Genomic DNA, 144,179 nt, shown 5'->3' with positions numbered 1-144,179 from the left:
GAGGGGAACACGTGAGCTGGTAAAGAATTCCATTTTTTGGAAGTGCGACTAAGAAAGGAGTTGCCAAATTTCTTTGTTCGAGATGGAATAGATGTCACAGTTAGGCGGTGACATCGAGAACCAGCTCGCGTGGACTTAAGAAGGAAGGGGGAAGCAGGAATTATATTATTATATTATATAATTATATTTCGGTTTATTTTACTTAAAAACATGTTTGTCGTCATAAAACTTGACATTGTTGTTTTACAAAACCTACAATTTAACACAACAAGTAACAACAACAACGTAGCAACAAGTATAAAATAGGAAGTCAATAATAAATAATAATTTGAAGATTCAATAAATTTAGAAATCCGGACGCTTGTTTCATCGTTGCTTCCATCGTCAGGATGGCCGAGCGGTCTAAGGCGCTGCGTTCAGGTCGCAGTCCACTTCTGTGGGCGTGGGTTCGAATCCCACTTCTGACATCTGCTTTTAGTATTTTCTTTTATTATTTGATTATTGAATAAATTATTTGCATTATTATAGATGATGATTGTTGTCATCGATTAACGTTTTTATTTAAAAACTACACACAACAAAATGTGGGGAAAATTGTTTAAGTAACTCACATCACTAAAATTAACTTAAATTTTATATGCAATATAAAATAGATGTATTATTTTATTAAATTAAGTATTTTAAAGGAGTTTTGGTAAACTTAATATACATCTTTTAATGAAAAAATAGATATAGAAAGTTGACAAATATATTATTTTCTAATGTATTGCTGTTTGTGAGCATATATGTATGTATAATGAATAAATCAAATTTACTTTATAGGTGTTGCCAATCGCACAAGCGTCGTACGCCGAGGGCCTCCCGCCTCACTACTCTAGTCAACATCACGCTCACAAGGTAATCGTTTTTTTTTTCAAATTTAATAGTTATAATACAGCTAGAACAATGTCTGCGATTACAGTCTACCACTCATAAAATCCTACCACGTTCCGTTTCAATCGATTACTAAAACATGTAACGATCGCAATCGGAAGCGAGCAGCACGTGTAAGAGTCCTTCGCCGGCAGGTGGGCGTGGCGCTGGGCGTGGTGCAGGCGATGGCGCGCGGGCCGCTGGCGGGCGGCGCGCGGGCGCGGCTGCGCGCGGCGTGCGGCGCCGTGTGGCGCGCGCGCCGCCTGTGCGAGGCGCCGTCGCTCACCGCGCACCCCTGCATACACCCGCAGCAGTCAGTGCGCCCTCCTACCGCTTCCGACGCCTCCGAGTGTTTTTTTGTCTTTATTTTCACAAGTTGTCGCTCGCGGTGTCGCCTTCGTCTGTTGGGGGCATAGGATACGAGATGATCCGTTCAGTACTTAAGACACAGTACGAAAGCGTAGCATACAGTCTCGATTTCGCATTTTTAATATTAGCCAAGATTAATTTCAGCAAACGTGAGTCAAAAAAAAAACGTTATTACATTTTACATATTTTAATAAGTCGACAAACTGATATATAGATTTTTATATGTAGACTTATATTTTGTAACAAATTTATATAAACCAAATTTAACGAAAATTAAATTTGGTTTATACTAGCCTGTTTAATGAGCACGCCTGTTTGTCAGACTGTGTGTTTATAGTTACAGCTCCGCCCCTTAGTGACATTTAAAAAAATGATAAGTACTAGTAACTTGTTGGACAAAATAGTAAACTCGTCGCGTTGCGTCCGCCGGCTCGTCTCAGAGCCGTCTGAGGTGGAGCCGTGCGGCGGTCGAGTGTGGCGTTGTGTGTGCAGCGACAGCTCGAAGGAGCACTCGTCGGGCGTGCGGTACGTGAGCGCGTGCAACTGCGGCCGCAGCAAGTGCTCGCGGGACGACCCGTACACCGTGAAGAAGGCCAACTACACCTTCTACTCGTACGCCGCCGACGAGTGCGGCGTCTGCAACACGCTGCAGACCATCGACTTCCCCGTCTTCCAGCCTTCCACCCCGAGCTTTAGGTGAGAATTTTGCGTCATGTTCTATTGGAGCCGTAGGACATACTATATGATTTAATACAAAAGCAAAATTATATATAAAATCGAGGTAAATATCTTTTTTTTTTATAGAATAGGAAGGTGGACGAGCATATGGGCCACCTGATGGTAAGTGGTCACCAAACGCCCTTAGACATTGGCATTGTAAGAAATGTCAACCATCGCTTATAGCCAATGGGCCACCAACCTTGGGAACTAAGATTTTATGTCCCTTGTGCCTGTAATTACACTGGCTCACTCACCCTTCAAACCGGAACACAACAATATCAAGTATTGCTGTTTTGCGTTAGAATATCTGATGAGTGGGTGGTACCTACCCAGACGATCTTGCACAAAGCCCTACCACCAGTAAGTGTCTAAATGATATTGCCCTCGATTCTTTATACATGACCGAATTTACATGAATAACAAGGTACAATGTTATCACGTAAACGTTCCTCTGTTCGGAAAAGACCTCATCTCCAGTTTGGGAGACATTTCCCCATCCCAGGGTTTTGTACATATATGATGTAACAGAATGTCATCTGACAAGACATTTTCTGCAATGTCCTCGTGGTGTTTCCCTTCACCGTCCGGCATAAGATCAATTATAGAAACAAGTGGAGCACGTGAAAGCTGCATTAGCCACATACCCGCGTATCTTGACCCATGCTTGGTCCGCGTGTCCAATGGGGATACACACTGTTAAATGTTAGCTGCATATATGTATTTACATAAATCTAGGGCCGCATCCGTGAAGGGCGAGCCGGAGGAAGCGGCGGAGTACTCGGAGAGCAGAGAGGTGGTGGACGAGGAGTCGGCGGGGCTGACGTCGCCGCAGTCGGCGCGCGGCTCGTGGACGGCGCCCGACGAGCTGTCGCCGGGCTCGGAGCGCGACGACGACGACGACGAGTCGCCCGCCTGCGTCGACGGGCTGCACGTCGTCACCGTGCAAGGCGACAGCGCGCCCGGTGAGTTTTTTTTATAGAATAGGAAGGCAGACGAGCATATGGGACACCTAATGGTAAGTGGTCACCAACGCCCATAGACATTGGCATTGTAAGAAATGTTAACCATCGCTTACATCACCAATACACCACCAACCTTGGGAACTAAGATATTATGTCCCTTGTGCCTGTAATTACACTGGCTCACTCACCCTTCAAACCGGAACACAACAATACCAAGTACTGCTGTTTTGCGGTAGAATATCTGATGAGTGGGTGGTACCTACCCACGAGCTTGCACAAAGCCCTACCAGTATAGAGTAAATTGTAGTCTTTTTAGGGCAAGGTACTTAATCGGTAATTTTCAGATCAGTCACCGAACATTTTCAGTTAGCGCGAAATCTTTAATAAATAATAACAAAAAAGATTGACCTTCTCAAAGTACGACTCTTGATAAGTGTATTCCTTGGAGTAAATAAATAACGATTCAAAATTGCTTGTAAAAGTATTGTTGAACTTGAATAAAGTATATTGTCAAAAGCTTTATGGGTAATTTAAAGGCTTTATGGGCATTATAGGCTTTATGAAAATCTGCGTATAGCGCATGTATTTTATTAGTAGCGTCAACTAATCCAGTGATATAGGAAATCTAATACAAAGTCAATTCGCCAAAATTCAGAAAAAGTGATTAGCCGTCAGCCGTCCACGACGGAATACCTGCCGGGCATGCTGCACACCGGCAGCCCGGCCGCGCTGCTGCCCGCCTTCCCCAGCTGGGCGCTCGTGTGTCTGGGCGCGTCCTCGCTATACTCGCACAACGCCGGCCTGCCCGAGCACCTGCAGCCCGGCTTCCTGCCGCACACCAACTACCTGCTGCCCTGGGACTGCGCCGTGCGCCTCGACGCCTGGCGCCCCCCGCGCCCGCGCCGCCCCCCGCACGCGCACCCCCCGCACGCGCAGCACACGGCGCCGCCGCTCACCGTAAAGATCTTCATCGGCTTCGAGTACGAGTGCCCGAGGGGACACAGGTGACTTATCATCGACCACCGACATCACGAACGCAACGAAACGCTCGAAGAGTTCCGATCTAGATCGCTGTCGCTCGTGTGCCCGTAGATTCATGATGTCGTCCCCGGACACGGTGGTGAACGGCGGAGGGGGCGCGTGGGGTCGCGAGGCGAGCCAGGCGGGCGCCCGGCTGGCCAACAGCACCATGCCGCTGTACGCCTCCTGCCTGTGTCGCGCGCACGTGGTGGCACAACTCATGAGGCTGCACGTCGTCACGCCGAAGGCGCCCGTGCACGTCACGCTGGACCCCAAGGTACCCTCGTCGTCTCCGAGCGCGCGGATGGATCGAAAGGACGAGTAAGAGGTGCCGCTCCCCCAGGTGCAGCCGGCGGCGGGCGGGCCGGTGTTCGTGCCGGCGGCGGGCGCGGCGGCGGCGCGGCTGAGCGCGTCGGCGTACTGGGTGCTGCGCCTGCCGTACGTGTACGCGGACGAGCGCGGGCCGGCGCCGCGCCCGCGCGTCCCCGCGCACGCGCCCGGCGCGCTGCTGGCGCCGCTGTTCGGCCTGCAGGAGTAATGACTCACTTACGATTCAAATCTATGTCTATGTGTTCGGAGCCTCCGTTACCTTCGACCCCATCAAACGTTGCTACTGAAAACACTGGTATATGTAAATTTACACGTAATTTTTATTTAAGAGCGCCGAAATAAAGAACATATAAATGTTAGGTCCGAACTCGATTAGGCACCACTGAATTTTCATTCGTCTCGTGCGTGACAGTGAAGGAAAACATCGCATGTGTCGGATGAAAGTCTACCACCTGTATATAACCGATCTTCAATGGAACAGCGTGGTGGAAAAAGCTCCAAATTTTCTCTCGAGGAGAGGCCTTAGCCCAGCCAGGATATTAATAGGCATATTGGGATACGTTGTTTATCTTAATAAACAATTTTTTTACTTCAAAAATTATAACATGACTGCCCTAAATGAATAAATTAAAGTCATTAGAGTCGGTGTCACTCGCGATGATGTAGGAATTCTAATGATAGCTCATACATCCAAATCTGTACAGGCATTCGAACGATTGAGTAAAGAACATACATACACATGAATCCTGAAAACATTAAACTTCTTTTTTGGGCAGTTCTGTAAAAATTTTACTCACATAGTAATTTTATATGCCAGGCAATTTTTTTTTTAGTTCATATTTGGTGGGAAAGCATTTGCCTTGATTTTTACTGACTTGATTTTTTTTAAAAAGTTCTAATATTTTGAAATATTTTCAGGGCTAAGGAAGCAATTTGAAAGCAGCTCAAAAATAATCTTCGTTGGATTTAAGATATCAACAATGATAATAATTATGAAGACCTTGTCAATATATTATTTAATAAGACATTAACTAACGTTATACTACTTGTTTTAAGTTTTGTTAAATAAATATATATAAAAAAAAACACTTAATTTACATGAAAGTATATTTTATTTAATAAATTTGTTCCAAGATTTATTTTAGCGCCTAACTAGAAGACTCTGCGTTACTGTCCCGGTTTGAATATTAAGTAGTGGGTGAAGGCACAACCTTCTCCTCAAAATGAGGAGAGGAGGCCTTTAGCCCAGCAGTGGGACATTTACAGGCTGTTTCGGTTTCGGTTTCGGTTTCGGAAGGCACAAAGAACATTTCATCTTAAATGGTTCTAGAAGTTACTGTGTAATTGTTTTACTGTGAATTGTTGACGTTTCTCGCTGAACTGCCGTTTTGTGTGAAATAAAATTAAAAATCATTATATATTTTAAATTATTTCTTTATATACATAAAGATCAAGATTAAAAAAAAAAAACAATTATTACTGAAAGTTTTTGTTTATTGTAATAAAAACAAAAAGTTGAACAGTTTGAAAATCTTAACATTAATCAACAAATTAAATTTATTAAATCTATACTTTAACAGAAAAGTTCATAGGAAAATACAGAATAGTATTGTTTAATTTTAATATATTTTATAATCTTGTAATTCTCAAAAAGAGAAATTTTGTCCACTCGGGTACCCAGTACAACCCACTGATCACTTATTCTACCGCTAAATCGAATTACTTTGAACTGCTATGTTTTGTTTTCAACGGTGAGTGAGGAATTACAGAAGTCAAGGGACATAATATGTTAGTTCTCGGGGTTCGTGGGCCTTAGACGGTGTGAGAAATAATTGATATTATCAAGTGCTTCCTTGGTTTCTTTGCTATAAAATAAAGGAAGAAAATATATTAAGAATATACTTATACATTCTCGGAAATCAAATATTTTGATTATTCGACACTATATCAATCGAATGCTAGAATATAGCGAACTCTTGTTCTCACTTAATATTAAAATAATAACTTACAAAATACTACAGCCATGTTTTATAGTTATTTTTTATATATACAGAACGCTAGACTTTGAATTGCTCTTGTTTTTTAGAAAGCTCATTTGATGCATGATTTTATTTCGGTTTAAATTTTATTTGAATATATTTAGAACATGTTTATGTATATAATAAAAAAAAGCCGAGATGGCCCAGTGGTTCGAACGCGTGAATCTTAACCGATGATCGTTGGTTCAAAACCGGGCAAGCACCACTGAATTTTCATGTGCTTAATTTGTATTTATAATTCATCTCGTGCTTGACGCTGAAGGAAAACATCGTGAGGAAACCTGCATGTGTCTAATTTAACATTGAAATCCTGCCACATGTGTATTCTACCAACACGCATTGGAGCAGCGTAGTGGAATAAGCTCCAAATCTTCTCCTCAAAAGGGAGAGGAGGCCTTAGCCCAGCAGTGGGACATTAACAGGCTGTTACTGTTACTGTTATGTATATACTTACAACTCAGTATTAAAAATAATAATAATTCTTAATATAACAAAGCCAAAATAATTAATATGCTTAGAGAAATTGTGTATAAAAAAGAACGTTTAAAAATAATATTTTGGAGCATGCGCACATACTAAAGCTCCGAACCAATTACAGTGTTAGGCGGGAAAGTGGATGTAGCTTTTGTCATCTTATTATCGATTCCAATAACATACTGATTTATTTTAAAGTAGGTTTCATGTCTAAAATCAGTAAAAGAAAAATTATGTTAATAAAAATAAAATGAAAACCTTTTAAGTGAATAATAATATTAAAAAGATGCTCAATGAGGCGTGGTTTTGTAAATCCTTACAAAGTGGTGGGAGGAGTGGGGGTTGGTACGGCTTCGTCCTTCGCTGCGCGTTGACTCGCCGGTAGTTGACGTTGTGCTGCCGAGGAGGCAACTAGTCTGCACTATACTAAAGTCAGCCGCGTCTCATTAAGAAACTTTTGAAAGCCGTAGCGGCAAATATGCCGCTTCTACATCAGGTGAGTTTTTTTTTCTTAAACGTAATTTTTTTTGTTTTAATTGTATTATTTATAAAATACAAAATGTATGTTAGATTACGGAAATTTTTTCCTTGAATATTTTGTGCATCTATGGGTGGTGTATGTATTTAAAATTCAACTACCCACTTTTAATATAAAAAAAAATCCTTAAGATACTAATGGTGTGACAGTTTCAATATAAATGTTAGAAAATAACTTTGCAACAGGACAATAGTCGTGGTGGCGGTGGATCGCGTGAGAACCGCCGCTCTTTGGCAGAGTTTTTGGGCCTGGATACCTCCCAACTAGCTGAAGCAGCAGCACCGAGAACAAGACCTAACGTGAGTACCATGTACTTCATGTATATTCTTAGGCCCTTCTTATATTAAATAAATGTTAAATACATGCAGTTTACACAATTATATTGCAGTTGATTGTAGTTTTTTTTTAAATTATTTCCGCGACTTCCAAATCTATTATTGATATAATAATACAGTCTAGTTGCTTAAAGATAAAGATCTAAAATGGCTCTATCGTTGCAACGGACGTATCTTTCTGAAGTTAGTTTTAAATGAGGGTAGTTTGTTGTGAACGTAGTTATAATTTTGCAACGACTTTTTTTGTCCCATTTTGGGCGCCAATATACTAGTGGTTATTTTTAAAGTGCAAATTTCGGAATCAACGGATGCATATAAAAATTAAAATTATTCCTACTATATTCTCATATTACATGAAATATTCAAAAAAGTCCTCTTGTACAACTAACTCCATACTATTAAAGCGGAATCAATATAAAAATAAACAAATAGCGGCTGATCCGCAAGGTTTATATTTAATCTTAGCCACCTACGCGCGATGCATCATAAAAATGTCCCACTTAATGCATTTGAAAGCCTTAAGGCTCGATATTTGAGTACAAAGCACTCGACAGTTTTATTGTCCGTTCATAATGTCCATACGACATCCGTTTTGATGCCAGTTAATGTTAGGGAGACGGCTGCCAGCTCCCCTATTAATGGGCGCGCCGTGCCAAATAATGCACCCGCGACCAGCCGGCAGCTTGCATTAGCCCTGGATTTGGGAATTTCTTAATACTCCCATATATAAGCTACATTGAAACGAAATTCCTAAAAATATTATATTCGCTAGAAAAGGACCAACAAAAGCTGAATTTCAGATCGTAACTCATTTCTTTTTATTTTTATATTTTTCGTGGGTAGTTGTAAAATGTTAAATCGCAGACCTTCACAACGACAACTTTTCAAATTTATTGGTATTTATTTTCTGAATTTGTAAGTCCCATGCCAAGTTTATAAATAATAGTCTGGAATATTCATTTTGTGAGAATGTTCGAATCGAAAGAGCTAAACCTAAAACTACATTATAATTGCGTGTAATTTTTAATAAGAGAAAGGATATGCTTATTAATGTAGCTATTTTGAATATAAATTGTTGAAAATATTATAAAATATGATTAGCACTTGCATCTTAAAAATTTCCGAGCACTTCTCTTAAGTGGTGTAATACAATCTCATTTTAATAGCTTTCACGATCAAAATGTTCATATTCAATGATTTATACGATGTGCACAGTTTAATGGTGCCAATTCAATTTCTTTTAAATTCCATAAGCCGTTTATTGTCCCTATATTTTTGACGTGTAACATAGTTGCAAAATATGTACAATTAATCATTTATATACGTCATAAAGTAGCTTTTATACATTAATGCGATGTTTAATGGTCAACAATCTTTAGGTTCAAATAGTTCTACCTTCGTTTGTTTTTCATTCCAATTGTAATTATCTTGAGGTGTTTAGTTTATTATCAAAGATCATTTATTTATAATATGAATATTCTATATATATTTTTGATTAGTTTTATAAACAAAACTAAGCTTTTGATTAAATTCATATACTATATCGCAAATAATGTTAATAGGCATGTCTTTATACTTACTTCGCTGTTGAAACTGGGTGTAGGGTAGTTAACTTTAATTTTATAATAACCTCGTTGCGTCACTTAAACGTCTAAGTTTATTTAAGGATTCCGCAATTGATTTAATTTATTATAGATATATGGGTTTTTCAAAATCTTTATCGAAATTAAACTTGCATTCATTTAAAACTCGTATGCATGAAAATAAATATAAATTTCCTAACGTTGCTGTTAATTCGGAAGCAAATTAATTTCTAATCCATCGTTACTTCCGTTAGGTAATCGGTTCGATAGGGCGAAGGTAGTTTCCTAATTAAAGCTACGACCTCATTAATCGCATCTCAACACCGCGCTATTTCCCCCGATTGATAAAATTAAATTTTCCATTTACACGTACAGCTTCGTGTATATATCTATAAAATGTAATGTTAAATATAGCATGACACTTATTTTTAGTTTCTACGTTATAACAATACCTTTGATTAAAGTGGCGGTTTTTTTGGTGACCTTTCTGAAATGCTTAGTCCGCAATAACCTCCAGCCCCCTATTCCTACTATAAACAATATTCCCCTAGACTTAAAGGGATCACTAGACACTAATAATTCATCCAGACCGGGACAATTACCTGCCACAATCTAAATTCTCAGCTCGTGGACTGAACTAGTTGTATAAATAAATTGCGCAGCGATGAACGTTAAACTCATCTAAAATTAAAACCTTGTTATTTAATCCCTAATCTAATTTTCAATTTCCGTATTCAGAAGTCTCTTTAAGATAGCTATTTCGTTGATTCAATTTGCGCGGAAATTGCACTATTGCCTCTATTGATAACTTTCAGTTTCTCTATTGATGCGTTGCCAACCAAATATTCACGAGTCGAGTACCGTAAAAGCGTTGATAGCTTCTTTTAAGGATAAACAATCTATCGACGACTGCCAGAACGTAATCGGCAGTCGCCTTGTAAGTTAAGTTGCAACTTTTGTATCACTTATTTGGCAGACGTCTGTAGAAACCGGCTATTGGCAGGAGCTGGCAATTTAATATTATTTGTGTAGGCTTATGCCAGCGTTGTTCAGAGTTAATCGGCAACGCAAGACGCGATGCGGAAAATTACTTTATTCAGTTTAAGAGAAACTAATTCTGGTGATTTCGATGAACAAGCGTTAAAAAACTATTTTCAGGCGCTTAAATATAACTTTGGATGCTTGGATGGACTTATTTGAAACGTTTTTTTATATATATAAAAAAACGTATTAATGTTTGCATCATTCAAAATTTGGAGGCTTACTTATATCTTAAGTCCGGAACATCGAAGAAAATAAATTATAGAAATAAAAAGCTCTGTATGCCGTCAGTCTAGACAAGCTGGATTACCATAAAATATCGTCGCTTTTGCTTTAGCATACATCGAGTAAACTTATTAATATTATAATTCGCTGGAAACGGTTGATATTTCCTTAATGAAATTATTTAAATGATTAATAAAGAAAATTGTATTGTTGGATTATCGCGTGGCATTATGTAAGTGTTCCTATAGCAAGATATTGTCGATTTATCAACAGGAAGGCGATAATGAGTGGCGATGGGAGAGCCCCAGCAGCCCCGAGGCCGCACAGACCCCGCGTACACTTGTACCACCAACCTGCTTCCCGCCACGACATCCTACCTCTTTCACGAGCTACAGGTATGACTTCAATTCCTTTTACCACTCGGTGAAATTTATTTCAATTGTAAACCATTAAAAGCAATCGATGTACATCAAAATATACAATTTATTTATATAAATATTGTACATAAATTTCAAAATAAAATTGATTGTTTACTAGTTTATGATGGTTGCATCTTGGAGTCCATCCATCATTTCTTTAAATCCATTTAACGAGAGTAGCATTGCATGTACTACAAGGTAATTAGTACTAAAACTGTTTCATTGTTGCAGTGAGAGCGCGCGCCCTGGAGGCTGGGAGGAATCCTCTGGACAAGGGATAACGGACCTTGTTGCTTCCTTAGTAAGTTTCAGTTTTCTTTAACATTGGTTGAAATAAAAATCGACTTAATTTAATTTATAATGTACATTTGACTACTTACAACTGTTAGTTCGTTGTGGTGTGAAGTAACATGTGATTGATGAATTTTGGCTATGCGTATATATGTATATATATAAGATGGTAAGTAATTTCTGTATTAACTTGTTGTAAGACAAGTCCAGTAAGGTGCATGTTTCAGAAGGCCCTGGCGATGCCTCCGGCGGCGAATTCCCGTAATAATTCTTATCAAACTCGTCTTAGTTGTGACGCTCTAGAATCTGTAAGTAAATTTGTTTCAATGATATAATATAACTTAATGTATGTATGCCATTTCATTCACCCATTGTAATTCGATCATACTTGCGGTTATTAGGTGGAGCCGCCGTGGCCGCCAGAAGGAGCTCGCGGGCAACCGCGCGACGAGTCCCGTGTGTTACCACGCCGCGCTTCTTTCTGTGAGTACTTGAATAACTTTATAAAATATCGTATCTTAAATGGGTGAGATCGCGAGCTTAATACGAACTCCTGACTATTGTCAGGCGGCGTCGTAGCGGGCGGCAGGAACGGCGGCGACGCGCTGAGCTGGAGCGGTGCCCTTCCGGCGCGCTGTCTCGACCCCAGCGGCGGCTTCTCTGCCAAGCTGTTTCTAGGCGGCCTGCCATGGGACATCACGGAGCAGGCACTTATGCACGCGCTCCGGCACTTCCAGCCAGTGCGGTGAGTGAACATTCTGTCACGTGAGCAAGTGGTACTTGTTATGTAGGTACATCACGGAGATCGATTATCCACTCCAATCATCTATTGATCTATTTCACAGATCTTTGGTTTAACACTTAAGTTAAAGAATGGTACGAAAATGAACGGATAGATGATTTATATTTTTTACTACACTTATTCCTAATGAACCCTGGGCCACGAGTGAATGTTGTACTGATTACGTGCACACAGCGTGGAGTGGCCGGGGCGCGGCGCGGGCGGCGGGGCGGCGCCGCGCGGCTACGCGTACGTGACGCTGGAGAGCGAGCGCCGCGTGCGCGCGCTGCTGGCGGCCGCGCGCCGCGACGGGCCCGACTGGTACTACCGCGTCGCCTCGCGCAACATGCGCACCAAGGAGGTCGGTATGGTGCCAGATATGCTTCCGACTATGGACTGTCGAAAGTTCTCTTTACACGCGCTTTATCATTTTAGGTACAAGTGATACCCTGGGCGGTGTCTGACTCGAACTGGGTGGGCGCAGGAGGAGCGGGCGGCGGTTCCGTCCGGCTGGAGCCCGCCCGCACGGTGTTCGTGGGCGCCCTGCACGGCATGCTGTCCGCTTCTGCACTCGCTACCATAATGAACGATCTGTTTTCCGGAGTAGTGTATGCGGGTAATTTAGTCTCGACTAAGTTTTTTTGACTTGTTTTTATAATCGTTCAACGCGCACTTACTCGCAGCTAATTGTGTGATCGAAGTTTTAGATAGTTTGTGAATATTCGTGTAATCAAAACTATTCATTTTGTATTGTATCCAGGTATCGACACTGACAAAAATAAGTACCCGATTGGATCGGGTCGTGTGACTTTCAATAACGTCAGATCGTACGTACGCGCCATCTCCGCTGCCTATGTAGAGATACGTACTGACAAATTCACGAAAAAGGTAAATTTTAAATATTAGGAAAGAAGATAGACTGAACCATCTTTATTAGATATTCTTTGTTTGTCGGTGTATAAACAGTAATTTCACTTTACAGGTTCAAGTCGATCCTTACTTGGAAGATTCCATGTGCTCAGTGTGCAATCTACAGCAAGGACCCTATTTTTGCCGTGAACCAGTTTGTTTTAGGTGAGATTAGTCAAACAATCGAATAACTTTGATTAGTTACGTGGTTCCAAATGAAACTACTGTATATTTGAAATGAACTAAACTTAATTTATTTTAGATATTTTTGCCGCTCGTGTTGGGCCTGGCAACACTCGACGGAAAACCACAAGCCACTCATGCGCAACTCTAAAAGCGCTCAGATGCCGCTGCAGCCGGTCGCTCTGGGCAACGGGAACAATGCACCTCGACAATCCTCGCCAAGTGAGGGGAGCATCTTCAACGGAGGCTTCAACTTGGCCAGTGATGGTGGAGATGGGCATTTTTTTTACAAATCTCATGAATACCATAATATTTGAAATAAATATTGATTAGCATATTGGCAACACCACTACAATCATACAAACCTTATGTTTCACTCGTAAAGCAGAATTAGCCTGTTTAAAACTGCGCTCTTTACTCAAAAAACATGTAGTATATATATGAATAGAATGAAATGTCTGTAATATAAGCAAGCGTATATTACGGAAGACTATACTTATTGGATGTATATGTTAATTGTATGAACAAATCTTTCCAGCGACACCGTCCCCGCCGGCGAGCGGCTCGGAGGCGGCGGGGGACGAGGCCGCTGCAGAGTGGGCGCGCGTGTAACGGCCAACGACAACCGACAACAAACCAACCAACCAAAACCAACCAACCAACAATAACACCGGCAGTTGTCGAGCCGCTATTAAGTTGGGCGCTTCGTCAGCCAGCTTGATTTAATAAATTGTGGATCTATTAGTATTAGTTAAGTTTCGTTGATTACTTTGATTATTTTTGTTGATATCGTTAAATAAATGCGAACACGAGATTTTGCTTGACGATTTCTATCATTGATCAATTATAGTTGTATTTTGGTTATGGCTCTTGTATAACTTCCGCAAAATTATCTGTTACCGCCAACAGGCTGACGCAATAATCGTGCGTTGTCTGTGGAAAATTTTTAAAGGTTTTTAAGGTGCCCGTTGTATTGGGCGATATTCACTATTACTTTTTAAGAACATTTTAAAACGCTTTTAATCGAGTGATTTTTATAGAATTTTAAGTGAAACAAAAAACGCTGATTTTATCTTGTACTAGCTTTATTGATTTTAGATTGTACAGTACAATACTGTTACGAATAAATTATATTCATTATAAGTTCGTTTCATTTCCGCAAAACAAATTATTTCCTTAAAATAAAACAGGGATGTATATAAAACATTTATTTCAAGTTCACAATGTACACTGTACAAGCTTAAATAGTTTATAAAAATTATACATAATTATTGCTTTTCGTGCTACGCAACTTTTGAGAACTTTAGAAGCGGACTAACTTGATTTTTTTTATTATTTTGGTAGTTTTCGCTGGTTTTTCCGGCCATATTGTATCATTTACAGCCTATTCCAACAAAACATAAATAAACAACTTTGGGACATTAAATTGGCGCGATATTTGAGATTTTAAATATTTGGGATGGAATTGAAATTTTCGGTGAAATTAGTACTTCCTATACTATAGTGGAATAGTTACAAGACTTGCACTGTATAAAAATAGCAGAGATATTAGTAAAGTCGTTTGTTTATCTTTGCCCGATTGGAATAGGCTAATAGATATTTTAAGCTTTAGAGTTCGGTTATGCTTGTTCTTATACGACTACTCAGTCGAAACTCATGCTCATATCGGAAACATCGCGGTCGGTTTGGTCTGCGTGGTGGTCAGACTGGTGGTCGGAGTGGTCGCGCTCGGGTGGTGGATCAAGAGTCACTGCCGGGAACGGGAACTGCGGAATTTCTTCCTCTGGAAAATATACAAAAATTATATATATTTTTTTCGGTGTAACACATTATTAATCTTGGGTCCATTTTATTTTAGACAAAACTACATAGTGCTGTCATAAATAGAATATTTCGCACGTGACAAACTCGACGCTACGACCAACGTATATAATTTATAATAACCTAATATTTATTTAAGTTGATTATAAAATTTGTTACAATGTTATTTAATTTCGTGACATGATTTTTACAACTACTAACATTAAAATGATTTGACTTTTGTAAAAATAGCGATGTATTCACAATGAACGATCATAATTATTGTTGAACTTAGCAGGGTGGTTACTCTGCCTGTTTAATAAATATTGTGTATAACAACACACTTCTTTCGCTATCCTGGCCCTTCTGTTTCATCCTTGATAAGTAATAAAAAAGAAACTTCGATGACTAATAGATAAACGTTGGTAGTGTAGGAACCTGAAAAGTTTTCTCCTAAAAATATTTGTCGTGAATTGAGATTTGAGTTTCTCAATAAGAGTAAGACCAAGGCAACCGACGAGTTCCAATGAAATTGACAGTAGTTACTTCGCTAGCGTTACTCAAAAGGCTGATTTGCACATATGTTGTCAAGTAGTAACTAAATATGATGTTAGTTTTGAGTGAATTAGTTTTTAGTAACACGTATGTATTTAATAGTTCAGCTCTTTAGGTAACACATGATCTACGACGATTGTCCAGCAAATATTTCATACTCATGTTAGCGAGGTTCACCAATACATTGTGTCCACAAGCATCGCGCGAATCAGAAATACGCTCGTAATAGCGTGCAGTACGCCGGCGGGGATATAGTAGACTCCTTGTTGCGTTAGTGCACGCAACAAGGAGTCGCGTGCACTTATGCGCGCACGTCGATACGTTTCCCTCTGGACGCAATGTACGCGCGAGAGATTGGCGGCAATGTTTCTCTCTATGCAGAATGTCTACCGTATGCGCCATTTCGTTATTTCCCATATCATTATTTTTCTACTTAAATAAACCACAATGAAAATATATTTGTCGTCTATGCGTTTCTAAACCATCATTAATAATAATAATATACTGGGACATTTTTCACACACGGCCTTCTGATCCCCAATTAAGCTTGTACAGAACTTGTACTATGGAAACCAGATAACTGATATACGACATATACTACTTTTCTTTTGTAAATACTTACTTATATAGATAATTAAACCCAGACTCAGGACAAACAGACATATTCATGCACACAAATGTATGTCCTGGGTGGGAATCGAACCCACAACCTTCGGCGTGAAAGGCAAGCATCCACCAACCACGCCAACCGGCTCGTCATCATTCCTCCGATTGTGATGTAACTGCCGAGTTTTTCTCTTAACGCTCGAGAAGGTCCAGGTAACAAGATTTTTTTTGTATATTTGTCTTTTAATACCGATCTCATTAAATGGCGATCTAGTACGATGACTTCTATACCGTTGAGCCGATCGCAACGACAATTGATATGATATATACACGAGCAGGACTAAGGTGGATGTGGAAGGTCTTCACTTACCATCACATACACGAGACACACAGACATGTTAATGTTTCTGTCGTTTCTTTATAAATTACAATTATTTTATATAAAATAGCTACAAATAAACTCAATTAATAATAGGAGTGCCTTAAGTTATAGGAGTCGTCGCGTCGATTAACGGTCGTCTCGCTGCGCTACTGCTCTGGTACTAACTCGGTACTCTCTCATCAACATAATAAATATAACATACAAGCCGCCGTCAATTAAAAATCCAACTAACAAATCACGGTCATGAAGCGATACGAAACTCGCTAATTAGACACACTGATAACTAATGTCGTAAGCGTGGGCCCCAGTACCGTCCTCTGCGACTGCAGCTACCAATGAGGAAGTATTTTTTTTATTCAGCCAACATAAATCTTTGCCGGTTGATGTATAGATTCAACTCCTAAAACATACTACTTTCGGGCGATCCTAGTATATTAAATCGGTGGTCGGGGGGGAGGTCGTCAGGGGGGGCGGGACCGACCCGTGAGCGCGGCGTCGAGGCGGTCGACGATGGCGTCGAGCAGCGCCAGCGCCACCACGTGGTCGGGGTCGCGCGCCAGCGCCGCGTGCAGCGCGTCGGCGGCGTCGGGCTCGCGGCCCAGCAGCGCCAGGCACAGGCCGCGCGCCGCCAGCGAGCTGGCCCGCGCCGGCCGCAGCGCCAGCGCGCGCGCGTGCCAGCGCAGCGCCTCGCCCGGCCGGCCCAGCGCGCGGCACGCGTGGCCCAGCGCGTCCATGGTGGCGGCCCAGCACGGGCTGAGCTGGTCGGCGGGCCCGGCGGCGGCCAGCGCGCGCAGCCACAGCGCGCGCGCCGCGTCGGGCCGGTTGGCGGCGAAGGCGGCCACGCCCGCCTCGTGCGCCACGTGCGGCGACGACACGACGCGCGCGATGCGCTCCCAGCCCGCCGCGTCCGCGTCCGCCTCGCCCGCCTCGCCCGCCTCGCCCGCCTGCGGGTGCGCCCCCAGCGATACACAACGGCTCATCGATGATATGTCCCCCTGACCCGGCGGCCGATCAGGAGAGATTCGCTACTGCACGGGACTTATTATAGTTCGCGTGTGAGTGCGCAGTCACAGATGCGCTCTCTATTACTTCACTCTTATGATTCGATAGGCAATATACTAAGAATTTTTGACAGATATATCCAACAACTTTTATTGGCCCGACCCGGGGTTTGAACCCAGGACCTCCAGCCTTATATCTAGCCACCAGACAAACGAGGCAGCCGATACAAATAATTACTCTAACTCTGATGACAATATTTTCTATATTGCGTCCCACCACTCGAATAGTCTCGTATTGTGTATATCGGAGTACCTCAGCGTTCCCGTGTAGCGCTGCAGCGCGGGCCATGAAGCGCTCGCACATGCTGACGTTGTTGAGTAGTGAGCACTCCACGCCCACGTACAGCGGCGGCAGGTAGCAGCCCGGCATCAGCTGACTCGCCTTGCAAACGAAAAAGTCGCGTTCAAATTTTATATATTATGATCACATTATGTAAAATATATATATATAAGATTGTTTAAATATGTATACATTTAACAGTGACATACTTTTGCCATCTCTTATTTCATTGCGCAATTTATTACACAGTTTTGCTCCCAAACATAAATTTTTAAAATGGACGAATTTCTTATGTCTCACAATGTCAAAAACCCTGTTACTCTGTTTTTTATCAAGGTACATGAGACTTATATAGAGTCTACGTATAGGATGAGGGTTGCACAGAGATATGCTCGGCATTAAGCTATTAAAAAGAGTTCCCGACGTCGAGATATGACGTCGGACGATAGATATTGAGAACTTAACAACGCTGTGCAAATTGATCGGTTGTACGAAGCGAGTGACGCGGCGGGTGTGCGCACCTTGAAGTAGGCGGCCATGGCCTGGTCGTGCTCGTTGTCGGCGGCGAAGCTGTGTCCGTAGGCGAGCCACACGCAGCCGGCGCCCGCCTCCAGCCCGCACGCCTTGCTCAGGTAGCGCCGCGCGAACTCCATCTTCCCTGCCGGCCCGACACATCTTTTGTAGTAACTTATTTATATTTATTAGACCCGAAGCGGGCCGCGTTACAATCTCGCGGCTCGAAGAACACTTTGAATCGTCGGTCCTGCGCCGATCTCTCCGATCATGTCGTATTATGGAATGTCTGTATTTGCGCACGTACTGGAGCACTCTAATACCCCGTGTCAGTTGGCTAGTCCTCGTCGAGAACGGCCACCGTTTGGGGCCGTTTGCTTTTTATGTATTTTAATGGCGTCGTCTGGGGCCACATATTTTAAACGTATTTTCAAGTCCACGTCAGAGACGGTTTAAAAGTTTAAACAAAATAGGGTCTTCTTACAAACAATTTTACTCAATTTTAAAATACTACTGTAGAAATCTTGGGACGACGACTCGGTAACTTGGGAGATCCGAAGAGAGTATGTCATTTATAACAAAAAGGCGCCCAGGAACGATCTCACCTATCGCGACTGCGCAACGAGGAAGCGGCTCACCGATCAGGTAGTAGTAGCAGCCCACCGCGTACCAGGCCGTCCAGGACTGCGGGTAGGCGTCGACGAGCGCGTGCGCGAAGGCGAACAGCTCGGCGCTGCGGCGCAGCTCCACGAGGCAGGCGGCGCGCACGTCGGCGCCGCCCCACGGGCCCGCCGCGTCCAGCGCGCGCAGCGCCGCGCCCCACGCGCCGCCCGCCGCCAGCCGCCGCCCGCGCGCCTCCGCCGCCGCCGCGCTGCGCGAGCGCGCTGCGTCCACGGCGGATTTCATCTGTGGCCACGGTCACTTGGCGAACGATCGAGCGCACGGGCCGCCGGTCTCCTTGTGCATTGAAACGTATCGGAGCTCCTCGGAGATTACCTCGGAGCCGCCGGTGACTTTTAGGGGACGGAAGCTTCTACGTGAGGTGTGGGAAATTATACAAAAATCGAAGTGAAATACGAGTGCGCGTGTTCGCGGTACTCACGCCGTCGTCGTTCATCTGCGCGGGCAGCGGCGCGTACCTGCGCAGGCGGTCGCGGAAGGCGGCGCGCAGCAGGGACGCCTCGGACGCGCTCATCTGGTTGTTGATCGGCAGGGACTCGATCAGCTCGCTCTCTGCGAGCGGGAGTGACGTAGTGGAGATGGCATTGACCGTTCGGGTTTTTTTGTTAGTAAATAGTTTTGTTTTTTTATTTTGGTGGATTGACTGTGCAGTTTCATCGTAAGTGATAACCACCACCCGTAAAAATTGGCACAGGAAGAAATATTCGCCACTCCTTGCATCACCCACAAATCTTGGGGAAAAGAAGTTACGTGCTTTGTATCTGTAATTACACTGGCTCACTCACCCATCAAAATGGACCATGACAATGCTACTTATTGTTGTTTAGCGATAGAATAAGTGATGAGTGGGTGGTAGCCAGAGTTGCACAAAGACCTCCCACCAAGAAAAAGAGTTGGCAATTTTGATTAATTCCTAAAATCATAAAATCTTCTTATGTTGTGAATATTTATTGTTTACTAACATCTTACTTTAAATATCTTCATATAAAAAGCGATTAGAAAAAGTCTAACAAGCAGTAAGTTTTTTTTTTTTATAGAATAGGAAGGCGGACGAGCATATGGGCCACCTGATGGTAAGTGGTCACCAACGCTCTTAGACATTAGCATTGTAAGAAATGTCAACCATCGCTTACATATCCAATGCGCCACCAACCTTGGGAACTAAGATTTTATGTCCCTTGTGCCTGTAATTACACTGGCTCACTCACCCTTCAAACCGGAACACAACAATATCAAGTATTGCTGTTTTGCGGTAGAATATCTGATGAGTGGGTGGTACCTACCCAGACGAGCTTGCACAAAGCCCTACCACCAGTAATGTGTACATTCTACCACCCTGTGTACATTCTATTCCACCCTGTGTACATTCTATTTGTTTGTGATTAATAAAATACAGATAAATAAACACCCCAACAGTAACTACAATTTTAATTTGTGACAAAATTATTTCCATTATGGTTCAAAGGGTGTGGGCCAGCGACAGCAGAATCGTAAGCATGGTCGCTAGCGGACTAGATGTGGTTTTTAATTGCTGCTGTATGTTTTGACGAGCCGGTTGGCGTGGTTGGTAGATACCTGCCTTTCACGCCGAAGGTTGTGGGTTCGATTCCCACCCAGGACAAATAATTGTGTGCATGAATGTTTGTCCTGAGTCTGGGTGTAATTGTCTATATAAGTATGTATTTACAAAAGAAAAATAGTATATGTAGTATATCAGTTGTCTGGTTTCCATAGTACAAGCTCTGCTTAATTTGGAATCAGATGGCCGTGTGTGAAAAATGTCCCAGGATATTATTTATTTATTTATTTATATTCGGTTGGAGTTGAATTCTGTAGTAGTAGGTAATTATATTGCACAGTACACAGTTTCTGCCAACAAAGGAATCTCAGGGAACCAGACACCTTGCGAGTTTCCAGGGAACTTGCTGATTTAGTTAAAATTAATATTGTTTAATTTTTATGTTTTATATTCATTACATGATTGGCATCCAATTCTGTCACATGTATTCATTTTAGTTTTAGTGAATTTAATTTTTAAATAAATTTTATTTTTTTAAAAAGTACTTTAAAAGCTCCTGAAACTTGACAGCTTACAAGTGTATTATGAAATCAATGTGAGAAGGAAGCAAAATATAATAACAGCCTCTCAAACTAACCTACCTACTACCTACATTAGAAGGTTAATCAATTTATTGTTTATGTTTTCATTTATTAAAATAATAATAATATCGTGGGACATTTTTCACACACGGCCTACTGATCCCAAATTAAGCTTGTACAGAGCTTGTACTATGTAAACCAGACAACTGATATACTACATATACAGTTTTTCTTTTGTAAATACATACTTATATAGATAATTACAAACAGACATGTTCATGCACACAAACATCTGTCCTGGGTGGGAATTGAACCCACAACCTTCGGCATCAAAGGCAAGGATCCACCAACCGGCTTGTTATTTTTTTAGTACTAACATAAGCCCTTTTATTATTGTAATTGAGTGTCTATTGATTAAATAAATTATTATTATAACAGTTAGCGAGTTCCCTTTTATAATCACATTAACCATTACCTTGACTAGGTGTAAGGGCATGCTGCTCGAGCAATAGATCAAGGGCCTCATAGCAAGCACAGTCAGCCCTTAAAGCCGCTGTCAATGCCTCTGCAGCAGCTTCACGTCGTTCCAATGAGGATAACGCCCTGGCTTGCCAGACTAGTACACCAGCTAAGGCTCTCTGTGAATATGTTATAACACATTTTATTAATGTAACGGACTGTATATGTCCCGCTGCTGGGCTAACTGACTCCTCTACTTTAGTGAAGAAGCATTGGAGCTTATTTCACTACAAAGCTCCAATGCCACCACATGTCATTTTATTATTATAAGTAAAAAATATATACATAATATAGGATGTTGTTATATAGAAATCATATGTAAAGATAGATAGATTAATTTGGTGATAAAGTAATTAATTATTATATAAATAAGTACAGTGAGTCTTCTGATTGATATTTGGACATAGAAAATCTCTAAAACTAATCATGTAGAGCAGGAGATATTATATTAGAAACATTATTAGGTTCTCAGAATTGGCTAGATCAAGACTAGAATGGCTGATCAGGAAGGCAGTTTAATTATCACACACATTTTGCAGAACTTACATTGTGTGTTTGGTCCATACTTCTCGGGTCAAGTAGAGCAGGATCACACTCCTCAAGTATGCTTAGAGTGGTGGTGGGTTCCTTGGCTGCTAGGTAAGCCCGCATTGCAACACCAAGACATAGAAGATGCCTCCTGTTGAATAATAATAGTTATGTGAGTTCTCCGACTTTTAGACATTATTCGATTTATTTCGATTGTATTATTTTTTATAAAGGTTAAAAATAGTAGCATAAGAGTTAAGATAAAAGAAGTGAATTAAAAATTAAGATAATTACAATTAAAATAACAAAATAAACTAACATAAATAACATGTAAAAGTATATAAGTTATATATGTAAATAAAGTCTCTTTATTATATGTACAATTTATTTTAAATATCTGTAGGTTCTACAAAATTTTAGGTTAAACTTAAGGGATTTATTAATTTATTAGAAGATTAACAAGTAACTAACATAACTAAGTTAATTATAAGTAAACATATAAATATTATCTATTTATGTTTACTCGGTTCAAGCTTCAGCAGTTTTCAAAGAAAAAAAAAACAATCAACAGAAGCAATTTAAGTCTGAATTAGGCTGTTGAAAAATTTATGCATACTTTGGGAGAGTCCTTTGTCTATTAGTGAACTAAGAATGATTAAATGACGTTAATCATTAAATAAGGATGATCTCATTCATACCTATGCAATCCTCTAGAAGTGACAGCGTGTGCAGCTCGATGCAGCTCACCCCGAGCTAGCATAGCACTGGCTAACAACCATATGTCATCTCCACTTGACACTGCAGAACCACTTGATGCTGCTGCTGCATCTGCCCAGAAAAATGCACTTGTCCATTGACCCTTTAAAAACAAAAGATAATGTGAAATTGATAATGAATTATTAAATACAAGTTGTTTTATCGAATGTGTTTATAATTTCATCATGGTTTCTCACAAGTGATGTTTGAAAATTGTCACATGTGTATCCACCAATCTGCATAGGACAAGTGTGGTGAAAAGAGCTCCAAACCTTCTCCTTAAAATAAGAGGAGACTTTAGCGGCCTCAGAGATTGATGCTTTAATTTAAGTTCAATCATAATGAAGTCTATGCTTTTAATATAGGAACAATTACCGTTATCTTATAAATATTACACGCGCAAAAATGAGTAGTGTCATCGCTTATCAAATGATATACTTACCAACTCAGAGTACTGTTTTACTAAAGATCGCATAAAATCGACATTAAGACAATCAACATTTCTTGTGGTAGACTCTAATTTTGCCATGGCATCAATATAACACTTGTGAAGTAAACAGAATTAATTAATATAAGAAAAAAAATATTTTGATGTAAATTGTATTAGTTTTACTTAAACTGTTTTTCTGAATTTTACAAATTCAATAGAGATCAAAACCGTTTTGTGTTTATTTATCCCGCCGCGGTGACTTTGACAGTGACATTGTACTTTTTTAAATCTCGATAGATAGAATTAGATAAAATAAAAATTATAAGATTAGAATATTTTTAAAAATCACGATGGTTGCAATAACCATTTTATTCATTGAATAAAAAAAATGTTAATATGTTTTCTAACTTAATTTATTTTCAAAACTATTAAATTTCAGGTACATTGTCATCAACGAGCCTTTTACAAAATCTTTATTTAAACGTTTGGCCCATTTATCCCATGCTGTCATTTGACAGTTTGAATTTTGATGACGGAAAGAAAAAGGTTATACACAGAAAAAGAGGGAATAGGCTGATTATGATTAAATTTTTGTAAAAATAAATAGAACTAATTAAAGTGTTTAATTTGTTACTTTGTATAATAAGATATTTGAATTATAGCATTGTAAATAATATAATAGTTAAAACAGCAACGTGTCCTAGGTTAGGCCGTTAGGGAATCATGTTAGTATTGGCGTAACATGACTGAAAGAAAAATGTGCAAGTTCTATAATTTGAATGTGCCTGAGCGCCGATCTGGTGAGCCTGGGAATCAGAATCACGCAAACAATGATGAGGACGATCGTAACCCTGAAGATCCACTGCAGCCATACGTGCCCCCACACGAGCACAAACTGGAGTATAGTTACTGGATGTGGTTCTCTCGGAGACCTCCCGCCAGAGAACTTTCTGCGACCACCACTGGTTACGGACAGGTATATATGATTTCAAATGTAAATAATCCCTGTATACTAAAAAAAGAAAATTAAAACAGTTTTGTAAACAAATATTATGCTTCTATATTCTTTAAACTAATAATTACAATTAATCATAAGTATCTCAATAATTCATAACTGCTTAAAATATTTATAAAATAATTTAATTTGAGATAGATGATGAACAATGAATGTAATATTGATTAACTTAGAAATAAAAATATGATATATAGGAAAAGTATTGAGATGAGTTAAATATGACCAATTTTATCATTATTGGTTGTGGTATTAAAATAGTAAATGATTATTGACTATATTTAAATTTGGTTGATTTTAACAGTATTTTTTTATGTATTTACTCAAATCTTATCTGTAACCAGCGAAATGAGACTTGTGTATAGAAGTGGATAAAAATTAATAATACTATTGTAATAATATTATAAAGGAAGAAATTCTTAATTACTTAATTTTTACTATTTTGTTAGCCAAAAAAATTCCATACTTATTAATAAATTTCATTTAATAATTATAGACATATAACTATATAATCTTTGTTTCTATTTTTTATAAGCAATAGTTACATGGGTTATTAAGAGATTTAATTTGTAAAAATTAAATCTGTTTTGCTTACATATATAATAATAATTAAGTAAACTATAGCCTATTCCAACCAAAACGGGAACAAACCCAAATAAACAACTGTGACTCCAATATTATTTGATGCGATATCATTGGTTGAGATCTTGAATAATCTATGATATTCACTATGGATTCGCAAAAAAAATGCCGTTTCCAATGTCTCCGATGTTGTAACCAGAAAGTTAAATTAATGTGGTTATGACTAGTTAAGTGGTGGGGTTATGTGGTTATAAATAGTGTTGTATTATAAATAAAGGTAAATTAATTAAGAATTGTTTATAGTGCATAATGCAGCAAAACAATTAAAAAATCACATGCAATTTGTAAATCTTTGGTTGGTTTGTTAACCTTTATTCCTACTCCAATTGTGTGCTAATTTTAGAGGTGGTGAATATTTAGTAGTGCTAACATAAATATTTACTTAAGTCTAATGGCCTTAGTAGAATTGTCATGCAAAATTTGATGATGTTTTTTTTAAATGTCTTTTTTTTGGTAAAAAATCACTCGAATCTAATCTGTAAAGTGATACAAAATAATATTTTCTTATTTATTATTATACAGTAAAAAAGAAAATAAATGTTTAAAACCATTAAATGCACTAAATTCATTAATTAAAAACAGTTTATATTTAAATAACAATAATTGAGGAAATTAAGGTGTTTTCTCCTAAACAGTTAACAGTAATTTACATCACATGATATCACTGGTGGTAGGGCTTTGTGCAAGCTCGTCTGGGTAGGTACCACCCACTCATCAGATATTCTACCGCAAAACAGCAATACTTGATATTGTTGTGTTCTGGTTTGAAGGGCCAGTGTAATTACAGGCACAAGGGACATAAAATCTTAGTTCCCAAGGTTGGTGGCGCATCGGCTATAAGCGATGGTTGACATTTCTTACAATGCCAATGTCTAAGGGCGTTTGGTGACCACTTACCATCAGGTGGCCCATATGCTCGTCCACCTTCCTATTCTATAAAAAAAAAAAAAAAATCATGCATCCCACAATGTATGCAAGCTTTTATTTACTTTATTCTAGTAAGTTAGTATGTGCGGGTCAATACTTGGAACTGAATTTTATTCATTGAATCGATTGTGATAATAATAAATAAAATTTCACACACTACTGGCAAATTTTTATTAATATTTAATTGGATTAAAGATAAATAACTTTAATTTTTTTTAAACAAATAACTTTTAGAGAATTTATGAATAGAATACTACGCTTAATGAAGACTCAAATTTGTTTATCAATTCTAATATTGAAGGCTATGTTTAGATGTAAAACATTTAATTTATACAATGAGTATTATTTTTGACGACGATAATTGTTTTTTAATAATCGAACGAATATTATAAACTACTCAATCGATCATCATGAAATTATGGTCATTGTCAGGGTACAGATAACGACATAACATCCCTAATATTTGGATGCTGGTGGAAACTAGTATTTAATAATCCAGTTTGAAAATATCTACAGGCCCTGCGCTTAGTGGGTCGCGTGGCTTCAGTCGAACAGTGGTGGGGTTTGTACACGCATTTAGCACGGCCCGCGGAACTCCCGCCGTCATCAGATTTGCACCTCTTCAAACTGGGCATCAAGCCTATGTGGGAGGATCCTGCTAATATTAATGGTGGCAAGTGGGTGAGTTAAAGAAAATGTTCGGTCATAAAATTGCTTTTTATCAATAAAATTAAATATTGTAATGAATATGCTGCTAATCTTTATTATTTTACGTTTTTTTAAACATTTACACCTTTAAACAAATCAAAATTATATATTACAGGTGGTGAGACTCCGTAAGACACAGACGGGTCGTGCATGGGAGGACTTGTGTATGGCTATGCTGGGTGAACAGTTCATGGTTGGGGCAGAGCTGTGCGGTGTCGTGCTCTCCGTTCGGTTTCAGGTTGAACTGCCTATATTTGTACTGATAAGTGTTTTTAATTTAAAGAAAGTTAGCCGAACTTTGAATAAGTTTAGGTTCAATGAATAACATACCTTTTTACGCAATTACTTTGTATCCCAATAGACTTTGGTAGTATTAACCTTTGTCCGCCAACGACGATTCACGAATTCGTTTTAGAAGCCGATCGCTTTTCACTATTTTTAACAGAGAACTCACCGCATTGTTGAAATTGCGTCAAGTGTCTGTGCATTGCTAAAAATCGTAAAAAAGTTGGGGTAAGTCATCTAATTTAATTATTAATTTAAAAATTAATTTACTACGTTTTCTATGAATTTGAAAGATATAATTGTTATTCATTATTATTCAACTAATAAATATTTAATAACTATTTATCTTTTTAGTAATGGCAACAATGATCAACTAGTGGTTCTCAATGTCAAGGTATGTATTAGCATTAATACACAGTATACAGAGTTTATGCAAATAAAGTATGTCACACATAGGACTAAACTATAATATTTTATTGCTCATTATATAATTCAATTTATCATCACACACGGGGACGACAATATATATTTTATATCATTATTAATTTTTCTTTACATTTTTTAAAGGTTTTTGCTTCTGTATATCAGCCTAATCATATCCTTAACAACATAATACATAACACAAAGATTAAATCTTAATAATAAAAAACAATTTAATGCAATAGAAATAAATTCAACAAACTGTATCTCTTATCTTCGAGTCCTGGTCTTGTTAATAAATTATAAAATTTAGTAACGCAATTAAGCGGTTCTGTATTTTATCGTACGTTATGCGTATCTTCTATTCTATCTTATACACATTGTTTTCTATCAGCTAAGTAGTAATTAAATTATATTTTTCAGTTTTGATGAGACCCAAAGAGTTTTCGGCAACGCCGACAACCTCGCGAGCAGTCGATAGCCCCATACCATTACTGGGAAGCGAGGCTGCGAAGCACATGCCGGCATATGTTCCGCGAAATAAGAAACTGCGCTGCAGACTATGCAGTAATATGTACCGTAAAAGACGTGAATCGAGATTCTGGTGCGAAGAGTGCGAAATACCACTATGTATAACATGTTTCCGTCCCTTTCACGAAAATAAATGGGGTTGAGTTGATATTACGTGATACGTAGTTGATATTACGTGATACGTAGTTGATATTACGTGATACGTAGTTGATATTACGTGATACGTAGTTGATATTACGTGATACGTAGTTGATATTACGTGATACGTAGTTGATATTACGTGATACGTAGTTGATATTACGTGATACGTAGTTGATATTACGTGATACGTAGTTGATATTACGTGATACGTAGTTGATATTACGTGATACGTAGTTGATATTACGTGATACGTAGTTGATATTACGTGATACGTAGTTGATATTACGTGATACGTAGTTGATATTGCGTGATACGTAGTTGATATTGCGTGATACGTAGTTGATATTGCGTGATACGTAGTTGATATTGCGTGATACGTAGTTGATATTGCGTGATACGTAGTTGATATTGCGTGATACGTAGTTGATATTGCGTGATACGTAGTTGATATTGCGTGATACGTAGTTGATATTACGTGATACGTAGTTGATATTACGTGATACGTAGTTGATATTACGTGATACGTAGTTGCTATTACGTCGATTCATATCCTTGTGTGTCATCGCTTTCAGTCATGTCAAGGAACTGTTTAGTGCGACACGGATCTTTTGGTACGCGAATAATATTGACACTTGATAATATGTCGATATTAATTCCGACTTTGTCCACGTATCAAAATATCCTCGTCGTATCGTATTTATTTTACAAACCAACCGCCAAACACTAGTCGATACATTGATGCTATTATAAGTTAAAAACAATTCTAGTGGAAATTACGATATATGAAATACTAATACCGTGTTCAATCTGTTTAGTCAATTTCAAGGTTACAATATAAAAAAAAATTGATAATTTTAATGTTGCTGTCATCGTTGACGTTTTTAAACGTCAACTGGTTGCGTCAAATTTCAAAATCGTTTATAAATATGCAGAATTGTATGTAATAAAATGTTTAATGAATGGCAAAATTAACTCACTTTTTTATTCTACGTGTAATCATTGACAAACTCATACTATAGTTTTAAGAATTATATTTCAAAAGGTGTTTATTATTCAGCAATAAATGCACGGCGCTTACGTTCACATTGTATGAATCGACAGTTGTGGTCAAAGGGTTAAGAACTCATTGGCCGTGAGGTATTGAAACGTGGGCACACACCGTCATAGGACGCGCGTCGCACGAACAAGGCGTAAAAACACCATAACAACGCTCCACGCTGTAAAGCTATTAAAATTTGTTTTTATTAAAGTTTTTATGTTAATGGTGTTTCACTCTCTGGTGTCTATCGCTAAGGGGATCCACATGCGTATCTCTCTGTCAACGGCGTATTATAATGTAGGCAGCGAGTCTTAAAAACTACTCTAGAAAACATAGCTTAAGGGTCTTAAATATGTAATATAAAAGTAAAAAACGAAACAAAACATGAAATGAACAAAATAACCTCTTAATGTTGCCTCTCACTTCTTTAATTTAATATGCAAGACTCCTTTTCCCCCTCATTTTGTAGTAGGTTATTCAAATTGTTATTTACAATTTTATTGTCTTTTTTTTATAATGACTTTTTTCAAATTTTTGCATGTTTTCTTTTTATAAATAGTTCCCCTTTTTTTCTTACATTATATTATTATATTTTATGGTATAATATGATTACAGTGGAGATCTTTTTTTAAATAAAATAAAAATAAATGTGACCGAGTGCAGATAGGCGGGCGCGTGACACGCGTGGTATAATGTCCGTCGTGCTGCAGGAGGACCACCTGGCGGTGTGGCACCGGACGGCGTCGGACACGGCGGCGGCGGCGCGCGTGCGGGACGCGCTGCGCCGCATCCTGCAGCTGCCCGCGTCCGTGCCCATCGAGTACAAGGCGCACGGCGAGCGCCTGCGCGCCACCGCCGCGCGCGCGCTCGACGACGCGCACGAGCGCTCGTAGCGCCGGTAGGGGCTCGCGTACCCGCCGCCTGCTCGGTCTCGCTCTCCCAGTATTCGAATTGTTTCAGTGCGACAGAGTTTGAAAGGTTAGACAATAATAAAGAAGGTTCTTCCTTGTATCTCCCATCTATATTTTTTTTTACTCCGCGAGACGACGAGTCGATCTAAAATGTCGAGTACGTTACGTACACGGATGACGTTTTCGGGTAATATGAAACTTTTGCTGCCACTAAATGTAAAATGATTTCCTAAAATATCTTAAATAATTTCTAAATTTGCATTTTCTATATTTCTATATGGAATTTTGAAATTGAGGAAGTCTTACAAAATAACCCTGACTAGTCCCCTTTGTGTGAAATATCATTTATTTAAATGAAAACAATTCACGTTTGCCTCCATAAACGATAAATATCCTTCCAACATTACATTTTACATTAATTTTATACGTAAGATCGACGACGTTATTTTAATATTTCCGCAGCCTTCCTCAGTTGCAATGCTTTATGACCACAGATAATAAAAAATCGTCATGCACTTGACTGGTTTAATTAAAATCAAGTGAGAAATAAGTTTGTCCTGTTTTAAAGTTCAATTGATGTACATAGTGTTGAAATAATTATAACGTAAGTTTTGATTGAAATGCGGGTACGGACACGTTGCCATAAGACCCGTTGCCTACACCTTGTACAGTGCAAAATTGCATAACAATAAAGAATCGGACTTTTCATATTTTGTTTGTTTTTTTACGTACCCAACGTTATTTTAACGAAACCCACACACGAATTATATAACTAGCTGCGGGATAAATGATCATTTGGGGAAGTCTGTGATTTTAGCGTAACATGAAATGTCATTCTGATTAGGAAAAAGTATAATCAGGGTTATTATTTTTAGATTGATGATAATTATTTTAATAATCATCAGTGAACTTATTGTGTCTGTAATCTATGTAGTTTCACCGCAATATTGAAGGATGAGTGAGCCAGTGTAACTACAGGAACAAGGGACATAACATCTCCGTTCGCATGGTTGGTGGTGCATTAGCGATGTAAGGAATGGGTAATATTTCTTACATCGCCAATGTCTACAGGTGGTGATGATCACTTAATATCAGCTGTTCCATTTGCCCGCTTACTTATTTTTGTGTAAAAAAGAATAATAAACTAGGAATTTATTCACTTATAATAAAAACATAACCTCAAGCAGGATCATAATTTGTTCAGTAAACATATCCTAGCACCTTATATTCATACCTATAATATTAAAAGCGTTTGCGGTGTTTCCTTTTGGGGCTAAAATTAATTAATTACTCGCAGAGCTCACTCTTTAACGTAAAAGTCGAGATGGTCCAGTGGTACAAGAACGCGTGAATCTTAACCGATGATCGTGGGTTCAAACTCGGGAAAGCACCACTGAATTTTCACGTGCTTAATTTGTGATTATAATTCATCTCGTGCTTTACGGTGAAGGAAAACATTGTGAGGAAACCTGCATGTGTCTAATTTCACTGAAATTCTGCCACATGTGTATTCCACCAACCCGCACTGGATCAGCGTGGTGGAATAAGCTCTAAACCTTCTCCTCAAAAAGGGAGAGGTGGCCTTCAGCCCAGCAGTGGGACATTCACAGGCTGTTACGGTTACAGAGCTCACTCTGGAGCATGCAACATAAAAACGGTGTATATGATAACAGTTCTTACTAAAATAAATGCCGGCCATGTTCAACGACAAGAAATAAAACTTTTGATTGTCACGGGTAAGAGTACACTTTAAGAGGGAACTTTATATTTTGAAATTAGAATGATATATTCTCATAGATGATATTCTTGTAAGAAAAACTACCTCTCCTCGAGCATATCTTAAAATAAATCTATATGAATTGAGGGTCATGTTGAGTTAAATCTTCGAGAAAACCAATTAAGTGGGACACATTATTGTCATAATGGAATACGTTTTCTTTAAAATACAGACTCTAGTAACATGGTTCGTATAAAAAAAAGTATTACTTGCACCTCCCTAGGAGATATTGATATTAAGACATTGTGTTTTTTGCATTTTGTTATTTGCACTCAGAAGTATGTATATGAAGTTTTTTAACGAATATTTACATACGACCGTTCTAACGCTTCGAAACAAAAATAAAAAAATGGCTACAATTCAATCAAAAAAACAAAAATAGTAAATTTCAAGCAATCAGACTATTTTTTTTTTCAAGTTTAGAAACTTGAAAAAATAAATAAAAATTCATGTGTTTATTAGGCTCTGTGTTGATGAACAGTCAGGAAAAGTCATTATATGTGCTTTGATAACAACAAAAATACGTATGTATATTATAACTTTTGATAGACTCAACCGATTTTGATGAAATAAAGACTAAACGGGACCTTGAAATACTTCTTATAACAATGCAGTTATTTCAAATTGTATTTTTTAGCAGTTTCAAAGATAAGCCTGGACAAACAGACAAACAAAAATAAAAAACAATATTGTTTTGGATTTGGTTAGTTGCAGTCAGTCAATTTATTTGTATGTATAGATTAAACCACATGTATTTGTGTATCAATGGCAGGAGTAAAAAACTAAAACTGAAAATAAAAGATTTTTTTCCGATGGAAAACTTCCTTTTGCATGTTTAAGAACAATGTATGTGGGAATTTATTTTCTTTTGCCCGATTACATCCATTATTTTAAAAAGTCTATTAACTTTCTCTATCTCCACATGTGAATTTATGTTTACAAGTCTCAAACAAACAAATGAATGTGTTAGGAGTTATTAATTAAATATAAGGCGGAGGCTGTGTGCTGACAAAAAAAAAGTAAAAACAGTATAAAAAATATTTGAAACATTCTAGGGGGTATATTGCTTGTATATATCTAATAAATTTTTGCAATCTCTTTATCATTAATATTTTTTGCGATATGTTTTTATATTAGTAGACATGCGAAAACAATAAAAGACAAAAAATCAAAATGCAGAAAGTATGGACAAAGGGAACAATTTTTCCACTTACCAAGTATATTTTTCAAAGGTATCAAATTTTCGCAAATATTAGTTATTTATCATGAATACCATTATACCATACTACAAGAAATATCATATTTTAACTAATATTGAATATATTATATACTTACCAGAATATTTGCTGAAGAAACTGTTCAAAAATATAGAGAGAAAATCAACCGTTTTTTCAATCACGACTTTGACATATGATCTGACGTTGAAAGAAAGGTCTACCCCTTTAAAATAAATACTTAAACTTGTTGCCTACTAATCTTAAACATTATACTCCGATGATAGTTAAAGTCAAGGGAGTTGCCATTTTAAAAATACTCGTATATTAAGCTGGAGAAGTGTGGTTGGGGTTTTTAAACGAATCCATAATTAAAACCATAGACCATTTTCGATCACGACCAATTATGTCATGTCAATCAAATGTAAATAAACATCTTAGACCTTGTAAGATGTTTATTTACAATGTAATACTTCTGCTATTAGAATCAGCATTACAGCTTAACAACTTGACGTCTTGTGATGTTATTAGATTATATAAAAAGGTAAGTAGTAGGAGTAGAGGATTAGGTAAAATAAAAGTGCGTGTATGTCTAGAAAATATATTTTAGTACATCAAGTTCCAACAGACATTTATATTTGTTAATTAAAAATAAAAAATAAATGATAAACATCGTTGACGCCACGACACTCTGAAATCGACTATGATCAAAGAATCTCATAAAACATCTAAAAGTACCTACGCTATACGAATCTAAATTTCTTCTAGCTTATCTTACAATAATTATACTAAAGCTGTGGACACGATTTACATAAACGCTTTAAAGCTGCAACTTCAACATAACAGATTCAACAATAACAATATTATTACAAAATTATAATAAATAATGTAAAGATTTTATTATTATAACATATCTTTTATACGATTATTTTATTTAATGACATTTTAATATAATATATCGCGACAATACGGAAATTATACATATATAAACAATAGAAATTTACAAAATAATAAGTACTGTTTTGGTAATACGTATTACTATTGGAGTCCGGTTACTATATTCAAAATACGATTACATATGACAAGTACGTTACATTGTCATTTGACGTTTAAAATTATTTGTTGATACGTTATGTCATCTTCTCTTCTATTTCTCTATTTTTATTTGCAGCCTTCTGATCAAAAATAGCAGATCAATGGTAGCTTCTAAATTACGCCTCATAGACAATTATACTATGCAAAAACGCAACGTTTCTTGATTATAGTACCCGAGCAATAGTTACAAGACTGTCATAAAGCTTATGGCGGCGCGCCATTTGGCGTAGCGTGTTCGAATATTCGTATTATTTGACCGTAAACTGCACAGGAAAGAGATAATCTATTCGATTATATTCGCTTTATTTGCATAAAAATTGCAAGTAACGCAAATAGCAAATGCGCGTCTTCTTGCACTGCTTGGGTTTTAGTTGCATATCAAAAGTGTTAAATAATATATTTTTTTCTCCGTCCACAATTGGTTCGATCAGTAGCATTACACCGATACGGTATATTTTATTTATTTGTGGATGAGGTGTTTGTGATGTTAACTTGCAAATATACTAAATATTTGATCAAACATAGTGATATCATTATACGAACAATCTAAGCCAATTGAAGTATAGCTTTTTAACACTGACAGATAACGTCCGCCATATTAGCTTTCCAATGACGTCTTAGAGCCTGTGACAATTTGTCAAAAACTATTGATCTGTTTAGTAGATAAATATCAATAAAATTAGGTCACATCAATCAATTATTAAATTATCTTGCATGTGTCCACAACGTTACAATGACATCCAGAGATAATCTTAAAGTAAACTATGTACATTTGGCAACTCGCTTAGTCTATGTGTGGTGATATGCTCGGCGTAGGAAATCAAACCGTATTTCCTATTGATATTTAGCACAATATGCATATAAAATCACAATCAGTTTATGATACAATTACATTTCTTTCGAGAAACTTCCACAACGCACGATCCATTAAAGTTTCTTAAATTTATAAATGATTGGGCGAAACGATACGTTGAATACTGCATTTCGAAATTTGGCATTTAAAGTCCTTTCTTGTCCCGCCATTTTGATAATTTTTGACAGTGCAATATTTTATATTAAAAAAGAGTGCATGCTACTCCGTACACGTCGCCGACACCTCGAAAAACCTGTCTCTCAAATTCGACCTTCGTCTTTCGTCATTCGTTTTTCGTCATTTCATCTTTTCAATCTTCTAAATGATATTCGATAGAAATAAAAAGAAAACTGGCATTTGTAGCTGATATTATCTGATACCAATATTATTTATAAAAGAACGATTCGCTAAATATTGCTATATAAGGCTGATGAAAATTCGATAAGGTGTTTGTAATCGAAGCGCGAAAGCGTCCATAAGTTTTGGACAGTCACAAGAACAAAACTGTCTTCGGTTCAAGAAATGTGTATTTATATTTTTTACAATAAACATAATAATTTAGAAAATATAGGAAAGACGATATAATGTTCTTGATAAAAAAAAATTGAACAGAGCTATAGGTGCCACTTTTTATTTACTTTTTTAAACTTTAATTACAAACATCTTATACAATACGCATAAATTATACTAAATTTTCGATGTTCGCTAATAAACTTTAAAAATGGCCTAACAAGTTACCTATACATAATATTAATTTTTACTAAGCATCTCAGTTACATTTCGTATTCTATTTAACTGAGATTAACGAGCTAACAAAACTTAAGCCAATATAAATGAACAGTCTTGCTATGAAGGGGCTTACTGTGAGGCAAGATATGTTTTATATATATTTCGTAAAACAGTCTAATTTTGGATGGATATACTTATATCGAAACCTGATTAAATTATAAATATTATCTAAATAATAAGCTAATATACGTTTTTTTTAAATATAAACAATATTAAATGTCTTATATTAAATAATATTTTTACAAAAAAAATAATGATAAAAAATATGGCCACGAAAATTAAATGTATATAGTTCGTGGAATATAAAATTCCATAATAATCAAATAAGCGTATGCGCAATTGCGAGTGTCAATTAATCGCATTATATCGCCTTATTGTGTATTGTACTCACGTGATAATATTATAAACCTACGTTTAAAAAAAAATAAATGCATAATTTCCATACTAAAAAAGAAATTTTGCAAAAAAAAAAAAAAATATTTACATAACTATTAAAATTTTACTGACATAAAATATGGCTAAACATGAAACTTTGAGACGGAATGTCCAAAGTTTGAAAAAATAGCTTCATTTGTTTCATAGACTTTGTTCCTAATATGTATCCTATTTCCTCGGTGTCATGATTTTGATACAAGCAATCCACAAATTTTAGTTAGTGCTTTATAAATCTAACAAAAATATTATTTGTATCGAGAGATATTAAATTTATTATTTAGAAACACTTGTATGTAGTATTGTTCGTACATAAACTTTAATAACGGTTGCATGCATAGCATATTCCAATTGAAGAAGGAGTAAAGATAAACAAACTATAAATTTTAATATTTCATACTATTTGCAAATAGATCAGCTATGTACACAACAATGTTCTTGATTAATATATATTTATTTATAATACAAAATTATTTCGCTCAACCACACAGCGAATATAAATCCACTTTAATTTTACTACTTCAATTCCAATAACAGCTTTGCCGCAAAATATTATTCAGGATCTCGACCAATGATATCGCTTGAATTAAACGACAAAATTGTTATTTGTCTTTACTCCGCCTGTGATTGGACTAGGCTAGGGTTACCAACTGTATACTATCTGATAAAGATACGCCAAATATTTAAAATTTAACGCTATTTCATAACTTACATTCCAATCGAGCTTATGTTAGTACTTACTTTATGTCATATGGACTGATATGACAGTTGGGAACAAATCCTTTACACTTAGATATTATTTATTAAAATTTGAGTTAAATTTTATCATTATTCTCAATAGACATTCAAATAGTCTACACCTAAACATGCATTGATCGATGCAATTAGTTATTTTACTATTTTAATAGAAATTATTGCAAAACCGGTTTAGCTCTCTGATCGGCCGTGCTGAGTATTTAAACAATAGTGTCTAAGCAGTGTTGCCAAATACTAAACAATTGGCCCCAAATTAAAATATATCGAGTAATCAAACGTTACTACAGCAGTTATTTGTTTCATTATTAACGCTTTCCTTAGAAATATTAATAATAACTTTACTAACTGAAATTGATTAGCTATTAAAAAAGTGCTCATAAAATGGCAACACTGGAAGGAATACATTTGTCATAATGATTGGTATGATAAATATTAAAGTAACAAACAAATATTTTTAAAAAAATACAAAATAAATTATGTATTTAATATTTATAAACAATTAGAGTGAGTGGAAATCTTAACTTTGTTTTAAAATTTGTACAGTGTTTATATATAATTCATTATTTCGTACAAAAATTATATTTCGAGTCACAAACTCATCTGAGACATATAAATAGTAAAAAAAAGATTATATATAAGTCCAGTTTTCGTTCTGACAATTCATTAATAAAAAATATATGACCTTATTAATAGTTATTCAATTGTTTTTTCATCCAGAATATGCACACATTACATAAACATCCATTAACAACGACACGGGACTGATGATGACGTAACACAACAAAATCGATAACAGTCACTCATCAATCATCAATACGAAGTTTGAAAAAAAATCACTGTATGCTTACTTTAGCAACTCGACCGGTCAACGCATCAGAGCTGTATCAGTGGTAAGTCCTCGGCCAGTGGTCAGCAGGTGTTCTGGTCGTTGAGCTCGTGGATTAGGAGGGGGGTTGTGTCGGGGGTGAGAGTGGTGGGGACAGTGGGGGGACGCTGTGCTGCGATGCGCTCCAGGACGCATGAGGCTGAGAGACGAGCCTCTGCGTCGTGGTCCCAGCACTCTTCCATTGTATCGCAGATGACCGATAGACCCTGGAAGTAAATATTAATATTTGATTCTAAAGGTCAAAATTATTTTTAGTTAAACAAATACGACTTATAAGTGACAAAACAAATTAATTATATAGTCTTTCAGTATTTAATAATTCCATACACTGGTTAGTATGAAAATGAATGAATGAATGATCAATACATTTATGTCTATGTCTCGAAAATGTATGTGCGGTGTATCTGTTTGAGATTAATAAACTTCATCACTGTTTGATATATATACTCTACTCTCATATTTGTATTTATTAATGGAAAAAGTTTTTATAACATCCACTTTGTTATAACTCGCCGCAAGATGGCGCTGTAGTACATTATCTTCTATACAGTTCGACCGAATACCCTGACAATCGGTATATTTAGTTAAATAGAAAACGTCTCACTAGGAGTGGTTTGGAGGTTATTCTACCATGCTGCACCAATGTAGATTGTTTTTTGTTTATTTTTTTGGACTTTTTTATTTTTAACTAATGGAAAGTAAGTACCCCACCACCCAAGGCCACCTGCAACACCGAAGGGCTTACAGATGCGTTGCCGTTGGTTTACTGTTTATAAAATACCTGATTGTTTCTTCATTATAAACACAAGTACTATTCAGACATTACTTACTGGATGGTCACGCCACTGGGGTGGTATGTGCGGCCTTAGTTTTCTCTGAACCACAGCTTCCTGCATTTCTTCGAGGCCCGGATGCGAGCCTACTTCTTCTTCTAAAGGAAGTCGATACTGCGCTGTGGGTTCTATGTTTCCATCGTTGCATCTAGATTACATAATAAAACATAGTAAGAAATGAATTATTCATACTGATTAAATAATTCATAGAAAAAATAAACTTTTTTGATCACTTCTTGGTAAAAATTTGATAGCTTTAGGTTATGTTTAACTTTGTGGCTTGGTGCTAAAAGTGAAATAACCCTTATATTTAGTAATCAGAATAGAAACAATAAACAGGTGTTGGTTGATATATAAAATATATGCTTTTTTGCATTATATTGTTGGTAATGTATGCTTATGCCGTTTTAGCAATAATAAATTTATTATTTTTTAAATGATTCGAAAAACGGTAAAATGAGGTTTACATATATACTCAAAAATGTACTTTGTCCACATTAGCTCCAGCCAACAGAATTTATCTTGTAAAGTGTTAATCGTCGCTTTACAGGATAAATACAGTTTTTTTTTTAAATATATAAAATCTATTTTGTACTAGTATCCATATGTTTGGTATATCTTTTTATTGTTTATTTATTTTGATGTGCCTGCAAGTTTTGCATGTCAGATAGCATAATATTCCAAACTTTAGATTATTTTTTATAAAAGCTTTAGTAACAGCCTGTAAAAGTCCCACTGCTGGGCTAAGGCCTCCTCTCCCTTTTTGAGGAGAAGGTTTGGAGCTTATTCCACCACGCTGCTCCAATGCGGGTTGGTGGAATACACATGTGGCAGAATTTCGATGAAATTAGACACATGCAGGTTTCCTCACGATGTTTTCCTTCACCGAAAAGCACGAGATGAATTATAAACAGAAATTAAGCACATGAAAATTCAGAGGTGCTTGCCCGGGTTTGAACCCACGTTCATCGGTTAAGATTCACGCGTTCTTACCACTGGGCCATCTCGACTTATAAAAGCTTATAAGAGGCTATTTGAATAAAGTATTTACCAATGGTAGAGTTTGGTGCCAACTGTGTAGATACCAACTCACCAATTATTCTACCACTACTCAATCATTCATTGCTGTGTTACACTTTGAATATTGAATTAGCCAATGTATTAACAAGCACATGGGATATCATATCTAGGCAGTAAGTAGTTACTATCAGGTGGTCCGATTGCTACCTTGCCAAAATGAAACATATTGTTTTATTGTGAGACTATAAATTAAATGTTTTCAATTCACTCACCGCGAGGAGATTTCCCACAGAACGAGCGCACACGCATACATATCTATTCTCAGGAAAGCATCTTTTGTGAAATTGATAGCGCCGTCCAGCACTTCGGGCGCCATGTACCGCCTCGTGCCCACTTGTCCGTGCGCGTCCCCGCAGCCGTGGCCCGCCACAAACACCAACGCCAGCCCGAAGTCGGCTATACACGCACTCAAGTCTGACTTGAGTAAAACATTCTTTGATTTGAAATCTCGGTGTGCTATGGCTGGTTTCCCACCATCTTCCTCGTGTAAATGAGCGAGACCACGCGCAACCGATGCTGCCACGCGCCAAGCTTCAGCCCACGTCAAGGTGTGACCTTTCAGGTAATCGCATAAAGATCCCTAGAAAACAAAAGATTTATCTACACTATGTATAAAGATTAATATTTTCTGCTATCATATATAATATGTAAACGATTAAAGGTTTCTGCTATCAACATACAAAAGGAACAATAAATATAAAAAAAATTAATACGTTACAGGTTCACCTAGCCGAGATGGTCGTGTGGGTCGAATACGTGAATCTTAACCAAAGATTGCTTCGAACCCGGGCAAGCACGACAAAATTTTCATGTGCTTAAAATCATAGTGTTTATAATTCATGACGTGCTCGGTAGCGAGGGAAAGCATCGTGAGGAAACTTGCATATGTCAAATGGAAATTTGCTACATGTGTAACCCGCATTGGAGGAGCCTGGTGGAATGAGCATCAAACTTCCTTGTTAAAGGGAGTGGAGGCGTTGGCCCAACAGTGTGACATTAACTGACTAATCAATTATCTAAGTGCAACTATTCCACTTATGTAATTATGTACATTCGTGACATCCTTATCAAGTATACATATCCCTGACATATTTATTTAATTACCGATACGCCCCAAAACTATTATTGAAAATGTTTTTATATATAAACAGAAACAAACGAATTATGTTATGTTATATTTATACCTTTTCATGATAGGCGGTGATGAGCCAATATTCGGCTTGCAAATTATCTCCCATTTTATCAACACCTATGTAGTGCAGTATATCTGGGTGGTCCATGCGGGGCAATCTGTATATTTCCTGCTCCGCCAGCCACGATTGTTTATCTTGTAACGGAAACACTTTAACTGCTACGTCTCGTTGTCCGAGTTTCGCTCTCCAGACTGCGCCAAATCTGCCACGAGCTCGTACTTCGCACAGTGTCACTTGACTCAGCAGGCCACCCGTTTCGTTCTCCATCCCCGCCCCAGCAGAAGGTGGTCTCGACAATGAGGCTTCAGCGCTTCCCAGTTCGGCGAATGAGCTCCCTTTACGTTTCCTATACAATAGGTAACATCCCACTAAAATAGCAAACAGTAGAAACAGGGGTGTCAATGTGTATGCTATAACGGCTTTCGTGTCATCCTCGGAAGTCGGTAGAGGGGAGGCTGGGATGCGTTCTGGAGGTAGTTCAGTCGGTGCTGACATTCCAGCTTCTAGTCCCGGAAATGTTGCATTTTCATTGCACATGTCCCCTTCGCAACAGCAATGAAGTAGAGGAAGTTTCATATTATGAAGTCTACAATTGGAAGCCCTGTCGTTACACGCGACGGTGTCTAGGAAGCACCCTTTAACTTTAACTGTTGCCTTGTTTGTTATGTTGTCAAATTGCCACACAACGAAGCAATGGTTACTTTTGTCCGTCTCTATCGGCATACATTGTTCCATTACAACAGTTCTTGGGGGACATGTTGTATTTTGCGTGCTGTAACATGGCGGTGGTATACTGTTGTTGAAAAACTCGCAGTAACGTGTTTCGACTCCACCCTCTTTAGGCCGAGGTGGTAAATTTTCATCCGATGGCGGAGCAGCATGTACTGCTTTGATCATTGTCCCATGCATGCCTGGAAATACGAAAATGTCAGTTTTTATCTAATATAAAAAATTTAAGCTCTATCAAGGTTCTATTTATGTTTAATTGCAAAATCATACTTGTGGTTAAAGATTTTTTTTTTAATAATTCAAAATATAAAATTAAACATTGAGACTTATTGGCACAAGTTATTGAATCGAAACTTTATAATATATAATAATAATAAAGTGTGGTTAAATAAGCTCCAAATCTAAAAATCAAGAGACGAGGATGCCTGTGCTTAGCAGGGGGACATTTACTGGGTGTTGCTTACTTTACTGTAATTCATTTGAATCACATCAAAATCATTACGATTTGTTTGTTCTTGAACCAGCAATTAGACAGTGTAAAATATGCACAGCTTTCCCCTAAATGCATTGACAATATTTATTTAATATTACTTACAATATGTACAATGAAAAAAAGAAACATGTATAAACAATTTGCTTTATAAGCTAATTCCTCAGTGATTTATACTTCAATTACTTAAAAATAGTAGTGTCATATAATTATTTTAAATTTGTCATTTGTTTTTAATTTTATAAAGTAAATTTTATACAAATATCCTAATATATAACTTTTTTTTTAAATAGAATACTCATAATATACTTTTATACTTGTTTAATTTTTTGTCAAACTTATTTGTTTTTGAGCATATCATTTAAACATACTATTAGTATTGTATTTATTTCCCAGAAAATAAGTAAATCTTTTGAATTAATAAACTCAAATACACATAAATGAACATATATATGACCTAAAACTAAATCAAGCCTGTTCATTAAAATTTCATGACTATATCTGATTTGTATATCGAGAGTATCAATTGGATAATTGCTTGAGGAATGTTTGTTGCACTTTGGTTTACTTACCCAAAACTATGAAAGATATAAACAATATATTCTTAGAAGCCATCGTGAAAGGGGCGCAGGCGGGATTAGGCACCACCGCCCGAACGGTCGCGACAATCCAATGTTATTTTTATACACAGCCCCGACATCAAAGGTCTATTTAAGAAACCTCCAATATAAGTACATGACAGATCGTCAGCTAAACAACGCACACAAAAATATTACTCTTAATTCACGTTACTGAAAAAACACTCATATGTGGCCTAATATTATATGTCACCACTCATATCTTAACCTAAACAATGAGATTACTGCTGTGATTGAGTCGAGATTTTATAAAAATAATAGAACAAATACCTAACTAATCAAATCACAAGCTTCGCTTTTTTTGACGTTTTAGATCGTAGTCGTATACTGGGTTGCCAGTTTCTTGATTAATCAAAATGCACTGTATACATATATTATTTGTTTTACGTCCTAAATAGTATAAAATTTGATATTATATATATGGTATTATCCAAGATTTTATACTGTAACTACATATTAAACACCAATAAACATCTAATCATTAATAATTATATTATATTTATTAATTAATTATAATTACATACTGAAACAAATAATATTACCGAATTTTATTATCTTCTTTGATAATATTTTATATGCAATGAGTAGGTACTAAGACATATATTCAAATTTTTAATAATAGCATTTCTCATTCTATATTGAAAAAAAAAACTAATAATATGTTAATTTGATTTCACTTACTTATAAAATTATGTTTATAAGATAAATAAATTTATATTTTTAATTGTTTTACATAAACAAATAAAAAAAGCTTACTGCAATTTAATTACATTCCTAAACAGTGGTAATATATTAGTTAAAAACATAGGAAGTCAAAAGTTAAAAAAGGCTGGTTTATCTAAAATGTCTTTAATTAAATATATACAATATCATGAATTTTTATATTTTGTTGCAAAATAATATTTAACAGGACTAAAATTAAAGCTACTATCACAGAAAGAATTTGAAACGGAGAGAAATCTCTTTTTGAGATACAATACACAAGCAGAAGTGTATTGACTTTGTGCTTGAAGTTTTTTAATTTGTGACAATGAGGGATCATTTTCTTTTATATCTAATAGTTGTAACATTGCTTCATTGTCAAAAGATTTGAATGGGCAGCCACCTTCTGTAAATCCTTGTAAACGTAAGCAGCTTCCAGATGAATACATTTTTTTACCACCCTCTAATCCATATAAGTGCCTTATTCCATAAATAAATTTCTTTTCATCGTTTTTCCAACTGTGGCAACATTTATGTTTACCATTAGGAACTTGTTCATATTCGATTCTCCAAAATGTTACTGCTTCATCCACCGGCATTCCAATATCTTTTAAAAATAAACTATAAGAAAATCTCTGATTGTGTGATAATCTGTGTTTGTTTCGTAGATTTTGATGCAAATTAAGCATACATGGGGGAAAGAGTTTGGAAAAATCATCAACTTCATTACTTCTTAAAATATTATTATTGGGTTTATTTAAAGTTAGTATTTCTTTTCTGACTAATCTAACGATGTCGGCTATTCTTGGATCATTTTGTAGGCTATGTAAATTTGTTTTAGCCAATCTATTTCTTAGATTGTCTTTAAATAATAGTATTAAATAAATCTTCCATTTACTGCAAGGAATATAAGCTATGCCATTTTGCACTTCAACTTGCCTCTTAGCTATAAATGTGAGACAATCTTTAAAATGTACTTTTATTGAATGTAAGGAACAACTTTCAGCACATGCATCGGAACAGAAATGTTGTGCAACATGTTTTAATATTAAATGTTGACAAAGTGAGCTGAGAGAATCAAGAAAATGTAAATTTGTTGGATGTTTTTTAATAATACGAAGAAGTTTTTTAGCAAAACATCTCAAATCATAGGCAGAGAGTGTCTCCAATCTGTGTCTAAACAATGATTCTTCAGCTTTAATGAAAAATTGCGTAAATTCTGAGTTATTTTCTAAGATAACTATAATACAAAGCATGTAATGACCAACAACATCGTACACACTTCCTTCAACAACATATTCGTTGTAAGCGATGTTTTGCCTTTTAAATACAGTCTTTAAAAATTCCAATCTCTTGATAACTATTGTTTCCAATAAATATATTTGTAAGTCGCCTTTCACCGGACTTAGATAAAAAAAAGACATACCTGGGGAAAATTTTCGAGTAAAAAAACTAAGTAGTTACAGATCATAAAATATTTTACATACTGCGTGATTGTTTTATTTTTATTCTACATTACATTATTACATGTACCTATACAACAAAAAAGTTATTTAGCGAATTTTCGTGCAGTTGTTTATTGTATACTCGTAGCTGTCAGATAATAGCAGACTAGTGATAACCGTCAATCGATATATAAGAGATATTACAACTTTTTAAATTTTTATTTAAACTCTGTTACAACAATAATATTTAAAGAATAACTTATTTTTCGAAAAAAAAAAACATTTTAGCACACCAAATTCGTTTTGATAATCTAATCTAGTTCCTGTTATTATAACTTTTAAGTATTTTGTCTATCATTTTCGCCACCACTGGTGATTGGAGGTCTGATAAGTTTTTCACCAATACAATCGGATAGTCATTTTTTTTTTTTTTTTTTTTTTTTTTTTTTTTTTTTTTTTTTTTTTTTTTTTTTTTTTTTTTTTTTTTCAGCCTTTTGCCGTCCACTGCTGGACGAAAGCCTCCCCCATAGAACGCCAACCATCCCGATCTTGGGCAGTCCGCATCCATCCCGAACCTGCCACCTTTTTTAAATCGTCGGCTCATCTTGTCACAGGGCGTCCTACACTACGTTTGCCTAAGCGTGGTCTCCACTCCAACACGTGTCGGCTCCATCGGCCATCAATGCGCCTGGAGACATGACCAGCCCACTTCCACTTCAGCGAGCTAATTCTAAGCGCGATGTCGGTGACTTTAGTTCTCTGGCGAATGTCCTCATTTCGGATTCTATCTGCCAGAGAAACCCCAAGCATCGCGCGTTCCATTGCTCGCTGAGCGACCCTAAATTGGTGGACCAGTCCTACGGTAAGTGTCCACGTTTCGGCACCGTAAGTCATTACAGGTAGGACGCACTGATTGAAGACCCTGGTCTTAAGCCACTGTGGGATCGACGATTCAAAAATATGACGTAACCTCCCGAATGCCGCCCAGCCCAAACATATTCTTCTTTTAGCCTCCTTCTCAAAGTTGTGCCGGCCAAGTTGTATAGTTTGGCCCAGGTAGATATATTCCTGCACAACTTCAAGTGGAGAGCCATTTACGACCACTGGTCTCGGGGATACATGACGGTTTGCCATAATTTTGGTCTTTTCAATGTTCATCCCGAGACCTACTTGTCTTGAAGAATCGCTCAGGCTGTTTAGCATCTCTTCCAAATCCTGCAGAGTCTCCGCCATGATGACAATGTCGTCGGCAAATCGCAGATGTGTAATGTGTTGGCCATTTATATTAATGCCGCGTCCGTTCCAATCGAGCGTCTTGAAGACGTCCTCCAATGCATTGGTAAAGAGTTTCGGTGATATTACATCTCCCTGTCTTACCCCGCGATGCAATTGGATTGGTCTTGTGCTCTGATCTTGTACTTGGACGGTCATGGTTGCGGCTTCGTACAAACACTTTACCACCTGGACATACCGACAGTCAATTAGGCATCTCTGCATGGATTCCAGAACAGCCCAGGTCTCGATGGTATCGAAGGCTTTTTCGTAGTCCACAAACGCTAGGCATAGAGGCTGATTATATTCCTCGGTCTTCTGTATTATTTGCCTTAGTGTGTGTATGTGGTCTACGGTACTGAAGCCTTTTCGAAACCCAGCCTGCTCCACGGGTTGGAAGTCATCGAATTTTCGGGCAAGACGATTCGTGATTACCCTCGAAAACAATTTGTAAACATGGCTTAAAAGTGAAATGGGGCGGTAGTTTTTCAGAAGAGCTTTATCGCCCTTCTTGAAAAACAGCACCACCACACTTCTGCTCCATGTCTTCGGTGTTATACCATTGTGGAGGACGGAATTAAAGATGTTAGCCAGCTCTCTCAGAACTGGTGTGCCTCCTGCTTTGAGAAGCTCTGAGGTAATTCCGTCATCTCCTGGAGCCTTTTTGTTTCCAAGTTGCCCGAGAGCAATCCTAATCTCGCCCAAATCGATGTCGGGAAGATCGTCTGATAGATGGCGTGTTAGTCTGGCTCGTGGGTCATCCGCACTGTGGGACTCAGGTGGAGGTACTCGTGATGAGTATAAATCGCCATAGTACTTTTCGACTTCAGCTAGAATCTCTGGTTTTGCGGTGACGGTTGTGCCTTGTATGGTTCTGAGTTTTGTCAGGTGACAACAGGAGGTATGTGACTTTGCAAAAACCTTTGAGCCCCTATTGAGTGCTATAGCATCTTCAATATTCCGGGTATTCGCTCGTCTTGTGTCACGCCTTATTAGTTTTTTAACCTTCCTGTTAAGTGCCTGACACTCAGATGGCGTCATGTTCTGCTGTTCTCGTCTCCTCGTCATCTCGTTCAGAGTTTCGCCTGAGAGCTTCGACTTACGTCCATTGCTCTTTTGTCGAAAGTAATTCTGGCCTACCTCGCGGATGACACGCACCAGACCATTGGTGGCGTCGTCAATGCCCTGCCTGGTTTCCAACATGGCAAATCGGTTCTGTAGTTCCAGCTGGAAGCTTTCGCAACCAGCTTCAACCTGAGGCAGAGTTGGTCTAAGAGTCGACTTCATTAACCGCGATCGTTCTATTTTAGTGTTAATATTCAGGGTGCCTCTTACCAGGCGGTGATCACTTCCAGTGTTTACCCTGTTGATCACGGAGACATCCCTAAATATTTGGCGCTTATTGGATAAAATGAAGTCGATCTCATTCATCGCTATGTTATCGGGGCTTCGCCAGGTCCACTTCCTTTGGGGCTTTTTCTGGAAAAATGAATTCATCAGAAATAATCGCTGAGCCTCGAGGAAGTTTACCAGCATTTGTCATTTATTACTTATATTTAATTTAATATAAGTCATTTATTACTTATATTTAATTTATCTGAATGATATAATATTTATTTAAGTTCTCAATGTCAATAAATTATAATATCGATATTTTTTATATCAACTGCACATCTCTAAATCATACTGTCACATTGACAAGAATAAAAGTGTTGCAATATATAAAACAAAAGAAAAAGCTTTATACTAGAAACTTTAATAATTATAGAAATAAATAAAGGTTACAAGAAACGAATCGAAAATGGCAGTTTTTACTTAAATTGACAGATCATATAGTTACCAATAAATGTGCGACCATTTAGAGAACGTCTGTAAAATCACAATATGAAAGCATGCAATGCATTAATTTAAAATTCTAGAATTTTACAAATGCTTAATTATCAAGAAAGAAGAAACACGTTGTATTTTATTCATTTTAAATATACCATCATATAACATAATATACAACAACCTAGTATAATAGATAGATAATATTTTATCCTAGATTATGATAAATTCGACGTTTTTATCAAAGATAATAAAATTTGAAAGGTTTCCATATTGAAAATATGTTATTAGTCATCCAATAGGTTATTATTCTACACTAAAATGCTGAGATTAATAGAACAAACAATAAAACCTTCTCACATGAGCTCAACAATTCGTTGTTTTATGTTAATGATATTAATAGAAATTTGAAACAGCACTGTAACATTTGTGGCAAAAATAAAATAGTTAACTGGTCACCATAAGGCTCATCTGGTATATTTTACTTACAGTAGGTGAATTCCTATCGCTTCCCATTGGGGTTAATGCTTCAGATATAGAGACGGTATTAACTTTCAAAAACAATCTTTTGGGGTTATTTGTAATATTGGAACTAGAGACTCCTTTCGGGATTTATGGTAAAGTAGAAATACTTACGGCAACATCACAATATATTTATAACACCATCATGTACATCGATAACAACATTGATGATTTTGTTAGAAACAGTGACAGACATTGTGTAAACTCGAGATGAACTCGTAACAACAAGCTTTCACAAAGTAAATACATCTTTCCTGGGGTAGGATATTCAATTCTAAAATAAAATTCATCACATCATTTTATTATTATTATTATTATTATTATTACATGCAATTTTCTGAATGATAAACAGAGTAACTAGTGAGTTTCTGTTCGATTCAAAAGTGCTTGCCTCATTGAAAAAATAGGTGTATTTTGACTTTCAATTTGATTTAATTTTGTAGTAAATTTTATCATGAGACCAAATTAATGAATTTATAATGTGTTTATTATAAATTAATTCAATCAATCAATCAATCAACAGCCAATCGTTGTCCACTGCTGAACATAGGCCTCTCCCAAGGTGCGCCAAAGCTCCCTGTCCTCCGCCTTCCGCATCCAGTTGGTGCCCGCCACCTTCTTAAGGTCGTCGGTCCACCTGGCTGGAGGGCGCCCTACGCTGCGCTTGCCGATTCGCGGTCTCCACTCTAGGACTCGTCTGCTCCAAAGGCCATCGGTCCTACGACATACGTGACCAGCCCACTGCCATATAATTATTTATAATGTGTGTATTTTTATTCATAACGCCCTTAACAAAAGTCAATGCAAATGTAAAATTTACTAAAGGTTATCAAAGACAGTAATAGACAAGCTATTTTATTGGGTTAACCTAGGACCTGAACAATTAATTACGTCAAAAAACTTGTTTTTCGAAGGATCATAGCCTGTAGGAGATTCTGAGATAACAGTTTTTCAATAAATTTTATTACACATAAAACACATGCACTCAATGAATTCAAAACCCATCTAGCACAATATTTAGCTTCAACCTCATAGTTTAAACAAACGAATACATTGTAGTCCAGGAATCTTTGCAACAAAAATGTGTTCGGTCTCCATAAAATCCCGCTACTCGATTTTTCGATTGGATTATGTTAGAGGTACCCCCTAAGTATAACACCAAGTTTTTGTCATCCCAGACCACAAGTTAATCGCCATCTTGAAAAACGTCTTTTTGGAAATATCTCGGAAACCGTGAGTTTTACGTTAAAAACAGTAGATACCTCTTTTTGATCATCTTTTTTATATGAATTTTTTTCTTTATGGTTAATACTTTCCGAGAATAGTTAGTTAATAACACCTAATTTTGGTTTTCGTAAAATATCTTAATAATTTTTGGAAATACCAAAACATATCTAACATGTCATTATCTAAGTCGGAGAACTAACTAAAACTCTAAAAGTACAATAGTAATTATGCATATTTAGGACTATAATTATATACATATATGTCAGCGTATTAGTTGATTTGACAGAGAAATAAAAAAATAAATACATGCAAGTGTCATGTGAAATTTCTAGACTTGCAATGTGGTGTCAAGGTACTATTTATCGATCTGCCTTTACTTAAGCGTCGACTGCAATGCATGAATATTAATAATTCAGGGAACAAATTTAACAGTTAAATTAGTTTTACAAAGGGTAGAAACTGGGACATTTTAAGAGACATGGTAAGATGAACTGGGTACATTTTAGAACTTTGTAATAGTGAGAATAAATAATGGTTAAATTTTTAAAACAGTGACAACATTTAAAATAAATAATCAAGCAATAATAATAATAATAATAATAGCGTAGTAGAATTTTTATTAGTGCTCCAAGCACCGGGCACAAATAAAAATTCTGCCCCTAAAATTTTAGGAGAAAGAGTAATTAAATGGTTTTTATTTACGGTATTTACGATATTTAAGAATAGGTAGATAACTGATAATTAATTTTTGAGTATTTTGTGTGAGTGATTAGGTAGGTTATTCAATATCTTATATAAAAGTCAAATAAAAATGGAACAGAAATGGTTAATGATTATGAAAGACGCCTAGAGTACTGCCTATATAAGACCTGCCGCTCCGGGCAGGCGCCCCCTTGGCTCTAGTAAATACGCCACTATATTAGCTGTACATTGATATAAAGTTTATGTTCATAAACTAAAAATCATAGTTGTTGACAAAAAACTTTCAGATAAAGATGCTGAAAAGAACAAAAAAGAACAGATTGACTTGATCAACAATTTGATGAACAGACAGTTTGAAGGGTGAGTGAGCCAGTATAACTACAGGCACAAGGGACATAACATTTTTGTTATAATGAAAATTAAAATAGGTCATCATTATTGGTTATTGGTTCTAAGGATGGTGGCGAATTAAAGATGTAACCAATGGTAAATATGTCTTACCGTGCTAATGTTTATGGGCGACAGTGAACATCAGGTGACCCATTTTCCCGATTTGCCTTCATATTAAAAAAAAATACGATTCCCTAAACTGTGTATGAAAACCCGGTGACCCTGAATGATCACAATGACCAGGCAAAAAATATTAAACCTACCAAAATGATTTCGTTATTCTTATCAGAAGTACAAAAATAAAACAATCATACACAATGACAAAGTTAAAAATAAATAAATTTGCGTTAATGAGTTTCATTCGTAATTACATATCTACATGTAAAGAAAATCAAGTAGATATGAAATGAAATGTATCTCTTTGTTACGGAGACTGACGGAGCTGTAGTGTCTCGTATCACTAAAAAGAAGCGGCTGAGCTTCTAAAGGGCTGGGCTTCTGAGGGCTAAAGACCTTCTCAGAAGGTGGCCTGTGATGCAGGTCAGCCATCGGTAAAACACGTTAATAGCTGTAAAGGAAGGAGGAATGGGTACAAGCATTTTCTAGTAACAAAAGAATATTTTTCTATAATAATTATAAAAATGTTTTTGACCAACAACACACAAACGCAACAAACGCAAAAACCACTTCTATGGCTCTAGGACTAAAACCTTCTCGTCTCAGTGCATTAGACCTTAAATCATATTTAAAACGTTATACAGATCTACAAATAAATAAAGCACAGTATGCTGCTGTAAATTCTGTGTAAACAGTAAATTCATTTAATAGTAAATAACACCATACTCCGTTCAGACACAATTATTTTCGATATTCCAAAAATCTATTTTATAAGTCTTATAATCTTGAGTTCATATCCCAGATCGGGCCAATAATGGTTATTCAGTCCGGAATTTCACAACAGACGCTCGAATAAGGAAGTTAAGTTATATATGTAGTTTAATGTCTCGAACTGCACATGAGGCTTGCACGCTCACCGGTTGTGTAGGATTGCCGTTTCATCGGACTATGAGAGTGACTTAGACTGCACCTGGGCTGTTAGAGTGAATTAGTCCTCTAATACCTCAAGGACATTATTTAAGTAATTTAAATATTATTTTAATTGTGTGCGTGTAAAGTGTAAAGTGGACATTTAAAAATTGAAATATAATGTTTATATTTAATTAATTGACACAAATGTCACATATACTGGATTAATTTTTATCAACAAAATCAGAAGAATAAAAGTAGATTCATATATATTCATATATATTTTATTATTATACTAGTTTCTGGTATTGTATATACATATATCTCTTAATATACGTATTTATTAAACACACAAATTATATAGATACAATAAGATAATCGCATAGACATTTTTTTTAATTAACTAGTTAGAAATATTCCTTATAAAAAGTTGCAATTACAAGATAATAAAACCTAACAACAACACTTTGTTTAAAGCCTGCCTCATTGCTGTAAGTAAGTTGTTAAAGACAACAATTATAAAAAAATATATTAATCGCGGAATCAAAATAGATAAATGTAAGTACAACACTTTAATTAAGTCGAATTTTACTTTCTCATGACTAACAGTAAACATTATTTAACTTACTATAAACTTATTTTTTTTCAAAGTAGATTAAATAGGTTATCATTATTTTAATTTTTAATTTTAGAAAAGTACTCATGAATTCAGTATAAAATAATGAATAAAATGCCGTTGCTTAGGTAACAATTAAGGATTCAGAGTTATCTAAATATATTATTTTAATTATATTCTTGTAGGTAAATAATCATCAAATACAAAGTGGTACAAATTATGATGTAATATGTAAGGAAAATAACGTAGGTCGTACTAGAATAATTATAGGTTGAAGATAACCTACGCTTGCAAGGACACTCGGGAAGTTAACTAACGAGCAATTAGAGCAATTGCTAATAGAATACGGATAGACATAGAAAAAATATATGACATGTTTTTACAAAAGTAAACTTCTTTTTAAAGTAGAAATTTTGAAAATCGAACTATTGTTTTTATATATAAATAATTGTGTTTTATGTTTGTTTTCATGCTTTTTGTATTTAAGCAAATTCTGTATGTAATTCCTGATTTAAAGGAATTACTAATCTTCCTATTTACTCCTCCAATTAATCGTGAATCCAATAAAAGTAGACCAAGAGGGTTAGAATTGAACCCGGAACTTATACAACGTAAATCATTATATATGATAGTAACAAAAACTCTTCAAGAGAAAGCTTCTTTATAATCGATATATATAAAGACTCCTAACCGAACTAGGCTACCAAACAGCGAATAAGTTGCAAGTTAAATTAACTTTTTTATAAATACTATTCTATATTGAAGTAATTTTATTCTTTCATATTTGATAGATGTTAAATCCCTGATTCTTACGTTTTAAATATGTTGATTATATTATGTACTAGCATTGAGTAGCCTCGAGCTTAGCTGCGTACAAGTAAAGCTATCGTTTGACGAAATATCGATTGTGCGATGTGTTTTTTTAACTAGGGCAGAATGTGGAAGTCTTTAACGTCTTAGTCAGCCTGCCAGGTTTATTTATGCAAACAATATTTTGATTCATCGTGTATCGTACATTAATTAATTATATTCATAAGTAACAAATTAGAAGTATGTAAATAAGCCCAACCTTTGTCGCTTATGTTACCTACGTTAAAAAGCTGATTCCGTAAATACAGTTCGATTGCAAAGTTTTTGCAATCGAACTGTATGCATGAAATGTATGTATTGCAATGAAATGCAAATTAAGAAAGAACCGGGATGACTATGACTATTGTCATTATTCATCACTAATCATTGATAGCCCGACCCCGTTGCTTCACTTGCATCATTAAAAATATATTTAATTAAATTTTGCAAATTCATCATGCACTGTTCTTCTTTTTTTAATTGCTTATTATTACTTTTTTTCGGATTGTTAAAGTGTGAATTATACGATATGATTTACTATTTTATTTTTAATTTACATTAAAGCCATAAATACAAATAAAAATTAAAAATGGTTGTAAGATTCTATGTTATTCTATTTTGCTAGTGAGTGAAAGTTACCTTTTATATTTTTGCATGCTGTGTACAATTAATTCTTTTATTCTTATATATTGTATTCATATATGCACGTACAGTGTTTAAAAGAAATGAATCTTGACCAAAGATTTAATACCACTGAACTTTCATGTGCTAAATGATTCATTGCGACAGGGTTATCATAAATTTATTTCCCGTATGGCTGGGACTCCCAAGTGATATTACTGTGAAATTCCTATTTTTTTCCGATAAATTAAACTATCATGATTTGTATCACGTACATCATCCCTATAAAGTTCGTTTCAGGATAGAATGTGATTACAGAAACTTCAAGGGCTTACATTTTTTTTGAAATACATAATTTTCTTATATATATATGCATTTGTACAATAATTTTTTATTGATTATTTTAAATGGTCTACAGGCGATCGATTATTTCACACGTACGTCCTTAAATATATTTTTTATTTACTATAAACATATTGTATATATATCGTATGGATATATGTACTCGTGTAATTAATTGGTCGTTACATTTTTTATTGAAAATAGGTAGTATTATAAAAAAGGAATTGTAGTATAGATGTTTCACGGATATGTCATGAGTAGTTGTTCTTTTCAAGAGGAGCATAAAGCACTATGTAAAGTATCTCCTATAATACGAATACTTAAATCTAAAAATGCAAAATAATTAATTTCAAGGACTTCTAACCATTGTGTTATCTTTTAGTTTATTATTGTATCATATTGTTTGCGATTGCGAAGTAACAAATAGATATATTGTCGAGACACCCAAAAACACTAAAGTGAAATGTATGTATTAAAATGTATTTACGTACGTTATATATGTATAATATAAATATATGCATGTACTTATAATATGACGTGAGATTTCTCACATCTGAGAAGAAATGGCGAAAGAAACTCAGCGGGATTATTATATTTATATTATAAGTACATGCATATATTAATACTTTTCTTTTCGAATCGGTGGTTGTTTTAAGGTAATAAATAGGGCAAGTGTAATGCTTTTTTATAAACTTTTATTTCTATTGTGAATAAACAGTTTGAATATCGTTAATACGTACTTATTACAAAATTGTTTGAAGTTCCAAGGGCATAAATAATTTAAAACCTTTTTTTTTGGACATTTAGGTACATAGATGGTAACTATTTTCTTCTCTGTCTGTCAAACGATTTTTTTTGGTCGCTATTTCCGAGCTTTAACTGAAATGTCAGAAAGTTATATGTGACATTGACCTTAATAATTATAACATTTCAAGAATACACGCATCAAAATAGTATAGGTTGTCAACATTTCACTTCTTCATTTCATTTATTGAATAGCATTGCTGGACGAACACTAGTTTTTACATCATATAAATATCTACCTTGCGATCTGCAATACATTTATTTGACTGTAAATTCTTATATTAATTGTTTTTGTGAGAAGAAATAAAAAATAATAATATTATATTAATATTTTCGAATAAATCAGACTTCATTAAAACACACATACATACCTGTTAATATCCTCGAGTCATTGTTTGCCAAAAAACTATATATATATAATAAGAGAGAATTTTAAGTGTTATTATTTATCCTGCAATCGTTCACCGATGTTATTATCAATAATTTATTCGTTATCAAAATAGCGAAACGCAAGGTCCAAAGGTTTGAACCAATTTTAACATCTGCATATATCACACGAAAAGTTAGGCTGATAATACCACTTCACATTTAGTCGACGGCGTCACCCGACCGACACATGGCGTCTAAAGATTTCCCGGTGAAGTTCGCCGGTGAAACTTACGACTTAAATAAATTTATTAAAGACCATCCGGGTGGTGTTAATACGTTGGAGAAATACAGGGGAAGGTCCATAGCTAGCGTTATGAAGATATATGGTCACAGTGACGGCGCGTATCATATGCTGAGTGATTTTAAAGTTGAAAGTGCTGGCGATAGTAACTTGACTGGTAGTGTGAGTGAAAATGGAAGGATCATTACAAAGCCTGAAGCCGAGTGGGATGCTGATGAGATTGCTTTCTTAGAGGAGTTAGAGGTAAACAGCTTATGTATAAAACATTTATAATATTTTGAAAATTTAAATAAATAATGAAGTGAATTTTATGAAGCATTCTTTTAACTAGTAATTATTTAATTTGTATTAGTTCTCTTCACGGCGTGACGTTAAATAATTATTTAATTAGCATGAAACTTCCTTTTTTAATTTCACCGTTGAGCAGTTCGCGCTAAATAGGCCTTGGCTAGTTAAGTCTCGTTAATTATGTAAATAAAATCGAAGTACGATAAAAATATATTAAAAAACGAAAGTAACTTATGTCATTTATTGATCATGAAAAAGCCTTGTGTACATACTCGTAGCACTGCAGCCGCACCGGCGCCGGAACGCAGTACTGTGTACTGTGTTGGTACAGTCATACCATACCGTATATAAACCGCAGATTAATTATCAAGCGAGATATATTAATTAAAATATGTATATTAGCTGTTGTAATATTTTATTTACTTTCGAAAATAAATTAAGTATATTAAATCAAACACAGTATCTTCCTATGTATTACTGAGTATTCTAGTAAAGGTTACATCCTGTGTCCCATTGCTTGGTTTAGGCTCCACTCCTTTTGAAGAGAAGACACCACGCAGATCGCGGGTTGGTTGGATACACATGTGGTAGAATTTCAGTGAAATGCAGATGAATTATTAAGACAAACTAAACATATGAAAATTTAGTGATGCTACCCTGGGTTTGTAACCGCGATAATCGGTTAAAATTCACGCGTTCTAATTACTTACTGGGCCATATTTGCTCTGAGTATCATAGTATATTTTATAAATTAACAATTGATTTAATCTGTTTTTTAGTCTGAAGTATAAATCTAATTTATGGGTATAAAAATCTTATTAAAATAATTTACTTTATAACTTGATTACTGTTTAAACCTAGACCCTAGTTTACATCAGAGTATAACATTGCAATATTTTAAACGTAGCTGTGCCGACAACTGTGCATTCCTCACATCAATTTATTATCACCGTGCCGCAAAATGTTTGGTATAACTTTGTATTGCCGTGTTTGTATTACAATGTTCTAGTTTGAAGGGTGTGTGAGCTAGTGTAATTACACATGTAACATCTCAAATGTTTGACGGTTTGTCATCGTTGGATTAGATTTCTTATAGTACCAGCATCTAAACATGAAGATCACCGCTTACCATCAGATTACCCACGTGCTCGCCTACTTTACAAAAATAAATTTCCAATAAATAAACGCGTGGTCAGAACCGCCGCGACGCCATGTACGAAACCTATGTATAATCCTATGTATGTTAGGTGATTTAACTGTTTTTGACGCCATGTACACGAAGCCTTAATTTACATAATTTAACCGTTTTAGGTACGGAGATCTGATAAGATAACTCAATTATCAGATTAAATTGATAAATTGAAACTTAAAATTAAAGTTCAAATAATTGTGACTAGTTATGAAACTTTATGCACTTATCTAATTTTTGAAATTTCCATCACTTAACACACATCTTTAAATCTTCGATCAACAATACTACTTTAAAATACTAGTATTGTTGGCTTTAATACATATCTAAGTATAGGCTTTGTTGTGTTATGTACATATCTAAGTATAGGCTATTATATTTTGCCGAAGGTCGGCATGTATTTATTATACTTATTGTGTAATTTTAAATCAAAGTCGAGATCTGTATTAAATATTAGCATTACAGTAATATATTCATTCTTAAGAAAGAAATGCCTTAGGTCTGAGAAGAACCGGCGAAAGTAAGTTCTTGAGAGACATCGAAAAGCTTTTGTACAAAGATATTTTTGATGTTGTCTAAAACGTTAGTTGTTAGGGAGCCGCAGTTGCCTTATCTCCATCTCAGGGGTAAGAAGTCTACGTAATCCGGGGAATTTTCCAAAGTCTCGGGTACCTTTCTGAAATTCCCCTACCTGTAAAAAATAAAGTTACTGAATTTAAAAAAATATATATCACTGGAAAACACAAAGGGTCGAAGGTCGAGCCTAAGGCAGCTGGTTAATCCACCGCTATGTAGGTAGCTCTGTCATTAAGATACATGTTAGATGCCTAAGTATCTAAATGACAGAGCTTTCAGATATAAATTGAACAAATTAAAGTAAGATATTGTAACTATATATATTCAGGTTTAAAATTACATTATAAATGCAAATGTCCCATTGGTCAATGTTTGCAAGCTAATATGGTTATAAAACAGTTTTGAAAAGCACGTAAAGCCATCACTTCTGCGTTTGAACCTTGTGTCGAATTACCATCACGAATAGAGAGCGCACCTGTATGCAGTCCAAAATATCATGCGCTACAGTCTCCGTTGAAAATGGCCGGAAATGAGATTAGCCCAAATCAGTCATAAAAAAAATATAGTCGTCTGTTTATTTAAAAAATATCTTAGTGCTATATATATATATATATATATATATATATATATATATATATATAATTTTTTATAATTATTTTTGTAAATAATTGCTTGCGACCATACTATTTTATATGTTTTTAATTAATTTAATTATTTATTACTTCTTTATTTTTTATTACTGGTGGTAGAGGCTTGTGCAAGCTCGTCTAGGTAGGTACCACCCACTCATCAGATATTTTACCGCAAAACAGCAGTACTTGGTATTGTTGTGTTCCTGTTTGACGGGTGAGTGAGCCAGTGTAATTACAGGCACAAGGGACATAACATCTTAGTTCCCAAGGTTGGTGGCGCATTGGTGATGCAAGCGATGGTTAACGTTTCTTACAATGCCAATGTCTATGGGCTTTGGTGACCACTTACCATTAGGTGGCCCATATGAACGTCGTCCGCTTTCCTATTCTATATAAAAAAATTATATTATTTTCGTTTACTAATATGCTTTGTATATTGTTCTTTTATTATTTGGTTTATCTGTTCTGTAACGTAATGATGTTACAAACATATAGATGTTTATGACAGATGATGATGATGATGATGTTTATACAACAACTAGTAAGTACATAAAACATGTTAAACATATACATAGTAAAAACGTAACATAAATAGTGTTGGATAAAGTGTATATAAGTCTATCCATCTATTTTCTATTCATTTTTAAAGTAAAAATTTTATAATAAGCAATTAACTATATTTAAATTTAAAGCTTTGACTGTTATGAGTATTGACAAAATGGTTTAAAAGGTAAAATTGTCACTTTGGGCAAGTTACAAGGACAGTTAAGTTTTGCAAAACAAATATGTAACCTGTAACGTTCTGACCCAAAAAACTACGGTTATATGCTCAGAGTCGCATGCGTTTTAATATTATTTTATAGTAGTAGTGGTAGGAGAGATAGTTGGTAATGTACCATAAAACTTATCCAGCCAATTTATCAAAAAAAAAAAGGATAGAGATGTGTGCATGTGTGTGTGTGTGTGTGTGTGTGTGTGTCTTCTGCCTATGATACCCTCTATTGACATAATATTCAGGATACGATGTTTAATATCATTTTAGTTTATCTTTGGCCTTCGATTCTTCGTTTCTCAACGCGTCACACATACCCGAAGGTTGATTAAACTTTGATAAGAATTTAAACAGTTGGCATTTTTATGTTATCCCCTAATCTAGTAATGTACTTTTAGTAACTTCACGTATTGTAAATAAACATTATATAACAATGATTTTTTATAAAAAAAAGTTCGTCATTGCATAATATTTTGCTATCTCGCCTCCGATATCTTCAAAAGTAAAATACAAACACTGTCTTCCATTGGCTCGATGAACATAAATCTTTTAAAGTATCACCTAATGAAATACCTAGACTATTAATCAGCGGTGAGGAAAGTAATCAATAAAAATGTAGTCACGCGATGAAAAAAATCCTAATTAAGATCAATAGGAGTTTCTGTATTTGCTTAACTCCGAACAAAAGTACGGAGTAAAGCAAATGTTGAGTTGGTTATGTTTAGTACCTATTGTACAATTAGAGCTTAGGTCATAAGTGATGCAAAAGAATTGCGCGTAATTATGAAGGTACACAAAGGTATTATGCCATAAAATATGATTAATTTCTTGTTATAGACATGGAGCGAATATTTAGTAAGTATCAAAACACAGTCTTGTCCGAAGTTGATATTGTTTATATGTATGTTTGACTTGAAAGGCTCGTAAAGCCTGTGCCTATGGTGGTTCTGGTCGTGTCAGATTGGTGTCCCATCGAATAATGAGAGAGAGGGAATAGAATAATATAATAGCAACGTGCATGAAAAAGACGTTAATATATTATCATACCATAATAGTTTATGCAATATTTATAAAAGGTAATTTATATAACAAAGCCCTTGTTATATATTTTAGATCATGACGCTTATGCGTTATTCTCGGCACATTTTGTAGTATCTTTTATGTCATCATAATAAAATTAAATAACGTATTATATTTTTAAGGTTTCGACGAGTTTAAGCCATTTAATTGAAATAATTTTGCGCAAATTAATCGGTATAAAAAAAAACCTTTTTGTCACAATTAAATCAGTTGGTAAAGAAAATCTTATAATTCCTTAAACGTATATTTTAAAACCTTTTTCTTTATATTTATTTAGGTACTTGTTAATGATTCACAATACTTATTGTATTGTTGGATAAAAAATAAATTAGTAAGCAAAAGCATTATCATTATATAATGATATATTGTTAAAAGTGGCATATTTAAAAAAAAACTATTTCGTTTTTAAATATTTACTACAGCCTTATCTAAGTTTACTAGTGTTTCTGAACGTAAACAATGTTTGTCTATGCTGATATAGATCATTTTGTCAGCATCATCAAAAAAATGTGTCAAGCAATGCGAAAGCTATTATAAACCAATATTTATCAACAAATTTCTTAGAAATAGTTATTAGTAGTAAGACATTGTGCAAATGTTATTATACATTGTAATTACAAGTTTACGGTCGCAAGGGACATAACATAATTTAAACAAAGGTTGGCGGCCACAGATATTAATAGAACTATACAGGTCCAGCTCACTTGTTTTACTCGTCATAAATCCGTGCAATGAAATAACTCATACGCTATGAGTAAGTTATTAGTATATCTGTCGCCAGGTTTAGCATAAAGTAAAGCGATGTACCTGTGAATGTCCCACTGCTAGGCTTAAGTCTCCTCCCCTTTTTGAGGAGAAGGTTTGGAGCTTACCACCAAGTCGCTTAAATGCCGTTGGTGGTATACAAATGTGGCAGATTTGCATCCGATACATGCAGGTATCCTCACAAAGTTTTCCTTCACCGCCGAGCACGAGATGAATTATCAACACAAATTAAGTAGGTGATAATACAGCAGTGCTCGCCCGGGTCGAACCCGCAACCTTCTGTTAAGATTTATGTGTTCTAGCCAATGGGCCATCTAGTCTCAAATCAAAATATTCATCTTACCGTTATAGTTACCTAAAAAACTCTACCAGTAGAACAAATAAACAAACAGGTGCAAACAACAACGTAAGCGTTATTCGACAATAAATGTTATACATTTTCTGATACCGAGTATTATATTTCCGTCAAGATTAATTTAACGTTGTAACTTAACAACATAAACAACACAACATGGATTGCGGATTCAATACAAATCTTCAGTTAAGAAACGGTGAAGATACGGGATATCATGCATCACCACTGAATTGACGTCTCATGATCGATAGTTAAGGAAAACTTCGTGAGAAAAATTCTACATATGCCGGATAAGAATCAACCACTTTTTTACCGACCAACCCAAATATAACCACGTGGTAAAATAACCTACTCTTCAATAGGGCCTTAGCTCAACCGTACATAATATATATAAAAGCGACCACAAACACCAGCTCACCAACGTTGATAAAATAATTTATGTTTAATCAATAAATTAATCGGTAGAGCGAAAGCAAGGTTAATCTGAATTATACAGTGATGACTAGCTGTGACCGTTGAGTCTACAATGGCTACTCGTAAAATGCGATCGAACGACACTTACAAGTTAAAATTGTTTAATTTTGTATCGAATAGAAATTCAAGTGTGTTTTGAAATTATTAACAAAGAATTTCATATTTTAAATCTTTTGTAAACTCACACATATTTAAGTGATGTAATAGTGCTGCTATATATAATCGAGTCCGATTATGTATTATGGCTTTAAACTATCACATTTTACATATATGAAGCGTAATAAAAACAAGCTTATTTAATCTGTGTACTTAAACAGTTATACAAGTATACATTGGAATAAAGTTGTAAGTTATCAATTCGTCCTCAAACATTAGTTAGTCCCATCGACTATCAATATAGTGATAATATTTAAAAAAAAAACGAACAATTGAAGGATAAAAATACTATTTAAGCTACTCGCTCGCTCTAATACGAGAGTTGTATCCATATACTATCTCGGATAAGAAATTTTATTACAATATCATGATAAATACAGTACGATATCATATTCAATACGTATCTTAATATTATATAAAGCTAAAAAATGTGTATGTATGTTTCGTCTCCTAAACAATTTAAGCTACTCGCTTGCTCTAATACGAGAGATGTATCTGTGTACTATCTTGGATAAGAAATTTTATTAGAACATCATGATAAATGCAGTACGATATCATATTCAATACGTATCTTAATATTATATAAAGCTAAAAAATGTGTATGTATGTTTCGTCTCCTAAACATATCCGATTTTAAATTTTTTTTGTTTAGGTAGCAATTTTTTTAAGAAAGTACTAATGGTCATTGTTTGGGGGGGGGGGCGGAGTTTTTTTGTATCCTGACAACGTGTTTGCAAAATTTCATGGATTGGTTGAGTAGTCATGACATGAAAGCGTAACAAACAACCAAATTCATATAACATCGCGCTACGAAAAACACGGGGGCGAAGTAACGTTTAAAGTGGGTGAAACCGCCAGGAACGGCTAGTAGTATTAACGATAATATGTTTACACCAAGATTAGATACAATATTTTTGAAGTAAAAACTTCTTTAGGCGCGTTGCGTTGGTTTATCGTACGGGATAGATGCGTGGCTTCGCGTCAGCGACATGCTAATGTTAATATAATGAAAATATTGAAAGTACAAATCATTTAAGTATTGTGGAAATTAAGGAGGATTATAATGATTGACGTTCATGTAAATAATACAAATGTATTATGATATATTTGTATTAATATTTTGTACCGAGTTTGCCAATAGATGTGGAAGTTGGACAAATATATTTAACACAATATATTTCACTGCCTGTTTTTTTATTATTATCGTATTCAGACTAACTCGTTTTTGTGATATCTCTTAACTAATCTAACTATTAAATGTCTTTGTTAAACTTGTAAGGAGTTTTATTAGTTAAAATGTCAAGTAATTTCTGAACAACCCTCTTAGAATTTAGATAGGTCTGTAATAAATTATTATTTCAAGTGTTACGTGCGGCTCTGTAGTTGAAGTGTTGATAAGCTATTTTAAGAACGTGTTGAGGCGTTTTTAGTTACTTATTCAATAGAAATATATATTGAATATATGTATGTATGAAATACAAGACGTCTATATATATAAAAGAAAAATATGTACAATAAATGTTACATATATACAAAGTTTCTTGGTTAATAGTTATTATATAATTATATCAACTATAGTATATCTAAACAATAATTGTTTTTTTCTCCGATATTTTAAGCATCTTATTATTGTTCCGAGGGAGTTTATTGTTCAGAGTCAGGATTTTAATAAGGTCTTATAAACGAGCTACTAAACTAATAAGGCAGTTGAGTTAAAAAAACAACTATTTCTATAATATACATGATAAGTAACATAGTATATTGTTTCAATAATATTAATAATATAAAATCATGTCATATTATAATATGTAAATGTAAGACAACTTTTTATTAATTGGATTCATTCACATAGATATATATGTATATATATATATATATATATATATATATATATATATATATATATATATATAATATCTCGGCTAAGGCGAGATGGACAATGGTAAGAACGCGTGAATCTTAACCAATGATCGTGGGTTCAAACCCGGGCAAGCACCACTGAATTTTCATGTGCTTAATTTATGATTATAATTCATATCGTGATTTACGGTGAAAGAAAACATCGTGAGGAAACCTGCATGTGTCTAATTTCACTGAAATTCTGCCACATGTGTATTCCACCAATCCGTGGTGGAATACACATGTGGCGTGGTGGCTAATATTAGTTCTCACCCGCGGCTTCGTCCGCGTGTTGGTGGAAGGAGCGTAACTATTATGTGTAAAAAAACAGCATAATTCCTTCCTAGGTTTGAGCTCTCGTACCAAATTTCATCGAAATCGTTTTCGTGGCTTAGCCATGAAAGCCTAACAGACAGACAATTACTTTCATATTTAGAATATTAGTGTGATTATAAAGGTAATTATCATTCTAATATAATACTAAGTTTGTTAGCTAATTGGGTATATCCATAACAAAAACATAGATCTTATATTGATATTTTAGTTTTTTTATTAAGAGAACGTGTTCATCATAATAAAAATTGGACATACAGAGGCCAAGTTGTTAAGTCATAAAGAAGTTATACAAGGCGTGTACTATTTAATAATGCACTGGGTGCGGTGTTCGATAACTATAACTAAGAGTTGCGACTTTTAATTCTATCTTCCCCAGCGCAAACATCGTTAGTGCGGAATCCACGGGTGATAAAAAGACACAAACGTGTACTAGTAATGAAGGTTATTAATAAATAGTAATCGCATAATATAATTATGCAGTTGCACTTAAGAAAATAAACTTTTGTAGTTTTTAATTAATTAACTCGATATGGAATTAGTAAATGTTAAATACAATAATCCATTTTGGACATCGTGTAGATTACAAAAAAAATAATAATCATATGAACAAAATAAAAAGTATAAATGACTTGTAAAATTGAAAATACTTAAGTTAATTATAATCATATTTATGTTTATTTTAAATTGTTTTTTTTTTTGTATAAATTCAATCTTCCATTTAAAGCGGCAGACAAAAACAACAAAAATTTTCAAACCGTTTTTGACAAATTATTTATAAAGATTTTTACATACATACATTATCATTATTATTGTATGACAAAATCTAGCAGTTATTAAACGAATATTTATATGTAATGTTTTTTTCTGCGTAATTCCTTTTACAGTCATTTTAAATGACACACATCATTATCTTGGGATATGATAAGATAATTCAGTCCGCATTAGATTATTGTCAGGTGATAGAAAAATAATAAAAATTAAATTATGATTGGTATACTGGTATTTTAGATTAATTATTTATGCTAAGTAAATAAATGTAGAATATTTTTTTTTTTTTTTATATTTGCCGGGAGGGCAAATGACTCTCCTCCACCTGATGGTAAGTGGTAGTAGAGTCCAAACGCGACGGCGGCCAGTACAGATGGGAAAAACGTTCTGCACTAGCCGCCTTCGCCTTGCCGGCCCTCAAGATGCCTCTTCACGCCTCGTTTGAAGGAACCCGGGTTGTAAGAGGAGGGGAATACGTGAGCTGGTAAGGAATTCCATTTTTTGGAAGTGCGACAAAGAAAGGAGTTGCCAAATTTCTTTGTTCGCGATGGAATTGATGTCACAGTTAGGCGGTGACATCGAGAACCAGCTCGCGTGGACTTATGAAGGAAGGGGGAAGCAGGAATTAGAGAGAATAATTCCTCAGAGCACTCGCCGTGATACAGTCGATAGAAAGCGCTCAGTGCTGCTATCTCACGACGCAATTGTAAAGGTTCAAGGGTGTTTGTGACCTTTACGTCGCCAATAATGCGTACGGCACGTCGCTGCAACCGGTCCAAGGCCTCCAGTAAGTACTTAGCGGAGCCATCCCAAAGGTGCGAGCAATATTCCACGCAATACCGTACCTGTGTTTTGTACAGCAGGCACAGTTGTTGTGGCGTGAAAAAAACGCCGCACCTTGTTCAGAACTCCGAGTTTCCGTGAAGCTATTTTTATAACAGCCTCGATGTAATCCCTTGGACTAAGGTCGCAGCGAACGTCGATCCCCAGCATGGCGATTTTGCTTTGTATCACCAGCGGAGTACCACAGAGGGAGGGAAGAGGGGAAAATGCTGACTTTTTCGCTGTGAGAGCGCATACCTGTGTTTTCTTGGCATTAAACTCAACAAGATTATCAGAGCCCCATTTGGCGATGAGCTCTAATGTCCTATCGAGTTCAATGACAAGATCCTTCCGCCTCTCCTCAATTTCCGCCCGCCCAGCCACTGCGCGTCCGTGGTATCCACCATGCACTGTACTATCGTCTGCATAGCAATGTATGCTCCCAAGAGAGAGCATATCATTGATATGCAAAAGAAAGAGTGTCGGAGATAGCACAGAATATACCGTTACTTCCAATAGTTGATGTTACACGAGTTCCACGGGCTTACCTACCTGTCTTTTAATAGTTGTGCAATATCAAAAATTCTAAGTCGAATATGCGTGCAACGTATTCATATTATTTTTTTGTAAATTAGTTTTATCTGTAAAAATCGAAACGAAAACCTGAATAAACTGTAACCAAGTTGCTCCTCGTAAAAACCGAACATTTGGTGGAACATATTAAACACATGAAAATTGATTATATACTTGATCATTATCAAGAAATCAGCATCAGTAATAATAAGTAAATCACGGATGAAAATCTGCCACATATATCCCGTATGTAAGAAATGTTAACCATCGCTTACATCACCAATGCGCCACCAACCTTGGGAACTAAGATGTTATATCCCTTATGCCTGTAATTAAACCAAAAATTAAACCGAAGCGCGTGACGATATAATAATAAATTAATAGTTTCAATACAGGGGCTTGGATAAATGTTATGTAGTTTATCCTAATTGAGCAAAACATGATACTCAAGGGGTGCAAGACTATAGTTTTGATAAGACTTTCAAACTTGATTTTCATCGTACTAAATATTTTTATTACTGCGTAATATAATAGCGGCTTTCAACACCAACGGTTGGTAGGAGCTCGTTGAGAACCGTGCAGGTTGGAGAAAGACTCTTGGTAGTCGCTTCACCCACAAACAAGTCTGAATAACAAATCTATCTGATAAACCGCCGCCTGTAAAACTTGTAAAAGGGGTTGTTGCAAGCGATAAAGGTAGATACTCATAAAGAAGTACTTTATGAGTATCTACCTTTATCGCTTGCAACAGACTTATAGGCCTAAGTAGTAATGCACGCTAAGGTTACTTGGAAGAGATTTAGCGAAAAGTCCGCCAATTGTAACATCAATTAATGTTTTATTTCTTTACTGTAACTGTTTGTCTTGGTTTGCAATAAAGTGTATTATTATTACCCGTTACAAAGTTTGCAAGAATTGTTTGTAATCTTTTTCAGAGTAGGCTTGATTGGTCAAAGCCTCTTCTGTCCCAGTTACACAAGATAGCGCCACATTACCAGAAATGGGTGCACAGCCCAATTTATAGAAAATGCCGGCTGTTCTCAAATCCATTGTTGGAGTATATGACGTTCACGCCATGGTACGTCGTGCCCATTTTCTGGATACCGATAATCATATACTTAGGATTATCACAGTACTTTGACCTTGTTCAATGTGAAGGTTAGTAAATATATATGGCGATTTTTATTTTTCTAACTAAAAACAAACACTAATTTATACCGTGAAGTACTTTTCGACTAATAAAATGGGTATATTGACAACAACCATGACATTTAGCGTTAAAATAGTTGAAAAATGTATGATAATGTAAATGTATATTAATATGCAGTAATATCAGATAAAATGATTCCACGTCTTTCTTTATCAAAAATATATTATTGTAATGAGTAATTCGAATTATTCATAAGTTTTTGTATTTTTCGAAAAAATATTAATGTAAATAGTACCCAATAGATATTTCAAATTTTTTTAAGCTATTATTTTACCTTGCAGACTGTGAAGACCTTCGATTAACAAATCTTGAGTTTGTATGGCATATAGTTTTTGGTTTCTTCTTGTGGACATTTTTGGAATATTCCCTCCACAGATGGGTGTTCCACTATGATCCTGGCTCATCAGTTCGGATGATTCAAATACATTTCCTTATTCACGGGATGCATCATAAGGTATATAAAGCAATACTTAAAATACTTATACTCGAACATCTTGTTTCAAAAGTATTTTGAAAAATATCACAATAAAATACCTTACGGTGTTTTAATAAAACACTACGATAGACATACATTTCTGTACGAGATTTTGCTGAATAATTTTCTAATTTGTAAGCATTAATGCATTAATTTACTTTACATACTATATTAGTAATATAAGTTAATTAGTAATATAAGCCGAGATGGCCCAGTGGTAAGAACATGTGAATCTTAACCGATGATCGTGGGTTCAAACCCGGGCAAGCACCACTGAATTTTCATGTGCTTAATTTGTGATTATAATTCATCTCGTGCTTTACGGTGAAGGAAAACATCGTGAGGAAACCTGCATGTGTCTAATTTCACTGAAATTCTGCCACATGTGTATTCCACCAACCCGCATTGGAGCAGCGTGGTGGAATAAGCTCCAAACCTTCTCCTCAAAAAGAGGAGAGGAGGCCTTTAGCCCAGCAGTGGGACATTCACAGGCTGTTACATCATTACATCATACTATATTAGTGAATATTTAAGAATTGTGGAATATTTTTTGGAGCCGACGATTGCGAGTTCAAATCCGAGCAAACACTACTGAATTTTCATATTTGTGTTTAATATTAATCTCGTTCTATGCGTTGAAGAAAACATCGTGGAGGAATCAACACCGTTGAATAAGTGTGCTGGAATACACTCTAAGCCGTTAATAATAGGTTGTGCAATTACTTCGACACGTTTTATTATATTAAATAGTCTAGTAATATTTCAAAATGCATGTCATCTGAGAAAGTTGATTTATATATATTGTCTATGGGACTTTTAAAAATGGTGGTAAATTTATTTTTCTTTCTATAACTCGGTCCAATTTTCAAGTTAATCTTTTACATATCACGCTATCGAGCTGCACAATATTTAAAAATCAGCCTTCCCGATTCATATGCATTTATATGACATTTTTTCCGACTTTGTTACTTTAGTAATTAAAATACTCATATTATTAACGATCATATATTTATTAACAAGATTGTGATTTAAGCGTGACATTGTTATCTTTAATAAATATTTTTTATTACAGGTCCCTTTCGATGGATTAAGACAAGTATTTCCACCAATACCTGCCTGTATGATTGTTATCACACTTTTAATCATCGTTTGGCCCATTTTCAATCACCTTATTATTAAACTAACTGGCTCTCTTATAGGTAAGAATTATATTACACTCGTATGGATAAAATAATATCTGAACTGAGCTAAACAAATTAATATCAATAAATTTTTGTACATTGATTGATATTAATTTGTTCAGCTCAGTTCAGTTCAGCTGGTTTGTTTCCAAGTTACCTCCAAAACCGCACTGTGGCAGTTGGGTGAAATGTTCACTATGAAAAGAGGACATTACTCTGTTATGGACATCGTTTTTTATGGCAACACTTATAGTGAATTATCTTACATTGTTGCATAACATTTAAAGTTATATTGGAAACGTTTATACTGTAAAGAGTAAATATATTATTATTTATATTAAGTTAACAATATAAAAATACTAATTGCAGCACTCAGAAAGGTAAATTAAAATTGACTTAATGAGTGTTTCACTAATTATCATTAAATACATTGACGAACAGAACTGGCTGTTTTATATTACTTATGGGTTTATTTATGACAATTTTAAGTGCTAGTAGGGCGGATCATAAAATTACTATTACTTAATTATTTACTCAAAATATAAAGCATAAAACTATTCATATTCCATAATGAATTTAAATATGGTAATGGATTTATTCCATATGCTTAATTTTAATAATGAGGTACATAAAAAATGGTGTTTTTTTTTTCAATATTCAGTGCTTTCTATCTTTGTTTAGCCGAGCAAGTTTTCTATTGACAGGTTACCTTATATACGACATGATACATTACTACGTGCACCATGGGTCCCCGAGAGATGGTACTTATTTCTACGCAATGAAACGGTACCACTCCAATCATCACTTCCTTAATCATGACAAAGGTAATGAAAAATATGCTAAAATAATGAAATATATATATGTGAAAGAATAACTGACTGTCTACATATCAATGGTCAGCCCAAACTATTGGGGCTAGCTAGGATAAGGAAGGAGTTTTGTATAGTGATAAAGTTACTATGAAAATCCTTTAGTTTTGAAGAAAGAGCTATAAAAATTGATATTTAGCCATTTTGAATTAAGACGCAAGCGACATAAGGTACTAGTAAAATTTAAAACGAGTAAAATATGTATAAAATTGTATATTCTTAAAAGTGTGTGAAGAAATTTCAGCTCAAGTCGTGTTTCAATGTAGTTTTGCTTTTTAGTAAATTATTTTTGTTTTAGTTTTAATGCAGACATGATTGTTTTTTATTTAAAAAAAAAAACGCTCAACTATTTTTGTTATGAATTATAAAACTTTTTTTCAGCTTTCGGCATCAGCAGTAAATTATGGGACTACGTATTCAAGACTATTGTACAAGTAAAGAAGTTGAATTTTGCTTTGCGTTGGTAACTTATATTATGATGTGGTATTAGCGGTGGAGATGGTGGGTTTTATATTTTAAGCGATTTAGTATAAGAGAAATTAGTTTCTAGAGGCTCAACCCGAAATATCTTCGAAAAAATTGTGTCTGGCCTTACTAATAAACATTGTACGGCGGTTGTGTAAACGACAATTTGTTTTCTTTTTTCGAATTTGAAATCAACAATGACTGTGTGTTCAAGATCGAAATACGTTATTCCAAATGTCATTTTAATTTATATTTTCATCAATAGATGGCGATAGATGTATTTTATATCGCGCTATAACAACGTCTTTTTGAAAAAGTACTAAATAAGTTTTTGTAAATTTATAAAAAGAGAAACCAATTACACTATTTGACCAGCAGTACATACTCAGTGATTTTATTTTGAAGTCTTACAGTACCAATACTACTGGGTAACCCCAAACAGAAAAAGTGAAATCGATTTTAACTTTTCACTGCTACACAGCGTGTATTAGTAAGGCACGCGTATTTACTATAAAGAGATTTATAGCAATTGAATATTGCTATGTGATTAATTTATAAGAATTCGAACTATTTTAAATATTGCTATTATTAAAATTTAATAAAAATCGTCTCGAACAAATCTTTATAGATAATAAATAATTATCCGTAAATGAATGAACAAAACTAAAGGTCCAAAATAATTTCCTTTCAATTACATAAAAAGAAAACCTATGTAGGTTTTCAATATAAATCGGTATACTAACTTAAAAATAAATGTTTTAAGAAATAAGATGTTTTTCTTAACTAGCTTTGGGCAATTATTATCGATTTTTAACTACATTCCAGATGAATTAGTTACTTAGAGAATTTTGATTATTAAAAATATACGTAATATTTAAAAAAAATACAGTTCGACTTATGTTACTTTGTTGTGGTTATCAATTCGTTCGGAATTTTACTGTTCGTTAGGATAGAAAAGTTTTTAAAAATATTAGTATTTGATTATTATTAATATCATTGATTCTGAACTGCACTTGCGATTTTGGCTACAGGTTTTAAATTTCTTCGACAGAGCGCATTTCAACACCAATGAAGTAGTAGATGGTACACCTTTATTATATTACGTAGTAACTTTAATTTGTAAATGTAAGCACTGTGTGACAAACCAAAGTACATTTAGTTTTTTTATCATTTTTAAATATATTCTATTTACAAAATAATATTAAACTGTTTAAACATAACCTATAAAAACTGTAACAAAAATAAATAGATGTTATATATACCCAGAATATAAGTAGATAAGGTAAACAACATGACACTACACTAGAAAGCAATATTCGTTGTATATAATTTGTATATAATTGTATTTAATTGTATTGTGTTTTGTCCGAATTAATTAAAACTCCGTAACGGTTGCATGAATATATAAAAGTGCGCAGATTCATCGAATATGAATCGCACTAAAAATTTCAGCCGAATTTGTGGAGTAAATAAAACTCACCACCCACTCATCAGATATTCTACCGCAAAACAGTAGCACTTGGTATTGTTGTGTTCCGGTTTAAAGGTTAAGTGAGCCAGTGTAATTACAGGCACAAAGAACATAACATCTTAGTTCCCAAGGTTGGTGGCGCATTGGTGATGTAAACGATGGTTGATATTTCTTATAATGCCAATGTCTATGGGCATTGGTGACCACTTACCATCAGGTGACCCATATGCTCTTCCACCATCCTATTCTATATAAAAAAGACAGAGTTTTATCCGTCACACGCACATTTCCTCAAGATACTACATAAATTAGGCATATGAAAACTAAGTCCGTGTTCAAACTCACGATCCTCGGTTAAGTCTCACGAGATGTATCACTTGGTCGTCACGTCTAACTAAACTGTATAATTAAGCTATAACTAATTAGAATGACGTGAGAAGCCGAGACGGCTTAGTGGTTAGAACGCGTGAATCTTAACCGTTGATCGTGGGTTCAAACCCGGGCAAGCACCACTGATTTTTCATGTGCCTAATTTGTGTTTATCATCTCGTACTCGACGGTGAAGGAAAATATCTTGAGGAAACCTGCATCTGTCTAATTTCATTGAAATTCTGCCACATGTGTATTCTACCAATTCGCATTGGAGCAGCGTGGTGGAATAAGCTCTTAAGTTTCTCCTCAAAAGGGAGAGGAGAACTTAGCCCAGCAGTGGGACATTAAAGGCTGTTACTGTACTGTAATTAGAATAACGTAGTAGTAATAAAGGAAACTACAGCGACATATATCCTTATTGCTCGTAATGATCTATGTAATTGTTAGAATGAGTTTGCACTTTTTTAATTGTACCGGTAAGAACAAACTGGAAACTCAACAGTCATAGCTATAGCAATACAATTAATGCAATTGCATGGACCCCTGACACAAGGGGACCCAGCGAGAAACAAACGATTATTTTAATTATCAGGTAGGCAGGTAATTTAATCTCACACACGCGATTTAAACGATGTTGTTTTACGAGGAAAACAAGTAATATGATCGTATGGTCCACATAACTCAGTTTCTACAACACTTTAATTTGAAATAAAAAATAATAATTGCAATTTCAGTTTTAATAAAAGCCAGCTTTCAGGTTTCTAATGGCAACAAGCCAACTGCTCTACGTCTTCATAATAGATGTTTCCCCCCTTTCAATGTTTACATTGGGGTTCAAAAAATCTAATAACTGCCACGCGAATAATCAGATAGTGATATACGACATTCACGATAATAATTATAACATTAAAATGATAAACAATAGCAGTATTATTAGATTCAGTTCTGCCAATATTTCGCGAGTGAGATGCGAAGTGAGTTCTAATCACATATAAAACAAAGTCGCCATTGCCGCGTCTGTTTGTCTGTCTGAGCGCGATAAACTCAAAAACTGCCTAACGGATTTTCATATCATGCCGACCGGAAGCTTTACTGGCGTGCTTGTGATGATTTACACGTTTTACGATGTGTGACCCTTATTCTTCCCGTGCGAAGCCGGGCCGGCATTGGCATTGTAAGAAATGTCAACCATCGTTGAACACAACAATACCAAGTACTGCTGTTTTGCGGTAGAATATCTGATGAGTGGGTGTCACAAAGCCCTACCACCAGTAAAAATATATAATAAATAAAATACTATTAATTTTCCTTATGTAATTTTTTTTATAATGAAATAATTGATTACACAAACATCAATGTCATATTTTTTTAACCAACGTTCTTACTTATCAATTACTAGAACGAAGTTACATATAAAAAAATATATTTATAGATAACGTCTCATGAGAATGTAAAATCATTTAAAGGAATTTATTTCACGACCCAAAGCTTTACGTTTGTGGAAAGCACACACACGCACAAATGAAACAACTCAGTGCTTTGTGATCAATACCATAATTAATAAAATATAAAAATAATCTCTTTGTCTGTCAGCTAAATTAAAAAATGAATCTTTATTAATAACCAGCTGCCACCGAGAGTCCTTTCGTAATGTTATGTAGTCATTTCTCAATAAATGGGCTACATAACGATTTTTTTCTTATCGGTCTGGTAGATTATCAGATAAACGTGTTTTAACAAACGTGGCCTTCAGCGGAATTCAACTAACAAATTGTCACTTTATCAAATCGAAACGTAATTGTTGAGAGCCGTTTTCCTATTCTATTAATGCAACGATCCAGTTGCAATTCAATCGAAGTTAGATCGGAATAGAATGGGGAAAGTATTGTAACCGTTATGAGTAAGTAGAATTTGTAACTAGACTGTACAAAATGCCAGATTAGCATAACACTATCAGCATTCAATAAATATTTACTACTATGATAATACCTTTGTATAAATATTTTGTACCTAAATTTAAAAATGAAATTTAATTTCGAAATGTCATTCTGACATTAGGATGACCGGATATTATGCGTATAAGAGCTCCGTATTGTGCATTTGTCTTTGCACAGTAATTGAGTACTTATTACTAGAATTCGAAGGCAAAAATAAAGATTTTATTCGTAAAAAAATGTTTTAACTAATTTCGTAGCTGGCATTATGCAAATGATGATGCGCAGATTCTTTAGATTTATATATGATAATGTATATATTAATATAATGGGTTGTAATGACAGTAGTTTTTTAAGTTATAATATTTTGTTTACTTTTCTTCTAAGTATTTTATAGTGTACACCGTCACCCATCGTTGGAAACATTCAAATAAATTAATTTTACCATTTTCCTCATTTGTAATTTAATATAATAAAATACAATTATTTAATAATGCAATGAAAAAGGTCACATTGACTCTATACTAAACCGTCAATTATTAAGTAGATCTGTACATTAAACGCCTGTTGGATAATTATAGCAAATATTCACATTGCTTAATGTCATTGCTATTAAGACATATATATATATATATATATATATATATATATATATATATATATACATACACATATATATATATATACATAGACACATATATATATATATATATATATATATATATATATATATATATAATGCAGGCCGCGTTTCCGCGCTGTATGGCAATAGACAACCTTTGTGCCAAGTGGGACCCGGAGCGACTGTCAAATCCCCTTGAAAGTGAAATTATATTTATTTATTATTAAATGCGGAGAGTATTTTTATTTGATAGAAACAATAATTAATAATTGTACATTAAAATTAAGAATAAAGTAAAGTTCAGAATAAAGTTAAATCGTATTAGAATATTTGTATATATATTATAAAAACGTATCTAACGGTGACTCTAAATTGTCAATTATAAAGTAGATAATGTACATAAAACGCCTGTTGGATAATAAAATATATATATTTCCGATGGATCTAATAAACCAAAAAACTAAAATACAATAATTAAAACGCTCCAGATAGAATTTGCTCACATGATAGGTAGTATGTAAATTATCCAAATTATATGTATATATTACATACTAATAATATAATATATTAAATATAAGCTTTATAAAATATGTATTTATTTTATATTTTACATTTAATAAGAATACAATTAAATTTAGCATTACATTAAAGTTTAAGACGCTTTAATATAATTATAACTTATGAATAGTCATTATTTTGTAAGATTACTTTGAACACATCGAATGTGAATGCCGAAGAGTTCTTATATTGTCGATATAAATAAAAAAAAAAACTTACCGACTCCAAAATTTGTCAAAAGAAAAGGACGTTCTAAATACAACTGTACTTTTTCATGTTTACCTAAGAACTCAGTCATTGATGAACCGATTTGGAAAATTTGTTTTATCATTTAAATTTGATTTTTTTTGAAAAAATTGGAAACCAAATTTTTAATGGACTCGAATTTTAATTATATTATTCCTGCTAATGTCCTTTAATATCTATAAGTTTATCGTGGAAATCAATTATGGCGCCTCTAAAGACAATTTGTTATTATTAAAATAAAAGTAAAGAAAATTGTGTGTTAAAAGTGTTAAAAAAAAAACAGGTTAAACATTTCCTTGTTCCGTGAGTAACATTTGCCTCATGGCTATTGTGTAACTAAAGCGTCCGCTGTGTGGACAGAATTTGTTAAAGCACAATTGCAACAAAGCCTATAACATTGTATGTAGCGTGCGAAAACAATATAAACAGCTTATATATAAACTTCGTACGTTTTATCTTGGGAAAATAATTTTATTAATCGGAAAGATAATTCATTGTTAAACTCATTTTTTCTGTTAAATATTCTTATTTTATTTTATCACCTTATCTGTTCTTGTGATTGTCGCCTCATTCTCTTATCTACTTCATTAAATTTATTATAAAGGTTTCTTAAAATAACATATATACACTTTTGTTATTACTGTAAATAGTTAATTTTAAGCATAATTTTCACTGTAGTTTTCTAAATTCATAATTCTATGTAAACCAACTAAAATGATATACCCAATAGTTTATTTTATATCATTACATACTAGTAGTTGATTGCTATTGTATAATAATAATAGTGTGCTTAATATCGTTCGTGTAGTCATATAATACGTTGCATTTTGTTTATTCATTTACGACTATTATATAATGTAAAATTGCTTTATTCTAATAAGGGTGGAAATCGTTTTTAGACTGTAACAGTTTAGAGAATGTAGGTTTTGGTTTTTGTTTAAGGGTAGAATAGTTTGCTTTTTAATAAAATATTATATTTGTATATAAAATTTTTCATTTTGATACCCAATAAAATTCTGACCTTATTTCAATACCCAAGATATACGTTTGTTATTAGTTATTACACAGCTAATGTCTCTACCATTTATCGAAAATTGTGACGTCCTTCGGATCGATTTCGGCCCCGCCGCAGATTATAGTGCACAAAGTATTTGCGCAAACACAGGTGTATTCTCTATTCTCTAATTATCATTATCCGATGAGACGGCAATCCGACATGACCGGAAAGAGTTCAGGCGTAGGACCAACGACTGTACGTGCTTTCCGAGGCACGAGTATACATACTTCTAACTTCGAGACTCGAGAATTTTCGACAGAAAATCCCAATAACTGGACCGCGGGGTCTGCGGCCTTACATTACCACGAGACCAATGAGGCAGTCGAAAGAATTAGCTTTGTACCTTTCATATGTAGTATATTTAACTATTTTAAAGTCACATAATTTTGTCTACTGCATAAAGTTTCAAATTCTGCTGTATAATATGGTTTACAAAAAATTATGTGTGTTGAGGTATATATCGTCTGATATGTTTACATCATATGTTTTTCAGTTGGTGTTTGTGTATTCTGCAATATATATCTTAAAGAAACGACGAAACGACTAAAGTTTTTGGTTTATCTTATTTTTTTAAATATGTTTTTATTATTAACACGTATTATTTTATTTATTTATTGCAAACAAAAATATGGTTCTCGGCGAAAAGGATGGTTGTATAACGGGCGGCAGTTAAAATTACATTAATTTATTTACAAATTAAAATATAAAACAGAAATAAGAAACATTTAAATAAAAATAAAAAAAACAAAAACAAAGAGTTGTCAGTAATTAAGATTTAAAACGAATTAACTTTTTAAACTAAAAGATGCATCGAAATTTGAATATAAAGCGGGTACAAATTTTGATCTTTGTTTTTAAAATAAAATTAGGACTCAAACCAATTTCTCTTTCATACTTATACAATAAGCTAACGATAGATAAAATTTAAATTTATATTTTATTTGATTTTAAAACGTTTTATTTTAAAACGTTTTAAAATAAATATAACTAGTTAATAATGTCTTGCTGAACGAATAGAGTCTACTTGTCACTTGCTTTATTACAAAATTGCACCCGTGCAAAGGTAAGTCGCTAATTTAATATTATTAAGTATTTTTGAACATTGAAATACTATCTTTGTACGTCTTATTTATTTTTAATTCTGGAATACTAATTAGATTATGAGCCGGGACGGTCCAGCGGTTAGAACACGTCTTAGAATCTTAACAAAGACGGCGGGTTCGTACAACAAGCACTAGTGGATTTGAACATTTGCGTAATTATTACTCTGGGAATCATTATTCATACAATCGTAAAGCAATCAGATGATTATGAAACGTTTGGCGATACTAAACATGCCATCCACATATAATTTCCTTTATTAATTAACGCAATAAACGTGACATGATAAGGTGACGCCATATTTAAAATAATATTAACGTATTTTTTTTCAACCTGCACATTATAACATGTTACGAGAGATTATTCCGTCACAAAATTCATTTTTTTATTACAATCAAATGACGATCACTCATTTAGGCTAGAGTATTGAGTGAAAGAGCATGCTAGAAAAAAGTTTTAATATAAATTAATTAAATGTAGTGTGATATTTATATACGAGAATGGTTTCGAAAAGAACTGTTTTTTCTAGCAGAAATATTTTGTCAATATCAGTGTTGCTATATTTTTTTAGTTCTTCAGTAACTTGTTGCTTGAATTCCGGTTGGGAGTTCATTTTTGATGATATTATATCGGAAGTGTGTCCAATTTTAGCAAGTGCAACGTCGAAGGTCAAAGATTTGTTTCTCTCGTCATCTTCAGGTTAATTTTTTATTAATTATAAATGAGTTATCATACGAATTACTCTTTTCAGTAGAACGCCTCATTATTTATGTATACTGGTGGTAGAGCTATATGCAAGCTCGTCTGGGCAGGTACCACCCACTCATCAAATATTCTACCGCAAGACAGCAGTACTTGGTATTGTTGTGTTCCGGTTTGAAGGGTGAGTGAGCCAGTGTAATTACAGGCACAAGGGACATAACATCTTAGTTCCCAAGGTTGGTGGCGCATTGGTGATGTAAGCGATGGTTAAAATTTCTTACAATGCCTATGTCTATGGGCGTTGGTGACCACTTACCATCAGGTGGCCCATATGCTCGTCTGCCTTCCTATTCTATAAATATATATATATACTTTGTTCCTCCAGCTTAGTGCTAAGTGTGTCAAAACATCTTTGGTGGTAGTGTGACTGATACACATGTATGAAATAATTTCCCTTGACAACATGCAGGTTTTCTTAAGATTTTTTTCTTTCACCATCACAAGATAAATTCTTATAAAAAAATTAATCATTCGAAAATCAGTTAATTATAAAACTAATAATAATCAGATCCTGATTATGGGATATGCACAGAATCCTAACAGTTATCTCTATTAGAGCTAAAGTTGAAACCGATAATTATTATGTGATGGTGACGATGACCTTCTCACCGATGCACAGGTGCACTCTCTATTCCTTAACTCGTTACTCCCGTATACACTTACAACTGCTAGACTCAAAACTGTTACTGAGAATCTTCGACAGAAGAGCCCGATAACTTTTTATCGATTTGAATCCTAGAGATCTCAAGCCACTAGACCACGAGGCAGTCAAATTAATATGTACTAAGTATTACATTCTCGGTGCTATATTGCCTCTTAATAAGTTACATATAGTTTACTTCTATTATATATGTACAGTTAACAAAAAAATTGATAATATTGCAGAGGAAGAAGACATACCATCTGAGCTGATATCCGATAGTCTAAGATGCGGACGTGAACTTTCACGTGAGGCAAAGAAAAGGGCTAATCGGCTCGTAAAAAATGGCGTCGGTCTGGAAGCATGCTCACCAGCTCTTTTGCATTTTTTCTCTTCGAAATTACCGAGTGATGCAAAGAAGGCGTCTGAGGTATCTCATGAGCTGCTTACGGCTACGAAGATTATGCAAATGAAATTGTGCTCAACGTAAGATGTGATATATTTTTCAATATAATATAATATGATACATGTAATATTAAATCTTTGTCTGGGATATTTTTGATTGAAATCCTTTTTTTTCGAAAACCTTTAAATGTATGAAAGTAGTTTTTCTTGGACAATTATCATATTTATGTATTATTAAGACTAATTAAAGACTAGTTGTCTTTAATTAGTCTCGTTTATCTCTTAATAAGCCATATAAGTATTAGTTACTTTTATTAACTTAGTAACAAGAAATTGACATTTTCTCATAGATAATTACTACTTTTTAATTTTATCACACACACATTTTATCAGTATCATTTTTAATAATATTATAAATATGAAAGGTGGTTTGTCAATACAATTTATTTATTTGTTTATTACGCTTAACTACTCAGCCGATCAACAGAAAATTGCATTTACGGAGAAGGTCACACTGAACCTCTCCCGTTCAACTCATAATAAACAATAGCCTTTGAATTAGTGATTTATATGATTAGTTCAATACGACCAAATCATTTTAATATTTTTTTTCAGGACGGATGTGACTCCGAACACCTTCATATCGTTTTTGGAGAACCAATGCATACAGCCCCACGAGATATACTGCAAGCCTGTTAGCGTCTCTTGTACAGGCTCCAATAAATACCGTAGTATCGACGGCACATGTAACAACCTGCGGCACCCAACGTGGGGCAGACGAGGCGCTCCGTTTACCAGGCTTACGTCTCCTAGATATGCTGATGGTTTGGTCTTTCTCTTAAACACATTTTTTGTAACTTACTCTACTAACTCACGGTCGGCATGCATTGCAATACGCCTTTAAGATTGTTTGTAAACTGTTATCCGATATAATTTGCGCAAAAATATTCTCCGTGCTCAAATATGTATATAAAATTCAGATGTTAATGTGTGTGTGTGTGTTTATTAAATTAATTAATTAATTTGTTTTCAATTCTGAAAATAAGGTGATATAGTAAAATATTCCGGTTGTTTTCACCTACGATATTTATCGAGGAACTCTCGATATGTTACGGGAAGACAACGGTTATTGTTGTGAAGCGGATCGTAAATAAGTCGACAAAATTTGAAATTCTAATTACGTACGGGTTGACAAGCTTTGTCTCGCATCATATATAAAAGCTTTTTTAGACGATACGAAACTATGTATTTATATGAACACAAAAATATAGATACTCCAATTTATTCAATAACGTTGAATGTGGGTCAAATGGTGATTAAAGTGCTCATAGTCGACTGACAAGGAAATAATAATATAATGACAAAAGTATAATAGTATAATCTATGGTTTACGACGTTTTTACGGCACGCCCTTGCAATAACGTAATACAATCCCACTTCAGTAGAAAATGGCCTGCGCTCTAAATAAACTGTTGAAAAATTCAAATAAAATATGTTCTTACTTACATTTGAAACGCAGGCGGTATGAGAGTATTAAGGTCGAATTTGAGTGCTAGAAACTTTGCACTGTAGTTTGAGTGAAACAGCATTTAAATTTTGCTCAAAAAATAATACAAAACAATCTCTTCTATGTAATTCAAATATAACAAACTAAAGCGCGATTTAACTTACTACTAACGCCATCTATTATCACGTAACAAAAAAAACTATTAACATATAATAATACTTTTACTACTGAACCGATTTAACAGCCACTGTGTCACAATGACCCTGGCCCTTCGGGCCAGAACATAGTGACACGAAGGATGAACCGTCGGGGAGGAGCAGCCCGGGTAGGGGGGGCAACCCTGAGGCCCGTACCCAGACTGGTCTAGGCCAGTCAGGAGAACCATTGATCAATACTTTTACTTATTATAACATAAGCACTTTGACAGTCATATCCATAATGTACTTTTGATCAATACTGAGCACGACTGCAACGGATATATTTTAGTGCACAAGTGCATGTGCAAACACAGGTGCGCCCTCTATTACTTCGATCTTATAATCTGATAGGATATTAATCCAACACAACCAGAGTGAGTTCAAGTGGTGAACCAGCGTAGCGGCGTGTTTTAGAACGCGTAATGGAAATACTGTCAATGCTAAACTATTATTTTTTTATAATCAAAAATATTTGTTTCATCATTAGGTATATACGCGATGCCAGTTGCAACAAGCGGACGACCATTACCCAATCCTCGCTTGCTTTCAACACGGCTCTTTGCAGATCGATCTATTTTCAGTCGTGTACTTAGCCATCTCAACGTGCAATGGGGACAGTTCATCACACATGACCTCGTTTTCCAAGTCATGGAAGTTACTGGTAATTATTTTTGATGTTTTTAAACAAATAAGACTCAAGATAGACTGTTTTGTTTTGTTCTTGCTGAAATTACTGCCTTTTATAAAAAAAAATTGACTATTTATGCTTTTTTTTAAACAGCAGTTCTGTTCTGTAAAAATTCACTTCGCACCTATCTCACTCGGGAGATATTGAAAACCAACTTACGGTGACGCACTATTTTGATGCGTGTATACATTACACGTTATAATTATTACACGATATTAATTTCTTACATTTCTTACATTTCAGCAGAGTATGATCGACTCTGCTGTTGCGATGAGTTTCGAGTTTATTCTTACACAATAGCTTTACTGGTTTTTTTTTCAGATGAAGGTGGAATTCAATGTTGCTTAGGAAACGGTCGCGATGTTCTACCACAAGAATTGCTGAACGACAAATGCATACCAATTTGTGTTTCCGATGACGATCCCTTCTACAAACACCACGGAATAAAATGCCTCAACTTTGTGAGAAGTGTCACCACACCAAGGGATGACTGCAGCTTAGGCCATGCGGAGCAGGTAAGTTACTCATCGTACAAGCTAATTTTACCATAATAACGTATAAAATACGTATGGTATTAAAAGCAGCGTGACCATGTCGTAAATATGCCTAATACTAAAATTATCTTCTTAATCTATAAATCTTTTAGTAATAATATGAATAACATATCTATATATAAATTGGCAAAGACAAAACGTTATCTATATCTTTTTCTCGTCTGCTTGTCAAAGATTTTCTTTTTTTTTTGTGTGCTGTTGACTCTTGTCGAGTCGAGTGAGTGAAATATAATTTAAAAAGATGGACATAAGAGTGGTATGGAAACGTTCAAAGCATGAAAATTCACATATGTATAAATTATAAATTAAATAAAAAAAAAACATATTATATACATATTTCAGATGAATACAGTGACCAGTTTTTTAGACGGCTCCCCAATATATGGCTCTGATCCAAAACTTGCTGCTAAGCTCCGGAGCAAATGCGGTGGAAGATTGCGCGAGGAAACGAGAAAAAATTGTAAAGGAGGCTTCTTGCCATCCGTTGATGATAAATTAGCTGTTTGCGACTTACGAAATATGTCGGAACCTTGTTACTTGGCTGGTATGATGACTTTATTACTTGTATAGTTTTGAATTTAAAACGGTAGCATTCTTTATTTGTCAGCTTATAATTATGGAAATGTGTGTTATCTTTTTAATTTTGGGTAGCAAATTTTTTCAACGCATTAACCTATTTATTTTCGAAGAGAATTAAGCTACATATTTACATACAGATTAATAGTTTAGCGAGTTTGAAATAATTTGCTTTAATAATAAAAAATATATAGTCTAAGAGATAATTTATATTCAAATATAAAAACAAAATAATGTGTGATAAAAAATATTGTAGGAGATAGCAGAATTAACCAGACACCAACATTAGCTGTGCTCCATACGTTGCTGCTTAGAGAACACAATCGCATAGCAGACATTTTAAGCTCATTGAACCCGTTGTGGACTGATGAGAAAATATACCAGGAGACAAGAAAGATTGTCATTGCGGAAATCCAACACATCACTTATCAGGAATGGTTGCCTTTGAACTTTGGTAAGACTTTGTGGAGATTTTTTTATGGTTAACTCGTTGAGTCAATACAATAAAAATATAAAAAGTATTTTTTCTGTTCATTACCTACATATACCAAAATAACTAATATTCATTTGATTGGTTAAGGGGAGAGCTATCTTCGTTACTACCGGATTTCACCCAGTTCACTCTATAGCCGTGATTACAACGAGGAAGTGAATCCCGGAGCGATTAATGGCTTCGGCGCCGCCGCATTCCGTTTCTTACACACTGTTATACCTGACACCATCATGAGTTGCCCATCGAACTGCGCGACAGGTTATTTGTATAAGTAAGTTCCAAATGTAACAATTTTAATCGAAAGAATTCTAAATCTTTTTTATATTAAAAACTGTTAGTTTTTTTTGGTAATAACGCTTTTTATTTTAATCAATAAATAACGAGTGGAAAACATTCGTTTGGTTTCAGGTTAAGCGACCATTATTTCAACCCGGGTATGGTAGAATCCACGCCAGAGTCTTTCGACGATATCATACGCGGTATAGTGACAAATCGCGCGGGCGAGGCTGATCCTCATTGTACAGGCGAAATCACCAATCTATTATTTAAATCTAGTAACAAATGGGGTTTGGATCTCATCGCTATGGATATTCAGAGGGGTAGAGATCACGGAATTGCTTCATACAACGATTACAGGTACGATTCATTCTATAAATATTTTCTGTAATTGAGAGCGTCTTAAATATTCGTGTTGACATCATTACGTTTCATTTATTATTTAAACAAACAGTTTTTATATTTTTTAACATAACGTTGAAATGGGACATCATTTATCTGATGGTATCCTTAATACAGTAATACTCTCTTCAATATTTGGAATACCAATTCATTCTAAAAATTGAATGCGTTATCCTGTTAAATTCGAATTTATCGGGTCAATAAAAAGTTATTGGATTTTTCTGTTGAGAAATTGTAACAGCTCAGAGTCCAGAATTTAACTGCGGTGGCTTGGAAAACACTTAAGGTCGCAGGTGTGTTTGAACTGTTTCCGGTCATGTCAGATTACCATTTGATTATATGAAGGAATAGAAAGTGTTTGCGCACACACTTATGCACTATAATATTTTGCGCAATTAGCTAGAATCCTTTGAGAACGGTGTGTTGGCTGAAATCTGCTAGGAGGACATCATCAGTTCAAATAAGATTATATGATTATTTTTATATATTACAGAGAAACTTGCGGCTTGAAAAGAGCAAGAACATTCCAAGACTTGGCGGGTGAAATATCACAAGACGTAAGTTACAATACACAACGGAAACAAATATCGTATCAAATTCCAAAAAACTAATAAAGATGTTTCTATTACAGCGTATTAACGCACTTGCCAAATTCTACGAATCTGTAGATGACATAGATTTATTTGTCGGTGGTGCTTTGGAAGGGGACGTCGCTGGGTCCATCCTCGGGCATACATTTCAATGCATTGTAGCGGAACAGTTCTATCGCACTCGTATTGGGGATAGACACTTCTATGACAACAGCGAGATGCCGCATTCGTTCACACCAGGTAATTTATCACTCATTTAACAAAGTATTTAATATTTATATCCTGGGACATTTTTCACACACGGCCATCTGATCCCAAATTAAGCATGTACAGAGCTTGTACTATGGAAACCAGACAACTGATATACATACTACATATATTATTTTTCTTTTTTAAATACACCCAGACTCTGGACAAACAGACATGTTCATGCACACAAATATCTGTCCTGGATGGGAATCGAACCCACAACCTTCGGCGTGAAAGGCAAGCATCCACCAACCATGACAACCGGCTCGTCAAAATCAAAAATTAAAATTTTATTTAAGTATTATTTTATTAGGGCTTCTTATCTGTATCTCGATTATGTGTCACACATAATTAATATTACACAGGCTTCTAAGCATATAGCTCTCTGGCGTACTGTCAAATAATATCTTATAGTATATGTTAAGATTAAATCCCATAGACAACTACTTCCTTTATTTACTAATTGGACGTATTCCTAACTGGCTTTAGTTTCTGTTTTTTATTTTAAAATAATTCTTTAAATTATTATGATTCGTCACGTGTGGTAAATTTAAGATAGATCTCGTGGACATTAATAATCAATATGTTGCCTTTATTCACAGATCAATTGAAAGAAATAAAGAAAGCATCCATGGCTCGCTTGATCTGCGACAACACAAATGTCAGATACGTTCAGAAAAAAGCATTCGAGTTGGAGAGTTCATACAACCAGAAATACAACTGTGACGACTACAATGCCATACCCTATGTTGATCTAACAGCTTGGAAGCGTCCCAAGTTTGAATTGTACGACTAAATCACTTTAAATTCAAAAATGAAATGGCCGTCAAGAGTTACCTAGCAGATGTGAAACAACGAAATTGATGTTTTATGAATGAATGTATGATTTAAAAAAAAAAACTAATAATTGAATTTGAAGTAAATTAAATAAAAATATATACACACACACGAAGAAGCAACGCAGTATATATGTAGTATACGCGTTATATACATAGCGGCGGCGGAGAGGATTCGTGGCGATATAAGAGTATCTTGCCGTTTGCGGTTACGGTATACAATTCGTTCTTAACCCCAAAGACCAACATATGTTTATCGTCAAAATATACATATGTATATTTTTCTATTTGCGATTTGCGTGTCTGGTTCATGAATTAGATCTTACTTTTTTAAATATTCATTGAATATTTAATGATATTGAAGTGTATGAACAGTATTGAAACTGAATCTGTATGGCGCCTTTGCCGAGAATATTAAAAAAAGTAATTTGACAGTGACAATTTATAATGCAGAATTAAAAAGGCAATTTTAATAAGTCGACGGTAGTTTAAGGTCATTTTAAATAAAACGTCAAATTGTTTAAATTATTTATTGGTAAGTTTATTTAAATAAAAATATTTATAAACGATCACATATTTTTATTTTTTATAATTTAATAAAAAATAATAATAAAGTACATATTATTCAAAATAACGTAATTACTTTGCATATATTAAAACGTACTATATAAGACTTAAACACGTTTCTTAATAAAGAAATTCGAGTGACAAAAATCACTTAGAAAACATATTACATGTTTCACCTTAAAAATACATAAAAAGTATAAACATAGAAATACATCACAAATTAAAATTAATATCAGCCTTAAAGTTAATTTTGATATTTCGAAAAGTTCTTACTTAATTTTACTATAATATTGTTAATATATTTTTACTTATATTAAAATATAACAAATAACAATCCTGATAATATTATAATATCGGAAGATTAACGTATGCGATTAACATAAATAATAAAAATTAAATGACAAGCTCGCGCGCCCTAATCAAGATCAAGTAATAGTAATCTTGACATTACATATTAATAATCATTAATCACCAAATATGATTACTTTTTTTATTCCCTTCCTTAATCTGTAATTGTGCTTAAAGATTAGACATTGTAATCGTAATCTTTAAATAAATATGTGTATGTGCCGTCAGCATATCGCCTTATTAGTTGTACTCCATATTTGGCATGACGAAATCATAACAATTTATTATTAGATTATATTATAATATTAATCAATCAGTCAGTACAGTGTGGTTGTGGTTGTGGTTTGTGCAGTGTGACGCGATTTTAGGACCACAAAAACTGAGTGACGAAACGAAGTTTAACCTCATCGTCAGTAAATTAAGCAAAGATGTCATTCAGCAAGTTAGTGATATCCTTTTGAGTCCACCGAAGACAAAGAAATTCGAAACTTTGAAAAACCGATTGTTGGCAGTGTATGAGGAATCGGAAACTAGCAAATTCCAAAAATTAATTAGCGGAATGGATCTAGGCTATCAAAAGCCTTCACAGCTTTTGCGTCGAATGAGAGATCTAGCGCGTGGAAAAATACCGGACGATACGCTTGTCATCATGTGGCAAGGTCATCTTCCTGCTTCGGTTCGACTTGTCTTAGCCGTGAGTGAAGTTAAAGACCTCGAAAAATTAGCTGCTATGGCCGACAAAGTGATGAAAACCTCTAGACCTGGTTCGAGTGATAACGCGTTTATTTTAGCTGAGATCGCTAAATTAAGCTTGCGCATACGTGATATTTAGAGTAAGGTCAAGGCAGAGAAATTTAAGCATAGTATACAAAAACGAAGCCGTTCAGTCTCGCGAGAGCGTAATACAATACGCCGTACGCCCGAAAGTGCTGATTGGCTATGTTATTATCATCACAAGTTTCATAGTCGCGCAAAGAAATGTATAGAGCCGTGTTCGTGGAAAAAAGACAAGAATTCGGGAAACTAGAAGTGGTGCGATTGCCGGCGGAGATATGCACCATCACTCCTTCTCACCGCCTTTGTGTTACTGATAGTAAGAGTGGACTTAGATTTTTAGTGGACACTGGTGCGAACATTTCCGTGTTACCTTATGTTAAGAAACTATTTAGTGATAACAAATGTGACAATTATAAACTATATGCCGCAAACGGTAGTGAAATAAAAACGTACGGTAGTAAGACTAGATTTCGATTTTAATTTTTTTTTTTTTTTTTTACAGAAAAGGAAGGCGGACGAGCATATGGGCCACCTGATGGTAAGTGGTCACCAACGCTCTTAGACATTGGCATTGTAAGAAATGTCAACCATCGCTTACATATCCAATGCGCCACCAACCTTGGTAACTAAGATTTTATGTCCCTTGTGCCTGTAATTACACTGGCTCACTCACCCTTCAAACCGGAACACAACAATATCAAGTATTGCTGTTTTGCGGTAGAATATCTGATGAGTGGGTGGTACCTACCCAGACGAGCTTGCACAAAGCCCTACCACCAGTAAAATTTGCGGAGGCCTTACCGTTGGACTTTTGTGATGGCCGACGTAAAGCAACCGATATTAGGAGATTTTTTAGGTTATCATAAGTTGTTAGTGGATATTGACAAAAGGAAATTAATAGACAAAGTTACTAATTTGTGTGTGATTGCGTCAGTGACATTAAATACTCAGCAATCAGTGAGAACTATTGACTTTTCTAGTGAATATAGTGACTTATTAGGAGAGTTTCCTAATATAACGAAACCAATGTGTTTCAAAGAGACTCCATGCCATTCCGTTGTCCATTATATTGAGACGACAGGATCCCCTGTCTTTGAACGTCCGCGACCTTTACCATCGGATAAATATGTCAAAGTGAAGGCCGAATTTCAGCGTATGATGGATATGGGAATTTGCAGGCCCTCTAGAACTGCTGGGATAGTCCGTTGCATATAGTTTTAAAGACAAAACGGCGACTTACGACCATGTGGCGACTATTGCCGTCTAAACAACATAACAAAGTCTGATAGATATCCCATACCCCGCATACAAGACTGCACTTACGTGCTAGCAGGAAAATGCGTGTTCAAATCACGTCGGGGTTACCACTTTAGCGTGTAGGCTATCTTGAGATACTGAGGCATATAATATTGAGAGACGGATCCAGGTATGAGGCTAACCAATACTCAAAGACCGAAGGAATAATATATTTTTATTTACGACACGTCACAATTGTTTGAGTACCCTGTACTGACTGATTGATTAATATTATAATATAATCTAATAATAAATTGTTATGATTTCGTCATGCCAAATATGGAGTACAACTACAAAATTCTCAATTTTTTTAAAAATAATTTAGCTCTCTTGTTTGTTGTGTGCTTACATTTTCTCATCATGTCTGTTCGTCCAGTCGCCCGTCATGCTCGTGGATGGCTTGATAACCTAAGTATAACATCTTGAATTCCGAAAGACGAATGGACACGGGACAAGATGTCAGGCGGTAAGTATGAAGTAATTTTTATTTTGCTTTTTTAATTGTAATTTTGTATTAGTTGTGTGAATTATTTTATTTTGATAAACGTAAGATTAGTTTTACCATAATATAATACCATTAAAATATTTTAGTCATATAATAAAATGATTTACTTTGCCTTAAATGCGTGCTGGAACTTTTTTTTATATACAATAAGGCGGACGAGCATATGGGATACTTGGTCACCAAAGGCCATAGATATTGGCATTGTAAAATGTTAACCATCGCTTACATGGCCAATGTTCCACTAACCTTGGAAACTAAGACGAAGGGACGTAATGTCCCTTGTGCCTGTAATTACTGCCTTTAAATTGTATTTTATTTGTATTTCGCACCTAAACGTAAAGTTGTACATCAAAATGCATATCATTCTGATCGTTGTTCCAATACAATTAAACAAAAAATAAAATAGTATATTCTCTTCTCGAAAGTCGTGAGGTGGACTTAAAATTATTGATTCCGCTTCTAGTTATATAAATACATAAATACTGTGTTCTACAACACAACTACTCATTCCAAATAACAAAACAATTCCCTTCATCCAAATTATAAGGCAAGCTCACATTCTATCATTTCTCATACATTTTACTTCATAAAGCAATTTCCCTACCTCAAATAAATTTACTAAATAAGTAAATTTCTCCTTTGCTCTTTTTCCTTATTCCAAAATGAAGACAATTTATTATGGACGGAGCTCCATGACACCGAGCTGGTCATCAGTTGAGACAAGCTTCCGGATCCTGGCTTCACAATCCGCTCGAGAAGTGGCCGTTTGTACAACCTGTGTGCTTCCTCTCTTTGATCGTCTGTCACTTTTCTGTCGTCGAGGTGTAAGAGAGATGGAAACTGTGATATCACGAACAGCCTGTAAAGAGATATATCATTAAAATAAGAACAAGAATAATGAACAAATCATTGAATAATGAACTATTGAGTTTTTTGGTTCTCAGCGGAACCTATATTACAGGATGTGGATACCAGTGGTTGCTTTATATTAAATTTAGCCTTGAAAATGACGATTCAAGTGCTTGCAGGGCCATAACACATACGAATTGCTTCGTAAATAATCAAAGCACGTCACACTGATGTTGCATTCTAAAAACTGACGACGGAATCCTGATTCGGGAACGCATTTGATGATAAACAGAAGTCGCACTATTAATAATCCTAATGAAAAAGATCCCAGTAGAAATAATAATAATATTCTGGGACATTATTCAAACATGGCCATCTGATCCCAAACTAAGCATAACTTCTACGATGGAAACCAGACAGCTGATAGTATATCAGCTGTCTTATCATATACTACTTTTCTTTTGTAAATACATACTTATATTATACATACATATTATATATATAATTAGAATCAGGACAAACAGATATGTTTATGCACACAAATGTCTTTTTTTTTATATTCGCCGGGAGGGCAAATGACTACTCCACCTGATGGTAAGTGGTAATAGAGTCCAAACTCGACGACGGCCAGTACTGACGGGAAAAACGTTCTGCACTAGCCGCCTTCGCCTTGCCGGCCCGCAAGATGCCTCTTCACGCCTCGTTTGAAGGAACCCGGGTTGTAAGAGGAGGGGAACACGTGAGCTGGTAAGGAATTCCATTTTTTGGAAGTGCGACTAAGAAAGGAGTTGCCAAATTTCTTTGTTCGCGATGGAATTGATGTCACAGTTAGGCGTTGACATCGAGAACCAGCTCGCGTGGACTTGTCTGTTCTGGGTGCGAATCGAACCCACAACTTTCAGCGTGAAAGGCAACAAAACAAACAAACACAACAACAAAAACGTCTGCGCAATTTATTATTCAAATTTTAACGGCCTTGTATCGAAAGCGACATGTCGTGAATTGTACCGTGATACGAAGTCGAAATCATATCGTGCGTTTTTGGTCAAAGAGTGCGAAAATCAGTGACGTCATTTTGTCGTCGTAGATTTCCACGGCACGATATCGCATCGCGACACATGTTACACAATGCTTGTTAAATTGTTGCTTATTATCAGAGAGCTTGACATATTGATCATATTGATAAATAATGAACACACTTAATACTTGATAAAAAACATTGATCAATAAATGAAAGAAGAGAAAAAAAAGATGAGACATCACAACTTAAATTTTAAGAAAGATAAGATGTAGATAGGACATACCTGTACTGAAGATATTCATAGAAAGTACCCCCATTGAAATAACTGGGTGCCGCTGGATTGCCCATTAGAGATATATACTGGAGATTTGGACAGGATTCTTTGAGTTTGCTCACCCACGGGTACAGAGAGGATATTTTGCAATGGTTTAACCTGAAAATGTATATCAATTATGGATGGTAGGCCTTTGTGTGAGGTACCACCCACTTATTACATATTATACTAACAAACAGCAAAACTTATTATTGTTGCATTCCAGTTTGAAGGGTGAGTGAGGCATAAGGGACAAAACACTTGATGATGTAAGGGATGCATAATATTCAGTGCCAATTTCTATTGTGGGGTGATGAGTCACCATCAGGTCCCATTTGTCTGTGAATCTATTTTGTATTAAAAAAAAATTATATAAACAGTATCTTAGTGACTTTACTCTGCCACCTCCCTGTATAATATAATATAACAAAAAAAAAAAAAAATGATTGATTATAAAACTGATTTCTTACTTACCACAATAATTGTAGTTTCGGCATTGGAGGTAACATGCAGCTCTCAGTTACTGGATTGTCATCAGCTATTAATGTTGTTAGATGCTTAAAATGTACTAGACCATCAAGATTCCTGTAATAAAAATATTCTTTATTATTAAGTTAATATTTTCCTTCTTTTAAATTCATGATGTTACATAAATATTTATAACTATATTTATAAAAATAGCTTTAAATAGTTTAAAATAAAATAACTAGCATCAAAAAGTAAAATTTAAATATATAATAAATATATAATGTACTTTATTCATTCATTTTACTTTAATAATAAGAGGTATTTACGTTATTTTATTGTGACTTATATCCAAGTATATAATGTGATCGCAGAATCTTTCAATTATAGTTCTTGGCAATTCATACAGCCTTTCATATGCTAATGTCAATTTTGTTGTGTCACCATCATCATTTGAGTCCTCTGAGGACCTAGAAAGATAGAAATGTTAACTTAAATAGATGAATAAAATATTATTTACAATATGACTTTTTTTATTATAAATAAGTTTCATTATATTTCCTATATCAACCCACTAGCTTAGCTTAACTTTATTATTAATTGATAGAAAGTAAAAAATCATATATATATATATTAATTATTATATATAATATTAATTTAAATGACACGTTGGCATAATTCAAAGAAAAAATAAACTTACTGTATGAAATCTGCTGGAAGTAGTGTTTGAGCCATTGCAGTAACTGAATCCACTAAGATGCTATTTTCAACGTCGACAGTAATTACACCTTCGTCCTGACTGTTTCATATTTCAATTACAAAAAACATTTAAATACCCTTAGGTAACAATCATCATCATTATCAATTCGTATAAAATAACATATAATTGCATAAATTATACCATTCTCTCTTTTATTACTCAAAATCAAAATAATTAATTAAAATAATACATTTAGCCTAAATCCATTATTTTAACTTATATTGTTACTTATACCATGAGATAGTAAAACATGTAACAAATACTATCAATAAACAAGTTTTATGCAATTATTATCATCACGTTTTTTATTTTTGACAAACAGCTGTCATATGTCATGAAAACACGAAATAACGAAACGGCAGGAATTAAAATATGAGGATTTTCATACACCAAAAACAAATGTTCATTGTGGTTAAAAAAATTGATATATTTAATATTAAAAAAATAAAGAGGTAAACAGACATTTATACTAATAATATAATAAAATTAATGACTCTAAGCAAAAGAAACATAAAATAGAACTCACTCATTGATTTTCAATTTCTCAGACTCCATTTTAATTCACAAGTTATTTTTAATACATTTCGACAACGGCATTCATGATAATATATATGGTTATCAATCAAACTAGGGCTAATAATAAGGAACGTGTAGATAAGAAGTTGTTTACGCTTAAGATAGCACTAATGACCTGTTCCAGTGCTCGAACCTTTTTAAATTTTATTGGTGTACCTACTTTGGATAAATTTTAAATAAAATACAAAATATTGTAATTATTTGCATGTTAAATATAGTAATAGAATAATATTTGTACCCAATCTCATTACTGGAGATCTTGGGGTTCTAAACCGTTCTCTAAGTTTGAACTTAGAATAGGCCTCGCTTGATATGTTGATGAGCTGTTTTACTGATTGGTGAAAGAGTTGATGAGCACAGGTTTATTTAATTTTGTTGACTTAATAAAAACATGTAGCAAAGATGATCACTATGATCTGTCCTCAAATTTTAAATACAATATATTTAATATATTTCTCTAAATTATTTTACACTTTATGTATAATAAGTAAGCATTATTAAATGAGTATTTGATTTACTTATTTATTTATAAATATCTATATATTATAGAAATTACTCAAAAACTAAGAAAGTCTATTTCCTACATTATAAATATTTACAAAAAACCTTGTCATATGTTAAAAACCTAGTAACCCTGATTATAAACGTGTTAATGTCATTTTTGTCAATTCAAATTGTCAAATATTTTTCGAAAGTATTTGTTGTTATTGACTTTGACACGTCACTTGCCCATGAAATAAAAAAAATGAATTATAGTCTAAAATAACGAGTCTTAATATTCACAAATAATAAGAAATTCAATTAAAAATATACATTAATTTACTACATAATATAGTGTGCAAATTGTTAAAAAATGGATGTAAGTCATGGTTACGTTTAAACATATACAATAGATAAATTATTTGGTTAAATCAGTCATTATGTATGTACCATATTTTTCCAGGAAAGTAATATACCCATAGACATAAATATTGGCAAGCTTCAGGACTGGCTGGTCAGTCGTCGTCATGTAAACAAGGAATGGCAGAAGAACATTATAGCTGTGAGAGAAAAAATTAATAATGCCATTCAGGACATGCCAGCCCATGAAGACATAGCCGCTCTCTTATCAGGCAGCTATATTAATTACTTTCACTGTCTGAAAATTATTGAAATACTTAAAGAGACAGAAGCGGACACCAAGAATTTATTTGGCAGATATGGATCACAAAGAATGAAAGATTGGCAGGACATAGTAAAGAGTTATGAGAAGGATAACTTGTACCTGGCTGAGGCGGCTCAAATTTTAGTCAGAAATATTAACTATGAAATTCCTGGATTTAAAAAGCAAATAGCAAAAGAAGAACAAATGCAAGCGGTGAGTTTTTACATCAATTTAATAAAATTCCTTGTAAAGTTCTGATAAACATATCAATATCACAATCAAATTGAGAAAAACCCAGCTAATGTGTATAAAGGAATATGAGATATAAAAATTTTGGATCCTTGATTGGCAATGAGCTTGTTCATTCATTGAATTTTTGGTATTGTGTAGAAGTGATTCCACTCATTTATCTTTTTAATTTTCTGAAAAATGCCTTTTTATACAACTAAAAATGCTATAGAAAATATTTGAAAATATGTTTTTCCTTCATAATCAAATGCGGCAATATATACTAATTATTAATGATTATTTATAAATAAATAATATTTATAAAAACAGATTGTAATAAAATAAAGAAAAAATGTAATTCTTAACATGAAAAAGTGAAATGAAAAAAAAAAAACTTAAATACTATCACAAATCCATACAAAAAATATTTGTGAAATAAAAATTGTAATCAATGATAATGTTAATCTAATTAGGATTTAAGATGTCTCGTTTTAATTGACTACACTTAATTTGATATATATATATATATTATACCCAGATGAGCTTGCACAAAACCCTACCACCAGTAATGAGTATATGCACATATGCAGGCACATGCACACAAGCATATAAATTCTTATACATGAAGAGTGATTATTTTGATAATTATTCATAATTGAAAAAAATACATTCTTTAATATAAATAAATTGTTTTTCAGGAATGTGATAAAAAACATTCTGATTATCTAAAAAATGAAGCATCTAGTAAAACGGAATTTTTAATGCTTTGTAAACAACTTGGTATCAAGGGAGACAAGATAAAAAGGGAGCTGGTTGATAGGTTACAAGAATTGCCTGAAATATATGATAAGGTTGGTTCCTGAAAGTTCAGGTTTATGCTAATAATTTTTGGTTGTTTTGATTTAACTTTAAGAAAAGTTATAGAAAGGAAAGTTGAACCCAGTTTGAAATTGAATTTAATTATATTTTTTTAATAGTCATGTTTGTTAGAAAATTTATTTTATCAGTCACATCATGTTTTTGATTTAAGTTTTTTTTTTTATAATTACAGATAGGTAAGTCACTCAAGCCTTTACAGCCAGCCATAGAATTATACTCAGCCTTTACGAAATATATCCTTGGCGAGCATGCATCAGAAGTTCTACCTCTACTCAAGTATATTGTTGAACATGGTAACACTACTGTATATGAATGGAGCTATGGAGAGCCGCCTTTGAGTGTGGAGCCTGACCCAGTGCATATAGAGTTGGAGAAAGACGAAGCAGCTGGTGATCAGGTATGTGAATATTATTTAACTTTATATAAGCTGCTCTTTTGTAATATCAGTATTAATTGTTGTGCCTTGCAACTGTCGATTGTTTCTTTGCTCTGTTGAATTGCTTATAAGGCCGCAAATCCCAAAATACTACGTATAAATCAGATCAATAAAACAGTTTTGCTCTTATTAACGAAAAGAAAATTCTCCCATTCTTCGGAGAGCAAGGGGTCGAGCAATAACGTACAATGTGGGTAAAGCTGCGCGGACAGCTAGTATTTAATATTTGCGAGTACACAAAATTATCGCTCACACAAAAACACTTAAAAATGTCATGTGTCTTGGATTCGATTTTTTTAATAGTATATATATATATATATGTATATATTTAAAAACAATTAATATTAATTACGACGCAAACCCGAGTGGACAGCGTTGTTAAAAAGTACCGATGGCTTATGCCTACGCGCCGTCCACGATCGTCGCAGCGGGCAGTGATTTTTTACTTGCATTACCCTCCACAAGTGATATACTTCCATCGTCCTTAATATAATTGTTTTCTCGTCTATGTTAAATTATAGTTAATGCGATTCCGAATATTCTTTCTGTTCGGATTACCGTGATTGAATTTATATGTAAGTTAGTGTTCTCCTGACTGTATTGTGTACGTCTGAATTAATTAGTCACTTTTATTTCGTCCGCCGTTTCGTTAAGTGTTGCTTTTGCACTGCCATCACAACTAAAATAGGTTCTTTAAAAAAAAAAAAAACCTACAATATAAACTAATTCTAATTCAAACTTTGTTACCAGCTAGTAATAGTGCAAATTGATTTAAAATTATTTGGAATGTTTTGTTCTCAGATCGATTTCGGAGAAAGCACAATAGATTTTGGTTCAGAGGATGCTTCGGCCGATATCGACTTTGGTGATGGAGATGCCGGTGGAGAGATTGACTGGGGGAATATTGACGTGGCTCCCGCTGAGGTTGTGAGTGAGGATTACGTTTAATTGAGCTTATTAAAAAATATAATTAACTTTTAATTAATTTGTCTTGTTTCATTATGAAATTAAGGTTATATATAATTGAAGTAAAGATATGAAAAATACAATAATAGTGTATTATTTTTCTTAGGATGTATCAGCAGATGTAGCAGCAATATCATTGGACGAATTAGGCATTGTGGTGGAAGAGCAGGGAGTAGGGGGTGGTGTAGCGCGGGGGAGGGATGCTCTGACCTTGCTAGACAATACACCAACCAGAAACCAGTTCATTGACCAGCTTGTTGAGGTATATTTGATGTTTTTACATTATTTGTAATTTTGTCTCAAATAAATCGTGCAGTATTTTTTATAAACAAACGGAATGTTTTATAACGAATTAAATCTATACATAATCGAGTGTTTTTTAAAATCGATTTATTGGTTGAAATTCAGTTTGCACTTGTTCAAATATAATTTGACAACCATCAAAAGTGCGCCTCTCGCCTCTCCTAACTTCACAGCAACCCTCCACTCTAATATGTTTACAGCCTCTACTCTTTTTTGGTCACCTAACAATATAATCGTTGCAATAATATGCAATGTTATGAAATTATGATTTTTATATGTCTCAGCTGGAATCATTTCTCAAAATGCGTCTCTACGAAACGAACGTCGCCAACGAGAGCCAGACCTTCTCGCTCATCGAGCAGCTGCCCACCGAGAGCGAGAGCGCGCTGGCCGCCATGTTGGCCGCCGTGCAGGGCGCCTCCTCCGCCATCACGGCACCAGAAATTACGCACTTGCACAACGTCAAACATTCGCCCAGGTATGTTGCACATACAGGAAAAACGATGGCTACTCGTCTGATTGGCCGTGTTCAAAATTGGTTCAGGGACACCTAGAGAGTGCTAATGCTAGCGTGAAGGGATGAAAGCTCATCCGGAAAAGTCAAGTACGCTACAAAATGTTACTCGGGGTGCCTGGCTAGCTGAAGAGCACATTGAGGAATACATTATTATTATACTTTGATATGAGATTTGAGCATTTTCCGAGAGAAAATGAGCTATGTTCTCATGTCCGACGCCGACGACCGAGGGTAATGACAGGACAGAAGCTTAAACGTCCCTGGCCCCGCAGGTACGTGGACGTGCTGACGGCGCAGCTGCAGCAGAAGCTGTCGCTGTGCGGCAAGCTGGCGGCGCTGGCGGCGCGCGCGGGCGAGCGGCGCGCGGCGGCGGGCGCGCGGGCCGGCGCCGCGCGCCCCGCGCTCGAGCGCCTGCGCGCGCGCACGCGGGGCCTGCAGGCCGACGTGAGCGCTCTGCTACTGTTACTACTACGATAGGGACAGAGACGTCATCTATATAAAAGTTTTCATTTAGACAGTCGGTTAAGGGTGACCTCATTCGCTGGTTTAAACTCTAAATGGCGACACTATCAGCAGAAGTGGGTCGACTTAAACGATGACCGTATCGTAAAAACATGATTTATAATTTTAAATACAAGTACTTTAGTACTTTAGTAATATTTTTATTCAGGTAATATAAGGAGTATTTGTACTCGTCAGGTGTTATAATAAAACAGTTTTAACCCCACGAGAGGAAGATTGAATATAAAGGTTATTATTAGTTATATAGAAAACGGTTAGATGTTTTTACCGGCGGTAGGGCTTGCGGGTGAGCATCAATAAATTGTACGGTAGCGCGACGTCAGACGAGCTGGCATAAACTTTAATAGATAATGGTATTTGGAGTAGATGGTACACAAATCTATACTATTACACTAATATTATAAATGCAAAAGTTATTCTATTCGGGCCTGACTGTTTGTCTCTATGTTACACCTTCATGGCTAAACCAATGAACCGATTTTGATAAAATTTGATATGAAGCGAGCTTGAACCCCAAGAGAGGACATAGGATACAATTATATACCTAACTTCTGACCTCCTAACGCGCGGGCCGCAGGCTACGAAAGCTAGTATATAAGTAAATACAATCTATTAAATGTGTTGTGATTCTGCATAATGTTTTTGTTTTGTTTTTAGATCCAAAGTGAGATATCGAAGAAATATAAAGGAAGGCCAGTCAACATCATCGGCGGCGTGAATTTCATTTAAATATAGCACAAAGGAAAATCCGTAGCGGCGGACACGTATATTTTTTTAATGTTGGGTACTTCTAATAAAAGTTTATTACGAACATTTTATTTGACTATTAATTTGTATACCATTCCACTACTTTTAACAGCCTGTGAATGTGTGGGACATTGCTGGGCTAAGGTCTCTTGTCCTTTTTTGAGGAGATTATTCCACCACGCTGCTCCAATGCGTGTTAGTGGAATACACATGTGGCAGAATATCAGTGAAATTATACACATGCAGGTTTCCTCACGACGTTTTCGTTCATCGTCAAGCACGAGATGAATTATAAACACAAATTAAGCACATGAAAATTCGGTAGTACTTGCCCGGGTTTCAACCCACGATCATCGGTTAAGAATCACGCGTTCTAACCACTGTGCCATCTCGGCTTATAGATAGTATATTGCAAGTGAAATTACGATCGCGCAAATATATTAATTTTAGGAAATGCATCATTTATTGAATATGTCAAAGTCATTTACAAATGGCGACTCTGCAAACAAATGAATGCTACTCGATGACCAACAATCCTCTATGTTGCATGAGGGGTGATACTTTACTATTATCTCGCCTGATAAAAAGCTTTAAATCAAAACAAAAATGTGCTTTCCGAGGAACGGTAATGTTATTGCCCTGCCAGCCTTTAGAGCAGCGATGTATAGCCTTTTCTTTATAAATACCGCAAACACGTGTTAGATATGGTGTCACGGGCCGCAAACATAAAATATTCAGGTAATGATTTCTTAGGTTTCGGGATTGTTACAAATTAAAATAAAAAAAAAAATTAAAATTCAACATATTTTTTATCATTTCATGACGTTTCAATCACTTTTTACTGTCCGTGGATACAAGCCAGCAACAAACATTGTTGTATAATTCAAATCAAATAATTGGTGTGTAAATAATTGGAGTTCATAAAAAACCTTTGAAATTTAAAATAATTCAAAACAAAGTAACATCAAGTGGGCCAACCACAAAAGCCCGTCGCGTCGCAGGTCGAGTACAGCGGCTTTCAAGTCTTAATAGATGACTGTTGAACTGCTTTGACTAACTTAGGTATAGATATTAGTTCGTGGGATTTTATAATTATTCATATTCTATCTTTGAAATTGGATATTGAGAGTAGAAAAGCGTGGGAAATGAATGTAACTGGTAGTGTTGACACGGAAGAATTACCATCATCTGAACAGTTTCAACAATTCTTGACGAGCCGTTTTAGAGCATAAGTTTTTAAAGACATAATGAATGGAGAGGATGAAAGAGGTTGGCAATATTAATAAAAAAAAAGAAAAATTTACATCATTTATTAGCCATAGTAATATGGGTAGTAAAAATAATATGGGTAGTAGTTATAATGTGGATAATAATAGTAGTATGCATAAGGACTTTTAGGCACTTCAAAACAGATGTACTTTCCAGATTTGTCTTTTTTCCTTCTGTAACTTACACACCCATTCGGTCTTGCTGACACAAAAATTATGTCAAGCAGTATCAGAGCTACCATTAATAGCACTAGAGATGTATATGGTATTCTTGATGACATCTGTAATAATGCTCTATTTTAAAAATATAAATAATAAGTACACATTGTTGTTTTTTAAAATAAAACAGTACTTATAAGAAACCTTGGTAATCGCTTTCGCGTTGGTTGACATTGTCTTATCAGGCAAATAAGTTTAGTTTACTAGCAAGATTTAAATTACATAGGTGTTGCTAGAGTTAAGTTACAAGGTCCCTTGTGCTTGTAATTATTTTACATGTTCTGTAAATCGCTTTCAGAATTTATATTAATATTTTTTTTGATGAAATATAATCCACGTCTTTAACCTGTAAACATCAGCAGGTAGTTTACAGAATGAATGAGTAATACACGCAATAGATACACAAAATCTTAGTTACCGTGGTTGGTGGCGCGATGATTTAAAGGATTAGTTAGTATTTGTTGTAGTACGTATGTATATATGTGGTGGAACAGAAACAGGCCTTTGCATTCCTTTATAAAAAAGTAACAAATATATATTTATAATATAAACTCACTTTTCAATGCTCTGTAAAACCTAATATGACACTAGATCTTTAAAATTTAACTTGATTCAAGGAACATTTGGGTTTTATATCCGCAGAAAGCATCTTTAAAGTGAAAATTAATTGATTTCACGAGCGACATAGCGCGTGACATTCAGTTGCTTATTGTGCAAATTACTTTTTAGCCATTTGGTAGTTCGTGGCATTAAAATGACTCTCGTATACCTCGCGTAATTTTTAGATAAGGGTTTATGACAGCAATAACGTAATAAAAATATTAACAAACCGAAATCCAGATACAAATCATACCTAGACATAGTTATATATGAATAAATAAAAATATATATAATCAAACTATTTTATTATCTATTCTAAATGTTATTTAAAAGGGAATGATTTTAAATTAACAAAATAAAAATAGATGTCACGTCTGTTTCGACTCTATGAATAATATATGTTAACTGTTAAGTGTCAAAATTCATAATTGTAATTGTAATATATATTTACAGTGAATATCTCATCCACTGAGTTCCGTAATCCATACGCTCTGGTCTTATCATAGGCACGTCTGGGAATCAATTTCTTTGGAGTTCGTAATACTTATGCACAAATTAATTTCTAAACTGAAGTCTTATTCGCCCGCGTGAAATTCGGTTTGTGACAGAAATTCTTCAAAAACTGCCATCGAAATTATAAATTTATTATCAAATAGGCATTCAATTGTTTACATATAATATATTTAAATTATTTACAAGGAAACAGCGAGTCATGAGTCGAGACAAATGGAATGAGAGCATCGATTCCATAGCACGCATTTTTGTCCGTATTAATTAATATATAATTAGTAATAATTCCATGACTTTAAAATTAAAATCGTAAAGAAACTTACATTAGTAAGATTTCTCGAAGAGCAAAGAATGCAAACATATTTTCGCCGAACTTCTACCGCATTCAACACGCACACAACAGTGGTGGCACATACCTGTGTTGAAACTAAGATATTAACCCTCCGTATCGTTAAAAATTTTATATGGTACCATAGACTTGAAATTTTGTGAAAGTTCTAGAATCAGAATACGTTTTAAGCAGTTTTACAATCACGCTAACCGTGCCTTCTAAAAGGGCAGCAAACATTTTTATTTTAAACAAACGCACACGTGGACTAATGTTATGTATCGTAATGAATAACAGTGATATAAATACATATACGTAAATTATTGTTTTCCATAATTAAATCATTGTATGTTCGTATACTTACTTACGTGTTACGTCTATAAATGTTAAATAGATAAATATATACATATAATTTAATTATTAACTGTAATAGAATGAAATCGTGTATATATATAACTAGAATGTAAATATTACTCGCAGGTTTGGATAAAGATCTACTTGTTTTATAACCATTCTCATTGTTTATAACATAATAGTGAGTTTAGCGCAGATATACCTAAAGATAAAGCCCGATATGATACCGATCAGTCGTGCGTGTATAATTATAAATTATTTCCGTGAGACGAAGCATTAATCTTATTTTTTTTATTTATTACAACAATCATATACGCTTCGTTAGTCTACTGTCACCAGATTTCTTGGTTGCAGATTATGAGAAGGCAAATTCGAATGTTATGTCCCTTGTGCCTGTAATTACACTGGCTCACTCACCCTTCAAACCGGAACACAACAATATCAAGTGCTGCTGTTTTGCGGTAGAATATCTGATAAGTGGGTGGTACCTACCCAGACGAGCTTGCACAAAGTCCTACCACCAGGGTAAATTAAAGCCGTTGGTCTTACGATGATTTCCCTTCGATCGTTTCGATTCGCCCCACGGGATTTTTGACATCTCCCTAAGTATATCTAAGAGTAAAATAAGTCACTCACCGTCCATGGAGATATTATTAATTTGTGCTTTCTGTTCTATTTAAACAAGGCGTAATCCCCTTGAACGCAATTTAATTAGTTCTTTTAATGTTTCAAAATTCGTTTAGAATTAGATATTTATACCTACATGAACGCAAAACTGAATTGAAATAGTTCTATTCCGATAGACTAGTAAAATAGAAGTTTGGTTTTTATTTTTAATTGTATAAATGACATTATAATTAATAATTTTTAATTATATAATTATAAAAAATAATTAACTGAAGCTGCTCAAATACTCAAGCGATGCAAATATATTTACTTTTATCCAACGAATATGAATTTGCGGGGCTGGGTTTTGAAACATTGTCCATGGTCATCTGATACAAAAAAAATATATTAAAGATCTCTCAAAGAAACTGGTCCACACTTCTGGTGACACAAGAGCTGGCGCTTATTTAGCCCAAAGGCTGAGTCTAGCGGTGCAGAGAGGCAATGTCAGCGTCTTGGGTACAATGCCACAGGACAATCTTTTAGATGACGTGTTAAAACATAACAAACAAAACAACAAAATACGCAATACAATTTTATAGATAAATCTATAAAATTGTATTGCGTATTTTGTTTTTTTATTTCTATTATATATATAATTTATTAAAAGTGAAATAAAAAAAAAATACATAACATTTAGTGAATATTTTGTTTATTATTTATTGATGATTGTAATATAAAAAGTTTGTTTTATTAACATTACAAAACGCTCTTCTCTTTTGCTATTTACAGCTAATGTATTACTTACGTTAATTATTTACATTACATATATTTACACGAAGAGGTAAACAAATACTATTTATTAAAATTTAATTACTTAATTATGTCACATTATTAATTAATAAAATCATTAAAAACTAAACGGTAACATCTTGATTGTGTGTAATTTTAGTTATTTATAAAGTATAGGTGAAATTAGGAAGGTGATTTTAGTGCTAATTGAATTTATATTCAGATACCCCTTTACTATAATATATTTGCTATAACCAGAGAGACGAGACGATTGCTTTTAAATCCTATCCAAGGTCAATAAATTTATTATTAAAAATACACTAAATCTTATTTGCTCAATATATATCATATATTTTATAAATAATTATACTGGTGGTAGAGCTTTGTGCAAGCTCGTCTGGGTAGGTACCACCCACTCATCAGATATTCTACCGCAAAACAGCAGTACTTGTTATTGTTGTGTTTCGGTTTGAAGGGTGAGTGAGCCAGTGTAATGACAAGCACAAGGGACATAAAATCTTAGTTCCCAAGGTTGGTGGCGCATTGGCTATATAAGCGATGGTTGACATTTCTTACAATGCCAATGTCTAAGGGCGTTTGGTGACCACTTACCATCAGGTGGCCCATATGCTCGTCCGCCTTCCTATTCTATAATAAAAAAAATATTATTATCTGTTTAAAAAAAATGAAGTAATTTAATATATTTTAATTAGTCTGGCTTGTTATTTCGCTTACACAATAAATTACGGGGATCGCTGCCTTACAATTGCATTTGAACATTGATACAAAAAAAATATCGATAACAATACTACACAACATTCCAAGCGATGGTTGCAAAAGAACTGGGATTGTGAAATTTTGAGTAAAATATGATGTATTAAGGTTTTCTTCGATAGTATATTTCATTGATAAAAAAAAATCCAAAATTTCACCTACGCATGGATTCCCAGGACCATTCGTCTATCTATTAATATGCTCATTAAAACAATACAAAATTACAAATTATTTGTTTTCCGTGCAATACTGACAACGAATCACACAGAAAAATTCTTAACATTTATTTGAAGAATATCTCCAGAAATATTTACAAAACATGGTTATCACAAATTACACTGTTTTTATTTACTCGTATATGACTTCTGTCTCCTAATTATCATTTACCCATTTCTGAGGTCTCGTATATGACTTACGTTAATTAGGGGTTTAAAGCTATTATAATCTTAAAATCTATCAAAACCATTTTTATTCCAAATTTTTAATCGGTGAATAATAGTTTCCATTGGGAAATAACACCGAATCACAATCATTATATGAAAAATAATGTCATTATCTAAACATCAATATATTTTGAAGCAGCCTCAACGGATCAGATGTACAGAACGTTCGACCACGGGGACACGAATACCTCCGAACACACATCGCAAATCTTCTGTCACATTCGCACAATCTCGCAGAACAACTATTCCCGACCTGGCGACGTGACTGGTAATTCTCTAGAGCACAGTGAGGCTGCCTGTTGAAACACTTCCAGTAGTAAGGCTGGAAGTAAACCGTGTTGACCGGACAGTAGACGTTCTCGTAGCACTTGTCGTGTAGCCTGCAGCAGCTGGTGGAAGGGGCAGTGTTTTGGACGTTAATTATAAAGTGGTGACGATTGTAAAACTAATGAATAAGCACTTTTATTAATTGTGTACAATTATATTATTATATATATTGTGTAAATATATATAATAATATAATTTATATATATTGTGTAAATATATATAATAATATAATTTATATATATTGTGTAAATATATATAATAATATAATTGTACACAAAAAAGCCGAGATGGCCCAGTGGTAAGAACGCGTGAATCTTAACCGATGATCGTGGGTTCAAACCCGGGCAAGCACCACTGAATTTTCATGTGCTTAATTTGTGATTATAATTCATCTCGTGCTTTACGGTGAAGGAAAACATCGTGAGGAAACCTGCATGTGTCTAACTTCACTGAAGTTCTGCCACATGTGAATTCTACCAACCCGCATTGGAGCAGCGTGGTGGAATAAGCTCCAAACCTTCTCCTCAAAAAGAGGAGAGGAGGCCTTTAGCCCAGCAGTGGGACATTCACAGGCTGTTACAGTACGGTATATATTGTGTATATTAGTATAGGAAATGTATCCAAGCAATTAATTTATCTAAAATTTAAAACTTATATAACAACAATACAATTTCTTATTCTGTAGTAGTGAAGCAAATAGTATGTTATGTAGCTTAACTGAAATCTCAAATGAGAATGATTATACTAAAATTGAATAAACTTTGAACACGTAGCGTATTGTACTTTGAAGGTTTAAGACTATTACATGGTTTTTAACCATTGTTTTATTTTTGGTGTATTTTTAATAACTAAAGAAGTCATACTTGTCAATTCCATCTGTAGGTTTTCCGGAACCGAGGAAACCGCAATAGCAACCATAGCCCTTGTACGAGATGGGATCACATCCAGTGGCACAGGTCAACATGTTGTAGAGATGGAAAACTCCACGCTTCCCACGATCTCCCTTATTTGAATACTGTTTTGGATCTATTGTTCTGAAAATTAAAGACATTTGGCACTTTCTTCTTACGCTATATCATAAATATTTGGAAATAGTATTGTTTCACAAACATCTTTAATGTGTTATTCCTTGAGATAACGTCAACGCTATCAAATGTATAAAAAAACCTTACTAGATTTACACAGGTTGTAAACATGTATTAGTTAAGTTGATCTAGAAGCATATTTTAAATATTTTGTATGATAGCAATCTGTATTTTGATTACAAAAATAATAATGACAGTAATAATTCAATGGCTAAGTATGAAATGCAAGAACAAAACCTACTAATATAAAACTACAATTATACTCACCTAACACCTTTATGATAATCAGACTCTGGTATTGAATACCTAAATGGATCATGAGCAAATCCAACGAGTATATTATCGTCCTTACTATCGAGTTTGTCATTAAAATTAATATCTTCTAAATTATTTCCTTTGGTGTCATTATATATGTGACTGTAATTATGCTTAGAGCTATGGTTAATTGGAGTGCTATATGGCCTTAGAGTATGGCTAATTTGCGCGTAGTTTGTGCTATTGTATATGAAGTCGTAGCTTAGAGGTTTCGGCAAATCTGAAAATAAATATAAACAATATTAATAATAATTAAAATAAAGCTGATTTTTGTTATTTACTATGTTCCCAAGCCAGAGCTTGAGCCGAGGTGTTCCAATGGAAGATTGTAGGTTAAAATTCAAAACCCAATACATAATTGAGTTTTCATGTGCTTAATTTATGTTTGTTAATTTATCTCGGCGGTGAAGAAAGACGTCGTAAGGATCGTCGACGACGTTGCATGTGTCTAATTTCACTGAAATTGTCTCTTTCTTTTCTTCAAGACTGCACTGTCCTCAAGAAGGCCTTTGCCCAGCTGTGAGACTAATTACTTCAACAAACAATGAGAACATATCGTGAAAATTCAACATGCACACACGCGAGTATTTGTATGTTTGTATAATTCAGTTAAGTATTATGTCATTTCATTGAATCAGTTTATGATTGCGGTCGAGGAACTTGTTACGGTTGTGAAAGTTGTTTCGGATGTTATATAATGATCTGATCAAAAATATATAATACTTTTTTAGCTCTAAAATGTCCCCAAAATATATACGCAATGTAAACGATAGACCTAATTAATATCTAAATGGAATTAAATAATAATATTATCATGATTACGTAAATTTAGACAATAAATAATAACAAATACACATGGCTTTGTAACAACAAATGATTCAACAATAATTGTGATCATCTAAATCAATAGAATATATCGGAGCAATTACCTAAAGTGTAGGTTGATGGTAACGCAATGCACACTATTGAAAAATAAGCGCATTTCACGCACTAGATGCTTGCGAACAATCAGGCTAATTGTACACAAATGTAAATGGATGTTCAATGATGGACCGGCCGACTATGAAAATGGCACTGAAATGACTAATTCACTTGCGTTTGTAATTCAACTTGTAAAAGTAAATAATTAATTAATTTACTTTTTTAAATTGATTTTAGATAATGTTTTATAAGATTTTTTGTAACCATTATACCTAGAAAAAACCCATATTTATCATTTTTAACACGTATTTATTAAATTAGAACGAATTAATTTTATATAACGGTAATTTGGCAATTTCTTGCACTTTTTACATACATCTTTAATTTCAATTTCGGTCAGGTTATGAAAAAATAAATGTTTTTTTTTTAAATACCTACAGACTACTTTTCCATGCTTTGGGTGTTTCTTTCTATTTTTTTTGTTAAGTCTGAATTTTTTATTGAAAATGAATTTTTTTTTTTAATTTCAGACTTCTTAATTGACCCACACGTTGTGTGCCAGTCACCTTCGCGAAGACTACTACAAAGTAGTACGTTCACTATTATTTAACATTCGTACAATTTTTAGCTCGACAAATTGGTAAAATATTGCCGTCTATTATTTTTATTATAACTATATAATGCGAATGAAGAGCTACTTGACAAACTAGATAGACTTCAAAATTTGTGCATTCGTTTCATTTACGGTCTGCGCAAATTTGATCACATTTCTCAATATCGACGTCAGTTAAAGTGGCTTCCTATCCGACTTCGCCGGAGCTTGCACATATTATCGCTTCTTTTTAATATATTAAACCATGGTAGCCCTGATTACCTACATGAGCGTTTTCTGTTTTGTCCTGCTCGTGAAAGACCAGTACGCGCATGTGTGGCGTCGAAAACTCTTGAGGTACCATTTTTTAATACTACTTCCTTTGGTAACTCGTTTTCCGTTGTTGCCGCTCGCCTATGGAACTCTCTTCCAGATAATATTTTCCATAATAATGTTACAATAAGATCGTTTAAAATCAGAGTTAAGCAACACTTTCTTTCCACTCTTCCCTTTGTACACATTTTTCATTTATATAATTTTCTGTATACTCTGTTGGTACATAAATAAAAAAAATAAAAAATAAATAATGATAAATATTTAATTATAGTAAAAAGTAAAATAAATTAAATAATATGGCTTAAATATTGTAAGCCATATTAAAAGTTATTTGTAGGATACGCTTTTTTCTTTTACGAGAAAAATCGAGCGCAAGACAGATGGCCTTACATGTTTTTCGAGGAATGAGAATTAGAGAAAAAAATCGAGATCGAAATCGAGAGGGCGTTTGGTGACCACTTACCATCAGGTGGCCCATATGCCCGTCCGCCTTCCTATTCCATAAAAAAAAATCAATAATTTTTTTATTGTCCTTACTCGAGATTACAACTAAAGGCAGCTTCGGAGTCTGCAGCCTAAAAAATAAAATAGCCGACTACTAAGGCGTTAAAAATTAAAGTATTTTTAACACTTATTATTTCACCTTTTTACAAGCGTTAAGTAATTGCAGAGAATAAACTTAGTCGTATTTATCAACATTCGTATATACGTTTGGGATTGTTTGTACTAATATTAGAGTAATTTGAAAAATATATTCAAACCGAATTCAGATTTATTGTAATTCATGTGAATAAATTTCTTCAAGCATTTCCCCAAGTAATATATTTGTGGGAATTTTAAGTATACTTTCTTTAATGCATAAAATACATTAAGATATTTTTATCGATAACTTTTTTATGGATAATAATGAAAAAGAAACATGGTTACTATGCCTAGAGATAATAACTATGAAGTTAAGAATAATACTAGAGAAGAAATAGTTCAAAGATCATTTATATATAAATAATTATTATAATATATGTTATTAACCTTAGACCATGACTTTGCTAATGCGTTATAAAACGTACGAGGAACTTAATTTGAAATAATACGACGTTTCTTGTAATTGCACTGGTTCACCTTCGCGTTATTACAAGAATGTTGGTGAAGTGAATCCGTGCGCGTCCGCAGTTTATTAAGCATGTGCATATGTCTTCATAGGTCCGTCCAGTCGTCGATAATCATTATGGAAAATAAATTTGCGGGTTTCGAGTAGTACGTCTAAGAGTTTCTACTCTTTTTCTAAATGATTTTTAGTGTGAAATCCGGCGGGTCAGACAGGCGGCCGACTGTTGTCCTGGCGATAAGTATAACGTTACGCGTGACCACGCTATATAGATGGTATGTAGCTAAAGGTTTTAGAGAATTTCTTTTAAAAAAAGTCAGTATATTTTATTTTTAATTAAGGCATTTATTAATGCATAAAATATCCTTTTATGCATATTATTTTTTCAAAATAATTTCGATGTTTAATGCGGTTTAACATTTGCTAGGTGTCCCGCGACGGTTCATTCTTTATTTTATTGATAAGACTAAAGATCGTCTACAGTTTACAAATAAAATAAATAATATCGTTTGACAAACGGGATAAAAAGGTACTTAACCTTTTTTCACTTTGCTTACGAGTATATATATTATAGTCACTGATATTAATGGACATATATTATTTAATTATTTATATACTGACCATGTTCTTAGGTATATTTAACATAAATACTAAGTAATTGGGATACAAAAGGACGCTTATCTATAAGAGATATGTAGGTAATATGAGTATGTAATTATACTTATATATAGTAGTTAAGATAAAAAAAAGTAATTACTAAAAACATTGCAATCGTAGAGTAAAGAAAAATATAGATTTGTTTCTTTTTAATTTTGTTTTAAAACTTAATAACCAATTCTGAACGTAACTGCTGATTAGACAAATCGATACGTTTTAATAAAAAAGCAATAATTTGAACGTATAAATTGATAGAAGCGCAAATAAAATAATTTTTTTTTAATTATATTAAAGTAAGCTATAATATTTTTGTAGTTTTTATTCGTCAAGAGTACCGAAGCTATGTTTTCTCATATCTAATCCAGAATTTCTTATAAGCTAATCAGCATCATCTACACAATGGATTCGACTCAGAGGCAACTATAGTAAGGCTATGAGTTAATTATAGATTTTTATAATTTTATATAGATATATATAACGCTGCTTTTGTTTCAATTTTTTTACAATATACATATGTAGACGGGCAGACTAACCTAGGGAACTAAGATGTTATGTCCCTTGTGCCTGTAGTTAGTCTGGCTCCCTTATCCTTCCGACCGGAACAATACTGTTTTTTTTTAAATATATATATATATATATATATATATATAGAATAGGAAGGCGGACGAGCATATGGGTATGATGGTAAGTGGTCAACAACGCCCATAGACAATGGCGTTGTAAGAAATGATAACCATCGCATACCCGGACGGGCTTGCACAAAGCCTTACAACCAAGTGAAGTTTTTTAACAGAAAATTATTAGTATATTTCAATTGTATTTATATAACTCGGATGGTTGAAGTGTTAATAAAAGAAAAAAATAATAATTTAATAATGTATTGTAATTAATAATATGCTGGGGTAATAATAATATCCTTGGACATTATTCACATACGGCCACCTGATCCCAAACTGGGTACAGCTTGTACTATGGAAACCAGACAATTGATACACTACATATACTACTTTTCTTTTGTAAATACATACTTATATAGATAATTACACCCAGGCTCAGGACAAACAGACATGTGCATGTACACAAATGTCTGTCTTGGGTGGGAATCGAACCCACAACCTTCGTGAAACTCAAGTATCTACCAACCACGCCAACCAGCCGGTCAAATTAATTATATTGTAATTCACAAAGATAAACATGTTATCTGAAGAAAAATTTAATAATTGTAAATGATTATATAAAGTCTAATAAAAAAAAGCCGAGATGGCCCTGTGGTAAGAACGCGTGAATCTTAACCGATGATCGTGGGTTCAAACCCGGGCAAGCACCACTGAATTTTCATGTGCTTAATTTGTGATTATAATTCATCTCGTGCTTTACGGTGAAGGAAAACATCGTGAGGAAACCTGCATGTGTCTAATTTCACTGAAGTTCTGCCACATGTGAATTCTACCAACCCGCATTGGAGCAGCGTGGTGGAATAAGCTCCAAACCTTCTCCTCAAAAAGAGGAGAGGAGGCCTTTATCCCAGCAGTGGGACATTCACAGGCTGTTACGGATATAAAGTCTTGTTTTATTTATGTTTAAGCCTGTGTAAAGTTTGTTGTATGTTTTTTTAGCTTTTTAAGCATCTCATAACAATAATGTGATACCTGACATTGTAAACATCCCAATAAAATATTTCGCCGAGCATGCAGTGAGAAGCGGATATAGCACGAATAGCATATCGAATTTTTGAGGTCAAATTATGTAATTCACTGTTTACTGTGCGACCGGTTTTTTTATTTATTTGGAATTCAGGTAATCATGACAAGACATGACATTAATGTGACAAGCAATTTTATCACGGTATGGCGATTATTTGAATAACGCAACATGTAACCATTGTCACTGCAATTATTTCATGATGGAAGTTAATCTAAAATATGTAAATAAGCTTAGTTCATCGCATCCATAAGTTATTTGTAAATATACTCTTAAGAAGAATAAGAAAGACTCGACAGCCTCCTGAACAAGCGGGATTTAGTTAAAATATAGTTATATTTACTATATATTTATTTCTTCTCGTGATGTCTTCGTAGTTTTCATTGATTATTTTAAAGCTTTTGATTATATTTCAAATGACACACAATGGTGAGCCACAACCACAAAGTGTAAAAAGAGAATATTTAAATATATTACAGGCGAAACTTCGCAACAGGAGTGCTATTATGCAATTAATTCGAAGATGCGATTCCTTTAAGGTGACGAGTACGACAAGGCGAGCCATTGCACTAAATATGTATACAGTTCTAGATATTTTTAAAACGTAGCTATAAAAGGCTTGGCATGAAATAAACGGGAAACTTTTGATCATCTCGGATTTGTGACAATTTAATAACCGAAGCTGACGAAGAACGCTCTCATATCCTTAGACCCGCGACCATGAAAGTAAAAAAATGAACGCTAAAAAGACATATATGTTAAGAAACAGTTTATATATATACCCATTACAATCCAATCTACCAGAAAGAGTTCGGAGTTACAGGCAAAATTCATCGCTGTACAACACCGATTCGCAATACTTGAAGCCTTTAATATTTTTTGTTACCTATAATATACATTGCCTTATACCTACATTTAACAGTCTATAAGTTCAAAGCGATTTCGCAAACAGGCCTTATTCAAATCCATTTTTAAATCAGCTGCCTTGACATTATACATAGATCGACTTGACTTGTGTGATGCTTTTGATTATGTAAGGAAGAGGTGAATCATATACTACTTGAGTGCTCACTAACTTCGCATACGAAGCTAGGTAATGTTAAATTAAGCCAATATGCATAAAGTTAACAAACTAATTCTAATGTAGATTCTTGCCTAAGTTTTAATTGTATATGTGAGAAACATGATAATTTATGTGTTTGCTTATATACTAGTAAGCAAAACAAGTACTACTAATCTAAACTGTTTTTTACGTATTTATTTTATAATTCTATTTTAGCTAATGAATATTAAATATTTATAAACATATTATTAGGAAAATATTTTAGTTTTTAAAGATATCTCCTATAACTTGCTCGTATACTTAAAAAAATATATATTTATATATCTGCGATATTTTAAATATTTTTATTTATTACTAGCTACCCGTTTTTATTTCGTACAGATATAATAAAAATCTACATTAAATGTTTATATTGAAGTATAAACATACAATTTTTTTTGGACACACAGCCTTTACTGCCTACCGGATTTAGTCGAAGGTATTCTCACCTCCTCAAAGTTTCACCATAATTGGATGAATAGTTTAGTAACGCGTAGAGGACAAACATTATTTTTTATTTATCGAGAATAATTCTGTTTAAATTACGTTATTAGTTTGTCAGAATTATTCAATGGACAGCCTTCTTTGAGTTTATCATAAATGCTAGAATATTTAAAGTAACTCACTTTATTTATTACATACACAATATATACACAACTTACAAAAAAAAAAAAAATATTTTGCTTGCAGAAATATTTTGCAAGAACCGTTGAAATATTAATATGTAATTCGACAATGATGTTACATGTTGTAATATTTATGTGGATATAAGGCATATGTCTTATTATAAAACTAGTTTTTTTTGATAGATGCTCTTATTGTTAAATTAGATTTCTATGCCAAGGATATAAAAACTGACCGTGATTCAGATTAATGAATAAACACGTGAACCAGCTTACACGTGATTATGAATGATGCATGAAATTGCAGTTATAATTTCAATGTTTCAATAGAATAAATTGCTTAATTATGAAATAATAACTCAATTGTATTTAGTATGTCTTATTATTTCTTTAAGCCTTTATGTCTAATTGAGAGGCATGGACTTCGTTCGGCCTCTAATATTAACATTATAGGATTAAGAAACATTTTTTATTTGTTGGCGTTTTTTGTTGTTCATATTTGCTCAACAGCTTTTCTATGTATTCAATGTAATTATCTATCATTTTCCTGTTAACACTGTAGGAACTACATAAAATATTGTACGTTAATAATATATGGTGTTAGTTAACTAATAGTGTAATGTCATAGATGCATATCCTTGAAATAATCCAGCCGGCGCCCATGTTGAGTGGCATCACTTTACATTAAAAAAGTAACTGGATTTTTTAAGCGAGATGATTCGAGATTATATGTGCGGAGTTGCTAGAATATGCACCACATCATTTTCTTCATCATGTGCTTAACTGGCGTCTTTAATTCTTCGAAATGTATGTAATAATGTTGCATGAAAAACACTGCGAGAACGATGGTCTATTGCGTGCCTTTGGGCAAAAACAATCATAATTAAATGTCTATTTGGCGTTAATAGGTTATAAGTCCATGGCTTGTCTGTGTTTGATAATTTCATGTTGTTGTTGAAATAAGTTAAGTTGTAAGCAAATAAATAATTGAATATATACTAACAAAAAACAACAAAAAATGCATATAATATATTTATTAAAAGGTCTGAAGTATGGAAAAGTGGTATAAATATAATTATTACTTTCAATATATACGTGTATTAAATAATATATATATATATATATATATACATTATTGTTGAAGTTTAGTTTTGGAAGACAGATGGAAAAATACACTCACTCATGATGAAGAATCAGTGAAGTCAACGCACCACCAACAATGAGACCTAATATGTTTTGTCTCTTGTGCATTTTATTACGCTGGCTTACTTAGTATTCAAACAGGAAGTTATGCTGTTTTGCTGCAGAGCAATTAATAGGAGGATAGTACGTACTGAGGTAGACTAGCTAGAATCTTTGTCACTTGTAAAACATTCATTTTTAGAATACGTAATATGATAACCAATGACTTTTTTTATTAAATCATTTGTTTGTAAAGTAAATTAGAGTAGTTATATAAAAAAAAAACTAAGTCTAATATAAATTTGTCCGAAGTTGTCTATACGAAATCGCTAATAGTTCAATTCTATTTTATTTAATTTTTTGTTCATCTATTCGAAAGAATTAATTTTAATTATCATAACGATTCGATACTTATACTATATGATTAACGTGTATTTCTCATATTAAGTAAATTGTATTCTTTTTTGAGAAATAAATGTCTAAAACCAGACTTTAAATAAGAAGGAACATAATTTTATACCTAAAAATAAAAAGCCGTACAGATGGTCATCGTGAACCACAAAATAAAAAAAAACGAACCTGCAACGAGAACAGAACTTGATTCGTAAGAGAAAGTATTCGCTTAAAGGTCAAAATTTCGTTACCCTAATTATGACCGACTGGCCGCGAATGAAAGTATTTAAGCTGGAGCTCATTTTATCGGATCTATGTATTTATAACATTGCAATTTTAATTTTACCTTGCTTGAATACTACTTGCTTTGTTTTATCATAACACGACAAAACAGCTAATCTAAAATTGTAAAACTTTGTAAAATTTTCCGTATTTTTATTAAATATTTACCATATAAAAACCATAAATGTTCTTATATATGGTTTATGATAACATTATAATAAGTTAAGCGAACGAAGCATATACTACTTTATTTTATAAACAAATGATTACTTACATGTTAACAAAGATATATATTTTAAGGTTGTTAACAGCAAAACGTTAATAGCTTTAAAATACACATATTTGAGGCTAAATGTACACAATGCAGTTAATTGCTTATCTGAGATGACAAGGCTACAGTGATCTTTATATATTACTAAAAAGTAATATCTTGACAATGTTGTGATTACTAGGCAAGCACTACTGAATTTTCATGTGCTTAATTTGTGTTTATAATTCATCTCTTACTTGACGGTGAAGGAAAACATCGTGAGGAAATCTGCATGTAAAATAACCCGTATTGGAGCAGCGTGGTGAAATAACCTTCAAACCTTCTCCTCAAAAAAGGAGAAGAGGCCTTAGCCCAGCAGTGGGACATTCACAGACTGTTATTGTACTGTACTGGTCTTTTCAGTCAAGACTTTTCTCACTGGTGGTAGGGCTTTGTGCAAGCTCGTCTGGGTACCTACCTAGCCGAATTTGTGGAGTAAATAAAACTCACCACCCACTCATCAGATATTCTACCGCAAAACAGCAATACTTGATATTGTTGTGTTCCGGTTTGAAGGGTGAGTGAGCCAGTGTAATTACAGGCACAAGGGACATAAAATCTTAGTTCCCAAGGTTGGTGGCGCATTGGATATGTAAGCGATGGTTGACATTTCTTACAATGCCAATGTCTAAGAGCGTTGGTGACCACTTACCATCAGGTGGCCCATATGCTCGTCCGCCTTCCTATTCTATAAAAAAAAAAAAGAGATTCTAGGTAGTTGCCAGTGCTACAACCCTGTTCTTCGGAAAATATGTAAAGCTCTCGTATCTGCGCCTCATCTCTGTGTGTGCCATATTGCTGTCCAGCAAACTATGAGCGTGTGATTATAAGCTGCTCAGCTATGTTGTGTGCAACTTGTGTTCTTTGAGTTTATTTCGTTATTATTATAAGATCCGTTTAAACAAAATGATGTTGAACGAGATTGAAATAGTCTTATTAAAAGTGGACTTATAAAGAACTTTTTATTTCAACATTTTACAAGCACACCATATTAGTTCAACGAATTTACGACCAGTTCTTAATGTTGATTCCACTGTGAAGAATCATTCCGGTACATATTTTATGTATTTTTGTGTATTATAGTTTAATTTAAATAATCATTAATCATGTACGACGAATTATGTATGACTATAAAAATATTTGGTTAGGTTGTTAGGTTTTAATTTTAATGTACGTGTATATTTTAGAAAATCTGGTAACTATTTGAAGCATTATTAGCAGTTTATAACAATTAGCTAATGATCAGCATTTGTTACGAACGCTACATTGATTTTTACACTTAAGTCATTTTTATTTTTATCTGTGGAACCATAACGTAACAAGCTCGATTCTTACCACGGAAAACGTATCGTAAAATATTAAAAAGCATTGACTAGTAATTATAACATTTAAATTATATACTGATCATAAAAGCCTATCACCGTTTCATTATAACTGCGTGAGTTTTTGACATCTATTTATATAATAATACGTAAAAAGAAAACCCTTTATTATGAGTTTGTATATGGAGAATAAGTGCTTAAGTTTATGCTGCTAAGTGCTAAAATTTTACTGGTGTTGGGGCTTTGTGTAAGCTCGTCTGGGTTGGTACTACCCACTCATCAGATATTCTACCACAAAAAAGCAGTATTTGATATTGGCGTGTTTCGGTTTGAAGGGTGAGTGTGCCAGTGTAATTACAGGCACAAGGGACATAACATCTTAGTTCCCAAGGTTGGTGGCGCATTGGCGAAAAATATATGCATTTAAAAAAAATAATATTGAATTTTAAATTTCAATTTAACAAAGCAATGATTTACGGACGAATTTCGATCAATGTGGGACTTCTAGTTATTGTTGAATAGTTATGTAATCAAATAGTTCCAAATTTAAATTCAAAAGTGTGCGTTCAAGTTTAATCTTGAATTTTGGGATCATTCAATCTACTTAGCTATTTCAGTTCATGATCATGATTACATTTACTTTAATCTCACAAAAGATCTCACAGAAGTTTAAGAAGATCAATGCTTACAAATCTTTTAGGTGTATGCGTGTATGTATTTGTGTGTTATTACGCGTTACATGCAATCACGTGCTGCAAATCACGTGATCTAGATTTTCTGAATTGTTTAGGTTAGCTGATCATTTAATTGTTTATTAATAAGGCATTCATATAATTTTACTAAGATAAATGGTTTAGTGTGTATATGTTGCTCTAGATATTCGAAAATTGGTATCAATATGATAATTTACGACTGATTACTGGTTTTGATTGACAACTGACTTCTCTCAGAGTCATATCAATCCTATAAACATAACAAAGGATACACTAATCGTTAGAACGATCTACCACATCAGCTTTTTGGCGCCAAATATTCTAATATAATAATTTTATATTCGTTGCGTTCTGGTTTAAATGGTGTTTGAGTTAATCAAATAAAAATCTACTTTATTCAAGTAGGGTTTTACAAGTACTTTTGTATCGTCATTTCATACAATTATATGAGATTAGTTTTCGCCCGCAGCTTCGCTCGCGCGATTTGACCAAATTCGGTTCAGTGACTTAGCCATGAAATCGTAACAGTCAGATACGTCACTTTCGCATTACTCGCATATTAGTACTAGTAATGTAGATTCTACTAAGAAAAACCGACAAGAATTTGAGTAGTTGCTCGTTTTTAACATTTCAAATACACTTTCAATTATATATTAATCAAATACAATTAAATTTATTTATATTATGCCTGAAAGTCCACAAGTAATAATTTAACGTTTTTGTTATCATCCATATAATCGTGTGTAGAATATGCCTTATTTAATAATTTTTTTTTAAATATAATTGGTAAAGGTAAAAATAAATTTGACTCGAATCGTTCGACATGTTTCCGAGATACACAAACAAAGATTATAAAAACAAAACAAACATGATTGAAGCACATACAAAGCAAATCTAAAACTGGCTTGAGCTTTAAGGGCGTTCATGCTGCGTATAAATAAGCAGGTAAGTGAACTCAAAAACCAGCATTAATTGTAATTTTTACATTAATTAAAAAATATAAAATCGTGTGTTGCATTATATGCGAAATATTTAAGTAATAAAATTAAATTATGTGTATACTTAACTCGTGAGAATGTTGCACGGAATTTGTTAACTTAAATTATGAAATTAGGCTCATCTTTGAATACATTTGGAAATTTAACCTCTGCAATATTGAACAGTTTTGACATCTTAATGAGATTGCAAATATCTTGTAATATTGGTTTATCTTCAATTATTTATATCTGTCTAATAATAATAATATCTTATTAGAAGGCTTGCGCAAAGTTTTTATTGTCACATTTTTAAATTATTTATGAGAACAATATAACTTTGATATTAATTTTACTGGTGGTAGGGCTTTGTGCAAGCTCGTTTGGGTAGGTACCACCCACTCATCAGATATTCTACCGCAAAACAGCAATACTTGATATTGTTGTGTTCCGGTTTGAAGGGTGAGTGAGCCAGTGTAATTACAGGCACAAGGGACATAAAATCTTAGTTCCCAAGGTTGGTGGCGCATTGGCTATAAGCGATGGTTGGCATTTCTTACAATGCCAATGTCTAAGGGCGTTTGATGACCACTTACCATCAGGTGGCCCATATGCTCGTCCACCTTCCTATTCTATAAAAAAAAAAATTGAAGGTAGCATATTTAAATCCTCACACACACACCCAAAAACACTCACACACACCCACATGATCCTCTAACATTCGGGATATTTTTGTTATTATTGACTTGTTGTAACTATTATGAGTATTATAGCACAAACATTGTTATAAATAATATATAATACAAAAACATTCTAGCTTATTTTAATCTTTTCGTTTTTTGTAATGACTATCTATGCAAAGACGAGTTATATTCGCATTTTTATTTTTATCCAAGTATATATGTGATATAACACTTACAAAATTTCAGAACGTGTTTGTAAAACATGTATAAAATAGAATGTTCATAAAGATAGAGAGATTTCACAGAAAATAAAATAAAAATTAAAATGTTATTTCTTTTATCTACGTGATGCAATTTTCTGAGACATTTTTATTTCAAGCTAGTGTTTGCCTGCGGCTTCGCCATCTTGATTGTGGGGGGGGGGGGGGGAAGGCCAGGTGTTAGTTATAAAAAAAAGTAGAATATGTTCCTTGGGGTTCAATTATAAAGCAATATACTAAATTTCATTTCAGTGAAAGCGGAACATTCAGACAGAGTAACTTTCGCATTTATAATGTTAGTATGGACTATACGACGTCCTAAGTGATAAATTACGATCGAAATTCTCTATTTATTAGTTTCATTTTTTTTTTATTTTTTTTTTTTATTTTATTAATTTACAGTTGTATACAGACATTTTTATAAAATACAAAATAAAAAATAAAAAGAACAAAATACACATTACAAATTTAAAGCAGAAACACGCCGTCTAAAAGAATGTCCTGTGGCATTGTACCCAAGACGCTGGCACTGTTGCCTCTCTGCACCGCTAGACTCAGCCTTTGGGCTAAATAAGCGCCAGCTCTTGTGTCACCAGAAGTGTGGACCAGTTTCTTAGAAATATCTTTTATGATTCTTTTTGTATCGGACGACCATGGACCCAATGTTTCAAAACCCAGCCCTCGCAATTTTAATTTTAGTTTCATTTAAATTTGCAAATAAAAAAATATTTTTGAAGTTTTAATCGTCGTAATTTGCTTATAATTCGAATGCATAGAAACTAGTTTAATTATAAATCGGTTGGTTCTTTGTTTTTTTTTATCAAAAGAGGTCAATGACTTCTAAGTTAGCCTTGGAATACAAATAAATGGACTAATTACAACTCTACAATTACTAAATCACGTTTAATATCGATTTGATCAAAAAATCCGTACAATGCAAATTACATACATACAAAGCAGTTTTATTCAATTAAATCATTAGCTATTACAGCAATATTTGCGCTTATGATAGAGGTTTTGTCTACATGGCTTAATTCATATTAAATGTATTTAGACTACAGTATAAACAATACATTTAAACTATAGTATAACAAAGCTACCAACCCGCATTGGAGCAGCGTGGTGGAATAAGCTCCAAACCTTCTCCTCAAAAAGAGGAGAGGAGGCCTTTAGCCCAGCAGTGGGACATTCACAGGCTGTTACGGTACGGTATAACAAAGCTCAAGATTTGATTTCAAATACACTTGAATAAAATATAATGATATTTGTTTGTATGGAAATATGTCTATGTTAAAGATTTTATAATTTTTTTTTGGACAGAAATTGTTTTGTACGTAGTGTATGGGAGTCTTAAAAATCAACAAACCAAATCAGAACTCGAAGAGCTAAATGACTTATTATTATTTATTTTTTGAGTGATATTTTTTGGAAAGGACTTAAATGAATAGATGAATAAAGTATTTTGTTCACAATCAAATGTGGTCGGTAAGTTGTGTGTCGTCAAAGTATACGGCTAGATATGTCCAGTACACAACAGGTGGCTCATTGCTCTTTCTTCCTGTTGTGAATAAGTTGCTCATATATATTATTTACTCGTTAAATGAAATTGTTCCGCGTCCTTAGCATTATCGAGCATAAAGTCGAGACACATAAATAATAAGATGATCAACGATATTGTCTTAATGGTATAATAAAGTAAAAAAAATAATTTAATTGACTTTTATATTAATGATTACAAAGCGATGGTAAACTTTTTACATTTATTATATTGTGGTATTGAAAATACTTAATAAACAATTAAATGTGAGCGTATTCGTACATTTATTTGGGCTTTTATTCCGTTCTTTTCAGATTAAGAAGGATTTTTTATTATTGTTGTTGTTTAGACCTGTTTGTATGTCGACACTGTCCATAGACATTGGTGTTGAAAGAAATATTGGCCCATCCATAGATTGCTAATGCGCCACCTTGGAAACTAAGATGTTTTGTCTCTTGTGGATGTCGTTATACTGCCTCACTCACCATTTAAATCTGAACACGACAATACTAGGTATCGGAGCTTGGCGGTATGTGATGAGTGTTTTATATTTATATATAAATAGATCGTTGTCTCGTTCGGACTATAAGAGTAATGGAAAGCTTACAACTGTGTTTTCGCACACATATTTCAATAGTTTATTTCGATGACAGGGTGAGTAAAGACAAATAAATAACTTTGATCTTCACATGGCAGGATATCATTGTTCGAGGATTAATTAATCTATTATATTCGTTATATATTCGTGAAAAAATGGAGTTTTTAAAATTGCGTTGTTATTAGAACTTTGGTAGTAAAATTAAGTGAAAGTGTTGTATTATAAATAAAGATTTTTATTAATCGAGAATTGTTTATAGCGCTTAATATAGTAGAGCTTATAGCAAATCGCATTTTTTTTATAGAATAGGAAGGCGGACGAGCATATGGGCCACCTGATGGTAAGTGTTTACAACGCCCATAGACATTGGCATTGTAAGAAATGTTAACCATCGCTTACATCACCAATGTGCCACCAACCTTGGGAACTAATATGTTATGTCACTTGTGCCTGTAATTACACTGGCTCACTCACCCTTCAAACCAGAACACAACAATACCGAGTACTGCTGTTTTGCGGTAGAATTGACCAGACGAGCTTGCACAAAGCTCTACCACCAGTAAACAGCATACAAGCATGACATATTTATATCGAAGGTTTGTTATTTTACCGTTTTGTTTTGTTTTTTTATTGCAATAGCCGAGACGGCCTAGTGATTAGAAGGCGTATATCTTAATCGATGATCGTGGGTTCAAACACTATTGAATTTAAATGTGCTTAATTTGTGTTTATAATTTATCTCGTTCTTGACGGTAAAGGAAAAAATTGTGAGGAAACCTGTATGTGTCTAATTTCATTAAAATTATACCACATGAGTATTCTACCAAACCGCATTGAAGTAGCATGGTGGAATTAGCTCCAAACCTTTTCTTCAAAAGGTAGAGGAGGCCTAAGCCAGCAGTGGGGCATTAACCGGCTGTTACTGTACTGTTATTTTAACTCCTTTTACCATTGAAATAGGCTATACAATGTTTTTATATTTCTTTCTTGGCTGGTCTCAATTGAGACTGGCCATCGTGTTCGATATTCTGTTGGAAGGACAATATTATAACTTAAATTTAAAATATTTTCATTTAAAGTTGAATAAAATATTTTACATATAGTTTTAAAATGTCACGGGGCAAAAATACCGAAGTATGAAGTACTACTTATTTTTAACCTTGGAGTCATTTCACTTGTAGCTTCCTATCACGCGTCAATACAAAGGACGTATATGTCATTATGAGACAGACATAAAGCATTTAGAATGGAGGAATTCAAGCCATTTCAAGATAGTACAGTAATGGTATGACTAGTGCATAGTAATTACTACATTATAACTACAGGGGACGAATGATGTGGCCCGTACGCAGATAACGTTATGTTTATATAAAGGATTGGTTATTTATCAACGCACAGCTTAAGCTATAGCACATGTGGGCTCAAGATTTGGAGTTCATTGATTAGTAATATTCAAAAGCCGTAATAGATTTTTTTTGCGAAATTCATTTTGCTTCCTTTATCCAATCACCACAGTAAAAAAAAACATAAAATACAAATATTGAGTCAAATAAAAATAGTCGAAATCATTTTTAAGATTTTATAGATATCTCGCGCGTAGATTGCACAAATATATTTTATTACCTTTCTGCCATCATTACCGAGGCAGGTAGTGCTAATTCTAAATAAAACATACATACCTATATCAAAATCTTAGCTTAAATAATAATAATAATATCCTGGCTCATTATTCACACACGGCCATCTGATCCTAAACTAAGCAGAACTTGTACTATGGAAACCAGGCAACTGATATACTACATATACTTCTTTTGTAAATACATACTTATACAGATAATTACACCCAGACTCAGGACAAACAGACATGTTCATGTGTGCATGTCCTGGGTGGGAATCGAATCTACAACCTTTTTATTTTATATGCGCCGGGATGGCAAATGACTCTACTCCACCTGATGGTAAGTGGTAGTAGAGTCCAAACGCGACGACGGCCAGCACAATCGGGAAGAATGTTCTGTACTAGCCGTCCCCGCCTTGCCGACCTGCAAGATGCCTCTTCACGCCTCGTTTGAAGGAACCCGGGTTGTAAGAGGAGGGGAACACGTGAGCTGGTAAGGAATTCCATTTTTTGGTAGTGCGACAAAGAAAAAACCTTCGGTAAAAGGCAAGTATCTACCAACCACGCCAACCTGCCCCTCTCAAATTATATCTTATATATAAAATCTATTTAAGCTAAGACTGATACTTATATATATTAGGTATTTTTTGTAGTTACGTATATAAATAAATCTAATTTGCTAATTTGCCTTACACCCGTAAAGTTATTATGACATTTCTACTAGTACTATTACTAACTTAGCCATAACGTTCAAGTATTGTTTTGATTACTGCATTACCCTTATTCTTGGTAAATAAAGCATATTTTATTCCATGTAATGTGTTTTTTTTTCTTAAGTATTTTCTTGTTTTTTATTTGAGTATCAGCCTTGGATCTATGGTAGTTTCCAAGTCAAAGCAAAAAGTTTATATTTTTTTATACATGGCATGGCAACCCCATGGATAAAAAAAACAAAAAATAGATCCAGCACATCAATTTTACATAATAAACATTACATATGTGTATCTACAATAATAAAATTCTTCCTTGATATTTTACGTTTATACGATCAAAGTCTCAACAAGTTTCTCTACAAAAATTTATCGAAAATGGGTTTTGCTTTTGTAATAATTTGAATAATCCTACGTATTGTCTATTCTGATTGATGACATCGAAGCAATTATGTTTATTTATCTATATTCAATCGCATTTTAAGTCATAATTTTAAAATAATGAATAGCAAAACCTTGACATAACTATACTCGACTGTACTCAGATGACACCGATATGATAATGATTAATGTTCAAAATGACACCGATTTTTTAATATTTGTTTATTTTCTAAAAAAAAAGTCAGGTTAGTGGTACCAACTTGTTATTATTTCTTAGTATGAATTAACATTTACGGAGTACCATTAACGGGTTAATCGCAACCACAAATCAAGCACGTAAAGGCAACTATCCATTTCATAGCAGAAAACCGAACTCCTTGTTAAAGTATTCCCAAGCAAAAATGATCAGGTAGGTGGCTGGCTTTAAAAGACTACCTGTCACGCAGACAAAACCATCCGTTTGATGGCAGGAAACCAACCTGAAAATGCATTTCCAAGGAAAAGCCGTATATGAAACTGCTTATCTAAATAAAACCCTTTACGTTAGCTGAGCTTCATCGGAGTCGTAATAGATGTTTTGTAGGCGTTGAAACATAAATACATGACAGAGTCCAACTTGTTTCTATGGACCAGGCGCTGGCACCAATACAAGCCATAAATCAAGATAGATAAAGAAAAACGGTCAAGCGCGTGTGAAATGCATTGTTGTTTATAGTAACATTTGTAATAAGACATAACTTATTTATAAAAAACGATTGTTATTTTTGAAAATTCGTATAATGTAAATTTACATAATACTTTCTATATATTTTTTATTTTAATTGTAAATAGTATTTCTTAATTTAAGGTTTTAGTCAATTACATTAAATGTTAAGATCACAATTTTTTAATTGTTTTTAACATAAAATAAACTAATACCAAATTACACACCTCTCACAATAAATAACAGACCTTTACAAGCAAAAACTCATGAAAGACATCTTGGCTTATACATGGATACTTATTTAACATGGAATGTTCACATAAATCACTTAATAAGTAAATTGATCTCATTCCATGCCTCCTTGCGGATGAATGTTCGGTGCATACCACGTAAACTACGTTTCACAATTTAATTCCCTAATAACACCACATTTATTATATCTAATCGAAATCTGGGGAAGTGCTGCCAAAACACGATTGGACAAAATACAAGTCCTACAAAATAAAATAATAAAAATGTTATTTAATTTTAAATTTCGAACATCAACTAAAAAAATTATCGCGTAACTAAATTAATGAGCATAAAACAATTATATAATTACAGCACCTGCACTGTCATACGTAAAACTATTAGTAAAAATGTCCATACCAAACTACCATTTAATAGCAGCAAAAAATCTAGGCGCCCCTGCACTCGACGCGCGAGTCTCATTGTTTTGCCTAAAACTCGTACTAAGTTCGGTCAAACCGCAATAACATATGACGGTGCGCGTCTTTATAACAAGATACCCTCAGACATTAAAAAAATTGACTCGTTTAATATATTCAAAAAGCGACTGTCTCATTATATTATTACAAAAATATCTGTCTTAGTATGTAGAATGGAATAAGAGTGGTTTTCAAATCGTGGTGATGTTTTGTGTGTTATTTTCTCCATTGAAAAATGTAAGTACGACAACGAATGTCTGTTAATTGTTTGTATTTTTTCTTCAATTGTGTTCTCATGTAAGTGATGTAATTGTCTTTATGGGAATTAATAATCTTTAAGCCTAAACCTTAACCTATCCTGAAAGTCTTATTTAGCAACGTCCAACGAAATTACCTTCAAATATTAGCGAATGATTGCGACTGTTTAGTCTTCGTCTTAGTCAGGAAATAAGAGTAAAAAATATTCGACGCAAAAATTAAGGTCAGATTACACTAATAAATATAAATAAGCCGGCACGATTTCGTCAAACCACACTTATTAAATCTTGTAATTCGGAAATGTAACACTTAGAGTTCATGTATTAAAAATAATCATTAGTAGTCCTTAAATCGTGATGCTGTCTGGAAATAAAAACGTGCAGCCCGTGCAGGCATATAAAAAAAAAAACAAAATTACAAGTAAAAGGTGCAATGATTAGAGAAGGGCTTTGTTTTCATTACGTCAATACCGTAGTTAATGTTACGGCATTTCGACATTTTGAATTTTCGATAACGATCGTATTGAGTATTTTTACAATGGGTATATGGTGCAATCGCTGTTTGAAATGATGGAGTTTGTAAGAGTCGGAATAACGTTTATACAGATTTCATTCCATATTGTATAGTGAGCTGACTGACTATCGTTTAGTGAATCTTCGAAGAAGAGTTTTAAGTTCCTTTAGTACTTTTTTTAAGTACGTGAGGACAAAGAATGCTAACATGATGGAAAGTAACAACCAACGTCTATGGTCATCTGCAACACCTGAGGGTTTGCAGACGTAGGCTCTTTTCTTGAAGGTTTCTAAATCATATCGGTTCTGAAGACCCACCGGCGAAAGTTGGTTCCGCAGAGTGCTTGTGCGAGTATTTTTAAGGGACTTTAAAAAAAAGATGTAGGTACCCAATTTGTCCGTACATACATTTATGTATAGTACGATATTTATGGGTTCAGGTTTATTTCTAGCTTTTTAGTTGTTACTTTTGTGTTTTTTTTTTAACTTAAATTGTACTTTCTTTGTTGAAGCCAGTTTCCTAAGTTTGGATAAGGCTTATAACAAGTTCAGATATTGATTCGCGTTTTATATCCTACGTATATTTCAGTTGATAAAAATGTGATGAACTGGTATTAAGAATATAGATTAAAAATATTTTCTTAATAAAGTGACAGTGGTAAATAGATTACCCGGTTTATTGCATAATTGCTGCATTCACGTAAAGCGTGTGATTTAATTGTCTATAGATTTCGATACATCGATTACGAGAGCATCGTAATAATCGCACGACATTTATGATATGATATAATATGCCGAAAATTACGTAATTGTTTTTTTTTAAGGTTAAGTTAAAACTTTAACTCGACATTTTGTGTTGTAAGTCGCGATATTTTTTATAATTTTTGTATCTGTATTTGAATAATTAAAAGTTATAAATTTTAATTATAATTTGATTGATATTTTAAAATTGTTTTTTTTTATTTCTTGCAAAATTCACTTAACTAGGATTAAAAAGTATATAATGCTAACATTAATGTTATTTTTTAAAATAGAACATTATTTTTTTTCTATTGTTTGGTTTTAACTTTGCTTACACTTACCTAAATTACATAATATTGATGGCACACCAATAAATAACATCAAACCCGCATAAACTGATAAAGTTGTTAAATTTTTACAAACACACCACTTAGTTCCCATCTTTATCTTATTTGCCGTCATCACAACAAATTTTATTATATTATCGTTACTTGTTATACTACATTATTTTATAAAAAAAAATCAAATGTTTTTTTTACATCACAGTTAGTTAATTATTTTTTTGACAATTAAATTGGCGCGTAAAAAAAAGCGCGGTTAGAGACGCGCGGCTCATGCGCGCTGTCCATGTGGATGTTGAATAGTGAACAGTCTCACGCCAAACAGCCTTATTGTGCTTTAATTTATAATATCGTTTATCGTGTTGTATTTTGCATTCATTTCCATAAATTAGGCTTTATAATACGATATCTTAACCCAGATTGTAATGTTTTTGCTTTGTACTGTACAGTACCGTATGTACTGAAGATAAGTATTATATTTTTTTTATTTGTTCTCAATTTTTGATGTATAGACTAAATTATAGCTTTTTTATTACTACTAATAGAAAAGAAAGTTACTAGAAATACATAACAAAGGTATAAGTGATTGAGCTCATCAACATATTTTTTATTGTATTTTACACATCTGTGTAATATATTTTTTTATGAGTTATTTTATAGGTCATTTGTTTACTAGCGAATAAAGCACATACCAGTTCTTGTCCTACTTAAAAATTTTACATGGAACACATACATAATGCACACATACACACACATAATAATAATATGATGACACTAATTGCGTTATTTTTTTTTATTTTTTTTTTATATTCGCCGGGAGGGCAAATGACTATATATATAATATATATATATATATAATATTACTATACTATATTATTACTACGTATTATATACATACCTTATTATTTTTATTAAAAATTTAAATTTTACTATCTTAATGAAATTATATAATAAAAAAATTTGTTCGAAAAATTTGTTATAAAGCCATAATATAGTATAACAAAAGCTTTTAAAAGTGAAGTTAATGAATTTAGCATGAATGATAATTTCTGAACGTTAAAATATTGACAAGGCTGTTCTATTTATGTTGTATAAAAAGATAAAAGCCTACTCCACAATGAAATCAATTACAGCAACCTAAAAGGTCCGGAAATTCAATAACGATTATAATTAAATATTAGTATCGGTAATCTTATTATTTGATAAAACTTGATTATAAAAGTCGTTAAAATAGTTTTCTTTCGTTTTAAGCTTTTTTAAATTATTTTTTTATAATACCATGTCGCGAGAGTGTCGTAACAAAAACAAGTTAAAAATTTAATTTAAAATATATATCAATACAAAAATGCACCTGCCTCTGTCTACATTGTTGATTATATTGTTGTTGTTTTTTAATTTGTCAAACGTTTATTCAAAAAAGAAAAAAGGCAACAGAAATAAGAAAAAGTACATTAAATTTAATGTGTCTATAGGTTATTTACCTCTATATTATCCTGCGTATTATATACATACCTTATTATTTTTATGGTTTTGGATGACTTTTATTAATATAAAAAATGAATTCTTAATTTCTTTTTTGTTATTTTGAGAACAACCCATTTATAAAAAAAACCTTCAAACTGAAGCACAACAATACTGTATTGCTGTTTGGCGATAGAATATATAATGAGTAAGGTGGTCCTATTCTATCCAGATGGGCTTGCACAAAACCCACCAAGTAAGCTTCTCAAAACAACAACGTTAATTTGAAATTTTCTTTTGACTTTTTTTTTTTGTTTTTTTAGTTCGTTTCATCTAAGTATCAAAAACAAAAATATTTTTTTGTTATAAAAGTATTTGGAAATATTATTCATTGTTAATTTTTACTTACCTACTTTAAAAAATAAAAAATTGTCAGACAGAGATAAAAAGTGAGATAAAAACGCTTGATACACCTACATTTAGCACTATAGAAAATATAATGATGCTTTTGTATTACTGAAAGTATGAAATATTAAAACGATTCTAACCTAAAGACGAGCCCAAATTCTATTTTTGTTTTCGTCTTCATTACGATAATAGCCAGCATTGTTGCAAACGTTTACTTACCAGAGTTTTATTTTGTAATTTCATAATAAAAATGTTTTATTTTTTACATTTTTTACATAACATCGAAAAAAAAAATTAAAAATGTAGCCACATTTTCACATTTAATGAATATGTTAAAATATTTCTATGAAGAGAAATAAAATATAAAATGCCTTTTGAAAATAAATAGCAATGTCGCTCAAGGCATATTTAGATATTTTTTCAAATAATAATCTAATTCTTATATTTTTCAAATCAATTGTACTATGGTCATATTTGTATTAATACAAGACATTTGTTATGATTAATTGGCGTGGTGGTGGAATGCTGACATAATGGTTGCAGGTTTTCAACTCAACATTGGTTATACACGATTGTAAACGATCACTTTTTAAATTTAAAAGGTTAATATTAACTTAAATTTATCAATGCCAGGTCAGGCCAATAAAATATTATAATTTTAATTATTGAAGTTCCATCAAAATTCTCAGTAGCAGCCCAAAAGCGTGTACAGCAATTGCCGTTGGCATCCCATCGAATTATGAAAGCAAGGAAATAGAGAGTGCAACTGTGTTTGTGCACGTATTTGTGTATTATATGTATGTTATCTTTCAATATATTAGTTCTTGATTGGTATGTCACCGTATCGTATCATAATATCCTTCTAATATTGTGTATGATAGAGATAATTAACTTTTTTAATTAACTTAACATATGGGCAATCTTATACCCACCTTCCATCGCACGCGCGCGTAGTCGGGGGCGGAAGCTAGTATTAAATATTACAATGACAAGTAACAGTAAATTTCGCAGTCAATTAAAATTATATAATCGAAAATGTTATTAGTTTTTGTAATAATTATTATTTATTTATCTGTATCGAATAATATAAAATATACATAATTTATATTTTATGAATCGAACGCAAATATAATTGATGGTGTACACTTCACTTGATGTTAATACAATCATGCGTTTTCATACGATAGAATGTAATAAAAACGATAATATGAAAATCGTAATCCGCTGTGAACTATTATTGCTCTCTTATAATTAAAATAGATTATTACTCAACTCGCCATAAAACCAACGATATGATAAAGTATGTGAGTATATTTTTACATTTTTGTCTTGACTTACTTATTGTGTTTTGTTGTGAAATACTTGGATTAGGTATAAGAATAATCCGTCTTCTTAAGCAATGAGACATTTTTATTACGTTGCTTATAATAATAGGTACGAAAAAAAATACATTAGGTAATTACATTAATTTTCAGATATATATTTTGTGCTTGTTATGGTTACAATTAATCAACTGTCGATTATCACTTCATCGTATCATGAAGCAACGATTGTTGAAGTCATCTAGACCAACGGTGATGCCAAATTATACAGAATTGGACTTAACAAGAATGAAATTTCCGAACAAGGAATTCTGTTATGAAATGGAGAAGACTTGGACAGAATCCCTATTCTTGCCATGGTGGTTTCAACGCTGCTATGATTTAAAAGTTATAAGATTAAAAAAAACAAAAAATGACAATTACTTCCCGAAACACAAGATTGTACTAGATAAGATTCAGTACTATAGACGGAATGGTCTGTTAAGAAGGAATGAGAATGCCCTGCCAACGCGAACAGCTAATTGGGCTCGAAAAGCCTAAGTTCTTTATCTTTATATACATAATTTAAATAAATGTCAAAGTCTTGTCTCACGTTATTTATAAAACCATAACTCAATTTATAATAGTTAAGATGCAGATGCACCTCCCTGAAAATAATCCTCTTAATTCCCCAATACTCACCCCTGAAGTTGAAAATTCTTCTGCTCTTCTGTTCATGGCATTATTTGGCTGAATAATTTTTAAATTAAATCTGAATATACAGCTTCTTCCAAACGTCTCATAACCGTAGTCGGCTTGTTTACCAGCTTTGTTTTCTAAACACGCGGTTGTTTTTTTTTTCAAACTTAAAAACGATAAGAGTGAGTGAGTTTCCTGTGCTGTTATGCGTTAGACGTGATGAGATATTTAGAAATGGTAAGTTGTTATGAGTAAATTTGTATTGATGATGGTATTAGCTGAGCTGCAGTGTATGTGAAAGTTGATTTGTTTTCTTTAATTATGTTTTATGTATAATCCATATGTTAATATTATTAAAAAGTAACATGACTTGTTGAAAATGAAAAGCATTAACTGACTCGAGAATTTAGACTATAATATGCCAAATAGCTGTTCGTTAAAGTAGGACACTAAATATATATTGGTTAAAATAAACACTACAAACTAAACAATACTAAAGGCTAAAAAGAAAGAGAACAGTAATATAATTTAATTAGCTAATTGTATGTAGCAAGTGATTTTGCGTTTGACAATCAACAATATATCAAAACTGTCATGAAATAAAAGAAGGTTTATAAAATTTTCTGATAATGATTTTGTCATATAAATAAACTATCACGATGTTGAAGTTTATTGAAATTAATTCATTGATTTCTGTTAGATATAGGTTTTACATTTAATACCATATGTAATATTAAAAATCGCGTATATACACATATAGTACATATATATACCCTCGATAAATTTAATATATTTGCGCAATAAAACGACACTTCTTTTTTCCAGGTGACGATTATAATGCACTTCACAAGCATATCTACTAAGCGATACAAACACATATCCTCAGAAAGTATCGAAAATATTTTATACTACAAAGACTGTAATCATAAACAGAAAACAACGGTGAGTCCTGTCTTCCTATCAGCCCCACAGCAGCAGGAGTGTAAAATGAGATGTACGATGTGTTGCGGTGACCAATGCGTTGACAGTCAAAAATTGTCCTTAGGCAGACAGATGCAAGGACAAAACAATATAGAATTAGAGTCTAAATTACGTCAACCAAATATGAAGCCTCCAATGTTAAAACAGAAGAAAATGAAACCGCAGTTACCACTCATATTACCAGTTGCCTCAGCATCAGGGAGAAGAGGCTTCGGTTTTACTAAAGAAAACGTAAAAGCTCTGATATCCAAGGACGAAGATATAAGGAAAATCCTTAAGGATCTAGTGAGAGTCACGATGCAGAAGGTGGATTTGATGAATTTGTTAAAAGGGAGACAAAATGTAAAAACAAAAGAAGATTCGTCAATCGATAACGATAGCGATTCTGAAAACGATTTGTGATGTGATACTTAGTGATAAAATTTAAATACAAATATAATATTAACAAATGTTACCATACCATAAGTATCTCCGCCTCGAATTTTATTTGCCATTTGGATATATGTAAAAACCTCGATGTAAGAACGTAGCATTGATTGGAATATAATTATAAAAGGGATTGCGTATTTATTTCTACCTATGTGTAGCTATATATAAATTAAATACCACTCACTGACTGACTCATCACGAGATCTCCGAAACTATAGGTCTGATTGACTTGAAATTTTGTATACTCCTTTCGCGACGTAGACGCTTACTAGGAATTTCAATTGATGAGGGAAATGGGAGGGGTTTCTTCGTATGAATTTTACCCGTACGAAGGCGGAAAGGGTAGCTAGTCATAACTAATGTCATATCAGTAAATATAAATTTTATATTTATATCATAATTATATTATTAATTCATATCGTAATTTAAGTATCTTTGTAATTATTATTGTTTTAAAAGTAGTACTTCGAAAAATACTCAGACGGGCTTGCACAAAGCCCTAACACCAAGTAAATATCTAAATATTCATCATATTTATTAATAATAATAACAAAATAATCCTCAAAAAAAAAATCGTTACATAGCGTAGGAGCCTCTTAATTTTCTTTTTAAAGTTAAAATTTATTATGCCGTGAAAAATTGTAAGTAAAAAGACTTTACGGAACAATTATCATGACTAATTCAAAACGCGGAGGGATCCAAAACGAATAATGCAAATACGGAATTTGAAACATAAATTTGAAATGCTTGAGTTTGATTCTACATTTTAATTAAACGTATTGCTTACACACACATAAACGAAATATCAGATACCAATGTTTTTGTGTCGTATTATATTTTGTATGTGTGTGTTAGAAACTACTTCTATTCCAATATGGTTTTTGTTAACGAATAAACTCGTAGATACGATTAATGTTTTAGATTTTTTGCGTAACTATAAATTATAATTGAATTGTGGAAATCGAGACACGATAAGAAGAACGCTAATGTTATACAAATAATAATGTACATTAAATTAAAAAGTGACATCTCGTAAATTTCCCATTGTTTGGTAACAACCTCATCTTACGGAGGCGGTTTTAGAGCTCATTCCACCGCATTGCGCCAGTGTGGGTTGGTGGATAAACATATATCAGAACTTCAATCAAAACGAGCAGGTTTCTTCACGATGTTTTCATTTACAGGCGAGCACGAGATAAATTATAATTACAAATAAAGCACATGAAAAATAAAGTGGTACTTGCTTCTATTTCAATCTGTCTGATTAAGATTCACGTATTCTAGCCACTGTTACGTATTAAAATATTTATTCATATATCTCCTCATATATATAAATCGTCTCATATTATATAATTTATTATTTCAATAAACAATTTAAATTTGTTCAGTCATTATTTGCTCTTGATTAATTTAAGCGGATGAAAATCACGTCTTTCCTATTTTGTGCATCTAGCCAAGCATTTTTGCTAAAATAAAAAATAAAGGCTGCTAGGCGCGCTGCAGCTTTCCCGAAATAATTTATTCGTGACGTGAAACGTGACAGTTTGTGATATGCGTGATTTAAATTCGCACGAGGGGCTCATTATTGATATAAAAAAATCACGTCATTTAGTTTTATTTACTTATTTGTAGTATAGACTTTCGAAATAAGTAAAACAACTGCATAATCTCGTCATATATACGTATCACGTATTTTATGACAAAGTGTAACCCTAATTGTTTGACGCGAAACATCTATTACGTTTTTAGGGTGAGACCGACTAGTGCCGTGACAGCAAACGGCATGACGCTCCCATATATCGTCATGCTCTCCCTTCGCCACCGAAGTCTACTCCCTTTAGTGTCCGTGGCGTGTATATTATTCTTCGTTGATTCTCCGAATGATTACTGCCCTTATTAATTTATTTATTCATTTCCGTAACAAAATGCTGTTTTTATTCCATGTTTTTTAATGACCAACAATTTCGGTGTATTATGTACTTGTTATAATGCTTATTTATAATAATGAATTTAAAGAAAAAGGAAGCGCTTACAAAAAATCTTTTACAAGTACATTTCAATTAAAAATATATGTATCTCTAAATGTACCTACTACTCTTTTTGGCATATTAACTATATAGTTATATATACAAAATATATATTTTGACATATCTTTGGCAGATTATTAATTATTAAGTGATGATCTCCTATTAATAATATATAAAGATAAATTCTTTTTTATACCGTTTACGTTAGACGAGAGTTTATAAACATACTTATTGAAACAAATAGTAAGTAATAAGATAACTTAAAAGATACACAAAATATTAATTTTTACATGTATTATAATGTTATTTAGAATGCCGATTAAACCGTGACGATCCAGTGGATAGCATATGTAGATTGTGGTTGCATTCTAGCCAAGTACTGCTGTTTTGATTGATTTAATTTTTGTTTATAATTCATCTCGCGCTCGGCGGTAAAGGGTGCTCAGAAAATTAAAATGTAAGAAAATGCACAATGTGTTAGAGTTAACTTTTGATGAATTTTTATTCATATGTAAATCACAAATATCCCAATGTTGGTAGAATAAGTACTCAACCTTCTAAAGATGGAAGGATTCTTTGCCCACCTGAGGAATATTCACTGGCTATGACGTCTTTCCTTTATATTTGATTAATAAAAATTAAATTATCTACAGTCTCAAAGACTTGTCTTCTATGTAATAGAAATTAAACTGCACAAATGATTCGCTAGCACGCTAGTGTTTATTTGGTCACTCATAGTTCAATGGGACGGCAATACGAAACGATCGGGCAAAGATTAGAAGCAGGACCAAAGGCTTTATATACTTTCTAAGACGCAGGAGTATAACTAAGAACTTCCTATTCCAGGCTGTTACTGTTTCTTGACAATAACTTTATTGGAATGACCTTTACGGAGACTTATTTTCTATCCATTAGATGAGCGAGACGTACCATGTATAGAATCTGAACGATTTCTCGTTATTATCTGATCGAGTAGCATGCGGGTCTAATGTTCGGTACTAATGGGGAACCGTTTTAATACTATTTTCACAAATTTAAAGTTACTGCGCTCGAATGAAAACATCTTGCCGTGTAATTTAACAAAGATTTGCTAAGTACGTCAATTTAAACGGACTATGAATTGTCTCCGTATTTCGGAATTAAATCCATACAATGTTTATTGGTTGATGAAATAGAACTATTAACTCTTACCCTATGGAGTTGAAATTTTACATTATTACATTATTTTTGCTTTAGTTCAGTTCGATGACAATGCATTTTACTGCAAGCGTTGTCCGATTCTACAGCCAGGTTTGGCTCCAGAATAAAGAGCTCAACGGTCAATAGCCAAGACACGAAGTTTTGTATATTTAAATTTAATTTTAAAAATGTTTTTTGGCTCATTATTTTGTTTTGTCATATCCTAGTCAATTATTAAACTTAGTGACTTTGCTTAGACGATAAGTAATACCAAATAATTAATTAAAGTTACTTGGTTTTGTGCCTGATTAGGTACCACCTACTTATCACATATCAATCACCAAATAGCAATACTTGACATTGTTTTGTTTCGGTTTGAATGGTGAGTGAGCCAGTATGACTACAGGCACTAGGGACATTACATCTTAGTTCTTAAGGTTGGTGGCGTAATATTTCTACAGCGCCAATGTCTATGGACGATGGTAACCATTTACTATCAGGTGGCCCGTCTGCTCGGATTTCATAAAAAAAGTAATTTCACGAGAAAACCATATTGATATGATAAAAACAGAAGTCTAATAATAACTGTTTGAGACAACTTTATAAATACTAAGGAAATACAACATCTGTCTCTAGTTATTATTTGGTTCTATTAAATCTCGTACATAAAGGAATAGTACAATAGAATCCGAGATTGTAATTTGTAATCCTGGCGAAGAACTGACAGATTATTTTCGCTTTAGAGGTGAAATTTATCTTTTGAGTGGACAAGTAGCTATGGGTGTCTAACATTTATTATATAATTATGTAGGCGTATAAGGTGTCACTTGAGCTCACCAAAATAAAAAAAAACAAGCCTATAGCTGGTATATCCGTTTTATTGTATATATCGATTGTTAAGCCTGTTTTATTTTCGTATACTGTTCCGTGGGTTGTTGCACAACTTGGAAACGACTGATTCGGCAAAAGTTGAAGGATATTAGAAATTATGTTCGATAAGGCAAGGCATTTTAGCTTCATTAATTATTTATTTATTTAATTAATAACGAATATAATGCAATTATTCATATATATTTAATTTGATGTATTCTTAGGTGTTTAATTTTTTTTTAAATAAAAGTCGCTTGAAAATAAACTATTATTTCAATAACACACACGGAGAATAACCAAACGAGATAGTTATGAAATAGTGCAATAACGTTTTGTTTTGTACCTCTGATCTACTCAAGAGCTTCAGAAATATTAATTAACGTGTGATAAATTACGGATTATCGCATCATTTCGAAAAAATATTCAAATTATTTAATTTAAATTTTTTAAATTTATTAGAAAAAACATTTCTAGTATTTTATTCCAGTCTTAATTGCTAAAAAAATATGTTTCTTGTGAAATAAAAAAAAATGTAATACAATATCAATGGGCTAATGGTTAATTAATCACAAGAATTTATTATTACAAGAAGTGAAGTCAGATTAAAAATTGCAAAAGAAGTGTACTCATATAATCTCGTAATTATTTTTATTCAAGCATTAATTGAGAATCTATGTGTATTAAGTGCATTTTATTTATCAAAATACAAAATATGATATTAATCGTAAAGACATGATTATTTAAAAAAAAAAAACAATTGAGCGTAAAAGAGACTGACCTATATTATTTTATATTATAAATTTAATTATTATATAGTTATACGTACATACATAGCAGTAATATAAATCTATAATATGCCTGTAATATATAAATCGTATTTTTAAAGAAAAATGTAATATTAAATATATAGAAACGTTATATAAAAAAAATGAAATATGGTTTAATTTATCATAATTTCTGAGAAAGCAATCATCATATTTAAATGCTTCTATGCCATCATTAGAAAAAGAGCAGCGTCTATAATGGCTAGGATGCTGAAAATGGATAATCCATTTGTTAAACATTGGGGGGAACTTCATGTATCAACTCGTTGTTTTAGACCCCTTATTTATGCTAAATAATAGTTAATATATCTACTAACATAGTTTTTAAGCTTGTAACCAACACTATGCAGAACGTTTTCCCCGTCTGTACTGGCCGTCGTCGCGTTTGGACTCTACTACCACTTACCATCAGGTGGAGTAGAGTCATTTGCCCTCCCGGCAAATATATATAAAAAAAAACTATGGATATTTATTAATATCCTGTAAATAAACATTTATTATTATTATGATATTATTATTATAAAACATTTTTATGAATACACAATAACTTAATATTATCATTTAATAATTCGATGTCCTTTTCTGTGCCCTGATAAGGTGTATGTGCAACGTCATGATGATGGTTTGAGTAGTTGCGACGTGAAAGCTTAACAAACAAATAAACCCATTTTCATATTTAAAATAGTTTACAATTATAAAAAATATTAGAAACAAGAATGATAGAAACGTCTGTTACACGTAAATCCTACAAAGTTACGAATATAACTTAATCATTCTTATACAGTCGAATAGCTTACTGAACTGAAACTAAACTTTGTCTTTGTTATTAGGGACAGCTAGATTATAGCGAATCGGGAATTTAAGCTGCTTTTAATGTATGTATGAATTGAGATTAGCTGTGAGCGCAACCAAGTCATTTTGGCGTCTCATAAGGATAGTTAGTACACAAAGTTGGACGAAGTTAGCCCTGTATCTTTTGGAAATACGCTTTGCTTGGAGGTGGAAAAGATATACGAAAGTAATATAACAGTGGTTAAGGATATTAATAGCATGTCTTGAAATTAACAGAATGGAGCCATGAGGCTTTTTGTCGTGGTCAAATAGAATCAACCAAGAATTGAAAATTTTAATTATATAATCGAAGGTACAGTTGATTATTATATTATGTCATTTAAAGGCGGTGTACACTTGTGCATTATAATTTTGAAGTTGGCTAATTGAGGTTAATAATGACCGCTGTGGCTGTAATTGGTCAAAAGGACATCATGCATGGTCGGGTTTTGTACGTTTGGGTCATCACATATTACATCACCAAAACAATATTTATAACTCTTGTATTCCAGAATAACATCAGATCTAATAAGAAGGCATAACATCTTAGTTCTCAAGATTGGTGGCGCAGTGGCGATGTTATTGATTGTATTTCTTACAGTTCCATTCGTCTATGGGCACAGGTGATCACTTACTATCAGGTAGAAAATTGTTATCATGCCAAACTATTATGCTTAACCTACAAATAATAAAATTAATTACCCAACCCATGTATTCCCTTCGTCCGGCATCTACTCGTATATATCAAAGCATGATAGTTGATAACTTTCTTCACAACTAATCTAATTACTTTTGAATTAGCGAGATTGGTAGGAAATAAGTTTTACGAAACTTTAAGGAAGCATTAACATATTAGGCGAGTTTAATCAAGAGGTTGAGATGTGTTAATTAGGAGAAGGTTTCGATATGTTATACATTTCTTATAGTTGAATATTGTCCACACAAAATTATTATTTATGGATATAGTTAAAAAGCCGAGATGGCCTAGTGGTAAGCGTGAATCTTATCTGATGATCGTGGGTTCGTGGGTGAGTGAAATTTGTTATTATAATTCATCTCTTGCTTGACGGTGAAGGAAAACATCGTTAGGAAATGTGTCGAATATCACTGAAATTCTGCCATATGTGTATTCTACCAACCCGCATTGGAGCAGCGTGGCGGAATAAGCTCCAAATCGTCTCCTCAAAAAGGGAGAGGAGAGGAGGCCTTAGCCCAGCAGTGGGACATTGACATATCAATCAATATTTACTGGTGGTAGGGCTTTGTGCAAGCTCGTCTGGGTAGGTACCACCCACTCATCAGATATTCTACCGCAAAACAGCAATACTTGATATTGTTGTGTTCCGGTTTGAAGGGTGAGTGAGCCAGTGTAATTACAGGCACAAGGGACATAAAATCTTAGTTCCCAAGGTTGGTGGCGCATTGGATATGTAAGCGATGGTTGACATTTCTTACAATGCCAATGTCTAAGAGCGTTGGTGACCACTTACCATCAGGTGGCCCATATGCTCGTCCACCTTCCTATTCTATAAAAAAAAAAAAAAAAAAAAAAAAAAAAAAAAAAAAAAAAAAAAAAAAAAAAAAAAAAAAAAGACTGTTACTGTTATAGTTAATCGTGACACACGTGCTTAATTTTGCATTTATTAAAATAGCAGAAAAGCACACAATACAACTAAGTCACAATACAATTAGAGCACTATTAAAAGGTACCACCCACTCATTAGATATTTATATAATATTCTACCGCAAAACAGCAGTACTTGGTATTGTGTTCCGGTTTGAAGGGTGAGTGAGCCAGTGTTATTACAGGCACAAGGGACATAAAATCTTAGTTCCCAAGGTTGGTATGGTGGCATATTGGTGATGTAAGCGATGGTTAACATTTCTTACAATGCCAATGTCCATGGGTGTTGGTGACCATTTACCATCAGGTATATCCCTCATCCCTCCCTCTGCGGCACACCGCTGATGATACAAAGCAAAATCGCCATACTGGGGATGGACGTTCGCTGCGACCTTAGTCCAAGGATTACATCGAGGCTATTATAAAAACAGCTTCACGGAAACTCGGAGTTCTGAACAAGGTGCGGCGTTTTTTCACGCCACAACAACCGTGCCTGTTATACAAAACACAGGTACAATCTTGCGTTGAATATTGCTCGCACCTTTGGGATGGCTCCTATAATGGAGGCCTTGGACCGGTTGCAGCGACGTGCAGTACGCATTATTGGCGACGTAAAGGTCACAAACACCCTTGAACCTTTACAATTGCGTCGCGAGATAGCAGCGCTTTCTATCGACTGTATCACGACGAGTGCTCTGAGGAATTATTCTCTCCGGAATCTTAGTAATATTTACTAAGATTCCGGTTAGTAACAAAAATTATACCAATTTCCAGGATTAGAATTTTTAATTTTTATATAATAATTTAATAAGAACCACGTTTGGAATTTTTGTTAAAGCTTAACTATAGTTAGTTTTTATGTCAATTTTCATGCAATTTCATATATAAATGTATATTTATGAGGATTTATAATGGAAATAACGTCATTGATTAGGTGGAAAAGCTGTAACTAATGAGTTTCTTGCCGATTTTTCTCGCTAGAATCTATATACCGAACCGGTTGTAGTTTCTTTACGTTGTATGTAATCTTATAAAAAAGCGTTTCAAAAGTTCTGTTCAAGGCCTATTTGAATAAAGTATATATTGCTTTTAAATTTTTGATTTTTGCAGGCTCGGATTTAAAAGATTCAAGGCCAATCATTTGTCAGGCCCTGAGGCCGGTGCCTTGTAGGCCTAGTTTTCTATCTGGTTTGATGGAAAACAAACAATATACTTGATTTGACAGTTGTTTGAATAATTTTATTTAACATTGCTTCTCTTGATAATGGAGATGAAGAATAGAATTGTATTACAAAAACCTACAATTTATTTAAAATACAAATGTTGTCTTTCACAGTCGTCCCATGCGCATTCAATACTTTGTCCAACTTGCAGCATCTCAAAAATGTGATATTTTTATCATGACAATATAAATAAGAGGTACATATCAAAATATTGTTATGTATGGGGAGGTCTGACGTAAAAAGTTTGACAATCTCTGATCGTTACGCGAAAAAGACGATGTTATAAATAATTTGACTTATAAAAACTAACATCTTTATAGTATTGTAATAATCCTAGTGTTAATATTTATAATAAAAAAATACCCTTTAAAAAGTTCCCTAAAATAACGAGAAAATTATAAACAATAAAAACGACACATCACTCACAGTTGTATCACGAAAACATGATGAGATTAAATCGCCACGTTTGCGGCATTATTTCTTTGTCTGAAGGTTTTCAGTTCTGACATGAAAAGTTTCTTGAAGGTGTGCATGAAAATATTAACAAATATTTATTTTTGTATTCTAATTACTATTCATTAAATATTCGTATAATAGTTGATGGGTAAGCCAGCGTAGTTACAGTCACAATGAAAATAGCATCTTAGATACCGTGGCTTGCGTTGCTTGGTAGTTGGCGGATTAGAGTAATAAATGGTTTTTAGAGAGCCCTTGTTTTGGTGACTAAGCCTTCAAAAGTATATATTCCACAAATGATATAAGCGCCATGAATCGAGCAAAATTTTATTCACGAGGAAAATTATCGACATCGTTAGAAAGCTAGCATATTTCTAAAGAAAATCAGAGAAATGTACGCTGTTCCCGTGGGGAAATGGACCATAGATTCAGATCGGATTCAATATTTGTAAAAGAGAAGGAGTTATTCTAATATTTAAATGATAATGGGCTGTCAAACTAACAGGAGTAAATAAGAATTTAGAAATACTATAAAGAATAGTTATTAAAATTGTTACACAATAAACAATAGTTTGGTTTTTCAAGGCTTTTTTAAAGAAAATAGACAAGATCTTCTTACGTCAGTTTTTCGACTGATTAGAATCTATAACAGTTATTTGTGGTAATGTATATGGTTTTACTATCGCAGAATACGTCTGTTAGTTAAATTAAAAAAAAAAAAAAAAACTGACGATAATGGTTAAAAAGTCTTAATCGACAAATATCATTATAATAATAACTTATTTGTACAAATTATATATAAATTAGAGAACAAAGTAAGACCGGGTAAGGATCACTAAAATTTTCATTTGCTACTTGTGTTTTTAATTTAGCTCGTGTTCAGTGGTGAAGAAAAACGTCTTGTCGAATCCTGTATGTGCCAGGTGAAAATCTGCAGCACGTGTCACCAACCCGCTTTGCAGTAGCGTGGTGGATAAAGCTCTAAACCTTCTCCTCAAAAAAAAAGGAGGAGGCCTTAGCCCAGCAGTGTGACATTCACAGGCTGTCCCTGTCACTGTACATATACCTTTATTATTTATCGATCTATTATCTCGTTGAACATTTCTATAACCGAAATCAAAGCTTGTTTTTCACAACTCGGTACAAGAATGAGCCTTAATCACAACACCAATTACACACACATCATCATATGTACGTAATTAAAAAGATTCGAGTGCTTCCTTTAATAAACTTGGAAACAACACCATAATTAACTGATTGCAACTTTAATAACTCGATGCGTGTTTGGGCGAGAGCGAGACGGATATAGGGTTTGTGTTGTCCCTGTCAAGCCGCTTTGAGTTTGAAATGCGAACAAATCGCAGCCTGTAGGGCGGTACCTAGAGCTAAGAAACGCATAGACATGGATTAATATTTTTTATAAATTATTGTTCCATTTTTTTAATTACCTAAAATACTATTCATTAAATTAATTTAATTTTAAATTATGAATTGTTATTGTAGTAACAAAATTTATTTTGGTAATTTTGGTAAAAAATAACTGTTGAACACTTAAGTCATTATCCGAATTAAATATAATTTTTTTTTTATAATAAAACATAAAAG

At 33.9% G+C, this 144,179-nt stretch overlaps 12 protein-coding genes, 1 long non-coding RNA gene and 1 other non-coding gene across 21 annotated transcripts in view; 8 read left to right on the top strand and 6 right to left on the bottom strand.

Annotated features, from left to right (window-relative positions):
• Positions 1 to 5,417, top strand: part of LOC126772671 (nonsense-mediated mRNA decay factor SMG8) — an 8,597-nt gene extending 3,180 nt beyond the window's left edge. The window contains exons 6-13 of the mRNA XM_050493121.1: positions 823 to 897; positions 1,068 to 1,225; positions 1,774 to 1,977; positions 2,737 to 2,963; positions 3,619 to 3,967; positions 4,056 to 4,260; positions 4,327 to 4,517; positions 5,232 to 5,417. Coding sequence (XP_050349078.1) covers positions 823 to 897; positions 1,068 to 1,225; positions 1,774 to 1,977; positions 2,737 to 2,963; positions 3,619 to 3,967; positions 4,056 to 4,260; positions 4,327 to 4,517; positions 5,232 to 5,250 — 1,428 coding nt within the window. The 3' untranslated portion in view covers positions 5,251 to 5,417. The remainder of the gene's footprint in view (positions 1 to 822; positions 898 to 1,067; positions 1,226 to 1,773; positions 1,978 to 2,736; positions 2,964 to 3,618; positions 3,968 to 4,055; positions 4,261 to 4,326; positions 4,518 to 5,231) is intronic.
• Trnal-cag (transfer RNA leucine (anticodon CAG)) lies at positions 384 to 467 on the top strand. The gene has a single exon. It is a non-coding gene; the product is annotated as a tRNA-Leu (tRNA).
• Positions 5,418 to 7,205: 1,788 nt separating the features above from the next.
• Positions 7,206 to 14,198, top strand: LOC126772689 (cytoplasmic polyadenylation element-binding protein 1). 2 transcript variants are annotated; one of them, XM_050493145.1, is made up of 13 exons: positions 7,206 to 7,322; positions 7,550 to 7,663; positions 10,822 to 10,943; positions 11,199 to 11,268; positions 11,486 to 11,566; positions 11,660 to 11,741; positions 11,826 to 12,003; positions 12,235 to 12,400; positions 12,475 to 12,655; positions 12,800 to 12,927; positions 13,022 to 13,113; positions 13,211 to 13,398; positions 13,670 to 14,198. In XM_050493145.1, the coding sequence occupies exons 1-13, from the start codon at positions 7,305 to 7,307 to the stop codon at positions 13,741 to 13,743; spliced, it is 1,494 nt and encodes a 497-aa protein (XP_050349102.1). In that variant the 5' UTR covers positions 7,206 to 7,304; the 3' UTR covers positions 13,744 to 14,198. The 2 variants fall into 2 exon arrangements, with proteins under 2 accessions (XP_050349102.1, XP_050349103.1); XM_050493146.1 differs by having other exon boundaries at positions 7,231 to 7,322; positions 11,489 to 11,566.
• A 126-nt stretch (positions 14,199 to 14,324) lies between these two features.
• Positions 14,325 to 23,589, bottom strand: LOC126772679 (cell division cycle protein 16 homolog). 3 transcript variants are annotated; one of them, XM_050493131.1, is made up of 10 exons: positions 23,355 to 23,589; positions 22,855 to 23,015; positions 22,175 to 22,307; positions 21,585 to 21,747; positions 19,431 to 19,561; positions 18,967 to 19,234; positions 18,337 to 18,473; positions 17,789 to 17,917; positions 16,956 to 17,418; positions 14,325 to 14,914 (listed from the first exon to the last, which is right to left on the bottom strand). In XM_050493131.1, exons 1-10 carry the CDS (start codon positions 23,439 to 23,441, stop codon positions 14,775 to 14,777), a joined length of 1,812 nt encoding a protein of 603 aa, XP_050349088.1. In that variant the 5' UTR covers positions 23,442 to 23,589; the 3' UTR covers positions 14,325 to 14,774. The 3 variants fall into 3 exon arrangements, with proteins under 3 accessions (XP_050349088.1, XP_050349089.1, XP_050349090.1); XM_050493132.1 differs by having other exon boundaries at positions 16,956 to 17,409; XM_050493133.1 differs by having other exon boundaries at positions 16,956 to 17,409; positions 22,855 to 22,984; positions 23,355 to 23,404.
• Positions 23,590 to 23,860: 271 nt separating this feature from the next.
• LOC126772727 (eukaryotic translation initiation factor 4E type 2) lies at positions 23,861 to 30,666 on the top strand. Its single transcript, XM_050493262.1, has 4 exons — positions 23,861 to 24,318; positions 26,440 to 26,604; positions 26,747 to 26,869; positions 29,758 to 30,666. Exons 1-4 carry the CDS (start codon positions 24,085 to 24,087, stop codon positions 29,938 to 29,940), a joined length of 705 nt encoding a protein of 234 aa, XP_050349219.1. The 5' UTR covers positions 23,861 to 24,084; the 3' UTR covers positions 29,941 to 30,666.
• Positions 30,667 to 33,536: 2,870 nt separating this feature from the next.
• Positions 33,537 to 43,031, bottom strand: LOC126772685 (activin receptor type-2A-like). Its single transcript, XM_050493137.1, has 5 exons — positions 42,658 to 43,031; positions 40,858 to 41,777; positions 39,886 to 40,253; positions 38,591 to 38,741; positions 33,537 to 37,966 (listed from the first exon to the last, which is right to left on the bottom strand). The coding sequence occupies exons 1-5, from the start codon at positions 42,698 to 42,700 to the stop codon at positions 37,784 to 37,786; spliced, it is 1,665 nt and encodes a 554-aa protein (XP_050349094.1). The 5' UTR covers positions 42,701 to 43,031; the 3' UTR covers positions 33,537 to 37,783.
• A 536-nt stretch (positions 43,032 to 43,567) lies between these two features.
• LOC126772695 (DNA primase large subunit-like) lies at positions 43,568 to 45,006 on the bottom strand. Its single transcript, XM_050493205.1, has 2 exons — positions 44,959 to 45,006; positions 43,568 to 44,851 (listed from the first exon to the last, which is right to left on the bottom strand). The coding sequence occupies exon 2, from the start codon at positions 44,847 to 44,849 to the stop codon at positions 43,593 to 43,595; it is 1,257 nt and encodes a 418-aa protein (XP_050349162.1). The 5' UTR covers positions 44,850 to 44,851; positions 44,959 to 45,006; the 3' UTR covers positions 43,568 to 43,592.
• Positions 45,007 to 55,473: 10,467 nt separating this feature from the next.
• Positions 55,474 to 71,003, top strand: LOC126772705 (uncharacterized). Its single transcript, XM_050493223.1, has 6 exons — positions 55,474 to 55,981; positions 67,359 to 67,581; positions 67,915 to 68,087; positions 69,181 to 69,307; positions 69,994 to 70,113; positions 70,540 to 71,003. Exons 1-6 carry the CDS (start codon positions 55,685 to 55,687, stop codon positions 70,623 to 70,625), a joined length of 1,026 nt encoding a protein of 341 aa, XP_050349180.1. The 5' UTR covers positions 55,474 to 55,684; the 3' UTR covers positions 70,626 to 71,003.
• Positions 71,004 to 78,484: 7,481 nt separating this feature from the next.
• On the top strand, positions 78,485 to 86,216 carry LOC126772672 (peroxidase-like). The gene is made up of 12 exons (XM_050493122.1): positions 78,485 to 78,683; positions 79,632 to 79,872; positions 80,407 to 80,615; positions 81,983 to 82,156; positions 82,505 to 82,698; positions 83,080 to 83,281; positions 83,570 to 83,767; positions 83,894 to 84,077; positions 84,215 to 84,442; positions 84,978 to 85,041; positions 85,116 to 85,314; positions 85,926 to 86,216. The coding sequence occupies exons 1-12, from the start codon at positions 78,485 to 78,487 to the stop codon at positions 86,117 to 86,119; spliced, it is 2,286 nt and encodes a 761-aa protein (XP_050349079.1). The 3' UTR covers positions 86,120 to 86,216.
• Positions 86,217 to 86,905: 689 nt separating this feature from the next.
• Positions 86,906 to 93,695, bottom strand: LOC126772723 (leucine-rich melanocyte differentiation-associated protein-like). The gene is made up of 6 exons (XM_050493251.1): positions 93,587 to 93,695; positions 93,001 to 93,099; positions 92,630 to 92,770; positions 92,310 to 92,420; positions 91,806 to 91,955; positions 86,906 to 90,511 (listed from the first exon to the last, which is right to left on the bottom strand). The coding sequence occupies exons 1-6, from the start codon at positions 93,613 to 93,615 to the stop codon at positions 90,271 to 90,273; spliced, it is 771 nt and encodes a 256-aa protein (XP_050349208.1). The 5' UTR covers positions 93,616 to 93,695; the 3' UTR covers positions 86,906 to 90,270.
• Positions 93,696 to 94,327: 632 nt separating this feature from the next.
• On the top strand, positions 94,328 to 99,447 carry LOC126772688 (CDK5RAP3-like protein). 2 transcript variants are annotated; one of them, XM_050493144.1, is made up of 9 exons: positions 94,328 to 94,495; positions 94,580 to 94,993; positions 95,707 to 95,859; positions 96,060 to 96,284; positions 97,125 to 97,247; positions 97,396 to 97,551; positions 97,877 to 98,070; positions 98,382 to 98,553; positions 99,289 to 99,447. In XM_050493144.1, the coding sequence occupies exons 1-9, from the start codon at positions 94,490 to 94,492 to the stop codon at positions 99,358 to 99,360; spliced, it is 1,515 nt and encodes a 504-aa protein (XP_050349101.1). In that variant the 5' UTR covers positions 94,328 to 94,489; the 3' UTR covers positions 99,361 to 99,447. The 2 variants fall into 2 exon arrangements, with proteins under 2 accessions (XP_050349101.1, XP_050349100.1); XM_050493143.1 differs by having other exon boundaries at positions 97,125 to 97,250.
• A 1,226-nt stretch (positions 99,448 to 100,673) lies between these two features.
• On the bottom strand, positions 100,674 to 101,682 carry LOC126772753 (uncharacterized). Of its 3 annotated transcripts, XR_007669686.1 has the most exons (3): positions 101,284 to 101,682; positions 101,010 to 101,211; positions 100,674 to 100,927 (listed from the first exon to the last, which is right to left on the bottom strand). It is a non-coding gene; the product is annotated as an uncharacterized LOC126772753 (long non-coding RNA). The 3 variants fall into 3 exon arrangements; XR_007669685.1 differs by lacking the exon at positions 101,010 to 101,211; XR_007669684.1 differs by lacking the exon at positions 101,010 to 101,211 and having other exon boundaries at positions 101,422 to 101,682.
• Positions 101,683 to 104,045: 2,363 nt separating this feature from the next.
• LOC126772717 (uncharacterized) lies at positions 104,046 to 128,565 on the bottom strand. The gene is made up of 4 exons (XM_050493245.1): positions 128,262 to 128,565; positions 106,952 to 107,219; positions 106,463 to 106,633; positions 104,046 to 105,661 (listed from the first exon to the last, which is right to left on the bottom strand). Exons 1-4 carry the CDS (start codon positions 128,380 to 128,382, stop codon positions 105,382 to 105,384), a joined length of 840 nt encoding a protein of 279 aa, XP_050349202.1. The 5' UTR covers positions 128,383 to 128,565; the 3' UTR covers positions 104,046 to 105,381.
• A 2,881-nt stretch (positions 128,566 to 131,446) lies between these two features.
• LOC126772736 (uncharacterized) lies at positions 131,447 to 133,670 on the top strand. 2 transcript variants are annotated; one of them, XR_007669680.1, is made up of 2 exons: positions 131,447 to 131,585; positions 132,956 to 133,095. XR_007669680.1 is itself a non-coding variant. In XM_050493269.1 (2 exons), the coding sequence occupies exons 1-2, from the start codon at positions 132,350 to 132,352 to the stop codon at positions 133,511 to 133,513; spliced, it is 576 nt and encodes a 191-aa protein (XP_050349226.1). In that variant the 5' UTR covers positions 132,045 to 132,349; the 3' UTR covers positions 133,514 to 133,670. The 2 variants fall into 2 exon arrangements, 1 of the variants encoding a protein (XP_050349226.1); XM_050493269.1 differs by lacking the exon at positions 131,447 to 131,585 and adding an exon at positions 132,045 to 132,367 and having other exon boundaries at positions 132,956 to 133,670.
• The last annotated feature ends 10,509 nt before the right edge of the window (positions 133,671 to 144,179 follow it).

This window comes from Nymphalis io, chromosome 13 (assembly GCF_905147045.1).
Source record: "Nymphalis io chromosome 13, ilAglIoxx1.1, whole genome shotgun sequence".
NCBI lineage: Eukaryota > Metazoa > Arthropoda > Insecta > Lepidoptera > Nymphalidae > Nymphalis > Nymphalis io.
This window is presented reverse-complemented; position numbering and strand designations above follow the sequence as displayed.

Coding starts and splice junctions, on each gene's coding strand:
- LOC126772689 (XM_050493145.1), top strand. Junction 11,269..11,485: donor CGGACCTTGTTGCTTCCTTA/GTAAGTTTCAGT, acceptor TGCATGTTTCAG/AAGGCCCTGGCGATGCCTCC. Junction 11,567..11,659: donor GTTGTGACGCTCTAGAATCT/GTAAGTAAATTT, acceptor TGCGGTTATTAG/GTGGAGCCGCCGTGGCCGCC.
- LOC126772679 (XM_050493131.1), bottom strand. CDS start 23,441: ATGGCAAAATTAGAGTCTACCACAAGAAATGTTGATTGTCTTAATGTC. Junction 19,562..21,584: donor TGCCCTTACACCTAGTCAAG/GTAATGGTTAAT, acceptor TCCCGCTCGCAG/AGAGCGAGCTGATCGAGTCC. Junction 14,915..16,955: donor CCTCGACGCCGCGCTCACGG/GTCGGTCCCGCC, acceptor TATATTTTCCAG/AGGAAGAAATTCCGCAGTTC.
- LOC126772727 (XM_050493262.1), top strand. CDS start 24,085: ATGACTGAAAGAAAAATGTGCAAGTTCTATAATTTGAATGTGCCTGAG. Junction 24,319..26,439: donor CCACCACTGGTTACGGACAG/GTATATATGATT, acceptor AAATATCTACAG/GCCCTGCGCTTAGTGGGTCG. Junction 26,605..26,746: donor ATATTAATGGTGGCAAGTGG/GTGAGTTAAAGA, acceptor TATATATTACAG/GTGGTGAGACTCCGTAAGAC.
- LOC126772685 (XM_050493137.1), bottom strand. CDS start 42,700: ATGGCTTCTAAGAATATATTGTTTATATCTTTCATAGTTTTGG. Junction 38,742..39,885: donor CTGTGGGAAATCTCCTCGCG/GTGAGTGAATTG, acceptor TATGTAATCTAG/ATGCAACGATGGAAACATAG. Junction 37,967..38,590: donor CCCAGTGGCGTGACCATCCA/GTAAGTAATGTC, acceptor ATTTACTTCCAG/GGTCTATCGGTCATCTGCGA.
- LOC126772695 (XM_050493205.1), bottom strand. CDS start 44,849: ATGTCTTTTTTTTATCTAAGTCCGGTGAAAGGCGACTTACAAATATAT.
- LOC126772705 (XM_050493223.1), top strand. CDS start 55,685: ATGGCGTCTAAAGATTTCCCGGTGAAGTTCGCCGGTGAAACTTACGAC. Junction 55,982..67,358: donor CTTTCTTAGAGGAGTTAGAG/GTAAACAGCTTA, acceptor AATCTTTTTCAG/AGTAGGCTTGATTGGTCAAA. Junction 69,308..69,993: donor ACTAACTGGCTCTCTTATAG/GTAAGAATTATA, acceptor TTCTATTGACAG/GTTACCTTATATACGACATG.
- LOC126772672 (XM_050493122.1), top strand. CDS start 78,485: ATGGTTTCGAAAAGAACTGTTTTTTCTAGCAGAAATATTTTGTCAATA. Junction 82,699..83,079: donor GCTTAGGCCATGCGGAGCAG/GTAAGTTACTCA, acceptor TACATATTTCAG/ATGAATACAGTGACCAGTTT. Junction 83,768..83,893: donor ATGGTTGCCTTTGAACTTTG/GTAAGACTTTGT, acceptor TGATTGGTTAAG/GGGAGAGCTATCTTCGTTAC.
- LOC126772723 (XM_050493251.1), bottom strand. CDS start 93,615: ATGGAGTCTGAGAAATTGAAAATCAATGA. Junction 93,100..93,586: donor GAGAAATTGAAAATCAATGA/GTGAGTTCTATT, acceptor AATATGAAACAG/TCAGGACGAAGGTGTAATTA. Junction 92,421..92,629: donor ATAAGTCACAATAAAATAAC/GTAAATACCTCT, acceptor TTTTTATTACAG/GAATCTTGATGGTCTAGTAC.
- LOC126772688 (XM_050493143.1), top strand. Junction 94,994..95,706: donor AAGAAGAACAAATGCAAGCG/GTGAGTTTTTAC, acceptor ATTGTTTTTCAG/GAATGTGATAAAAAACATTC. Junction 97,552..97,876: donor TCATTGACCAGCTTGTTGAG/GTATATTTGATG, acceptor TATATGTCTCAG/CTGGAATCATTTCTCAAAAT.
- LOC126772717 (XM_050493245.1), bottom strand. CDS start 128,382: ATGACGGCAAATAAGATAAAGATGGGAACTAAGTGGTGTGTTTGTAAA. Junction 106,634..106,951: donor GATTATCATAAAGGTGTTAG/GTGAGTATAATT, acceptor TTTAATTTTCAG/AACAATAGATCCAAAACAGT. Junction 105,662..106,462: donor CCTACAGATGGAATTGACAA/GTATGACTTCTT, acceptor CCCTTCCACCAG/CTGCTGCAGGCTACACGACA.